We start from the raw sequence: 144,179 nt of genomic DNA on the forward strand, positions 1-144,179 counted from the left end.
TGATGTCACTTGTTAAGCCACTTCAATTGGTGTAGATGAAGTGGAGGAGACAGGTTAAAGAAGTATTTTTAAGCCTTGAAACAATTGAGACATGGATTGTGTGTCTGCCATTCAGAGGGTAAATGGGCAAGACAAAATATTTAAGTGCCTTTGAACAGGGTATGGTAGTAGTTTCCAGGCGCACCGGTTTTTGTCAAGAACTGCAACGCTGCTCGGTTTTCACGCTCAACAGTTTCCCATGTGTATCAAGAATGGTCCACCACCCAAAGGGGGTGCAAATCGATAACAAACTCAGCAAAAAAAGAAATGTCCTCTCAATGTCAACTGTGTTTATTTTCAGCAAACTTAGCATGTGTAAATATTTGTATGAACATAACAAGATTCAACAACTGAGACATAAACTGAACAAGTTCCACAGACATGTGACTAACAGAAATGGAATAATGTGTCCCTGAACAAAGGGGATGGGTCAAAAACAAAAGTAACAGTCCGTATCTGGTGTGGCCACCAGCTGCATTAAGTACTCCACCTCATGGACTGCACCAGTTTTGCCAGTTCTTACTGTCAGATGTTACCCCACTCTTCCACCAAGACACCTGCATGTTCCCAGGCACTTCTGGGGGGAATGGCCCAAGCCCTCACCCTCTGATCTAACAAGTCCCAGATGTGCTCAATGGGATTGAGATCCGGGCTCTTCGCTGGCTATGGCAAAACATTCCTGTCTTGCAGGAAATCACGCACAGAACGAGCAGTACGGCTGGTGGCATTGTCATGCTGGAGGGTCATGTCAGGATGAGCCTGCAGGAAGGGTACCACATGAGGGAGGATGTCTTTCCTGTAACGTACAGCATTGAGATTTGCCTGCAATGACGACAAGCTCAGTCTGATAATGCTGTGACACACCACCCCAGACAATGACGGACCCTCCACCTCCAAATCGATCCCGCTACAGAGTACAGGCCTCGGTGTAACACTAATTCCTTCGACGATAAACGCAAATCCGACCATCACCCCTGTGGAGACAAAACCGTGACTCGTCAGTGAAGAGCACTTTTTGCCAGTCCTGTCTGGTCCAGCGACTGTGGGTTTGTGCCGGTGATGTCTGGTGAGGACCTGCCTTACAACAGGCCTACAAACCCTCAGTCCAGCCTCTCTCAGCCTATTGCGGAGAGTCTGAGCACTGATGAAGGGATTGCGCATTCCTGGTGTAACTCGGGCAGTTGTTGTTGCCATCCTGTACCTGTGCCGCATGTGTGATGTTCGGATGTACCGATCCTGTGCAGGTGTAGTTACACGTGGTCTGCCACTGAGAGGATGATCAGCTGTCCGTCCTGTCTCCCTGTAGCGCTGGCTTAGGGGTCTCACAGTACGGACATTGCAATTTATTACCCTGGCCAAATCTGCTGTCCTCATGCCTCCTTGCAGCATGCATAAGGCACATTCACGCAGATGAGCATGTACCCTGGGCATCTTTCTTTTGGTGTTTTTCAGCGTCAGTAGAAAAACCTCTTCGGTGTCCAAAGTTTTCATTACTGTGACCTTAATTGCCTACCGTATGTAAGCTGTTAGAGTCTTAACGACCGTTCAACAGGTGCATGTTCCTTAATCGTTTATGGTGCTTTGAACAAGAATGGGGAACCGTGTTTAAACCCTTTACAATGAAGATCTGTGAATTATTTGTATTTTTCTGAATTATCTTTCAAAGACAGGGTCCTGAAAAAGAGACGTTTCTTTTTTTTTTGCTGAGTTTAGGAAGGTGTTCTTAATCTTTCATACACTCAGTGTGTATAAAAGGTAATTGTCTTGACTATTTTGGAGGGTGAAACATATTCTTCTTGTCATATTGTATTTGTTCTATTTGTATGTTGAGTGAAACGTTTATATTTGATGAGCTAGCTGCCCAGTAAAGGCTATTGAAAGCATTGTGTTGAGATCATTTAGGTTCATGGTTGACATCAATCCCCATGTGTATTTGGGTTTGTTCTCTCAACTTAAGAATGTATATGTAGTGTTCCACAACAGCCACTGTGTAATGTAATATTGCATTTTTATTGTTTGAAGGCATGTATATATATGTGTGATGTATCTTGATTTACAGTATCGTATTGCAGCGTTTGTACACATCTGCAGCATTTGTAGTTCACATCTGCTAAACTTGGGATTGATATTGTATTTATTTATTTAGATGGCGGTATATGTGATATAAAATGTTTTATTTAAAGGGGGAATGTGCTATTTATCTCAAACAATTTAGAGGGACATTGCAGTAACAATCTAACTATGCCGAATAAGATTTCAAATAAATACATGAAATGAAATGAAAATCAAGACCCTCTATGGCTGTTCAGATTTCATGTTTTAATGTCATGTGCACAAGTACAGTGAAATGCCTTTCTTGCAAGCTCTGAATTGAAAGATATTGTAAAATCAAATGCCTTAATTCAGAAATACTACTAATAACGATAATGGATGTTAGCCCTCTTGAAAATATGTAGTCATATTAAAATGTATCAATCTTAATTCAGACAAAAATGATTACTTTACAGCTGGACTATGTGAGGGAGAACGGACCGTTGGAAACGTACAGTATACTACTCCATTTCTCCTACCAATCACTGTACATTCTGTTCAGCAGACACAGATAAGACAGCACAGAGTTGATTTCTGTGTAAATAAATTGATTTGTAGTGCATTGTTATTTAGTTTTGATTGCAAAGGTTAAATAAACGTGATTTATGAACGTTCCTGGCTGTTCCTCATCATTTCTCAGTTTCATCATTATAATGAAGGTTATAACATACATATCACCCTCCTTTTAAGGGAATGGGACAAATATTTATGGATAACTTAATAGATCACACATTCCAGTATCAACAGTATTTATTGTGGGTGAACAACAGCATTCACCAGGTGATACAGGACCAGAAAATAAGCTCCTTATTAAGTGTGGCATCACTTGTCTGGGTCTTGTGGAATTTGGTAGCCTGAAGTGTTTATAGAACGATGCAAGTAATGATCTTAAAGCACTGTCTGTTTGATGGCAGCATGAAAGCATAGCAGCAGAGGCCAAGGCATGACGTTTATCATCAGGGTCAAGAACACACTCCTCTGCAAATATGTCCCTAATCCATTCAGTGATACAGAATACTGTGTACATCATAAAAATAGATGTTCAGCAGAGAATGTGAGAGAGACATTTTCTATGTCAGCATTCAGCTATAAAGCACTTTTTGAGGATGTATCTGTCCATGTCATTTGATCTCAATAATACCCCTTTCTCCCTCCCAAAATGGTCCCACAACTTGTATAATTTGTACCCAAGATAACAGCATTCGGATTTGTAGACCAAGTACCATCTCTTATGCATATTTCAGGCTTTTTCTAGCAAATACTAAAAAGTGATCTCAAAGGGATGTTGATGATGAATGTTTTAGCGCTAACTGGGCTACACAAATGAGAAATGACTGAGACAGGGTTTTATCCAGTCAAATAACCTTCTCTCCACTCCATCCAGTTCAACCAAGCCCATTCATTGATCCCAGAGCCCTTAAATAAGAAGAATGAGGGCTAATCTTTACACAGATCGCAGCTAACAACAAACATTCCCACAGCTTTAGAGAATGTTCCCATAGTCTCATTAACATTTAAGTCGTTTAGCAGAAACTCTTATCCAGAGCACACATTTTCATGCTGGTCCCCGTGGGAATCAAACCCACAACCCTGGTGTTGCAAGTGCCATGTTCTACCAACTGAGCAGCACGAGATACATCTAATGTTTTCATTGGAATGCTCCTGTGATGTGCTAGGAATGTTTCCAAGAGTCCATTCCCTTAATGTAAAATAGAACTTACACAGAGCATGGTTACCATGTTCTCAGAACCCTAAAATAATGTTCTAGACATGTTTCATGGGAACGTTGCAAAAGCAATTATATGTCGACTTTTCTGTGGGGTAGGAGAATATTGTCCAGGAGAAAACCTAACTCCCCTGAACAATGCCCTTTTGTAGGTCTGAAACAACTTGATATGTCTAAGCAATAGGATGAATGCACTTTGAAATAAATCTGAGTTCAGTTCAAAGTACACTCAAGAAAAACTTGCATTGATCATAGTGGTTCAGGAGTATCATTATAAGGGGTTATTATGTGCCAAAACCATTAAACAACTATACAGAAATCTCTTAAATGGTTGAAATAAGGAAATGAGAGAATGATGAGAGAATAGTCAAATTAACTGATAACTGACACAGACATGGGGGCGTAGCAAGAAGATCTGAGTACTGTAAACCTAGAGGTTTGTGAGTTCAAAGCCCAGGTGAGGACATGTTAAATCATAATTACTATATAAATGAACATGCAGTGTCAAACATGTAAGTTGAAAACACTGTATGTGAAACACCCACTGTGTGTGAGTATCCCTAAACTTGTCAACAGACAAAAAGAGCTGGTAATGAATCAGCGGTTCACCAATCAAGGCCTTGATGTGCTTGACAATAGTAACAAGGTGTGATGTTTAATGAAATATACCTTTTTTGGATAATGTTTCTTTGAGACCATCAGATTGACATCCTGACAACTGATACACAGAAATGTTCTTTCAACATTTCCATGAAGCTTGTCTAGAACATTAATATATTGTATTGTGAGAACATTGGCATCCATGTCCTGTGTATGTTTGGTGGGACGTTGAGGGAATATTCTCCTAACTGGACACATGAATGTTCTTGCAATGTCCCATATAACACATCTAGAACATTGATGTAGTATATTCTGTGAACATTGCAAACACGTTCTAAATCAGTTCTGCTTGACATTGAGGGAATGTTCACCTAACTTTAACACCAAAATATTATAATATTCTTGCTAACATAGATAGAACACTCAAACATTAGAGTAACCTTACAAAAACGCTTTCTCTCCCTAGAATTGTTAGCTGGATTTCTGAAAGGCACGTTTGAGAGAGATTCATTCATGAATTAGTCGGTTTTTAATGGTTTTCTTCAGGGTGAAACCAAAGAATAATTCTGTGACGAAACAGACAGTATTTATGTGAAACATTCATTAAGCCAAGTGTTTCCTTAATGACTACATATCCCAGAGTTCCTCGGGGTCGTAACCCTTATGTGATTGGATAAGCAAGCGGAAGCATTGTTTACAGAGGGAACGTCATCGTGAGTAGAGGTAGGACTGTACTAAATCCTAAATATGCAATATTATACTCCTTAACGAACCTTTGTAATATATATATATATATATATATATGTTTACGATGGTGAAGAAGTAATTTAGCTTCAGGTATTGAAATGTATATGAAGATAACATAATTAAAATGTCAAAATGTGTATAATTTGGGTCTGTACATGTTAGGTAGCATTATGCTAGCTAGCTAACGCATGAATTTAGCTAGCAAGCTAACGTTAGCTTTATCGCTGAAGTAAAACATTTTTTTTTTGCTGCTAGATAAGAAAACATAATACTAATATTAAGTAAACAGTTTTGTAGCGAACGTAGTAGCTAGAAGTAAAAAAAAGTGTCCATGCCTCTACATTCGTGTTAGAGAGGGAGCTGACATCAAGAGGCTTAAACGGCCGTGATACATTGCCTTCGGAGTATTCACACCCCTTGATTTATTCCGCAATTGTTGTTACAGCCAGGATTCAAATTGGTTTAAATACATTTCTCACCCATCTACACACAATACCCCATATTGACAAAGTGAATACATGTTTTTAGAAATGTTAGCAAATTTACTGAAAATGAAATCCAGAAAGATTACATTTACATAAGTACTCACACCCATGAGTCAATACTTTGTAGAATCACCTTCAAACATTCATAGATGACCAGCAGTATCAAATAATCACAGCGGTTGTAGAGGGTGCAACAGGTCCGGTGGTAGGTAGCACGACCGGTGAACGGATCAGGGTTTCCTAGCCGCAGGTAGAACAGTTGAAACTGTAGCAGTAGCATGACCAGGTGGACTGGGGACAGCCAGGAGTCATCAGGCCAGGTACTCCTGAGGCATGATCCTAGGGCTCAGGTCCTCCGGGAGTGGAGGGAGAGAGAGATAATTAGAGGGAGCATGCTTAAATTCACACAGGACACTTGATAAGACATGAGAATTACACCAGATATAACAGACTGACCGTAGCCCCCCGGCACATAGACTCTTGCAGCAGACACTAGAGACGGACAGAGGGGTGTGTTGGGGGACACCGTGGCCTTGTCCGACAATACCCCCAGACAGGGCCAACCAGGCAGTATATAACCCCACGAGGGATATCATCAGACCACCAATTTACTACCCTGAGACAAGGCTGAGTATAGCCTACGAAGATCTCCACCGCAAAAGCCTGAGGGGGTGCAAAACCGGAAAGGAAGATTACATCTGTGACTCAACCCACTCAAGTCACGCACCCCTCCTAGGGACGGCAAGGCAGAGCACTAGTAAGCCAGTGACTCAGGCCGCGTAATAGGGTCAGAGATAGAGAATCCCAGTGGAGAGAGCCGGCCAGGCAGAGACAGCAAGGGCAGTTCGTCGCTCCAGTGCCTTGCCGTTCACCTTCGTACCCATGGGCCAGACTACACTCAATCATAGGACCTACTGAAGAGATGAGTCTTCAGTAAAGACTCAAGACCAAGTCTGTGTCTCTCACATCGATATGCTGACCGTTCAATAAAAAGTGAGGTCTATAGGAGAAGGCCCTGCCTCCAGCTGTTTGCTTAGCAAATTATAGGGACAATAAGGAGGCCTGTGTCTTGTGACCGTAGCGTACGTGTAGGTATGTACGGCAGGACCAAATTGGAAAGATAGGTAGGATCAATCCAATGTAATGCTTTAGCAGTAAAACCTTGAAATCAGCCCTAGCCTTAACAGGAAGCCAATGTAGAGGCTAACTGGAGTAATATGATTTTATTTGGTTCTTGTCAGGATTCTAGCAGCAGTGTTTAGCACTAACTGAAGTTTATTTAGTGCTTTAACCAGGTAGCTGGAGAGTAGAGCACTGCAATAGTAAAATTAACAAAAGCATGGATTAGCTTTTCTGCATAATCTTTGGCCAAAAAGTTTCTGATTTTTGCAATGTTACGAAGGTGGAAAAAAGCTGTCTTTGAAATATTCTTGATATGTTCGTCAAAAGAGAGATCAGGGTCCAGTGTAACGCTGAGGTCTTTCACTAGTTTTATTTGAGATGGCTGTACAACCATCAAGCATAATTGTCAGATCCATCAGCAGATCTCTTTGTTTCTTGGGACCTAGAACTAGCATCTCTATTTTGTCCAAGTTTAAAAGTAAAACATTTGATGCCATCCACTTCCTTATGTCTGAAACAGAGGCTTTCAGGGTAGGCAACCTTGAGGAACGCCTATTACAATTGATTTGTCAGAGGCCAAACCATCCACAGAGACAAATGGATATCTTTACGACATATAAGATCTAAACCAGGCAAGAACTTGTCTGTGTAGACCAATTAGGGTTTCTAATCTCTCCAAAAGAATATGGTGATTGATGGTGCCAAAAGCAGTACTAATGTCTAGGACCACGAGGACAGATGCAGAGCCTTGGTCTGATGGCATTAAAAGGTCATTTCACACCTTCACGAGTGCAGTCTCAGTGCTATAATGGGATCTAAAACCAGACTGAGGCATATGGTATACATTATTTGTCTTCGGGAAGGCAGTGAGTTGCTGCGCAACAGCTTTTTCAAAAATGTTTGAAAGGGTTGGGAGAGTTGATATAAGCCGATTTTTAGTTTTTTACATTTTCCATGTCATGGTTTGTCTTTTTCAAGAGGCTTTATTACTGCCACTTTCAGTGATATTGGTACACATCCGGTGGATAGGGAGTCATTTATTATGTTCAACATTGGGGGGCCAAGCACAGGAAGTAGCACTTTCAGATGTTTAGTTTGAATAGGGTCCAGTATGCAGTTTGACGGTTTAGAGGCCATTACTATTTTCATAAATATGTCAAGAGATACAGGATTAAAAAACTTTAGTGTTTCTGTTGATCCTAGGTCCTGGCAGTTCTGTGCAGACTCGGGACAACTAAGTTTTGGAGACATACGCGGATTCAAAGTGTCCGTAATTTGCTTTCTAATGATGATGATCTTTTTATCAAAGATGTTCATTAATTTATCACTGCTGAAGTGAAGGCTATCCTCTAATGTTGACTGCTGCTTTTTAGTTAGCTTTGCCACAGTATCAAAAATAAATGTTGGATTGTTCTTATTCTCCTCAATTAGGTTGAAAAAATAGGACGTCCGAGCAGCAGTGAGGGCTCTGATATTTCACGGTACTGTATTTCCAAGCTAGTCGGAAGACTTCCAGTTTGGTGGAGCGCCATTTCCGTTCCAATTTTCTGGAGGCTTGCTTCAGGGCTTGAGTATTTTCTGTATACCAGGGTGCAAATTTCTCATGCCAAATTTCTTTTTTTTTTAGGGGTGCAACTGCGTCAAGGGTATGATGCAAGGTTAAGTTAAGATCCTCAGTTAGGTACTTAACTGATTTCTGTTCTCCATCATCCTTAGGTAGGTGGAGGGAGTCAGGAAGTGCATCTAGGAATCTTTGGGTTTGTCCGAGAATTTATAGCACTGCTTTCGTTGATTTTTGGTTGGGGTTTGAGCAGATTATTTGTTGCGATTGCTAACTTAATAAAATAGTGGTCCGATTGTCCAGGGTTATGAGGAAAAACATTTAGATCTACAATATTTATTCCACGGGACAAAACTAGATCCGGGTATTGACTGTGGCAATTAGTACAGTAGGTCTGGATGACATGTTGGACAAAACCCACTGAGTCGATAATGACTCTGAAAGCCTTTTTGAGTGGGTCTGTGGACTTTTCCATGTGAATATTAAAGTCCAAATGTTTTTATGTTACCTGCCGATAGGTCTGATAGGAATTCTGGGAACTCGGTGAGGAACGTTGTATACGGCCCAGGAGTCCTGTAAACAGTAACTATAAGTAGGCTGCATAGATTCCATGACTAGATGCTCAAAAGATGAAAACGCAGTCATTTTCTTTTTTGTAAATTGAAATTTGCTGCTGTCCATAAATGTTAGCAACACCTCCACCTTTGCAAGATGCACAGTGGATATGGTCACTAGTGTAACCAGGAGGAGAGGCCTCAATTAACACAGTACATTCATCAGGCTTGAGCCATATTTCAGTTAGGCCAATCACATCAAGATTATGATCAGTGATTAGTTAATTGACTGACTTCCTTGGAAGTGAGGGATCTAACATTAAGTAACACTATTTTGAGATGTGAGATCTCAATCTCTCAATAATCACAAGAATGGAGGAGGTCTTTATTCCAGTGAAATTGTGAGGGTGAACACAGCCATGTTTGTTTTGCTTAGCCTAGATCGAGGCACAGACACAGTCTCAATGGGGATAGCTTAGCTGACTACACTGACTGTGCTAGTGGCAGACTCTAAGCTGGTCATTGTGGCGCAGACTCTAAGCTTCTCATTGTGGCGCTAGAGGAGTTAGAGCCCTGTCTATTTTCATAGATGAGATAAGATAAGATGAGAGCACCCCTCCAGCTAGAATGGAGTCTGTCATTCCTCAGCAGGCCATGGTCCTGTTTGTGGGTGAGTCCCAGAAAGAGGGCCAATTATCTACAAATTCTATCTTTTGGGAGGGGCAGAAAACAGTTTTCAACCAGCGATAAAGTTGTGAGACTGTAGAGCTCATCAGTCCCCTAACTGGGAGGGGGCCAGAGACAATTACTCGATGCCGACACATCTTTCTAGCTGATTTACATGCTGAAGATGTGTTGCACTTGGTGACCTCTAACTGTTTCATCCTAACATCGTTGGTTCAGACGTGGATAACAATAACCCTATACTTTCTACACCTGCCAGTTTTAGCCTTAGCCAGCACCATCTTCAGATTAGCCTTTGCTGGTAGGTCTGCCCCCTGGTAAACAGTGAATGATTGCTGGATGATTCTTTTTATTTTTTTAATATTTATTTTTACCCCGTTTTCTCCCCAATTTCGTGGTATCCAATTGTTTAGTAGCTACTATCTTGTCTCATCACTACAACTCCCGTACGGGCTCGGGAGAGACGAAGGTTGAAAGTCATGCGTCCTCTGATACACAACCCAACCAAGCCGCACTGTTTCTTAACACAGCGCGCATCCAACCCGGAAGCCAGCCACACCAATGTGTCGGAGGAAACACCATGCACCTGGCAACCTTGGTTAGCGCGCACTGCGCCCGGCCCGCCACAGGAGTCGCTAGTGCGTGATGAGACAAGGTTATCCCTACCGGCCAATCCCTCCCTAACCCGGGCGACGCTAGATTGTGCGTTTTGTGCCAATTGTGCGTCGCCCCACGGACCTCCCGGTCGCGGCCGGTTACGACAGAGCCTGGGCGCAAACCCAGAGTCTCTGGTGGCACAGCTGGCGCTGCAGTACAGCGCTCTTAACCACTGCGCCACCCGGGAGGCCCCTAGATGATTCTTTTTAAGTCAAATATTGCAGGTAATGAAGTTGCCAATGACTAGGGTTTTCAGTTTGTTAGAGGTGGGAGGCTTCGGCGGCTCAGACCGACCATAGCGAGTGGAGGAGAAACCTGAGAGGGCTCGCCCTCTGACTCCATCTCGTTGCTTAATGGGGAGAACCGGTTGAAAGTTTCTGTCGGCTGAATGAGCAACACCGGGTTGAGCAGGGCGGAACACTCGGCTGTAATCCAAGTGTTCTTTGCCACATTTTTTTGACAGTTACATTAGCGCCTTGTTGCAAACAGGATGCGTGTTTTGGAATATTTTGATTCTGTACAATCTTCTATCTTTTCACTATGTAAATCAGGTTAGTATTGTGGAGTACAGTGGGGCAAAAAAGTATTTAGTCAGCCACCAATTGTGCAAGTTCTCCCACTTAAAAAGATGAGAGAGGCCTGTAATTTTCATCATAGGTAAACTTCAACTATGACAGACAAAATGAGAGAAAAAAATCCAGAAAATCACATTGTAGGATTTTTAATGAATTTATTTGCAAATTACGGTGGAAAATAAGTATTTGGTCAATAACAAAAGTTTATCTAAGTACTTTGTTATATACCCTTTGTTGGCAATGACAGAGGTCAAATGTTTTCTGTAAGTCTTCCCAAGGTTTTCACACACTGTTGCTGGTATTTTCGCCCATTCCTCCATGCAGATCTCCTCTAGAGCAGTGATGTTTTGGGGCTGTTGCTGGGAAACACGGACTTTCAACTCCCTCCAAAGATTTTCTATGGGGTTGAGATCTGGAGACTGGCTAGGCCACTCCAGGACCTTGAAATGCTTCTTACGAAGCCACTCCATCGTTGCCCGGGCGGTGTGTTTGGGATCATTGTCATGCTGAAAGACCCAGCCACATTTCATCTTCAATGCCCTTGCTGATGGTAGGCTTTGTTACTTTGGTCCCAGCTCTCTGCAGGTCATTCACTAGGTCCCCCCGTGTGGTTCTGGGATTTTTCTCACCGTTCTTGTGATCATTTTGACGCCACGGGGTGAGATCTTGCGTGGAGCCCCAGATCGAGGGAGATTATCAGTGGTCTTGTAAATCTTCCATTTCCTAATAATTGCTCCCACAGTTGATTTATTCAAACCAAGCTGCTTACCTATTGCAGATTCAGTCTTCCCAGCCTGGTGCAGGTCTACAATTTTGTTTCTGGTGTCCTTTGACAGCTCTTTGGTCTTGGCCATAGTGGAGTTTGGAGTGTGACTGTTTGAGGTTGTGGACAGGTGTCTTTAATACTGATAACAAGTTCAAACAGGTGCCATTAATACAGGTAACAGGTGGAGGACAGGGCAGCCTCTTAAAGAAGAAGTTACAGGTCTGTGATAGCCAGAAATCTTGCTTGTTTGTAGGTGACCAAATACTTATTTTCCACCATAATTTGCAAATAAATTCATTAAAAATCCTACAATGTGATTTTCTGGATTTTTTTTCGCTCATTTTGTCTGTCATAGTTGAAGTGTACCTATGATGAAAATTACAGGCCTCTCTCATCTTTTTAAGTGGGAGAACTTGCACAATTGGTGGCTGACTAAATACTTTTTTGCCCCACTGTAACTACAGTGTTGTTGATCCATCCTCAGTTATCTCCTATCACAGCCATTAAACTCTGTTTTAAAGTCACCGTGGGCCTCATGGTGAAATCCCTGAGCGGTTTCCTTCCTCTCCGGCAACTGAGTTAGGAAGGACGCCTTTATCTTTGTAGTGACTGGGTGTATTGATACAACATCCAAAGTGTAGTTGATAACTTCACCATGCTCAAAGAGATTTTCAATGTCTACTTTTTATTAGCTTTACTAATCGGTGCCTTGTGGTTGAATCTGTGTTTGAAATTCACTGGTCAACTAAGGGACCTTACAAATAATTGTATGTGTGTGGTACATAGATGAGGTAGTCATTCAACAGTCATGTTAAACACTATTATTGCACACAGAGTCCATGCAATGTATTATGTGACTTGTTAAGCATATTTCTACTCCTTAACTTATTTAGGCTTGTCATGACAAAGGAGTTGAATACTTATTGACTCAATACATTTCAGCTTTTCATTTTTTATTCATTTGGAAAACTTTTTTTTTTAAATCCACTTTGACATTATGGGGTATTGTGTGTCGTAGGCCAGTGACAAAATCTACATTTTAATCCATTTTAAATTCAGGCTGTAGCACAACAAAATGTGGAAAATGTAAAGGGGACGTGAATACTTCCTGAAGTCACTGTATATGAATGCTTCCATACAGCTGTTACACAGTAGGTAGTGTAAAGCATAGCACAGAGAATGTTCGACCAACCTTTACTTGGCGATACTTCTTCAATTGCTGACTTGGAAGACAAACACGTATTCTAAACTTCCATGTGTAGTTGCAGGGGTTTGTTTGAATTTAGAAAATGTTCTGTTATTCAGTTAAATAAAAATATTTATCCATTAAGTAATCCATCAATATGTAGGCTGCCATCTCGTCTATTTCAAATCTTCTGTTATTGTTTGAGACGGGTGTCCTACCCAAAGTGCAGCATGTCATGATGAAACTCGCCTCTCGATCAATGGGAAGATTTAAAAAAATACAAGATGGCAGAGTACACGTTGTTGGATTACTTAATGGATATTTTATTTTATTTTATTGAATAACAGATCATTTTCTGAATTCAAACAAACCCTTGCAACTACATATGGAAGTTTAGAAGACGTGTTTGTCTCCAAGTAAAGGTTGGTCGAACATTCTCTGTGCCTTACACTACCTACTCTTTAATGTCTGTATGGACGCATTCACATTTCACTGCCATTTCAAAGTGTAGCTGGGTCATTTTCACGAAACTGTCAAAAAATAATAATAATCCTTGTAATTTTCCCACCCAATTTTCTCTTGATTCACTGCGATTAGTCTGTACTTATCTATATTTTAATTATATTTTTAAATCAGATGTTATGCATTTTACCAACATTTTCACAAAATTCTCATTACCTCAACAGTTCAAAAAAATATATATACAAATCAATATTTCAAATATTTTTTTGCCATTGCTTACCTGATGAAAAGGTCTGACTTTGGTTTCGCACAAGGTGCTTAAAGTACTTTAATTTGGCACTCTGAAATTCAAGTCCTAGAATTCCTTGAAAATTAGACACTTTCTCAACTTGGTACTTGAATTAAAATGAGTGGAACAGAAAAGGATCAAATAAGTTTAAAAAAATATTAGAAAAATATGTTGGTCTTGCAAATTAATTTCCAGGCAGACTATTGAGTTTTATTTCCTCACGTGTTTTGCGCTCTGGTTGCCAGGCGAGCTCGCTCATTCTACCCACAGACCTCCACTCAGCCAGGCAGTTACAGAATTGATTGATTAGGTCCTGCCGAACATCACATTGATAGCTAAAATGATGGGCAAATGTAGATTCAACCTGCTTTTTTTGCGTATGAAACATTTCTGGGATCTTTTAGTTCAGTTCATGAAACATGTGACCAACGTATTACTTGTTGTTTTATATTTTTGTTCATTATAGTTTACCCACCTTTTTTTACCACTACATCACTGAACTCAACCAACCCTCACCGTGTAAAGTGCAAAGAAAAAGACTTCGACATTGCCAGCATGGGTGAATCGGCCCTGAATAGCCACATGAAGGGGGAGAGACACAACGCTGCATCCTGCTCTGGCGCCAGTTCTACATTGTGACTTTTTCTCTTCAACAACCTCAAGTGCTTTTTTTGCCAATCTCCTCATTCAGGGGCGCCCGCGATATTCCTCTTTATCAAGCGGCAGCCCAGATCCTGCCGTTCACGTGCCGTTTTCCTCACACAGTCCACCTGCCCTTCTCCCGACCGGTGACACTATAAAGCTGCCAGTTGGAAGCAAGACGCTTTTTCGTAGCTGTTAAGTAGTAGATTCTCAAATATCCCAAAATATAAACGCAACATGCAACAATTTTGAATATTTTACTGTTACAAATCACATAAGGAAATCAGTCAATTGAAATAAATAAATTAGGCCCAAATCTATGGATTCCACATAACTGGGAATACAGATATGCATCTGTTGGTCACAGATACCTTAAAGGTATGAGAGTGGATCAGAAAACCAGTCGTCTTCTCCTTTGCATAGAGTTAATTAGGCTGTTGATTGTGGAATGTTGTCCCACTTATCTTCAATGGGTGTGCGAAGTTTCTGGATATTAAGAGAACTGAAAGAAGCTGTTTTACATGTCGATCCAGAGCATCCCAAACATGTTAAATGGGTGACATATCTGGTGATTATGCAGGCCATAGAAGAACTGGGACATTTTCAATTTCAAGGAATTGTGTGCAGATCCTTGTGACATGGGGCCATGCATTATCATGCTGAAACTTTGAGGTGATGGCGGAGGATGAATGGCACGACAATGGGTCTTTAGGATCTCGTCACAGTATCTCTGTGCATTCAAATTGCCATCTTTAAAATTGGGTTTGTTGTCCGTAGCTTATGCCTGCCCATACCATAACCCCACTGCCACAATGTGGCACTGTGTTTAGTGTTGACAGCAAACCGCTCGCCCACACAACGCCATGCACGTGGTCTGTGGTTGTGAGCCCTGTTGGACGTACTGCCAAATTCTCTAAAACAATGTTGGAGGTGGCTTACGGTCGAGAAATTAACTTTAAATGATCTGTCAACAGTTCTGCTGGACATTCCTGCAGTCAGCATGCCAATTGTATGCTCCCTCAAAACTTGAGACATCTGTGGCATTGTGTTGTGACATTTTAGATTGGCCTTTTATTGTCCCCAGCACGAGGTGTAACCCGTGTAATGATCATGCGGTTTAATCAGCTTCTTGATATGCCACATCTGTCAGGTGGATGGATTATCTTGGCAAAGGAAAAAATACTCACTAACAGGGATGTAAACATATTTGTGCACAATATTTGAGAAAATATGATTTTTGTGCGTATGGAAAGTTTCTGGGATCTTTTATTTCAGCTCATGAAACATGGGACCAACACTTTACATGTTGCGTTTTATATTTTTGTTCAGTGTACAATACTAAGCTGGAATTGTTTAGGAATGTGAATGGGAAATGTGTGTTCACCGGTATGTCCTAAATTCTGCTCATCACTACTCAAATTACAACATCAGTACTGATTTACCACTCATGTACACTATATATACAAAAGTATGTGAACATCCCTTTCAAATTAGTGGATTTGGCTATTTCAGCCACACCCTTTGCTAACAGATGTTTAAAATCGAACACACCGCCATGCAATCTCCATAGACGAACATTGGCAGTAGAATGGCCTTACTGAAAAACTCAGTTACTTTCAACGTGGCACATCTGGCAGTCCGACGGTCAACTCTTGGTTTGGCGGATGCCTGGAGAACATACCTGCCCCAATGCATAGTGCCAACTGTAATGTTTGGTGGAGGAGACCTTATGTTCTGGGGCTGTTTTTCATGGTTTGCGCTAGGCCCCTTAGTTTCAGTGAAGGGAAATCTTAACACTACTGCATACAATGACATTCTAGATGATTCTGTGCTTCCAACTTTGTAGCAACAGTTTATGGAAGGCCCTTTCCTATTTCAGCATGACAATGCCCCCGTGAACAAAGCGAGGTCCATACAGATATGATTTGTTGATCGGTGTGGAAGAACTTGACTGGCCTGCACAGAGCCCTGACCTCACCCCCATCGAACACCTTTGGGATTAATTGGAACGCCGACTGCGAACCAGGCCTAATCGCCCAACATCGGTGCCCGACCTCACTAATGCTCTTGTGGCTGAATGGAAGCAAGTCCTCACAGTAATGTTCAAACATCTAGTGGAAAGCCTTCCCAGAAGAGTTAAAGCTGTTATAGCAGCAATGGGGGGGACCAACTTCACATTAATACCCATGATTTTGGAATGAGATGTTCCATGAGCAAGTATCCACATATCAGGTTGTGGCGATATCCTGCCATCTGGTGGCGACTAGAAACAGTTGCAAAATAAGAACTATTACAAATTGATGGTCCTTGAAAATAAATACTTTTGGTCATGTAGTGTATGTGGACACCTGCTTGTCGAACATCTCATTCCAAAATCATGGGCATTAATATGGAGTTGGTCCCCCCTTTGCTGCTATAATAGCCTCCACTCCTGTTTTTGAGTTGCACCCCTTTCCCCTCAGAACAGCCTCAATTCGTCGGTTTATGGACTCTAGAGGGTGTTCCACACTGATGCTGGCCCATGTTGAGCGTGAAAAACCCACCAGCGTTGCAGTTCTTGACTCAAACCGATACACCTGGCACCTACTACCATACCCTGTTCAAATGCACTTAAATATTTTCTTGCCCATTCAGCCTCTGAATGGCACACATACACAATCCGTGTCTCAGTTGTCTCCAGGCTTATAAGTCTTAACCTGTCTCCTCCCCCTTGTTAGGTTCTGAACATATTTCAAGCTAGAATACAGGTGTACATAATGCTTTGTACACTCTGTATTTTGTTTTAATCAAATAAAACATTTCATAAAATGACCCGAGAAATTAATCTGGACTCATTTCGGGTAATAAGACTTTGGGGTGAAAATTTTTTAAATGTGTTAAATGTTAATGTATTTAAAATAAGACACTTTCCCAAAAACGACACATCTTATTCCTCAGAATGATAGTTGATTTTTTTTAGGATGCATCATAGCATCCTAACTCAATTTAACTCAATTTGCTACAGACATTTTAAAACTGTTTTAATGAGAATCACCCTGCTAGCTGAGATTTGAGAGCTCGAGGCCACTGCTCTGGCTAGCTATGTGAATTATATTATCTCCGGTCACTGGTATCTCAGTGCACTGTGACATAGTCTATCCTTAGATTAAACTGAGATGCAGGTTAAATTGACAGAATGTAGAACTGACTACAACGCCTTCTTCTTATGTGAAGTTTTGTACAGGGAGAAAATTGTATGGATTCCACAGCAGAAAAGGAGTCCGAGGTGCTCCTTGACAAGATGACCAACTCTCTGACCAATGCTATGAGAGTATCCAAACAACATGAATGTCCAGACAGCCAAAGCACAGCAGCCCACAGGGGTACTGAGCAGGAGGACGATGACTTCTTTGACTGTGAGGAGTCTCTGGATGGAGCAGACGGCTCCATGAGTGACAAGGAAAGGAAGACTGACTGTTCAGAAGCCCCACCGTTATGCCAGGGAGCAGAGGGAGACAGTAAAGAGACAGTCCGATTGAACAACTCACAAAACACAGAGGAAGAACACATCAATGCAGAGTTAGGAGAAGCTGAGATGTCAGGGGTGAGAACGACAATATTGGAAGATAAAGAGGGGGAGAGAGGTGAAGGAATGGAGGAGGAGAAAGAGAGTTGGGATGAGTGCACTGAAGAAGACTTGAGTTTGGCAGTTGAAGGGGGAGATTCTGATACTGAACTGAAAGGAGAAGAGAACCCGGCTCCTGAGTTTGACGAGGAGTATCTGAGAGAAGTGGAAAAAGTCCTGACAGAGGAAGAAAAGGAGGTGAATTTTATCCTAGTCTAAACATTAGTTTCCTACAACGTGTTTCTGTTATAATAATAACTCACCAAAATGCAAGATGCTTTTTTTCCAACTTGAAACTCTACAACCATCATTTGGTGCTTAGTAAGTTGACATTGCAAAAGCTCCCCATCTTTTGTGTTTAATGTTTGTTTCCTTTGTGCCATAGAGCCGCAGAGAGGAGAGCATGACACTAAAGGACAAGGGGAACAGTCAGTTCAAGAGTGGAGGTAAGCTGCTGTAGGCTAAACTGCTGTAGGACGGCTGTTAGTGGAAACGTGTCCAATAGGAATTGACTGACCCTTTATCTTCCTAGAGCACACTGAGGCAGAGGAGTCTTACACGGCAGCTTTGGGAGTGTGCCCTGTGTGTTACAGCAAGGAGAGGGCTATTCTCTTCTCTAACCGTGCTGCTGCCCGCCTGCACCTGGTAAGACTGATAGCAACAATAAACTTAACCAAGTGGGGAATTCTGAGGACCTATCTGAGTTTACCTAGTTGATTGTTATTACCCTCCTGAGGTTTCCTACATTTCTGTTTGTTTTGTCAAAATACCTTCTCAGGCGGCTACCTATATAAATTATAACATATGGCTAAAGTGTACCTTTTATGGCACAATTGTCTTGAAGTAAACTATCTTCTACTATTGTGAAGTCATGTGCGCAGTTTAGTGGCAGGGCAAAAAGACGCAGAGCTCTTGTGACACCTAGTGGTACTGCACTGTAACAATAGGTTTGAATGGGAGCTATGTTCTTGCCTGATTCATTCGAGTCCTATGTGTCAAAACATCAACGGGCCATTTGGAGTTGATGATGTCATCTCATAACTTATCTACCCAAAAAGATGTACAACACCTAGACAAATACACAACAAAATGCAGACTGAGTTTCAATCAAACCTTTTTCCCCGCCAACAGGATAAGAATGAGAAAGCCATTGCTGACTGCACAAAAGGTGAGACTGTTAAATCTGTATGTATTGTAATTCAACCATGTCAGATGATTGAACTGTCTGGCACCTGGTGTCCTACTTGGTGTGTGTAGCAAACACACTTCCCACTCCAGAACCCCCCATGTTTCTACATATTTTCTGTTCACCCAAACCAGGTGTATCCGGTAAATTGCAGTTGCTATTATCAAAATCACCAACACCAGGTGCAGATTTGGGTGAATTACATTTATTCATACCCATTGCTATGTAACTAGCACTCTGAACATTTGTTTCCTTGTTTTTTTCACCTCCAGCTATAGAGTTGAACCCAAACTACATGCGGGCGATCCTGCGGAGGGCAGAGCTCTATGAGAAAACAGACAAGCTGGATGAGGCTTTGGAAGACTACAAGGCTGCTCTGGAGAAAGACCCAAACCTGCCTGCAGCCAGAGAGGCCTGCATGGTTAGTGGCAAAAACTGGCATTTAACTCAAAGTAACAATTTAGCACTTAACGGTCACTATTCAGTACATGCACATAGTTCATTTTTAACACTTGGAGAGTACTGTATAAGGATTGGGTTTTACATGTTGTTAGAGTTGCCTTGGATGAAAAAACAAGATTTTGATATGAGGCCCACTTATTTGACAATTTCATTGATCTTGCTCGTTCAATAGCTAGGGTTTGAATTAATCATCACTGTTTAACTTGCAATATTGGCAAACTGAAATGGCTTGGACAAAGGTTTTTTTTCGTCTTTCCATTCTATGAGGCTGTCTGTGCTGGAGTTGGCTGTATCTGTGTCAAGGGTAGAGAAGTTTTTTTTTGTTCTGAATGAGGCCATGCATAGCAACAGGAGCCAAGCAGCAGCTCTTACTAATGTAGCCATGAGGAGGCGGCTTACACAACACAAGCTCACAGCTCCTGCATCTCAAATGCCACCCTATTACATATATAGTGCATTAAGTAGTAGAGCAGGGACGATAAACCCAAAATTATCCACACCGACCGCTTATCGCAGACATTTTGTGGCCAATACTAGAGAAATGTGAAGTTTGAAATTAAATAAGTTTGCTAATATAGGTTATTGTTAATGGGACAATTGTTGGCTACAACCATCAAACCAGTAGTAGTAGTAGTTTAAAATATAATAATAATAACTGGTGCTCGACACTGTTATAAATGTATCGTTCTATTTATCATTATCGCATCAATTCAGGCAATTTATCGCAATATGGATTTTTGTCCATATTGCCCAGTTCTTTAAAAAAAACATGAACCTTTATTTAATTAGGCAAATCAGTTAAGAACAAAATCTTATCATACAATGACGGGCTACCCTGGCCTAACCCGGACGATGCTGGGCCAATTGTGTGCTGCCCTACGGGTGCGCACAACTGGCCTAGCCTAGTGCACTTTATAGGGGATTAGGACCCATTTGGAACGCGGTCGGCACATCTTGGCCTGGCCTGAAACAGAAGAGTAGACCGAGGCAAGGAGAAGACAGATAAAATACGGAGAGGAAGGAGTATAGTGCAATTATTTTCATATGAAACTACACCGGCAGACACTAAATGGTCTCCAAATACTCTGTCTAATGTATCTCCTCCGGCCCTAACACACACACACACGTACCCAAGAATCAACTCCACTCCTCCCAACAGCTCCACATTTCCTTTGTTTGGTCTAGAATGGATAATGTGAGATGAGAGCAGTTACAGAGCCTTCAGAAAGTATTCATACCGTTTGACTTATTCCACATTTTGTTGTTACTGCATGAATTAAATATATGTTTATCTGCCAATCTACACACAATACCCCATAAAGACAGTGAATTGTTTTTTTTAGACATTTTCAAATGGATTGATTAAAACGAAATACAGAAATATCTCATTTACATAAGTATTCACAACCCTGAGTCAATACTTTGTAGAAGCACCTTTAGCAGTGATTACAGCTGTGAGTGTCTAAGAGTTTTACACACAGATCTGTCAAGTTGGAAGCTGTTCATTGCTAGACAACCATTTTCAGGTCTTGCCATAGATTTTCCAGTAGATTTAAGCCAAAACTCTGACTCGGCCACTCAGGAACATTCACTGTATTTTTGGTAAGTGTAGCTTTGGCCAAGTGTTTTAGGTTATTGTCCTGCTGAAAGGTGAATGCATCTTCCTGTGTCTGGTGGAATGCAGACTGAACTGGGTTTTCCTCGAGGATTTTGCCTGTGCTTAGCTCCATTCCATTTATTTTTTATCTTCAACTCCACAGTCCTTAACAATTACAAGCATACCAATAACATGATGCTGCCACCACTATACTTGAAATATGGAGAGTGGTACTTAGTAATGTGCTATGTTTGGGGAAAATCCAATAACACTTTGTATTCAGGAAGAAGGTGAATTGCTTTGCCATTTTTTTGCAGTATTACTTTAGTGCCTTGTCACTCTGTCAATTAGGTTAGTATTGTGGAGTAACTACAGTGTTGTTGATCCATCCTCAGTTTTCTCCTTGCCCAGCACAGCCTTTAAACTCTAACTGTTTTAAAGCCACCATGGTGAAACCCCTCCTGAGTGGTTTCCTTCTTCTCCGGCACCTGAGTTAGGAAGGACGCCTGTTTCTTTGTAGTGACTGGGTGTATTGATACAACATCCAAAGTGTAAATAATAACTTCACCATGCTCAAATAGATATTCAATGTCTGCTTTTTTTGCGATCTACCATTAGGTGCCCTTCTTTGTAAGTCATTGAAAATCCTCCCTGGTATTTGTGGTTGAATCTGTGTTTGAAATGTACTGCTCAACTGAGGAACCTTACAGATAACTGTATGGGTGGGGTACAGAGATGAGGTAGTCATTTAAAAATCATAAACGCTTGTTGCACACGGAGTGAGTCCATGCAATTTATTATGTGACTTGTGAAGCACATTTTTACTCCTGAACTTATTTAGGCTTGACATAACAAATGGGCATCCATCAATCATCCTTGATGTTTCTACAACTTGATTGGAGTCCATCTGTGGTATATTCAATTAGACATGATAAGATCCCCAAGAACACAGTGGCCTCCATCATTCTTAATAGAAGGTTGGAACCACCAAGTCTTTTCCTAGAGCCTGCCGCCCGGCCAAAATGAGCAATCAGGGGAGAAGGGCCTTGGTCAGGGAGGTGACCAAGAACCCGATGGTCACTCTGACAGAGCTCCGGAGTTCTTCTGTGGAAATGGGAGAATCTTCCAGAAGGACAACCATCTCTGCAGCACTCCACCAATCAGGAATTTATGGTAGATTGACCAGACGGAAGCCACTCTTCAGTAAAAGGCACATGACAGCCCACTTGGAGTTTGCCAAAAGGCACCTGAAGAACTCTCAGACCATGAGAAACAAGATTCTCTGGTCTGATGAAACCAAGATCTAACTCTTTGGCCTGAATGCCAAAGCGTCTTGTCTGGAGGAAACCTGGCACCATCCCTACGGTGAGGCATGGTGGTGGCAGCATCATGCTTTGGGGATGTTTTTCAGGGGCAGGGATTGGGAGACTAATCAGGGTCGAGGGAAAGATGAACGGAACAAAGTACAGAGAGATACTTGATTAAAAACCTGCTCCAGAGCTCTCAGGACCTCAGACTGGGGCGAAGATTCTCCTTCCAACAGGATAACAATCCTAAGCACACAGCCAAGACAATGCAGGAGTGGCTTAGGGACAAGTCTCAATGTCCTTGAGTGCCAGTGCCCGGACTAGAACCCGATAGAACATCTCTGGAGAGACCTGAAAATAGCTGTGCAGCGACGATCCCCATTCAAGCTGACAGAGCTTGAGAGGATCTGCAGAGAAGAATGGGAGAAACTCCCCAAATACAGGTGTGCAAAGCTTATAGCGTCATGCCCAAGAAGACTCGGCTGTGATCGCTGCCAAATGTGCTTCAACAAAGTACTCAGTAAAAGGTCTGAATACTTATGAAAATGTGATATTTCAGTTTTGTAATACATTTGCAAAAATATCTCAACCTGTTGTTGGTTTGTCGGATATTGTGTGTAGATTGAGGGGGAAAAAGCAATTTAATCAATTTTAGAATAAGGCTGTAATGTAACAAAATGTGGAAATAGTCCAGGGGTATGAATACTTTCCGAATGCACTGTAGGCCAGTGAGGAGAAATCTCAATTGAATCCATTTTAAATTCCGATTCAAACACAACAAAATGTGGAAAAAGTTAAGGAGTGTGAATACTTTCTGAAGGCACTGTATGTCATTGGAAGCATGCTGTATAGACCAGCACCCTATATATAATATGCCAATAATTACAAAGAAAAGAAAAGGGCTCCTTCTGACCTGAGGTGGATAATGAGATATTACTGTGATGGATTGAGGGGGAAAAACTGTGGGGCGGCCTAGTGGTTAGAGCATTGGGCCAGTAACCGAAAGGTTGCTGGATCGAATCCCCGAGCTGACAAGGTAAAAATCTGTCGTTCTGCCCCTGAGCAAGGCAAGTAACCCACTGTTCCCTGGGTGCCGAAAACGTGGATGTTGATTAAGGCACCTCTGGTTAAATGCGGAAGACACATTTCAGTTGGTGTTCAGTTGTACAACTGACTAGGTATCCCCCTTTCCCACTACATCTGAGGTTACTAGCTCTAGTCCAGGGGTTAATGCAATAGTCCCACCACAGTGACGTTGTCAAGACAACCAGGGGGTAAAGTAGTAACACCATGTCCTTGATGTTCTAATCCAAACAGGTAAAGGTTGTGAGATCAGAGGGAGCTAAATCATATCTGATGTGCACTGTTGTGTGTGTGAAATGTTGGGGCCACAGAATAGTAACCAGCCACCTTGACTGACTGACTCTCTCTCTCTCTCTCTCTCTCTCTCCATACAGCGGCTTCCACAACAGATCCACGAGCGAAATGAGAAGCTGAAGGAAGAGATGATGGGTATGAGACCTTTTTGTATTTTTCACCTACTGCTTTTCTAGATTAGATTGCACCCCCAGGGGAACATTTCAAAAGGCTAGAGACTAAAGTACATTCACTGACCATCAAGAAACTGTGAACGGTGCACTGTGATATGATAACTCAGATTGTTCGCAAGTGAGGGTGGCCGCAACATGCCGTGGCAGTTTTAGGGTTGTTCTGTTCCATCATGGTGAGCTATAATGTTGTGTGGATCCACTAGGCTGGGAGTGGTTAACCAAAAAGCAGAGTGTTGGGAGGAAGAAGAAAGGTTGTTTAATAATACAGACCTTAATGGAAATGTTTTCATATGTTTTGGTCATTTTATTGTTATAATCACAATTTTTGTCATAATTTAGCCTTCATGTATTTTGCCTTACCCTGTCTGTTTGTCCATAGGCAAGCTGAAGGACTTGGGCAATATGTTCCTACGGCCTTTTGGCCTGTCCACCTCAAACTTCCAAGTGAACCAGGATACAGGCACTGGATCCTACTCCGTCAACTTTGTTCAGAGTCCAAATAACAACAACAGATAACAGCATGACAAGCCAGTATGAGAGCTGTCACACCTGGCTGGCCTTCCATCCCCAGAGCTAAGAGACTGACACTCAGGACCCTCCACTGGTGTGTCAGAAGTCTGAGTGGGATCCCTTTGAAATCCACACGACAAATTAGTCTTTCATGGTTAAATAACATGTTAGTGTGTGTGCATTTGTGTGTGTGTGTGAGAGTGTACTGTCTTAACAGTCAACTGTGTTTCCTAAGGGTATAGCCATTAAATGATCAATGACTGTTACTTTGCTGCTTTGTCCTTGTTTTTATATGGCGCTATTTCCTTTGCCACTTCTTTGATGTCAGGATGTGAGGGTGAAAGTGTCATTGGCCCCATAAACACTCCGGTTATACTGATGTACAACACATTTGACAACTTCTGAAGAAAGTGGTATCACACCTTTTTGTCAAATGGGTTGTACATCAGTTGTACAACCTTGGTGTGTACAGGGCCAGAGTGTAGTTGTTAAATTGTGTTGAAAAGATGATCTACTCTGTGTAGGCCTTTTTCATTGGCTTATATATTCAGAGGATATGCATATTGGTGTCAAATGTGAATTACAGTACAAAATAGAAAAACACACCAAGTACAAAGGCAAAAAGCAGATTTACTGATTTTAGGAGATATACAGTAATTACAAAACAGGATTTCCCACATCCACCAGTGTGTTAAGTCAAGACATTAATAGATTGTATCAAAACGCATACATGTACACGAGATGGCGAGAGATGAGCCACAGCTGATTCAGTCACTGTGGCTCTCTTCAGCTGCTCCTGATTGACTTGACCATGTGTTTGTTTCCCTTTGGGAATCCCCAATCCAGCCTGTGACCTCACAATCGGTCCAGTCAACTGGCTCTGCTTGTCTTGAAGTGAGGAGGAAAGTCAGGGAGGAATATTGTGGTTTTAACCCTAGAGAGTGACTGAATAGGGACATCTGGCAAGGTAAATGACATGTACGCTTAAATTTGCACAAAAAATGTCATGTCATCAAAAAAATCTGCTGGATGAAGGGGGCTTCAGCATTAGCGTGATTGAAATTTAAAGGCAATGTTCCCGCGTTAGTGGAGACTGCATTCGCGTTAAACGCTGCATAATGTCGGCTCATAAGGATATTACCTTTACATTTCTTACGCTTCAGTGAAGCCGATTGAATAGAGCCCTACAGGACTGGGGGAGCGTGATATCTTTGATTTTCTGTATCTGCCAGTCAATTGTAGATTACACACTAAGTACTGCATCTCCCCAGGAACAGTCTAGACATTTGGAGTTGTTCAGCTAACTCCTGTTCTTTAAGGCCCGTTTATACCTGGTGCTGATATCGTCCACATTCTGATTGGGCCCACATTTTTAGACCGGTGTAGACGATCAAAATAACTGATGGTGATCCTCCTACATCCACATAGCTGATCTTTTGACGGTGTCAAGAGGTGGAACTGAGTTACATCCACAAGCTGTTCCCAGCATTATACTTAAAGTGGACATTGGCAATGGAGTCACATTAAGAGAAATCCCATGCAGCCTTGATTACAAATTCTAACACTGGACTGTGAGATGTAATCTACACCTTGATAAGGCTGATGGAAATCTTCATGATTTTGTTTAATGATTTTCAATTTGAGTGTCATTTCTACAGTGTGATTGGAAAGTATTCAGACCCCTTGACTTTTTCCACATTTTGTTACGTTACAGCCTTATTCTAAAATTGTTCTCATCAATATTCACACAATACACCATAATGACAAAGTAAAAACAGGTTTTTAGAAATGTTTGCCATCACGTTTACTTAAGTATTCAGACCCTTTACTCAGTACTTTGTTGAAGCACCTTTATCAGCAATTAGCCTCGCCTTCATGGCTATGACGCTACAAGCTTGGCACACCTGTGGCACACAGTTTCCCATTCTTCTTTACAGATCCTCTCAAGTTCTGTCAGGGTGGATGGGGAGTGTCGCTGCACAGCTGTATTCAGGTCTCCAGAGATGTTCGATCGGGAGTTTCATCAGACCAGAGAATCTTGTTTCTCATGGTCTGAGTCCTTTAGGTGCCTTTTGGCAAACTTCAAACGGGCTGTCATGTGCCTTTTACTGAGGAGTGGCTTCCGTCCGATTGGTGGAGGGCTGCAGACATAGTTGTCCTGGAAGGTTCTACCTCCACAGAGGAACTCTGGAGCTCTTTCAGAGAGGCCATCGGGTTCTTGGTCAGCTCCTGACCAAGGCCCTTCAAACCCAATTGCTCAGTGTGGAACGGGCGGACAGCTCTAGGAAGTCTCGGTGGTTCCAAACTTCTTCCATTTAAGAATGATGGAGGCCACGTAGTTCTTGGGGCCCTTCAATGGTGACATTTTTTGGTACCTTTCCCCAGATCTGTGCCTCGACACAATCCGGTCTCAGCTTATTTCCTTGGACCTCATGGCTTTGTTTTTGCTCTGATGTGCACTGTCAACTGTGGGACCTTATACAGACAGGTGTGTGCCTTTCCAAATCATGTCCAATTAATTGAATTTACCACCGGTGGACTCCAATCAAGTTGTAGAAACATCTCAAGGATGATCAATGGGTCTGAATACATGTAAATAAATGTGCTAAGATATCTAAAAGACCTGTTTTTGATTTGTCATTATGGGATATTGTGTGTAGCTTGAGATTTATTTGTATTTAATCCATTTTAGAATAAGGATGTCACATCACAAAATGTGAATGCACTGTAAATATCCTAGTTTCTCGTTCTGAACTTCTAATGCGAGTGAAATGGGTGTGGTTTCGTGACCACGATTAAGAGCAGCTGCTCAGCTCCAACGCAGTTACACCTTCGACACCGCCATCAGCTATCGCTTGATCTGTTTTAATCTAGGCATAATGCTCAGTGGGCAAAGCTTAGAATATCAGTGGTTGGAGTTACAGGTGAGAGCAACAGAAAAAAAAGCCCTTAGGGAGGTAGGATGGAGGGCGTTAAATGCGGGTTGCAACAAATGATGTATATGAACGTTAGATTGCTGATGCTATGTATTGGTCGATGAGAGGCTTAGAACCCACTGGTCGGCCATATTGGAACTCAGAAGAAGCATTCCTCAATAGGAATTAATGTAATTCTACAGTATTTCAATTACTTATGATTGTTTTCAAGGACAAAATTACATTGATTTAAGTATTTTGTTGTTGTAGTGGGGACATAAGTACTTTAAATGTTTAAAATTAAAATTTGTATGTTCAGCTCACATATAATTTGAAAGTATGCATTAAGGTGTCTGTAATAGAATTAAACAAATGTAGACATGAAGAAAAATACACGTACGTGTGTGTGTATATATATATATCATTGGTTGCGACCCACAAGGTTGCCAGTTCGAATCCCAGTTACGACTTCTTTTTTAAAATGTAACCAACATTTTCAACTTATCACATTTCTAATCTACTAACTTTCTGGCTGAACAGCTTTAAATATGTGACAAGACTGGGCTAGTACCATCCCCCTGCTGGTGCAATGGATGTGGCAAGGGACCAGAAGGTCACAGGTTCTAATCCTCCCAATCACCTTTCTCAAAAAAGGTGTAATTCAGCGTATTAATGCTAATTTTTATTTTATGTTAACACAAATATTGCTGGGTCTCCCGAGTGGCGCTGTGGACTAAGGCAGTGCTAGCTGTGCCATTAGAGATCCTGGTTTGCCTCTTCCAAATCTGAACGGGAGTTGCAGCAATGGGACAAGACTGTAACTACCAATTGGATACCACAAATTTGGGGAGAAAAAGGGATAAATCTATTGCCTTGAGTCAAGAGGGACGATTTAAAATGTTTGATAATCCAGATACGTGTCCCTGACTACCTCCTGGGGTGGTCAGGAAGATCTGATCACAATCACTTCACTTCAAATGTGGGCACAATCAGACTGTGGACAGGATCAGGACACGCATGATAGCACCAGGTATAAACGGGGCTTGAGACACCAGTATTCTTTTTCAAGACTGCTTCAACACAACAAAGCACAGCCTTCTGCAAATGCACTGTAATAGCATAGCACATGCAATCTTTATTGCATTAATATAAATGTTTTACATAGTATTGTTTTTGTTCATTTTTTTGTCTTTGCATTTCAAGATCACTGATAAACATACTAAAAACCCTGCAAAATCCTGTGTCCTGTCAACATGTATGTAATACAAATGTAATAGATATCTATAATGGTCAGAGTGCTCGTCTACTCTGCAGATGTCCTCACTCAAACTAAGGTCACATGCTCATAGACATGGACGCCTGCTCAAAGAAATCAAATGGTATTCAGCATGATGGACAGGCCCAGAGGTGGAGTAGGTCTGCAATTCATTATAAATATATAAATGTTCCTTCTTCCGATACTTAAATAAAAAATAATTATATCGATGACGTCTCCAATTCTGGACATGTCCTTCCGTCTGGCAGTGTAAAGGACCCATCAGCAGCCCTTCAGCGTTGTAGCACTGGAAGAGAAGACAGAGAGAGACATGAACACATCAGGGATCTTTTCATCCAAATCAGAGGGCATGCTCTTTCTGTATTTGGCTTCAACAAAGCAGATTCAATAGGTTTTAGTGCATGCCATTAAAAAAGCTTTTTCATCAAAGCACTGAGATATTGAAAACGGCAGCGTTATGGTACATGTCAGGAAGGGCACTCCTACGAATACTAAAATGTTCATTGAATAAAAGGCTGTAGGTCAGTGCACATTAGTTAGCCAACAACACAACATTCTTCGAGGGGCCTCCAGTGATCTTGAGTGAAATCAGGAATGAACCTAACGGTGCATTGTTCATGTTGCAACGGCGCCATTTCTGGGCTCAAGGGCACCTCTAATGCATTTTGGGAGGGGTCCTGTGTGTCTCTCAATGAGGGATCTATACCGGAGTTCTGCTGCATGGATGCCTCAGCCTAGCAAGTTTCTGATTGACAGTGGTACAACCGAGATAGACATCACAAACGAGTCATCGTGACCTGTGATAACTTTTTCAGCAGCTTGCTGGTCTGGCGTGCATTTACTCCACTGATTATTCAAATGTCTTTGAGATTTAACCTAGTTAACCTTGAAATGCTGCTGCTCTGTGGATCAGCTCCTTGATTTACGTAATGTTATGTGTATGCTGCTCCCGTACATGGATATATACACTGAGTGTACAAAACATTAGGAACACCTGCCCTTTCCATGCCAGACTGACCAAGTGAACGCAATTATCTCTTATTGATGTTACCGGTTTAATCCACTTCAATCACTGTAGATAAAGGAGAGGAGACAGGTTAAAGATGGATTTGTGCCATTCAGAGGGTGAATAGGACAGACAAAATATTTAAGTGCCTTCAAATGGGGTACGATAGTAGATGCCGGGCGCACCGGTTTGCATGTATCAAGAACTGCAACAGTGCTGGGTTTTTCACGCTCAACAGTTTCCTGTGTGTATCAAGAACGGTCTTACCACCCAAAGGATATCCAGCCAACTTGACAACTGTGGGAATCATTGGCATCAACATGGGCCAGCATCCCTATAGAATGCTTTCAACACCTTGTAGTCCATTCCCTGACAGATTGAGGCTGATTTTAGGGCAAACGGGGGTGCAACTCAATATTAGGAAGGTAAGTAGCCTTTTCATTTGTATTTCAAACCAAAACATTACTTCTTATATACTTATTTCATTTACAAACAATTAAGAGGACGGAACCATCAAACTCCTCCTAAATGTTAAATTCTACAATGCCATTCAAAGATGCATTGCTTCAGATACACTGACTGACAGCCATTGAACAATGGCTTCTATTAGCATATGATGTCAATGTCCTAGATCTGTTTGCAGGTAAGAAAATCTGTTCAATAAAAGGAATGATTTTACTCCCCCAAAAAATCTCAACATTCAGGCATTTCCTCTCATTATTGTTAATGTACCAATAGCCTCAAGTGGTAAACAGGGGCTTGACTGGCAAGTAGTTTTCTACAGGTCTGCTATTTCATAAAAGCCCCACAAACATTTGCAGTTAATGGCAGCTATTATAAGACCACAAGCCACAATTTAAAAGGCATGGTCATTGTCAACTTAAAATGCCCCCATTTTAGTACGAGGGGGACAATAGAAATATCTCAAATTCCAAATGACCAATGTTTTTATTCCAGCTTGTTTCAAGGTGAAACTGAAGCCTTATAAATGGCATTGGATTTGTAGGTGTTAATGGAAGTAGGAGCACTAAAATGAAGACAACTAGGTAAGATTCTTGAAGTTGACATTTTATTTATAATACTTTTTAAAAACATCAGAAAAACATTTACACAAGTGTTCTTCAACTGTTACTTTTTCCAACAGCATTCTCTGATCTGCAAACAGATGATGTCCGAAATAGAAGAAACAGAGCCAACCCGTCATTATACACTTCGTCTCTGCTTGTAACAATGGTCAGGTCAGTGTACTCTACCGAGCAATAAGCCTCTGATCTCTACCTGGTCGGGGCCAAAAGGGCAAAGGTGAGGCGATGTTGGTGTTACTGTATGTCCCTTAATATTTAGTCAGAGTGGATAGGTATGTAGGCAGGTAAATGAAGAAACATCTTTAGGAAATGTAATTTGTCATTGGTAATGAAATGGTCAAATCTGAAGTGATCAGAACTGGTGAGGTAACCCTTCCTCACAACCCTCCCCCAACTTCAGCCAAACAAAAAAGCCTTTTTTCCATTATTCATCATAAAAATCCACTAAAAATAATTTGATACAGATTGTACTGTACATAATATATAAAATCAGGATTTGCAGTCGTATGAGATTAGCCCAAGCAGTGAAGTGATAGAAGGTTGAGCTCAGGAGCACCAAATAAAGTCAAACACATTCCAACTCAAACAGGGTTGAGTAACAGCTGAACACTGAGATCTCTGAGAAATCACTGAACTACTTAGTACAAGTCAACAAGACATGGCAAACCCATAGTAAAAGTTGTAGAAAATAACAGCAAAAATAGTTCATCCCTGTAACGTGCCATACCACACGTATATGAGAGGAGTAACTAAAATGGCTTCCTCTGTCAATGCTAGTTCGTTCTATCATTTTCATAGTACGCCGTCGCTCCATCAACAAACATCTTTGTTTAAAATGTCCCGATGTGCAGACAATTCAAATCAGTGATTTTAAAACAAATTGGGCATCATTCTATGTATAACAGCATGCAAAATCACAGAGCTAGATAGGAAGACCAGAGAGTAATAAAACAGTCTTGGTTAACTGAGGAGCACAAGGTATAGAGACTACAGACAGGACAGAGTCAGATGAGGAGAGAGAACGGGGGAGATGTGAGGTGGCCCAAGGGGACTGGACAGGTATGAGGGGGGTGGATGTGCCCACTGCCCGGTTGAGCGGGCACGCTCTCAGTACAGTATCTACTGCCCTGCAACCATCTCTGTTTTCAGAGAGGATTAGAAACAGGGCACCATCCTCCTCTCACCGGCACTTGAGGTGACTTTGGCTTACAGGCACATCCTCACAAGCCCAGCTCAACTGTCTGGAAAGCCCTGGCTGGCAATGTGCCACACGGTGATCAAGAGCTTACCGGCCCGGCAGCCAGTTCCCACAGCCAGTCAGCTCTGACTGTGTCTGAGATACAGCAGGTACCTAAGCCCCTATAACTGCTCGCTCTTCAAATCCACCAGAGTCCACTTCCTCGTCACATCACAGCTACAGTACATGTCTTCAACCAGCACAGATACATCATATTTACTGCTGCTCAGATCCTGTAACTTTCCGTTCACAGTACCTGAAACTGAACTGCTTGTTGCATAGACTGAAAGAACTACACTTTTTGTCCCTTAAGATTTTGACAATTGGCAGCCAATCAAGCAAACCTATGAACCATGGTGTTAGAACATGACATAAGCTTCTTTGCACATAGAGTGAAACTTAAAGGCCTCAAGATAAGGTGAATATTTCCATCACAAACCATTCTGTAAAAATAATGTTAAATGAAATGACCAGATTTCTACCAGTTTGGATAAATAAGTGAAATTTGAGAAGGATGATAAAATAAAATAAACGCTGCCATTTTTATATATGCAGTAGTGTGTATAACCCCAACCCATTCAGTCCCTTTTTGATCATAGAAAAAAAAGAGGAGTCCTGGTTGTCTGGCCTGAAATATTTAGTTTCTTTCTCCCAGGAAGGTAAAGGGACATGGTAGGTGACTAGGAGGGGAAGGGGGGGGGCCATGTTTGCCTACCTTTCCTTTTCCCCAAAGCACACCACCTCACGTCTCGAATTGCGTAAGCAAGGCGCGAACCTCAGGAGTGAGCTGCTTGGCAGCCTTGGCTGCCTCTGTGATGGCTTTACGGTACAAGCCCTTTCTCTTCTTGTCGAAGCGTGACTGGAAGCTTTCTAGAAAGGGGGCGACCTGTGCAAGTGCCAGGAAGGAGGTGGTGGGTGAACCGAACCAGGCGACACGGGCCTCCTGCCTGACTAAGAGCCCATTATCTTTGCGGCTGATCTGGATGCCTAAGACGCGGGCTGGCCACCAAGGAAAACCATATATTTTGGCCCAAACGATGTCCCCTACGCAAATGCTCCTGCCGTCCAGAGAGACACACTTAGACACATTTTTGGAAAACACTTTCTGAGATTTACGAGGGGTTTTCTCTTCCGTAGGTGCTGGCGAGGGGTCAGTGACTGCTGAGGATGTGCCGGGGGCGGGGGGCGAGTGCAAATCACCGGGAGGGGGAAAGTCAAAGGTCTCGGTGGAGCTACACTCTGAGTTTGAAGACTTTAAGTCATCTGCACTATCAACGCTGCACATGGAGGTATTAGAGGAGTCAGGCTGGCTGGGGTTAAGGGTCATGTACACCACAAGGTTGCCAGCCTTGCTGCCGCGCGTCTCCCGCCTCTCCTCCCGCCCCCCCTGCTCCTCTGGCTCCACCTTGGGGTCGCTGTGCTCCGTGGCTGTGAGGGGTTCCACTTGGGTCTGGGATTGGGTCTGAGGACTGAGCTCAGGTTCTGGCCCTTTATCTAGACCCTGGTTTTCAGCAGCAGTGGCCTCGCCTGTGGAGCAGGAGGAGGAGGAGGAGCGCGTGGAGGTGCAGCGGGGCGCGCCTGGCTTTGGAGGGGACAAACGGCCACTTCCCGGCACTTTCTCGAGGCAAGGCGGCTTACATGTAGAAGAGTCATTCTCTTCATTACGGTACCTTTGGGGCTTGATGCGCATCCTGGGTGGCAGAGGGGTGGCGTTGCTTGGTCCCACCCCGCTGATCTGCTGCAGCCGCCGGGTGAAGTGGACCTTCTGGTGGGCGTGGGCCTCCTGCAGGGCAGCGGCCCTCGTCATCGTCTTGGCGTTGCCACTGCTGCCAGTGACCACTGTAGTCTCTCTCTGCCTCTTCTGCGCCTTGGCCAGTTTCAGCACCTCCCTTGCCTTGGAGTGATCAACATTTTTGCTCTGTAGCACTTTCTTGGCATTGAGCTGGACTCTGGAGCTGCTGTTGACCAGTGATGTTGTTGTGGTGGCTGTTGTCCTCAGAACCCTGTTCCCTCCAGCTCCGCCTTTCACCTGGCCCAGAGAAGAGGAAGAGGAGACTCGAATCCCTGAGGCCTGCCGTTTGGACGCCTCAGCAGCATGGCGCTTCTCCTCAGAGCGAGAGTCATTACGTGGCCGCTTGCTGACAGTAGCTGCACTGTCGTTGCGTCTTCGCTTGGCGTCCTCGCCCCTAGAGTCCGACACAGGGCCTCTACGTGGCTCCCTCTTGTCCACGGTCATGACAGTCCCCTTGCACTTGTCACAGAGCACCTGGCGGGGCCGCAACTTGATGGCGTTCATGATAGAGGTGGGCTCCTCGCGATACAGCCTGCGCTTGGGCCGCTTGATCTTGCGGGGGGGCGGCTGAGGTAACGACTGGTTGTAGGTGTCCCTGATGAACAATGGCGGAGGGTAAGGGGCTCCCTCCTGAAACAGTGGCGGAGGTTTTGAAGTCCATGGGTTAGGCTTAGGCTGGGGATCAGGGTTTGGTTCGGGGATTGCGACAACTTGGCTGTCAGGGTTTTCCTGGACTGGCATTTCCACCTTCTCTGGCTGGAATGGTTCTGTCTTTAGCTGCATAGATTCAGGTTTATCCTTGTATTCTCTCTTTGGGAACACAGTGATTGGAATTCCATAGGGTCCAAACCTGAGAAGAGAGAATTTGAGGATTTAGAAACTGTGGATAACTATAAAAACTCAACTTTAAACTTGTTTTTTGTCTTGTATTTGTCAAAGATTTCATGCTAATTCAAGATGTTTCTCATTTAGGCCTACATTGTACATTTAGGAAATCAATCTAAATCAATTAAATCCTGAACATTCAAAGAGGAAATATTAAATTAGTGTTGCAAAAGATCAAAGAAGCTCCCACGGCCTAAAACACAACATCACCATAGCTAACTAGAGTGCACAAGGCCCTACAAACAAAGGAAAAAAACTATCCTTGTTTACAATATTACCCTACAGCTTATTTCACTAATGTTTTAATACGGCAGATAAGTGAAGTTGGCAGCAGAAACTCCATGACTGTGTTTGTTAAGTCCTACCTTATGAATTTGGGATCAGAAGTGACTCTTGGGTTGAAACTGCCACACATTTCAACATCTATTGGGCTGTGTTGATACAGGAAGACCAATTAAGATTATTTTTTATTTTTTTACACTAATTGGTCTTTTGACCAATCACAGATCTTTTCACATCAGATATTTTTCAGACCTGATCTGATCGGTCAACAGACCAATTAGTGAAGAAAAATCTGAATTGCGATGCCTGCCTTGTTTTCTCTATTTGACTGAGTTTGACTGAGTTCTATTTGACTCAAAATTAAATTCCAGGAGGTGTAGAGATGTGGGCCATGCAAAGCAAACCAGACATAGCCTATATGATCATTTACTTCCCATGAAGCAGCCCTAGTCTAAATTCAACGCTACCATGAACCCAAAATAAACAAATCTGAATAAGCCTATAAAAAGTTTCAGCGGTGGCTATTACCATGGCAGAATATATAAGCCTATAAAAACTTTTATAGGCTTATTCAGATTTGTTTATTTTGGGTTCATATATATATATATATATATATTTTTTTTTTTACCCCAGAAGAGCCCCTATACACCTTGACAACTTCAGCTCAACCAAAATCTTAAAACTGCCGACCCTACTGAACATTATCCAGATACTATATGTCAAGTGGTTCAACTACCACTACATAGACCTAGTTGAGTTAGTGTACTGCATATGATCTCAGCCTAGAAACTATGTTTCCTACCAGAACACCTCCTAAAAAAATCCCCATGTTACATGGGAGATGACAGAGCTATACAGAGATAGATGGCCTTGGGTAAATGTGTCCCTATGCTGCATCAAGTGCAAATACAGGACAAGATTTATCATGCTAACTCTACTGGACCAAATGCTAACTCTACTGGACCAAATGCTAACTCTACTGGACCACCCTTCCTCCCCTTTGGAGAACAAAACAATGGATCAATAGCTAGGTTTCCATCCAACTGGCGACATTCGAAAATATGCACATTTACCCAGCCAAAAATCAGTGCGTGATGACGTAGAGCACACAAAATGTGTTTTTTTTTTTGCTTAAATTTTCATGTACCGAATACAAATCTAAAGTTCAGTGTGTTTACATCGCATTTTCAAATCTACCAATAGTTTTGTAACAAACTGTTGCGTTAAATAGCAAATGTGCCTACTCTGGTCTTCGCATGTGCGCTCTATCAAACAGCTAGCATACACAGTGCGGATTCTTATGGATAAGAGCAAGAATATTTGTATTTGTCAAGCAAGTGCAACGTCAATAAAGATGTTTTGGGAAACAGCTCTGAAATGTAAAGATGCTCTTATGAAGGTTATAACGATGAACTTTGCCTTAAGATGCTTTTGGGGTATGGGCCCTATACTGAACTCTACTGTGACGTCCAAACTTGTGAAACTAAGACATCTATGATTGTTTCAGATTTGGTCTGGTCCGGACCAACTAAATGAGGTCTTGTTTGGGGGCGGAGCTCATTACAAAAATTACCAATGTGTAGAAAAATACCCAAATATGCAAAAGTAGGATCTTTCACATTTCTAACTTTGTGTACCTTAGGGCTGTCCCCAACAACAGCAAAAATGTTGGTCGACAGTCTGTTCTTTTGACCAATTGGTCGAAATGTTTAAACATGTATTTTTGCACATGTAGACACATCCTATGTGTGTTAATCAAATCAAATATATGCACTGAGCTTGTCTGATGCTTTAAGCACACTGTTTGATTAAATAATGAAGACAGAAATAACTAGAGGGAGTCCAAACTCAATTGATTTGATTGTACTCGGGCTTGCAGCGTTGTTAAAAAAAAAAAAGAAGACAGTGAGCGACTGTGACTAGCACCCGGTGTCTCTCTCGCTCCACCCTGATGCAGTAAACCACTACAAAACTTAATGTGTTTATCGTGCTGTCCGTGTTGCTGAAGCTGCAACATAATTTGCCATTTCTTACTTAAAAGTTCTGTTACCAAAATACCTCATTTGTTTAGGAAAAACATTCCCGCAACCCTTACGTTTTTTGTGACACATGTATGCATGCACATGACCAATGGGGCCTGACCTATAGCAAATCATAATCGCATCAATAAATTGGTTATAACAAACTCCGAACACGTGAGAGCAAAATGGATGCAGAGGACGTGACATACAGTGCATTTGGGAAGTATTCAGACCCTTTCACTTTTTCCACATTTTATGTTATGTTACAGCCTTGTTCTAAAATTGATTTAATACTCCCCCCCAATCTACACACAATACCCTATAATGGCAAAGAAAAAATGTTTTTCATAAATGTTTACACATATATTTTAGAAAATGAACTGAAATATCACATTTACATAAGTATTCAGACCCTTTACGCAGTACTTTGTTGAAGTACCTTTGACAGCGATTACAGTCTTGAGTGTTCTTGGGTATGACGCTACAAGCTTGGCACACATGTACTTGGGAAGTTTCTCCCATTCTTCTCTGCAGATCCTCTCAAACCCTGTCAGGTTGAATGAGGAGAGTCGCTGCACAGCTATTTTCAGGAATCTCCAGAGAAGATCGATCTGCGTCAAGTCAGGGCTCTGGCAGGGCCACTTAAGGACATTCCGAAACATGCCCCGAAGACACTCCTGCATTGTCTTGGCTGTGTGCTTAGGGTCGTTGTTCTGTTGGAAGGTGAATCTTCGCCCCAGTCTGAGGTTCTGAGCAGGTTATCAAGAATCTCTCTGTACTTGGCTCCATTCATCTTTCCCTTGATCCTGACTAGTCTCTTAGTCGCTGCCGCTGAAAAACATCCCCACACCCACAGGATGGTGCCAGGTTTCCTCCAGACGAGACGCTTGGCATTCAGGCCAAAGAACTCAAACTTGGTTTCATTAGACCAGAGAATCATGTTTCTCATGGTCAGAGTACCTTAGGTGCGTTTGGCAAACTCCAAGCGGGCTGTCATGTGCCTTATACTGAGGAGTGGCTTCTGTCCTGCCACTCTACCATAAAGGCCTGATTTGGTGGTCACTGACCATTGGGTTCATGGTCACCTCCCTGACCAAGGCCCTTCTCCCCCAATTGCTCAGTTTAGCCAGGTGGCCAGCTCTAGGAAGAGCCTTGGTGGTTCCAAACTTCTTCCATTTAATAATGATAGAGGCCACTGTGTTCTTGGGGACCTTCAATGCTGCAGAATTATTTTTGTACCCTTCCCCAGATCTGTGACTCGACACATTCCTGTCTCGGAGCTCTACGGACAATTCCTTCGACCTCATGGCTTGGTTTTTGCTCTGACATACACTGTCAACTGTGGGACCTTATATAGACAGGTGTGTGCCTTTCCAAATCATGTCCAATCAATTGAATTTACCACAGGTGGACTCCAATCAAGTTGTAGAAACATCAAGGGATGATCAATGGAAACAGGATGCACCTGAGCTCAACTGAGTCTCATAGCAAACGGTCCGAATTCTTATGTAAATAAGGTATGTATTTTTTATAATTTTGCACATTTCTAAACCTGTTTTTGCTTTGTCATTATGGGGTATTGTGTGTAGATTTTAGTGTTTTTATTTCATCCAATTTAGAATAAGGCTACAATGTAATAAAATGTGGAAAAGGTGAAGGGGTCTGAATACTTTCCAGAATGCACTGTAATCAATAGCCTAACTGTTAAATGTGTCTGGCTTTATAAAATTATGGAAACTGAAAACGCAGGCCACGTAGTATTTGTACTGTCCAGAGCTAAAAGTAAAACTGGACAATGTGGCAAGCTACGGCCTTTGGAGGGCATAATATTAAAAGTGGAGGTTTGGGATGCTTGTACTCAATTACTGCCTACATTCAAACTTTCAATCTCTTTAAATGGGAGGGGATGTGTGCGATTCAAAATGTATTGTTTCTCTGGCAGTTACATAAGGGCAATTCCACGTTAACGGAATGATGCTTTGATTCCATTTTTTCCACTTTAAAATGTATGCCAAACATAAACCATTGATTTCAAAGTTTAATGAACCATAAGTCTATGCAGAAGGACTACTTAACAATTTCCACTGAAAATATTACAAAAACAAATTTAGTGGATAGATGCAGATGCAAACTTTGGTAAAGGAATTTAGGTAAAATCTCCATCAGAATTTTATGCAAACCCGTTTCAAAGATGTCTATAAGTGAAGTGTATTTACGCCCGGTAAATGAATTACATCATGGGTCCCTGATCTGTAATACCCAGAAATGCATAATTATGGATATGAATGTTATTCTCAGGGGTCGCACTAAAAAAGATAGGCCTATTTCTTAATACGTTATTTTGCTGTGTTTTGTAAATGCTGATCTAAAATATTGTAATTTCTCCTTGGCATCAGACTCATTTTGAGCTTCAGTTGCACTTCTCCACTTGGAAGAGAATTCACAAATGGCCATTCTATCAGCAGACAGCGCTGACCGATGTGTAGCTACTTTTCTCTGGTACTTTTCTCAGTGTAGCCTACTTTTCTCTGGTAAAATGCAAGATTAACATGAAGCAAAACATTAGGAACTGTAGCTGGCTACATTCTTTCTATGATAAACATTAGAAATGGCCATGCATCGTTTTTTGCAACAAAAAAAACTAGCTTTTTCATTGTACACTCATTTACTTGTGACTGCTAGCCAAATAGCTTTGCACTTCTTTTGTCACCTGATGAAAATGAAGCCATTTTCTGCACGAATGTATTTTCTGTGAAAGAAAACTATAGTTGCACATCCCCGATTACTCTATTGAAGCAAAACACTTGACTGCCAATATAAAATGCAGGTGATATGGTTTAAAACGCAGATTATTTTTGATGGGCTGCATTTTGAAAATGCAGATTTCTGAACTATTAACGTGACCCCTGATTCTCATGTTTTACAAGTTTGGACATCACAGCACAACAGAGCACAGTAGAGTACATTGCAGTACAAAAGAGCAGAGTAGGCTTCAGTAGAGTGCAATAAAGTTCAGTAGAGTACAATACTATACTTTACTGTATTGGACTGTATTCTACTGTGCTGTATTGTGATCTCTACTCACTGTACTATCCAAACTTATGAAACATATGTCTATGATTCGTCCAGTCAGTCTGTGGACATTACCATCAAGGTCAGGGTGGACTGACCAAATTTGAACTACTTTTCAACATCCATGGACATCCGGTGTTGATCGGTGCTTAATGGGTTAGGAAGCTGGTTACAAGGGGCTCATGGGTAGGTGTCAGTAAGAGCTGGGAGAGGTGACATTAACTGGAGAGTAAGAGAGAAGGGCAGAGAGCGAGGAAAAAGGGAGAGGCACGGGTTGTCCAGACTCACAGTTATAACACTCTTGGTTTGACCACCAGACGACAGAAGGAGAAAGAAAACCGTTATAAATGCCAGTGGAAGAGAGGACAGTAGCAGGTGACCCAACTGTGGTTTGTGACTATGATGATTTCCTATCGTAGCCAATTAATTTGCCGTAATTACGTTACCTATTTTTTTGTAAATACGTTACTAATTTGAATGACTTAATTCATAAACAAAATCGATATCAGTAAAATACTAATTGGTAGGTTTACCATTACTTGTTACTTCTGTGAACTTTCATTATCCAAAATTACAAAATATCTTAAATGTGCATTTTTTTGTAATGGAATTACAAGGCAATATTTCTTAAACTTGCAGAAGGTAAACCATTTCTCCAAAACTAAATATAAGTGTTGATATTAGTTGGCAGGGTTTTTACATCAACATTTTGTTTTGATGTATTTTTGATAGCTTAAGACTTTATCTATCGGGTAGATGTTTTCTAAGACCCCTTTTCCATATGCCTTTACTTATGCCTAATTTACGATTTAAACATTTTTGAAAAATGTAACCATGCCTTAATTTCCCAAAAATATAGACATTATAGACAAACATAGACATTTGACATGCTCCTGTGAATTTCACATGATGGTGCTCATGGGTTCTTTCCGATGGAAATGCGCATAAGCAAGTAGTCTACATCTATACCTGCATTAATATGGCCATGAGCCCCTCCATTGCTACTTATAAACATCCTTGAAATCGTAGAAAGATGCAGATTCCTCTGACAGCCAAAACCAACTGTAAAATTGCACTGGAGAGTTAAGGATTAGCGAGTGTCTCACTCTAATCACAATGAATGAAACAGTCAAGAGAAAGAGGGGAACATGCCTTTCCTCACCACTGTCTTTCATTTGCGTCACAGCTTCTCACAGCAGCCTCCTTATCAACCAACACCTTTCATTAACACACAACCACCATCTTTTCCTTCCTAATCAACACCAGGTGACTGTCAGCTAGGTAAAAGATTGGCCTGGTCCAGAAACATCAGCAAGCCCTTTCCTCTTGGCACTTCATAGATTTGAAATAATTTAATAAGTATACAATATGGTAGCAGCTCCAACTTTTCCTCTGATAGCAAACAATATGGTGGAAATTCCACCCACCTGTCCTAACTTCCATCTTTCCAGATGCATACACCTAAGTAGGGGACGGGTAGAGTAGACATTTTAGGACCAGGTCGATGTCTAGAGGCGAGTTAGTCTGAACCGAAGACAGCGACTCATCTCTCATCTTGAGCACACATCCAATAGGAAAAACAATGATTCCATATGACCTATGCTATGGAACACAGTCTGGCAAATCACAGGCACAAGGCCTGCACTCAGGGGACTGTTGGAAAACAAAAGCCATAAACCGATCCCTTAGACTCAACAATGAGGATCTAAAAATTGAGTCTTTTGTTTGTAGAGCGGGGATGGTGTTGATTATCTCCAGTACTGTAGAAAATGAAGCAGTAAAGTTTGAGTGGCCTCCATCTTGTCATTGTAATAAACCGGCCATTGTCCTTGGGATCACTGCTGCTCAGGCTCTTATCAAAGCAACTTACACTAAAGTGGCTTCCAAGTTATAGCATATTCTACCATGTATTGATAACCTATATTAATAGCGCATATGGTATAACACCAGAAGAATACCTTGAAATGATATGAAGTCCTGAAGAGCAACTACACAATGAGCTGTAAGCAGCTTGTGAGGGGAAACTAAACACAACAAGGTGTTGATTGTGTGTGCAGATGTCATCTTTGATAAACATAATGAAGATATTCAACATAGACCCTAGGCATGTCAGCAAGTTTAATTATGACCCAAAATCTACACCTGCAGATGATAAAGGGAGGGTTGGAGGAAAGGTGTTGATGAGACGGGTGACAAATTACAAGGACATTAGATAGAATCCAAAGAGGGGTTGTTGATGGTGGCATAGTGCTACATGACTACTCTACCAACTGCAGCATTCTCCTTAGTATGACCTTACACTACAGACTGAGCATGTGATCATCCTCTCCAGCTGATCTCTGATAAACCTGGACTTTGTAAATAGAAACATCAAGTTTAGTTGTGTAAACTGAAATGACAAACCGAAAGCACTGCCCACATAACTGGGGATAAGAGCAGTTCCTCTGTATTTTTGTGATATGCTGTCAAACTAGAGATCACCATGGTAGCTTGACCCCTCGACCCCTGGCAAATGTAGAAAACTATCAGTTTAGTTCAGGAGGCAGGGGTTTGCAAAGAACAAGGTCCTTTACTGACAGCTGACAAGTCGGAATGAGGACAAGCCACATCTTTCAGGTGTGAATTGTTGTGTAATTTTGTATGTGCATAATGTGCAGTGGATGTCAGTAGTAAACAAAAATATGTGGTGTGTTTCCAGAAGTAAACTAATGGACAGAAAAGTCTTAGGAAGTTACATAGAAAAACAAATGTGGTATAAAACTAAAATATAAGAGACATTTCCGAGAAGGCCTATACTATACCTTTTAGAGAGGTCCATCAGAACCCCAGAGAAGATCTTCTCGCCTAACCGAAAGGACACCACCAGTGCGTCGTCGATGATGTGATCCAGAGATACTCGAACTTCAGAACCAGGTATCAGATTGTCCACTGACTCGGACTGTACCTCCTCAGTATCAGAAACGGGCATGGGGTGAGGGGGATTCAATACGGTCTCGCTCTCGTGGAAGTTCGTTTCCAAACTCCGCTGTCGTGAGCACGAGTCCCCAAGTTCTGCCGAGGAGTCAACCTGACCCACTGCCATTACAGGAAGCTCGGGACTCGGAGAGTTCTGGTTTGTGATGCTCGAAAAGTCATAAATGTATCCAGTCTCCATGGGTGTTCCAATGAGTGTCTCCGTCTCTAGAACTGGCAGAGAGTCGACGTGTTCTATGGACTGGGGATGTTCAAGAGAGGCATCTCCCAAAAACTCGGCCTTGTACTCGGTACCAGAAAGAGCATCATCTGCTGATTCGGGCTCCAGTTCAGCCTCATGGGACGGTTTAATTAAAGCTCTATAGTCACACTCGATAATAGTAGGTTGGGTTAATTCTGTGTTTTGATAGTAATTGATTATGGGCTCTGCTGGCTCTGCCAACGACAGCCCAGCCTCCGTAGTCACAGGATGCGCAGGGAACGAATGCAAAAAGACCACCGATGGCTGTGAATCGGAGATGGAGCTATTCTGATGGCAGGCGTAGGGCTCGTGCTTACTGAGCTCGTTTGCAGGATCAACATTAGGCGAAAAAAATTGTTTCAAACGTTCTGCCCTCGACATTGTGCATTTCGAACCATAGCCCCCGCGAGAATGGTTATCGGTATTTTCTAAGCCGACCATGAGACATCCTGTATCGATGTGTTCATCCAATGCACAAGCAGCGAGGACTTTTCCCGCGGCTTCTTGGTCTGGCCTGCTCACTAGCTCCATTTGGACCTGGCTGCATTCCTGAACTGCATCCCCATCCTTGAGTTGGTGAACAAGGTCTATTACTGGCGCGTACTGCTGCGTTGCATCGGAGTCGAGTTTGCCCCCCGGCACAGCTGGCACCGGTTCGAGCTCACCACAGTCCCCCGCTGTTGTTGTTGATACCGCAACAGCTCCTGGCTCCGCAGCCACGGCCGCCATTTTCTTTCCGCTTTGCTTCTACGGCCAGGTCCCGTCCTCTCCCTGTGATAGCACTAGAGCCCGCCCACTTGAAAGCCAAGAACACTTGATAGGCCAGCGAACTATAAAGTTGTAGTTGAGTTGTCAATAACCACGTCATTCAAAGGAAACCCTGGAAACACTTTTGTAATTGGCTCCCTTTGTCTAACCTTAACCTAACGTAACAGGCAAAAAATAAACCTTTTGTGAACCTTATCCAGAAGGGGCGATATTGTATTGTATTTCAAGCATCAGCGAGGTTCAAGCAGAGATGTTAAAAAATTTACAGTAGGCCTATATTGATTTTGGACCTTTTGTCTTTGGTTCTAGTTCTATCCCTATCCTTCAAACATATCTGTTGTCTGGGCAACACTGAATGCATTGCATTTAACACTTATCAGTCACTTCAAATTCGTCAGGTGGTGACTCACAAGTATAAACTATGTATAACTGTCATTATGTCTCATATGAGGCAAGAGAACACATTATAGAGTAAATGCATAAAAAGTTAATTATCTTAACCTGCTGCTTAAATTCTCATAATCTGCTACGAAAAAGTAACGTCCGGTTGTAGCTCTATCTATCTAAGTGGCAGTCCAAATGACGAAGACAACGAAAACAACAAGCACAATTAATGTCTTTGGTGCTTGCCATAGCCTTCAGCTTCACGATTGCTGACTGGTCTGGTGCAAGGCTTTATATGGCTTTAAGTCTTAGGCCACAATTGCACATTGCTATTTCATTCTCACATTATAGTTTTTTTCCTTTAGAAACCAAGTTTACCAGTAGGTCTATGTATACCACAGTTTCTAAAGATAGGATCCAAAAACGAGGGGTCATATCAGTTCTACTGTTTACATCTGCATAAAAGGTGTATCTGAATGGATACATTCTATAAATATAATGCATTGCTATATATCCCTTATCCATATTATTCAATGGATACTTTACAGGATTTTATAGCAGTACCTGCAGTGTCTGAAATACACCCCTCATATAGATCTTGGCCTATAGCATACACTCCTAGGCCTAATGTGTTCATAGCGAACTTTTGACCTGAGCTTAAGGTGGTTACTCTGAAAAGCACTGTCAAAGCATCTCAGCAGGAAATACCATTGGATATTATATGGGGGTGGATGGAAGATAATAGTATTACTTGACAAGGCAGCTGAAACACATTTTCAGTTGAGGAAGAGCATTTGTGTTACATGTGTTTCCTTTGTGTGAATTAGAGATTATCCATAAGAAATACCGTAGTACCCCTTTTGAGAGTATCACCTTACAAAAATGACTTCCGACAGAGAAAGATTGTATGACATTTGTCATTGGTAAGGGGTACTTAAGTAGTATGGTGCACTATAAAAGTTGATGTTTCAGTGTGTTATACACTCTTCAAACTGATTCAACCCTCGGGAGAGAATAAAATGATTTAGCTCTGTGCTGAAGGACACTGTTGAGCAAATAATCATGAAAGAGTTTTATGTGTTATCTTGGCATAGTACAACAACGACTCAAGTGTTGAAATCAACGGTGATACAGTATGAGTCAATGAGTAACCAATACCCGAATAAACTTACTTACTTATTCATTTAAATTTTTTAAGAATTTCACATGAGCATTTTCTAACATTTAGATGAGCATTACGTAATTCAATGAACTATCAAAAATAGTAGCCAACAGTAGGCTAGATATAAAATTGTGGATCTTATTACATACAGTTGAAGTTGAAAGTTTACATACACTTAGGTTGGAGTCATTAAAACTCGTTTTTCAACCATTCCACAAATTTCTTGTTAACAAACTATAGTTTGGGCAAGTCGGTTAGGACATCTACATTGTGCATGACACAAGTCATTTTTCCAACAAATGTTTACAGACATATTATTTCACTAAATTCACTGTGTCACAATTTCAGTGGGTCAAAAGTTTACATTCACTAAGTTGACTGTGCCTTTAAACAGCTTGTGCCTTTAAAATTCCAGAAAATGATGATATCTCTTTAGAAGCCTCTGATAGGCTAATTGACATCATTTGAGTCAATTGGAGGTGTACCTGTGGATGTATTTCAAGGCCTACCTTCAAACTCAGTGCCTCTTTGCTTGACATCATGGGAAAATCAAAAGAAATCAGCCAAGACCTAAGAAAAAAAACTAGACCTCCACAAGTCAGGTTCATCCTTGGAAGCAATTTCCAAACGCCTGAAGGTACCATGTTAATCTGTACAAACAATAGAACACAAGTACAAACACCATGGGACGACGCAGCCATCATACTGCTCAAGAAGAAGACGCGTTCTGTTTCCTAGAGATGAATGTACTTTGGTGCAAAAAGTGCAAATCCCAGAACAACAGCAAAGGACCTTGTGAAGATGCTGGAGGAAACAGGTACAAAAGTATCTATATCCACAGTAAAACGAGTCCTAACCTGAAAGGCTGCTCAGCAAGGAAGAAGCCACTGCTCCAAAACCGCCGTACAAAGCCAGACTACGGTTTGCAACTGCACATGGGGACAAATATCATACTTTTTGGAGAAATGTCCTCTGGTTTGATGAAACAAAAATAGAACTGTTTGGCCATAATGACCATCGTTATGTTTGGAGGAAAAAGGGTGAAGGCTTGCAAGCCGAAGAACACCATCCCAACCGTGAAGCACGGTAGTGGCAGCATCATGTTGTGGGGGTGCTTTGCTGCAGGAGGGACTGGTGCACTTCACAAAATAGATGAGATCATGAGGGAGGAAAATTCAAGTGGATATATTGAAGCAACATCTCAAGACATCAGTCAGGAAGTTAAAGCTTGGTCGTAAATGGGTCTTCCAAATGGACAATGACCCCAAGCAGATTTCCAAAGTTGTGGCAAAATGGCTTAAGGACAACAAAGTCAAGGTATTGGAGTGGCCATCACAAAGCCCTGACCTCAATCCTATAGAACACTTGTGCACAGAACTGAAAAAGCGTGTGCGAGCAAGGAGTCCTACAAACCTGACTCAGTTGCACCATCTCTGTCAGGAGGAATGGGCCAAACTTCATCCAACTTGTTATGGGAAGCTTGTGAAAGGCTTCACAAGCTTGACTCAAGTTAAACAATTTAAAGGCAATGCTACCAAAAACTAATTGAGTGTATGTAAACTTCTGACCCACTGGGAATGTGATGAAAGAAGTAAAAGCTGAAATAAATCATTATCTCTACTCTTATTATGATATTTCACATTCTTAAAATAAAGTGGTGATCCTAACTGACCTAAGACAGCAAATGTTTACTATGATTAAATGTCAGTAATTGTGAAAAACTGAGTTTAAATGTATTTGGCTAAGATGTATGTAAAACTTCCAACTTCAACTGTAAGTTATTCAAGTATGTCAACACATATGGCACCATCTCATCAAGCATATCTACAATATTTACTGTGACTTTCTGCCCATGCCATAAGCACTGCATAGCTCATCCACTGGATTGTATAATTTAGCTGAAAATACACTGAGTGTACAGAACATTAAGAACACCTTCCTAATATTGAGTTGGACCAGATTGAGTTGCACCCAGGTTGACTCCAATGCTTCACAGATTTGTGTTAAGTTGGCTGGATGTCCTTTGAGTGGTGGACCATTCTTGATACACGTGGAAACTGTTGACTGTGAAAAACCCAGCAGCGTTGCAGTTCTTGCCACAAACTAATGTGCCTGGTACCTACTACCATACCATGTTCAAAGGCACTTCAATATGTTGTCTTTCCCATTCAACCTCTGAATGGCACACATACACAATCCATATCTCAATTGTCTCAATCCTTATTTAACCTGTATCCTTCCCTTCTTCTACACTGACTGACGTGGATTTAACAAGTGACATCAATAAGGGATCATAGCATTCACCTGGTCAGTCTGTCATGGAAAGAGCAGGTGTTCATAATGTTTTGTACACTCAGTGTAATTTCATAGTTAATCACATCGAGATTTGGAGCTACAAGAAATGCAAAAGTGTGAGATGTATTCAGTCTTGTGGCTTGCATTTTGAAAAGGCATACTCTTTAGTAGAGGTTCTTGGACGAGCAGTGGGGTTTAACCCTTATGACTTTAAGGGTATTGACCTGCATGTGTCGCTTCCTCACCAACGCCTTTTGAATTTCAAAATTAGAGCCTTAGGTCCCAGACTGAGGCAGAATGTAAACTCACCATGTAATTCACTGTTGACTAACAAATTAAAGGAGGGGTTGTATGGTCCAATCATGTCCTCTGTTCTGAAGGCATTTTGGTCCTCTATGTTGCCATTGATGTAGTATTGAAATACTGTTAATAATCAGGTGTTTTTTCCCCCCACATACAGTAGTAGATTATGTGCCAAAGGTGAGTGAACCCATGGTCACCAACTCTCTGATGTCACCATAAAAGTTTATGGCGTAGTGATGTACCCATTGTAATGAAAGAAGGGCGGAGATGGTTGCCATGTCTATTTAAAGAGGGACAGGTTGTCACTCAGTACCTGACTCTTCCCTGCTGGTCTTGGAACTGCTTCTCCCTCTCCTTTACCCCTCCTTTGTTTTCTGTACACCATGGCCTTCGCTGGAAAATGGGAAACTGAGTCCCAGGAAGGATACGATGAATTCTGCAAGCTCCTTGGTAAGACATTTATTCAAGTTCAATAACCACCTTTATAAAGTAATAGTAAGCCTACGAAAGCCTCAGTCTTTGTCTTGACATCTTGAATTCAATTGGTTTATGCAATATATTGAAATGGATGTATTCACATCACTGCACATTCAATGGGGATTAGCAGTAGTAGTATAGACAAACTACGGTGCTCAGACATGAGAATATGATTCACAATTGCCTCATTACCCCTAGTCTAACTACATATTTTCTTGTAATCCAAGGCATCCCTGATGACATCATTGAGAAGGGTCGTGACTACAAGCTCATTACTGAGGTGGTGCAGAACGGCAATGTGTTCTCATGGTCCCAGCTCTATCCCACAAACAAGACCATCAGCAACAAGTTTGTCATTGACCAGGAATGTGACATGGAGACTATTGGAGGGAAAAAGTTCAAGGTAAGAATCTCTATGATGTGTCATACAACTTTCAGTCAGTTCAGATCAGGAATTTGTTTAAAAAAATCCTATCCTGGTGTCTGTTGTGTAAGTTTCTGTAATATAGTACTTCAAACAAAAGTCTCATATAGTCACTGTAGTAAAAAATTGTCTAGGGGCTCCCGAGTGGCGCAGCGGTCTAAGGCACTGCATCTCAGTGCTAGAGGCATCACTACAGACACCCTGGTTCAAATCCAGGCTGTATCACAACCAGCCGTGATTGGGAGTCCCGTAGGGCGCCGCGTCATTGAAAATAAGAGTTTGTTTTTAACTGACTTGCCTAGTTAAATATAGGTTCAATGAATATTTATAATAGGGGAACTCAGATGCATGTATTGTAATCTAGAATCTAGATGAAACGAACAGATTGTTGGTTTAACAAATTATAGTATGAATAAATAGCATTTGTGTCCATCCATTTCAGGCCACAGTTACAATGGAGGGGGGCAAGCTGAGCACGAAATTCCCCAACTACCACCACACATCTGAAATCAGCGGAGGAAAGCTGATAGAGGTAAGTAAAAGTGGCACTTTGCAGAAGATGGTGTTTATTAGAGGGGAGAAGAAAAAAATACATTTTGGCAGTTCAAGTAATGTTTTGTGTATTTTTCCCCCTGCTTAGACCTCAATCGCGGGCTCAGTCGTGCTGAAAAGAACCAGCAAGAAGATCTAAACACATTGTGACCGTGCCATTAGCAAAAAAACAAACGGAATAATGAGTAAATAAAGTAAGACAGCTTAGCCAACCTGCTGCCTTGGTCTTTGTGTCTCTCCTATGCTTGAAGATGTTTGCCACATAATGGTAAAGGAAAACTTCTTGACAAATGTCACTACATTTATTATGGGACAACCATTGGGGGGGGGGGCAGGCAATCTATCTTTAAACACAATACAATTCAGTAGCAACTTTAATAAAAGGTTGAAAGAATAGTTTTCAAGAGTTTGCTAGAAAGATTCATACCCTATAACATCAAGATTGAGCAGTGTGTAGAATAGAGTCTGGAAACCAGTTGGATTTTCCATTTCCACCATGATAGATGTACATTGTTAGGTTTTAGGATTAAAGATTAACAAGCAAACAACAGGTTTGTGTGCCACACTCTCTTAGGATGTGCATGCATACTGAGTTAAGAGCAATTAAGCTCTCTGGGATAGTTACAAAACAATAGACAGATGAAGGGATGTCTGGGGTGAATGAGTGTTCCCCTCTCTTTGTAACCAGCTAGCCCCTTCCCCTCTCTGCTTTGTAACAGAGCTAGCGAGAATGATCCATTACCCAACCCCCCTTGCCTACTCCAGAGTCCCCACTTCCCACCTCCTGGGACTGCCTTCAGTACCCCCTACCGATCCGTCCAAAGAAGGAGGGGCTACTATAACCTCCCTTTCCTATCATTGGATTATAAATATATTTTCCTCTCCCACGGTTTATCACTAATGAAAAATGTCGCACAACTTTATGATCTGTGAAGTGAATGAACACAGGACACAAAGGATGTTACAAAACATCTCAGAAATCCTCTGAAAATTAAGATGTCCATTTCTGAAAAAGAAAATAGGGGGTCAAGTGTGAGTGTTAGATTTCTAAAGGCAAATGTTATTATATTTTTGACTATGCATGGCTTGTACTTCCTTATTTTGTCTTTCAGCCGTGGTTTGTATTTTGAGAGACTAACATGTTTTACATTTTATATTTGCAATGATTACTTACAGTTTCTTTACACTTTGCAAGGCCTACAGTATCAATAGTCTCCAGTTTCTTAACTATTTGTTTAGTGGCAAAGGGAGGGTAGAAATTAGGGATAGGGTTCTCCTCCATTGTCTTGAGGTCTGTAGAGGAAGGGAGCATCAGGGGAGGCTGGGGAGGGGGTTAGTGGTAGAGGGTGGAGCTCCTCTTCCCCCGTTGAATAGCTTTTCATGTGCAATGAATTGAGACATTCATATTAAACTATTCCCCCTGGGGGTATGCTAATCGACTTCAAAGGCTTGCTATACACATCTACAGGATATTCTCTACAAACATGAAAAACAAAGGGTGAAGAAACGATCATGTCAGTCTGGCTTTTGTAAACGGTTTTATTTGCCACTCATTTGACAGAGTAAACACCGATTCCCCTTCCCCAATATGTGCTTCTCCTGCACAAATGCACATAGCTGTTATTGATCCATCAGGGTAGATATAGTTGGTCCATTTGGATTTCAAGAGTTGATGCTTCTAGGTGGTTGCAATGTGCAACATTTTCATTCAGGTAAAGAAATCCACTGCCTTTCCAAGCAGTTAACACAAGTACTACAAAGCATTTGCAAAAAAAAAGAAAGTGTGCTTTAAAACAAGATGGCGGTGTGATTGAAAGTAGTCTTAACTAAAATGACCAATCAGTAGCCTACATATCACACAAGATAGATTGGTCTTTGATGGTGCATTGAGCTCTTCATATATTCCAACATAAAACAACAACAAAAAGTTACAGGTAGTCAGTGATATGACATAAACAGCATAGTGGATACATTTCCGCAACTACTAAGAGCGTTGAAGAGCAAGGCTCAACTTCTCTGCTGTTTTGGTCCCGTAGCTACCATGCTGTAACAGTGTGAAGCAAACCCGTGCACATGTGCAGATACTGTGAGGGGGGAAAAAACGGTTCAGAGAAAAAAAAGAACTGGACAAAAAATGATTAAATGTGTACATCAAATATTAAAGTCAGCTAAATGTACATACATTTGATATAATGAAAAAAGTAGCAAATAATAAACATAGGTATCACTACATATTGAGGTAGGTAAAAGTTAAGGTATGCAAGAGGATGGTTTTGTTATCGGAGACCCAGGAGACGACAGGGCCATGGCCTCTTCATGCCCTCTGTAAGCAGTAGGGAAGCAGATAGGCATCGTGGTTAGGATGTGTTCAGTGGAAAATATTTAATTACTCCATCAAACCTGAGCTATTCCGGGTACTGGACCCACATGTACTTGGCCATCGGTAACAACATGTCTGGCCAGCCTGGATTTAGACATCAAGGCAGCATCATGACTCATGACACAGACATCAAGCTCATATTCCATATACAGTGCCTTGCGAAAGTATTCGGCCCCTTTGAACTTTGCGACCTTTTGCCACATTTCAGGCTTCAAACATAAAGATATAAAACTGTATTTTTTTTGTGAAGAATCAACAACAAGTGGGACACAATCATGAAGTGGAACGACATTTATTGGATATTTCAAACTTTTTTAACAAATCAAAAACTGAAAAATTGGGCGTGCAAAATTATTCAGCCCCCTTAAGTTAATACTTTGTAGTGCCACCTTTTGCTGCGATTACAGCTGTAAGTCGCTTGGGGTATGTCTCTATCAGTTTTGCACATCGAGAGACTGAAATTGTTTCCCATTCCTCCTTGCAAAACAGCTCGAGCTCAGTGAGGTTGGATGGAGAGCATTTGTGAACAGCAGTTTTCAGTTCTTTCCACAGATTCTCGATTGGATTCAGGTCTGGACTTTGACTTGGCCATTCTAACACCTGGATATGTTTATTTTTGAACCATTCCATTGTAGATTTTGCTTTATATTTTGGATCATTGTCTTGTTGGAAGACAAATCTCTTCCCATCAATTTTAACCTTCTTCCCTGTCCCTGCTGAAGAAAAGCAGGCCCAAACCATGATGCTGCCACCACCATGTTTGACAGTGGGGATGGTGTGTTCAGGGTGATGAGCTGTGTTGCTTTTACGCCAAACATAACGTTTTGCATTGTTGCCAAAAAGTTCAATTTTGGTTTCATCTGACCAGAGCACCTTCTTCCACATGTTTGGTGTGTCTCCCAGGTGGCTTGTGGCAAACGTTAAACAACACTTTTTATGGATATCTTTAAGAAATGGCTTTCTTCTTGCCACTCTTCCATAAAGGCCAGATTTGTGCAATATACGACTGATTGTTGTCCTATGGACAGAGTCTCCCACCTCAGCTGTAGATCTCTGCAGTTCATCCAGAGTGATCATGGGCCTCTTGGCTGCATCTCTGATCAGTCTTCTCCTTGTATGAGCTGAAAGTTTAGAGGGACGGTCAGGTCTTGGTAGATTTGCAGTGGTCTGATACTCCTTCCATTTCAATATTATCGCTTGAACAGTGCTCCTTGGGATGTTTAAAGCTTGGGAAATCTTTTTGTATCCGGCTTTAAACTTCTTCACAACAGTATCTCGGACCTGCCTGGTTTGTTCCTTGTTCTTCATGATGCTCTCTGCGCTTTTAACGGACCTCTGAGACTATCACAGTGCAGGTGCATTTATACAGAGACTTGATTACACACAGGTGGATTGTATTTATCATCATTAGTCATTTAGGGCAACATTGGATCATTCAGAGATCCTCACTGAACTTCTGGAGAGAGTTTGCTGCACTGAAAGTAAAGGGGCTGAATAATTTTGCACGCCCAATTTTTCAGTTTTTGATTTGTTAAAAAAGTTTGAAATATCCAATAAATGTCATTCCACTTCATGATTGTGTCCCACTTGTTGTTGATTCTTCACAAAAAAATACAGTTTTATATCTTTATGTTTGAAGCCTGAAATGTGGCAAAAGGTTGCAAAGTTCAAGGGGGCCGAATACTTTCGCAAGGCACTGTAAGCCCGAGTAATACAGTCGTGGCCAAAAGTTTTGAGAATGACACAAATATTAATATTCAAAGTTTGCTGCTTCAGTGTCTTTAGATATTTTTGTCAGACCGTTACTATGGAATACTGAAGTATAATTACAAGCATTTCATTAGTGCCAAAGGCTTTTATTTATTGACAATTACATGAAGTTGATGCAAAGAGTCAATATTTGCAGTGTTGACCCTTCTTTTTCAAGACCTCTGCAATCCGCCCTGGCATGCTGTCAATTAACTTCTGGGCCACATCCTGACTGATGGCAGCCCATTCTTGCACAATCAATGCTTGGAGTTTGTCAGAATTTGTGGGTTTTTGTTTGTCCACCCGCCTCTTGAGGATTGACCACAAGTTCTCAATGGGATTAAAATCTGGGGAGTTTCCTGGCCATGGACCCAAAATATAGATGTTTTGTCCCCGAGCCACTTAGTTATCACTTTTGCCTTATGGCAAGGTGCTTCATCATGCTGGAAAAGGGATTGTTCGTCACCAAACTGTTCCTGGATGGTTGGGAGAAGTTGCTCTCGGATGACGTGTTGGTACCATTCTTTATTCATGGCTGTGTTCTTCAGCAAAATTGTGAGTGAGCCCACTCTCTTGGCTGAGAAGCGATCCCACACATGAATGGTCTCAGGATGCTTTACTGTTGGCATGACACAGGACTGATGGTAGCGCTCACCTCGTCTTCTCCGGACAAGCTTTTATCCGGATGCGCCAAACAATCGGAAAGGGGATTCATCAGAGAAAATGACTTTACCCCAGTCCTCAGCAGTCCAATCCCTGTACCTTTTGCAGAATATCAGTCTGTCCCTGATGTTTTCATGGAGAGAAGTGGCTTCTTTGCTGCCCTTCTTGACACCAGGCTATCCTCCAAAAGTCTTCGCTTCACTGTGCGTGCAGATGCACTCACACCTGCCTGCTGCCATTCCTGAGCAAGCTCTGTACTGGTGGTGCCCTGATCCCGCAGCTGAATCAACTTTATGAGACAGTCCTGGCGCTTGCTGGACTTTCTTGGGCGCCCTGAAGTCTTCTTCACAACAATTGAACCGCTCTCCTTGAAGTTCTTGATGATCCAATAAATGGTTGATTTAGGTGCAATCTTTCACTGTGAAGCCCTTTTTTGTGCAAAGCAATGATGACGGCACGTGTTTCCTTGCAGGTAACCATGATTGACAGAGGAAGAACAATGATCCCAAGCACCACCCTCCTTTTGAAGCTTCCAGTCTGTTATTCAAACTCAATCAACATGACAGAGTGATCTCCAGCCTTGTCCTCGTCAACACTCACACCTGTGTTGTCGAGAGAATCACTGACATGATGTCAGCTGGTCCTTTTGTGGCAGGGCCAAAAGGCAGAGGAAATGTTTTTTTGGGGGATTCAGTTCATTTGCATGGCAAAGAGGGACTTTGCAACTAATTGCAATTCATCTGATCACTCTTCATAACATTCTGGAGTACATGCAAATTGCCATCCCATCATACAAACTGAGGCAGCAGACTTTGTGAAAATTAATATTTGTGTCATTCTCAAAACTTTTGGCCACGACTGTACACTCTCTTAGTTACTTAACTTCTGTTCTTTAATGTTTTAAATATTCCTACTGACATTCAGTGGGTTGTATCCAAGGTAACCATTAATCAGAAAACAGCCTAAGGATGGAATCGGCAGTAATGGGAAACAACGCCAATGTCTGCCCCACGGCCACTATTGTTTTTGTTCTGTTGACAAGCAGAGTTGGGGAGCACTGGGGGTATGTTACGTATCAAAACAATAGTGCATTTGGAAAGTCTTCAACTCCCTTTTTTCTACATTTTGTTACGTTACGTTTATTTTTCCCCTCATCAATTTACAAACAATACTCCATAATGACAAAGCAAAAACAGGTTTTTAGAATATTTTTTAAATTGACAAAAAATTTACTGAAATATCACATTTACATAAGTATTCAGACCCTTTACTCAGTACTTTGTTGAAGCACCTTTGGCAGCGATTGCAGCCTTGAGTCTTGGGTATGACGCTACAAGCTTGGCACACCTGCATTTGTGGAGTTCCTCCCATTATTCTCTGCAGATCCTCTCAAGGTCTGTCAAGTTGGATTGAGAGCGTCGCTGCACAGCTATTTTCAGGTCTCTCCAGACACAATCGATCGGGTTCAAGTCCAGGCTCTGGCTGGGCCACAAGGACATTCAGAGACTTGTCCCGAAGCCACTCCTGCATTGTCTTGGCTGTGTGCTTAGGGTCGTTATCCTGTTGGAAGGTGAACCTTCGCCCCAGTCGAAGGTCCTGAGTGCTCTGGAGCAGGTTTTCATCAACGATCTTTCTGTACCTTGCTCCATTCATCTTTCCCTTGATCCTGACTAGTCTCCCAGTCACTGCTTCTGAAAAACATCCACACAGCATGATGCTGCCACCACTATGATTCACCATAGGAATGGTACTAGGTTTCCTCCAGATGTGACGCTTAGCATTCAGGCCAAAGAGTTCAATCTTGGTTTCATCAGACCAGAGAATCTTGTTTCTCATGGTCTGAAAGTCTTTAGGTGCCTTTTGGCAAACTCCAAGCGGGCTGTCATGTGCATTTTACTGAGGAGTGCCTATAAAGGCCTGGTTGGTGGAGTGCTGCAGAGATGGTTGTCCTTCTGGAAGGTTCTCCCATCTCTACAGAGGAACTCTGGAGCTCTGCCAGAGGAACTCTGGAGCTCTGCCAGAGTGACCTTCAATTTGTTGGTCACCTCCCTGACCAAGGCCCTTCTCCAACGATTGCTCAGTTTGGCTGGGAGGCCAGCAAAGAACCGCCCTTGCTGTCTCTGCCTGGCCGGCTCCCCTCTCTCCACTGGGATTCTCTGCCTCTAACCATATTACAGGGGCTGAGTTACTGGCTTACTGGTGCTCTTCCATGCCGTCCCCAGGAGGGGTGTGTCACTTGAGTGAGTTGAGTCCCCCCCTTGGGTTATGGTGTAGCGGAGATCTTCGTGGGCTATACTTGGCCTTGTCTCAGGATGGTAAGTTGGTGGTTGAAGATATCCATCTAATGGTATGGGGGCTGTGCTTTGGCAAAGTGGGTGGGGTTGTATCCTGCCTGTTTGGCCCTGTCCGGGGTATCGTCGGACGGGGCCACAGTGTCTCCCGACCCAACCTATCTCAGCCTCCAGTATTTATGCGGCAGTAGTTTGTGTGTCGGGGGCTAGGGTCAGTCTGTTATATCTGGAGTATTTCTCCTGTCTTATCCGGTGTTCTGTGTGAATTTAAGTATGCTCTCTCTAATTCTCTCTTTCTGAGGACCTGAGCCCTAGGGACATGCCTCAGGACCACCTGGCCTGATGACTCCTTGCTGTCCCCAGTCCACCTGGCCGTGCTGCTGCTCCAGTTTCAACTCTTCTGCCTGCAGCTATGGAACCCTGACATGTTCACCGGACGTGCTACCTGTCCCAGACCTGCTGTTTTCAACTCTCTAGAGACAGCAGGAACGGTAGAGATACTCAATGATCGTATATGAAAAGACAACTGACATTTACTCCTGAGGTGTTGACTTGCTGCACCCTCGACAACCACTGTAATTATTATTATTTGACCCTGCTGGTCATCTATGAATATTTGAACATCTTGGCCATGTTCTGTTATAATCTCCACCCAGCACAGCCAGAAGAGGACTGGCCACCCCTCATAGCCTGGTTCCTCTCTAGGTTTCTTCCTAGGTTCTGGCCTTTCTAGGGAGTTTTTCCTAGCCACCGTGCTTCTGGGTTTCTGTACTGCACTTTTTGACATCAGCTGATGTAAGAAGGGCTCTATAAATACATTCGATTGATTGAGCTCTAGGTAGAGTCTTGGTGGTTCCCCACTTCTTCCATTTAAGAATGATGGAGGCCAATGTGTTCTTGTGGACCTTCAACGCTGCAGAAATGTTTTGTTACCCTTCCCCAGATCTGTACCTGACACAATCCTGTCTGAGCTCTACAGACAATTCCTTGGACCTCATGGCTTGGTTTTTGCTCTGACATGCATTGTCAACTGCGGGACCTTATATACACAGATGTGTGCCTTACCAAATCATGTCCAATCAAGTTGTTGAAATATCAAGGATGATCAATGGGAACAGGATGCACCCGAGGTCAATTTCCAGTCTCATAGGAAAGGGTTCGAATACTTGTGCAAATAAAGTATTTCAGTTTTTTATTAGATTTGGTTTTTGCTTTGTCATTATGGGGTATTGTGTATAGATCGATTTATTTTTCAATTCATTTTAGAATAAAGACTAACGTAACAAAATGTGGACAAAGTCAAGGGGTTTGAATACTTTCCGAATGCACTTTATGCAGCTGTTCTATCGCACGGCAATGGTGTCTGGGGGGGGGTTGTTGTTGTTTGCAGTAACTTCTTTGTTGTATTTTCACAAAACAGACGTGGCAGTTTCACCCTTAAAAAGGTCCCAGCTTTAAAGGTCAACTATACTTTTGCTAATTTTATAGGATAAATGTTTGGTGGCACTCTTTACATCTGATCAAGCATGGTCCATTTTACAGGTGCAGTAAATTACAGTAAAACTACACAAATAGCAACCACCCTGGAGAGTGAGGTAGGACATCAGTAGTAGTATGACCAGATGAGAATGTCAGCGGTACTGAACTACAAGCTATCCTGTACAGAAGCCTTCCCAACGTGATCCTGGTGTCATTAACTGCTCAAGGTCCTTGTGACAAGGACAGCAACAGTAGCTGTTCCAGTGAGGGTTGTGTGACTGTCATGGGTTTCAGTCAGACATACAGATGAAATGGTACCAGTCAGGAGAATTTACATTAACTGAGGAGAAAGCATGGCTTTGCCCCCCTGGGGACTAGCTAGTAAAGCATCACTTCTTCCCCTGTGGTTTGATGTGCTGAGAGGATGGATGTGGCTGTTCCCCTGGGAACCATGGCTCCATCTGCTTCCAGGGGCACCAGAAAGGCAAAACAAGATTGAGACTACTCTACACCAGCCAAGGCCAAAGATGGACCAGAAATCATAGCAAGGCATCTCCTACATTACAATACACACTGTTTTTACCCAGTAGAAAAAAGAAAGAAAACACAACATCAAAAAAGAAATTCATTTACACAGCTGTTTAAATACATATTCTTTCAAGTAATACTTCAAACCGTGAAATTATATAGTTCATGTAAATAATACCAAGGACAGACCACTTTCCACTGATCATAAAGTCATTTTGTTTAAAGCAGCAGCATTGAAAGATAATAGTACATAAAAAAAACAGCAGTCCCACATTGAGAGAACTGATTTGGAAGCAGGGGCTCCACACAACCACAGTTGATAGCAGAATCACAGTGGCTAAACCAGCCTCACAGTCTCAGTATAGAGCAAGCAGTCACGTGAAGGGAACAGTATGTACTGTATGTAATCAGCTCATCACAAAGTGTCTCATTTCAAATAGGTAGGGCTTTTGTTAGGTCAATATTATGACCTCAGCAACATCTGCATTGACATTGCTTCTTTGTTTTGGTTTCCTTTGTCCCCAGTGGATGAGGTCAGAATGGATGGAGGAAGACACTGACTGCCCCAGGTTCTGTTTGTCCTCCCTCTCCTGGCGTCACCTGTCAAAGCAGCCTGCTGTGTAGGTGTGATGGGAGCCCAGGTAGCCTCCCCCGTACGACAGGGGGAGGCAGTGACGGGGCTCTGCAGCTAGAGCCACTTGCATGGAGATAGGTCCCTGCAGGGGCAGGGAGGAGCGCAGCCCTGAGGCTAAGCTGGGGTAGGAGGGGAAGACTCCCTGAGAAACCGACCCTGAGAGGAGCCCTCTCTGGTGGGCCTGGAGGTAGTCGCGAGACCCGACAGGGCCCAGAGTCTGGGACTCACCTAGCATGTGCAGCTGGGAAAGGGGAGTAGAGTGCTGGGTGAGCTGCTGCTGGTATCCACCTGTCTGGAAGAGCAGCTGCTGAGAGGTAGACAAGGGCTGTTTCATGGTAGAGACAGAGACTGTGGAGGTTGAGGGAAGGGCCTGGGGTTGGAGAGGACTCTGGACAGACAGAGAGTTGGACTTGGATTTGTTGGCTTGTTTCACATCGTTGTCATGGGCACTAGAGGGAGAAAAACAGTAAAAATGATTACTTAATGACGTTTAGCTGATGGACATAAACAACATACAGAGGTAATAACTAAGGGTCAATGGTAATGACAGTATGAAAAAGCTGTAGAACTTCAACCTCAAATTGCATTAAAATGGAGGAAAGGGGCATACATGGGAAGCATACAACTACACAGTTTAGAAATGGCAGAGGATAAACTAAGTGTAACCAGATGTAACCAGTAAACATGGGGTGTATTCATTAGTCGGATTCCGTAGCAAAATGTTTTGTCTGTTCAGGGCTCCAGACTAACATTTTCCCAACTTCTGCAGTTGGTGGCACCCAACAACAAAAAGTTTGAGCAGCGTCACACAACAGAATACATTTTAGTCATCATCATGTAAAGTCATTATAAAGTAATTCACAATAGATGACATATAGAATGTCAAAACAGGACTCCAGAACTTTCAGATGGTTTTGTTTAATAGAGATGAATTGGCCTTCCTCTTTATGTGCACAAATATTATACATAGCCCTAATTCAATTGGTGCTTCTTCACTACCTGATGATGTGTAAACTCAAAACAGATGAGTCGGAATCCGACTAATGACCAGATTAATGTGTGTGTACAGCACATTATGTAAAGCAGTAGTGGAGTCCTACAGCAGCATGAGCTCGATGCACGGGGTGAGGGGCTCCCAGGAGTATCCGGTGAGCAGGTGGAGAACGGTGGTCCAGCTTGGGGTGATCTGGAGACAGATGCGGGACGCCGCAATGCAGGCTGCCGCCACCTGGGACGGTCGGAAGCCGAGAAAGGCATGGTCTGAGACGCACAAACACAGAGATCATCAGTCTCACTCATTTACTCAACAACGAATGGCCCCACCATAGAGAGCAACTGTCTTGCCCATTAGACCACCCACTGCAGTCACTTTATGGACTTCCATTCTTTGGCACTCCTAATCAGGGCTGTTGCGGTGACCGTATTGTGATGATCAATTTGAGGAAAGAAGTTCAACAACAGGTTGAAACTGAGTGGAAAAACATGGTCGATGTGGATGTTGTTTCAAAGCCTAACACAACGAAATGGACAGCGCTTTCTAAGGTGATGATTCATTCAAACACCCAGATGTATATTAAAGCTTATGCATAGGCCTATATATGAGCCCAAGCCCGAACAAAAAAACTGAATTAAAAATATTGATTGTGCCATTATACCCTACATAGCCTACCGCATACTACGCATATTACACATGGCAGAAAAACATACAACTGATGTGTCTAAATAATTAAATAAATAATTGGTCTAGCTAGCCTATAGGAGCACACAAAGGGCCTGTCAAACGTTTAATGAAATATGTTTCGTTGTGAAAAGATTGTTACTATCGATGTTCCCGAACATATTTCACTTGGTTTCCCAAATTAAGCTCTGGGTAGCTGCAGGAACAGGGTTGGAGAGCCCATGGCATACAGAGTTTGGGCGAAATATCATCTGTCGCGCAGTGAGCGAGTGCTCCTCAAAACAGTGGATGATGTGAAGTGTGAAGTGAGTGAAAAGTGTTCTTATAAGCCCAGACATTTCTATAATCCTGGTGTGAAAGCAGAGTTTTGATGGTTCCCACAAAAAATTGGAGGAGTTGCTACTATATGTATTTCTCAGCTTAATTTTTTTATTTAATGCATATTAGTAAAGACAAGATTAAATTGAGAATAGTCTGACAGGTGAAAATATGATCACTTAATGAGAGAACAGTGTGTGAAGCCTGAGGCAAGGAACACAGCGCAAGCTCTTTTTTTTTTTTTTTTGGGCGACTTTCTCAAATCATCAACAGCCTACAGTCGCATCATGCAGCCCATATACGTTTTGATTTCGAAGGCATTCTAAGGGATCTATCATTCACAACTGAAGTTGCCAAATAACTCTAAAATCTAGGGTATCGGACCCGTTTCGAATGATCACTTTTACGCTCAACATAGCCACTTCATATGCACCCTCACTCCGGAATTGGAAAAATATCCTTTCTATTTTATTCAGCTAAGTTCAATTATATTCTTCTTACTATAAAATCATATAAAGTCATGGAACGAGACTTGTAAGTATATCTACAGTAGGCCAACTCTTATTCTATTCTTCTGAAATACATTTGCTTCGTATCATAATGTTCTTTCAGATCTGCCTAAAACAAATCATGGATTTAATGTGAGGGTGTATATTGAATTGATATATACTTTTTAAAAATGTGGATATTCCAACGGCGCACAGCAGTGGCTTGTATACGTGGAGGTCTGGAAATGCTAAACATGTCTGTTAATTAACGGTCAACAACCGTGAGACCGGCAGTCTTTTGCATGACAATAACCAGCGGACAAAATGTCATGACTGCCACAATCTCATCCTCACCTTGCAGTGAGACTTCCAGGAAGTAGTGTGTGTACTTGTCCATGAAGGCTTTGGTCTTACTGAGGGAGGAGAGGGGCCAGCCGTTGTGCAGTTCTCCCTCCTGTACAGCGGCATGGAGGTAGTAGTCTATGAAGTGTGCAGGCGTGGGCATACACAGGTTCCAGCCAAACGTCTCTAAGAGGAGCAGCTCCATCTTTACCAGGTCCTTCCTGCTCAGTGACAGGTTCAGGCTACACATGAATCCCAGAGAGTTTAGCTGCTCCAGCTTTGGTACACGGTCCTCCTTCTCTTCAAACTTACCTGGAGGGGAGATGGTGTGACGGTGAGTGAAAATTGAACACATTTTGTAGATGGAGTGATTTTGTTTGTGAAGAGTGATTATAGATGTATAATTCATAACTTATAATAAACTGGGTTTTTCGAGGCCTGAATGTTGATTGGCTGAAAGCCGTAGTATAATCAGACCGTATACCATGGGTATTTTTACTGCTCTAACTACATTGGTAAGCAATTTCCAATAGCAATAAGGCACCTCCGGGATTTGCGGTATATTGTCAACATTCACCGGCTAAGGGCAGTATCCAGGCACTCTGTGTTGTGTCGTACATAAGAACAGCCCTTAGCCGTGGTATATTGGAGATATACTACATCCCCTCGAGCCTTATTGCTTAAATAATACACATTCTATTCAAACAAAAATAAGCATGCCTCATTAAAAGCATGCCCCAATGTAGAACTAAGAACAGATATAGCCCTTGGTTCACTCCAGACTTGACTGCCCTACTGAGGCTACGAAACACGATCTCCACCGATAAATCTACGATAATCGATAATTTCAATAAGCATTTTTCTACCGCTGGCCATGCTTTCCACCTGGCTACCCCTAACCGGGCCAACAGCTCTGCACCCCCCCTGCAGCAACTCGCCCAAGCCCCCTCCCCCTCGCTTCTCCTTCACCGAAATCCAGACAGCTGGTGTTCTGAAAGAGCTGCAAAATCTGGATTCCTACAAATCAGCTGAGCTAAACAATCTGGACCCTCTCTTTCTAAAATTATCCACCGAAATTGTTGGAACCCCTATTACTAGCCTGTTAAACCTCTCTTTCGTGTCGTCTGAGATCCCCAAAGATTGTAAAGCTGCCGCTGTCATCCCCCTCTTCAAAGGGGGAGACAATCTAGACCCAAACTGTTATAGACCTACAGTGGGGCAAAAAAGTATTTAGTCAGCCACCAATTGTGCAAGTTCTCCCACTTAAAAAGATGAGAGGCCTGTAATTTTCATCATAGGTACACTTCAACTATGACAGACAAAATGAGAAAATAAAATCCAGAAAATCACATTGTAGGATTTTTAATGAATTTATTTGCAAATTATGGTGGAAAATAAGTATACCCTCGTAAAACATAGTCAGTTTTACGAGGGTATCCTACCGATCCTTGACTTTGGCGATGTCATTTATAAAATAGCCTCCAACATTCTACTCAGAAAACTGGATGTAGTCTATCACAGTGCCATCCGTTTTGTCACCAATGCCCCATATACTACCCACCACTGCGTCCTATATGCTCTCGTTGGCTGGCCCTCGCTACATATTCGTTGCCAGACCCACTGGCTCCAGGTCATCTAAAAGTCTTTGCTAGGTAAAGCCCCACCTTATCTCAGCTCACTGGTCACCATAGCAACACCCACCCATAGCACGTGCTCCAGCAGGTATATTTCACTGGTCATCCCCAAAGCCAGCTCCTTCTTTGGCCGCCTTTCCTTCCAGTTCTTTGCTGCCAATGATTGGAACAAATTGCAAAAATCACTGAAGCTGGAGTCTTATATCTCCCTCTCTAACTTTAAGCGTCAGCTGTCAGAGCAGCTTACTGATCACTGTACCTGTACACAGCCAATCTGTAAATAGCCCACCCAACTACCTCATCCACATTTTATTTATCCTCTTGCACCCCAGTATCTCTACTTGCACATCATCATCTGCACATCTATCACTCCAGTGTTAATGTTCAATTGTAATTATTTCACCTCTATGGCCTATTTATTGCCTTACCTCCCTACATTTGCACACGCTGTACATAGATTTTTCTATTGTGTTATTGACTGTACGTTTGTTTATGTGCAACTCTGTCTTGTTGTTTTTGATCGCACTGCTTTGCTTTATCTTGTCCAGGTCGCAGTTGTAAATGACAACTTAACTGGCCCGCCTGGTTAAATAAAAGGTGAAATTAAATACATTTAAAACGATTTGATACATTTTGTAAATGTGCAAACAAGACATTCCTATATGGTCTAGCAACAAATTAACCTTGAGATTAATTAACGACTGAGGATTCTACTCCCCCCCTCACTTGGTGTGAAACTGGTCACAGCTAAATCCTCAAGCATCTCCCTCTGGAGTCAGATGCTCCAACAATGCAGGACCCCTGGCTCCTGACCTCTGGAGATCAGGCCTGGGCACTTGCGATGCCTGATGCGCAATTTCGTGCTCTCCGTATTTCAAAGCCATATCAGGTATCTTCATTGTAAAACAGTGCGCATGGAGCTCAATAAAAAAAGAATAATAATTGAGAAATACAAATTATACCCACGGAAAGCCGAGACTTCTCTTTAATATGGAAAACGAGTTGCTTCCAAAGTAGTTTTTTCCCCGCAATTGCATTTTGAAATATTATACACAAGGGGGAAGAGAGTAAGAGGCTCGCTCATTACATCAGCCTGGCCTAGCAAAAAAAAAAAAATCAGGTAAAGCATCAGGAAAGACACCTTTATTACAGGAATCATGATGCTAAAAAATATATGTCATTGACAACAGAGGACTCTACTTCAGCAGCATACTACCCTGCATCCTACTGCTGGCTTGCTTCTGAAGCTAAGCAGGGTTGGTCCTGGTTGGTCCCTGGATGGAGACCAGATGCTGCTGGAAGTGGTGTTGGAGGGCCAATAGGAGGCACTCTTTCCTTTGGTCTAAAAAACACATATCCCAATGCTCCAAGGCAGTGATTGGGGACATTGCCCTGTGTAGGGTGCCGTCTTTTGGATGGGATATTAAACGGATGTCCTGGCTAAATTCCCAATCTGGCACTCATACCATCATGGCCACCTAATCATCCCCAGTTTACAATTGTCATTCATCCCCCTCCTCTTCCCTGCCACTATTCCCCAGGTCGTTGCTGTAAAATGAGAATGTGTTCTCAGTCAAATTAAATATACTTGATTAAATCAAATTAAATATATATATATATATATATATATATATATATATATATATATATATATATATATATATATACACTGTATATATTCTTCTCTCCCACTTTTCCCTTTCACTGGGTGGTCACAGCTAAATCCTCATGTATCTCCCCCTGGAGCCAGATGCTCCAACAATGCAGAACCTCTGGCCCCTGACCTCTGAAGATCAGTCCTGGGCACTCAGGCAGAGGCCCCCTCCTCAGATCAGTGGAGGGTGTGGGTGTTTTCAAAAAGGGGTAAAATAATTGCCCCACTTTTCCTTAAACATTCCATTGTAATGCAAATATTTAAATCCAGAAACATTCACTGAAAAAGGCCCAGCAGTACGTACTTTCTTTCTTTGAGGGAAAGAGGGATCTTTCTTACGCTCTAACATTTGGAACATCTCAAACTGAGACTTGTGTAACATTTCAATAAATCCTCAATTGCAAAGTTGTCACTAAAATCTACAATGAACACATAATTATGAAAATGATCTGTGGGCATATTAATTCCTTCAGAACATCAACGAACCTCAAGGGGATTTCTGTCTCGCTAAACTAAATATCAGTAACCTTACAGAGTATTTCAACCTACCCCCTAGGTTACAAGTAGGGTCTTCTGGATGGGGAACGACCAATGGATGAGTTTCCCTGTGGTTCCTGCTTTTTTGTTACACATCAATGAGCTTATATCAATGCCTTCAGAAAGTATTCATACCCCTTGACTTATTCCACATTTTTGTTGTGTTGCAGCCTCAATTCATAATGGATTAGATCTTTTTTCCCCTTCCTCACTACACACAATAGTGAGGAAGATTAAAACATGTGTTTTTAGACATGTATTGCAAATTATATACAGAAACATTTCATTTAAATAAGTATTCACACCACTGAGTCTACACATGTTAGAATCTCCTTTGGCAGTGATTACAGCTGTGAGTCTTTCTGGGAGCTTTGCACACCTGTATTGTGCAATATTTGCACATTATTTTTTTTTTTAATTCTTCAAGCTCTGTCAAGTTGGTTGTTGATCATTGCTAGACAGCCATTTTCAAGTCTTGCCATAGATTTAAGATTGATTTAAGTCAAAACTGTAACTCGGCCACTCAGAAACATTCAATGTCATCTTGTTTAGCAACTCCAGTGTATATTTGGCCTTGTGTTTTAAGTTATTGTCCTGCTGAAAAGGTGAATTTGTCTCCCAGTGTCTGTTGAATAGCAGACTGAACCAGGTTTTCCTCTCGGATTTAGGCTGTGCTCAGCTCTATTCCATACATTTTTATCCTAAAAACAACTCCCTAGTCCTTGCCGATGAAAAGCATACCCATAACATGATGCACCCACCACCATGCTTGAAAATATAAAGAGTGGTACTCAGTGATGTGTTGTATTTGCCCCAAACTCACTGTTTCCAGGACATAAAGTTAATTTCTTTGCAGTATTACTTCAGTGCCTTTTTGCAAGCAGGGTTTGGAACATTTTTATTCTGTACAGGCTTCCTTCTCTCCACTCTGTCAATTAGGTTAGTATTGTGGAGTTACTACAATGTTGTTGATCCATCCTCAGTTATCTGTTATCACAGCCATTAAACTCTGTAACCGTTTTAAAAAGTCACCATTGGCCTAATGGTGAAATCCCTGAGCGGTTTCCATCCTCTCCAGCGACTGCGTTAGGAAGGACACTTGTATCTTTGTAGTGACAGTGTTTATTGATAAACCACCAAAAATGTAATTAATAATGTCACCATGCTCAAAGGGATATTCAATGTCTGCATTTTTATATTTTTACCCTTCTACCAATAGGTGCCCTTCTTTGCGAGGCATTGGAAAACCTCCCTGGTCTTTTTGGTTGAATCGGTTTCAAATGCACTGCTCGACTGAGGGACCTTACAATGATCTGTATGTGTAGGGTACAGGGATAAGGTAGTCATTCAAAAATCATGTTAAACACTATTATTGAACACAGAGTGAGTCAATGGAATTTATTATGTGACTTGTTTTGCACATTTTCACTCATTAACTTATTTAGGCTTGCCATAACAAAGGGGTTGAATACTTATTGACTCTAGACATTTCAGCTTTTCATTTGTAAAAAAACACATTATTATTATTATTATTAATTATTATTCATAATGATTACAAGAGAGAGACTCAAAATCACCAACTTGGGTGAAGGTGAAGACCAAGAAGGCAGAATCACTTTCCTTAAATGTATCCATAGTGGAAGTAAAATGTCCTTTATTAATGTGTACCCTTTTTTTGATTCACTGAACAGCATATTGTTAAAATTACCTCAATTCCATCTGTTTTTTGGGACAGACATGAATGCTATTTTGGACATGCAAGACAAATCTAATAAGACCGACAACAAGCCACACGCAACCAAGGTTCTCCAGCATATAACCTACTCTCTGATTACAAACTCATTGATGCCTGGCAAGCGCATTATCCGAAAGCAAGAGAGGTCACTTCCTACTCAAACAAGCAGAAAACATTCTCTTCAATCGATTTCATACTATTATCTACAACTCTACTTTCCTTAATCAAGAAAATATAAATTCAATATGGTGTTTTGATGTTTCATTACTACAAAATCATACATTCTGTGATCAATTACAAAATTTAAACTAAATTAATTCATCAATAAAAATTCAGTCGATGACCCCCGGATTCTATGGGATGCAACCAAAGGTTTGATTAAAAATAATGCAACTGCATTTTCATCTGGGTTGAATAAATCACAATCAAAAAGGTGTCAGAATTGGAAATGTTGTTCACTGCATTAGTGTTTTCAACAAACACTTTTCATTCCAGGTAGCTATTACTCTTTCCAAAGTCAAGACAGAACATAATTTATTGATAAGACAGAGAGCAGAATTTGCCAACCATCGAGTTAGACTTCCATGGTAATCAATCGTCTTTGTCGTTTACTGGCCAACAAGGTACGCAGTAATGATCAATTAGCTGATTTAGCAGAAATTACATCTGAAAGAGAGGAGTTACTATCAGAACCCAAATTAATCTGATTATAAAGAACTGTACACCTCTGATAGTAAATCAACATCAAAACCAGACTAAGAACTTCATCTCTCAACAGAAGCCACCTCGCTGGGAGCCCAAATCTCTCTCAATGAACTCAAAAGAGCATTGGAGAGCATAACTAAAATGGGATGGGATGGGTATTCCTCCTATCGAAACATTTGGAATCAATTAAGTGCACGGTTGCTCGAAATGATTAACAGAGCCATTCACAAAGGTTAATTTGGGGGAAGAGATCATTACATGCAGACGATATTTTACTATATCTAAAACACATTGATGATCATAGAAAAATTCAAAGACATCTCAAGTTATAAAATGAATCTAACCAAATCAGCCCTACTGCTTCAAGACCCTGAGTGAGGACTCCATCTCTACTTATGAAATCCCAATTGTTCCAAATTTAAATACTTTGGAGTAGATAGATATATTTCCTCCCTTAGAAAAAACCATTGGCACAAACTTTAACAGAACGCTCAAATCAATTAAATCCGATCTCATTACATGGAATAATATCCCAGTAAGATTATGTGGGCAGTTGAGCGGTCGGAAATCCTGCTCATCGAGCGGTAGGGCCGGGCCTCCACGTCCTTTTCAACCGCTCAGCACTCACAGGAAAAACATATTGACGCTCCATTCATTAAAATCACAATTTAACAAACAACCATCTATTTTTGTGACTACCTGGACCTACCATTTGGTTTTTAAGTATTGAAACTAAACCATATGATGAATGAAAAGTATTTTAATAAAACATGAGAAGGTGAAGGTAAGAAGCGCTCATCATTTCAAACACGTCACATTAAACAGCATATAAAAACTCAAAATAGGTCAGGAGCCTAAGAAGGAACAGAAATGAATTATTTAGGCTATATTATTTCGAGGCTATAGCCTACAAAGAAATACATTGTGAAGCATTCGCGAGTGTGACACACTAGGCTGGTAGGAAGTCAGGGACATTAAACGCTCAGCATTTAAAACAATCAATCATTAGTCTATAAATTGTGTATATAGGCTGTGATTAATGAAAAATGCCTTATTAAACTCAGTCTACAGTGCCTTTGAATTTATTTTTAGAAATTAATTCAGGCTCATGTGATGGTGTCTGGGGGGCAGGCCAGCAGCGGAGAATATCCTCTCCATGCTTGCAGAGCCACCGGGGATGCTAATCGCAAAGCAGTGCGATCAAAAACAACACAGAGTTACACATGGGATAAACAAACATACAGTCAATCACACAATAGAAAAGTATATATATATACAGTGTGTGCAAATGTAGTAAGATTAGAGAGGTAAGCCAATAAATAGGCCATAGAGGTGAAAAAAATACAATTTAGCATTAACACTGGAGTGATAGATGTGCAGATGATGATGTGCAAGTAGAGACACTGTGGTGTAAAAGAGCAAAAATAAATAACAATATAGGGATGAGGTAGTTGGGTGGGCTTTTTAGAAGATGGGCTGTGTACAGGTGCAGTGATCGGTAAGCTGCTCTGACAGCTGACGCTTATTGTTAGAGAGGGAGATATGAGTCTCCAGCTTCAGTGATTTTTGAAATTCGTTCCAGTCATTGGCAGCAGAGAACTGGAAGGAAAGGCGGCCAAAGAGGAGCTGGCTTTGGGGACAACCAGTGAAATATACCTGCTGGAGTGTGTGCTATGGGTGAGTGTTGCTATGGTGACCAGTGAGCTGAGATAAGGTGGGGCTTAACCTAGCAAAGACTTATAGATGACCTGGAGCCAGTGGGTTTAGCGGCGAATATGAAGTCAGGGCCAGCCAACGAGAGCATACAGATCGCAGTTGTAGGTAGTATATGGGGCATTGGTGAAAAACTGGATGTCACTGTGATTTGCTGAGTAGAGTGCTGGAAACTATTTTGTAAATGACATCACCGAAGTCAAGGATAAGCAGGATAGTCAGTTTTACGAGGGTATGTTTGGCAGCATGAGTGAAGGAGGCTTTGTTGCGAAATAGGAAGCAGATCCGAGGTTTAATTCTGGATTGGAGGTGCTTAATGTGAGTCTGGAAGGAGAGTTTACAGTCTATCCAGACACCTAGGTATTTGTAGTTGTCCAAATATTCTAAGTCAGAACCGTGCAGAGTAGTGATGCTAGATAGGTGGGAGGGTGCAGGCAGTAATCGGTTGAAGAGCATGCATTTAGTTTTACTAGCATTTAAGAGCAGTTGGAGGCCCGGAAGGAGTGTTGTATGGCATTGAAGCTCCCCTGGAGGTTTGTTAACACAGTGTCGAAAGAAGGGCAAGAAGAATACAGAATGGTGTCGTCTGCGTAGAGGTGGATCAGAGAATCACAAGCAGCAAAAGCGACATCATTGAAAAATACAGATAAAAGAGTCGGCCCGAGAATTGAACTCTGTGGCACCCCCATAGAGACTGCCAGAGGTCCGGACAAGAGGCCCTCCAATTTGACACACTGAACTATCTGAGAAGTAGTTGGTGAACCAGGCGAGGCAGTCATTTGAGAAACCAAGGCTATTGAGTCTGCCGATAAGAATGCGGTGATTGACAGAGTTAATCGATGGAGTTGGCAGAGTTATCGATGGTGGTTATGATATCGTTTAGGACCTTGAACGTGGCTGAGGTGCACCCATGACCAGCTCGGAAACTAGATTGCATAGCGGAGAAGGTACGGTGGGATTTGAAATGGTCGGTGATCTGTTTGTTAACTTGGCTTTCGAAGACTTTAGAAAAGGCAGGGCAGGATGGATATAGGTCTATAACAGTTTGGGTCTAGTGTTTCTCCCCCTTTGAAGACGGGGATGACAGCGGCAGCTTTCCAATCTTTGGGGATCTCAGACAATACGAAAGCGAGGTTGAACAGGATAGTAATAGGGGTTGCAACAATTTTAGAAAGAGAGGGTCCAGATCTTGCAGCTCTTTCAGAACATCAGCTATCTGGATTTGGGTGAAGGAGAAGCAGGGGGGCAAGTTGCTGCAGGGTGGTGCAGAGTTGTTGGCCGGGTTAGGGGTAGCCAGGTGGAAAGCATGGCCAGCCGTAGAAAAATGCTTATTGAAAATATCGATTATTGTAAATTTATTGGAGGCGACAGTGTTTCTTAGCCTCAGTGCAGTGGGCAGCTGGGAGGAGGTGCTCCAAAACCTTTTGGAAATTGTGCTACAGGATGCAAATCTCTGTTTGAAAAAGCTAGCCTTTGCTTTCCTAACTGACTGTGTATATTGGTTCCTAACTTCCCTGAATAGTTGCATATCGCGGGGACTATTTGATGCTAATGCAGTACGCCACAGGATGTTTTTGTACTGGTCAAGGGCAGTCAAGTCTGGATTGAAGTCGGAAGTTTACATACATTTAGGTTGGAGTCATTAAAACTAGTTTTTCAACCACTCCACAAATTTCTTGTTAAAACTTCTCTAGGGTAGGGGGCACTATTTTCACCTCTGGTGAAATTAGGGAGTAAGATCAGTCTGAATGACTGTATCCTAAAGTGTCACAGAGCTTTTTCATGTCCAATCCCGAGAGTGTGCCTTTCTTGTTTATCTTTTATGTTGTCAACGTTATTGTCCGGTTTAAATATTATCGATTATTTAGGCTAAAAACAACCTGAGGATTGAATATAAACATCGTTTGACATGTTTCTATGAACTTTACAGATACAATTTGAATTTTGTCTGCCTGCTGTGACTGCGTTAGAGCCTGTGGATTACTGAAGAAAACGTGCGAACAAAACAGAGGTTTTTGGATATAAAGAGAGACTTTATCGAACAAACGTTCTGAAATCTGACACCGTGGTTGGATTCACAAGAAGTTCATCTTTAAACCTATGTATAACACTTGTATGTTTTCTGAATTTTTATAATCAGTATTTCTGTTTCTGAATTTGGCGCTCTGCAATTTCCCTGAATATTGGTCAGGTGGGACGCTACCGTCCCACGTACTCTAGAGATCTTTTAACAAACTATAGTTTTGGCAAGTCGGTTTGGACATCTACTTTGTGCATGACAAGTCAGTTTCCCAACAATTGTTTACAGGCAGATTATTTCACTTATAATTCACTGTATCACAATTCTAGTGGGTCAGAAGTTTACATACACTAAATTGACTGTGGCTATAAACAGCTTGGAAAATTCAAGAAAATTATGTCATGGCTTTAGAAGCTTCTAATAGGTTTATTGACATCATTTGAGTCAATTTGAGGTGTATATGTGGATGTATTTCAAGGCCAACCTTCAAACTCAGTGCCTCTTATCTTGACATCATGGGAAAATCTAAAATTAATTTTTACAGACCTCCACAAGTCTTGATCATCCTTGTGAGCAATTTCCAAACGCCTGAAGGTACCATGTTCATCTGTACAAACAATAGTATGCAAGTATAAACACCATGGGACCACGCAGCCGTCATACCGCTCAGGAAGGAGATGCGTTCTGTCTCCTAGAGATTAACGTACTTTGGTGCGAAAAGTGCAAATCAATCCCAGAACAGCAGCAAAGGACGTTTTGAAGATTCTGGAGTATACAGGTACAAAAGTATCTAAAAGTATCTACAGTAAAACGGGTCCCATATCGACATAACCTGAAAAGCCGCTCAGCAAGGAAGAAGCCACTGCTCCAAAACCGCCATAAAAAAAGCCAGACTACGGTTTGCAACTGCACATGAGGACAATGTTTTTTTTTTTTTTAGAAATGTCCTCTGGTCTGATGAAACCAAAATAGAACTGTTTGGCCATAATGACCATTGTCATGTTTGGAAGAAAAAGGGGGAGGCTTGCAAGCCAAAGAACACCATCCCAACCGTGAAGCACGGGGGTGGCAGAATCATGTTGTGGGGGTGATTTGATGCAGGAGGGACTGGTGCACTTCACAAAATAGATGGCATCATGAGGTAGGAAAAATAAGGTGATATATTGAAGCAACATCTCAAAACATCAGTCAGGAAGTTAAAGCTTGGTCTCAAATGGGTCTTCCAAATGGACAATGATCCCAAGCAGACTTCCAAAGTTGTGGCAAAATGGCTTAAGGACAACAAAGTCAAGATATTGGAGTGGCAATCACAAAGCCCTGACCTAAATCATATAGAAGATGTGTGGGCAGAACTGAAAAAGCGTGTGAGCAAGGAGGCCTACAAACCTGACTCAGTTACACCAGCTCTGTCAGGAGGAATGGGCCAAAATTCACCCAACTTATTGTTGGAAGCTTGTAGAAGGCTACCCGAAACGTTTGACCCAAGTTAAACAATTTAAAAGGCAATGCTACCAAATACTAATTGAGTGGATTTAAACTTCTGACCCACTGGGAATGAGATGAAATAAATAAAAGCTGAAATAAATCACTCTCCACTACTATTCTGACATTTCACATTCTTAAAATAAAGAGGTGATCCTAACTGACCTAAAACAGGGAATTTGTACTAGGATTAAATGTCAGGAATTGTGGAGAAACTGAGTTTAAATGTATTTGACTAAGGTGTATGTAAACTTCCGACTTCAACTGTATATCTGTTCTTAGTTCTACATTTTTTGAATGGTGCATGCTTATTTAAGATGGTGAGGAAAGCACTTTTAAAGAAAACCAGGCATCTTCTACTGACGGGATGAGGTCAATATCCTTCCAGGATACCCAGGCCAGGTCGATTAGAAAGGCCTGCTCGCTGAAGTGTTTTAGGGAGCGTTTGACAGTGATGAGGGGTGGTCGTTTGACAGCGGACCCATTACAGATGCAGGCAATGAGGCAGTGATCGCTGAGATCCTGGTTGAAGACAGCAGAGGTGTATTTAGAGGGCAGGTTTGTCAAGATAATATCTATGAGGGTGCCCGTATTTACGGATCTAGGGTTGTACCTGGTAGGTTCCTTGATAATTTGTATGAGATTGATGGCATCTAGATTAGATTGTAGGATGTCCGGGGTGTTAAGCATATCCCAGTTTAGGTCATCTAACAGTACGAACTCTGAAGATAAATGGGGGGCAATCAATTGACATATGGAGTCCATGGCACAGCTGGGGCCTGAGGGGGGTCTATAACAAGCGGCAACTATGAGATACTTATTTCTGGAATGGTGGATTTATAAAAGTAGAAGCTTGAACTGTTTGGGCACAGACCTGGATAGCATGCCAAACTCAGCAGACAATATCTGCAGAAGATTGTGACTCCACCCCCTTTGGCAGTTCTATCTTGGCGGAAACGTTTGTAGTTGGGGATGGAAATTTCCGAATTTTTGGTGGCCTTCCTAAGCCAGGATTCAGACACGGCTAGGACAGTATGGTTGGCGGAGTGTACTAAAGCAGTGAATAAAACAAACTTAGGGAGGAGGCTTCTGATGTTAACATGCATGAAACCAAGGCTTTTATGGTTACAGAAGTCAACAAATGATAGCGCCTGGGGAATAGGTGTGGTACTGGGGTCTACAGGGCCTAGGTTAACCTCTACATCACCAGAGGAACAGAAGAGTAGGATATGGGTACGGCTAAAGAACTGGTTGTCTAGTGTGTTGGGAACAGAGAATTAAAGGAGCAGATTTCTGGACGTGGTAGAATAGATTCACGGCATAATGTACAGGGTATTGTAGGATGTGAGTACAGTGGAGGTAAACAACCTTATAGGTAGGCCTAAAGGTTTTTAGGAAAAATAACCCAATCAAAACGGAAAGCTCCTTGAAAGTTGGAATATGCCAGGCCTAGATAATAGAACAAAAATGAAGGATTCTTAAGAAATCAGATTTTTTTGTTTATAAATACTTTGCTACAATGACACAGTTAGCTACTTACCTCATTCCTTCCTTTCAGTAAGTGGGCGTAGTAAGTACACCATCATGCTTTCGAGATATGCGTCTTTTCAGATTCCACAATGATTATTTAGTTGTGGACATTACATCAGCGCACTCCCTCTCTGGCTTTTGATCCTTGTTGGTCATCTTGATTTTGCACCTGTGTGTTTGATCAGTTTCTTAATGGCAATATTTAGCAAACTCCATGACAGTAGCTAAAGCAAGGGCCTTTGGGAATCTCACCCTGCACTCCAGTCAAATTTATGGATGAGCCAGTCATGTTTCAAATGCAATGTAGGCTACAGGATGGTATCTAGCGAAGTGCACAGACAATGCACACAACGCTAAATTATTAATCCAACTAGTTAACCACTAGTATTGACATTATAAATAAATCACAATGGATTAGCTAGTTTCCAAGAAACAGCTACCTGTGTTAGCTGCCGAATTAACAGTGTCCTTAGCTAGCTAGCTGTGTGAACAGCAGTCAAACATTTGACAATCCTACCGGTGTGTCTGAGCTTTTAGATGGCAATAACCTCACTCTATCCCAATTTGCCAGTGAATACAGCTTTATTATTAGAAGTTATAACTTTCAAATTATCGACAGCGAGAATGAATGGTCCTAGTCAAGGAACAATTGAGGCCTGGACAAATATACTTGACTCTGTAAAGAATAATCTCAGCTAAAGCCTACACCTACAAATAAACCATTTATAAAGCCCAACACATACATACAGTGGCAAGAAAAAGTATGTGAACATTTTGAAATGACCTGGATTTCTGCATAAATTAGTCAGAAAATTCGATCTGACCTTCATCTTAGTCACAACAATAGATGAACACAGTGTGCTTAAACTAATAACACACAAATTATTGTATTTTTCTTGTCTATATTGAATACATCATTTAAACATTTCCAGTGTAGGTTGGAAAAAGTATGTGAGCCCCTAGGCTAATGAAAAAAGCTCATTGGAGTCAGGAGTCAGCTGACCTGTGCCCTATAAAAATTAAAATAAATCACAAACTTTGAGTTTGCTATTCACAAGAAGCATTGCCTAATGTGAACCATGCCTCGAACACAAGATATCTCAGAAGACCTAAGATTAAGAATTGTTGACTTGCATTAAGCTGGAAAGGGGTTGTGGAGAACATCAAAATCTCATCCCAACTGTAAATTATGGTAGAGGGAGCATCATGGTTTGGGGCTGCCTCAGGGCCTGGACAGCTTGCTATCATCGGCAGGGTAGCCTAGTGGTTAGAGCGTTGGACTAGTAACCGGAAGGCTGCAAGTTCAAACCCCCGAGCTGACAAGGTACAAATCTGTCATTCTGCCCCTGAACAGGCAGTTAACCCACTGTTCCTAGGCCGTCATTGAAAATAAGAATTTGTTCTTAACTGACTTGCCTAGTTAAATAAAGTTAAAATAAAATAAATAAAATCTATGGAAAAATGAATTCCCAAGTTTATCAAGACATTTTGCAGGAGAATGTTGGGCTATCTGTGCACCAATTGAAGCTCAACAGAAGATGGGTGATGCAACAGGACAATGATGCAAAACACAAAAGTAAATCAACAACAGAATGGCTTCAACAGAAGAAAATACGCCTTCTGGAGGGGCTCAGTCAGAGTCCTGACCTCAACCCGATTTAAAATGCTGTGGCATGACCCCGAGAGCGGTTCACACCAGACAGCTTAAGAATATTGCTGAAATTAAACAGTTTCGTAAAGATGAATGGTCCAAAATTCCTCCTGACCGTTGTGCAGGTCTGATTCACAACTACAGAAAACATTTGATTGAGTTTATTGCTGCCAAAGGAGGGTCAACACATTATTTATGTGTACATGGGGTGTTCAATAAAGACACGAAAATGTATAATTGTTTGTGTGTTATTAGTTTAAGCAGACAGTGTGTGTCTATTGTTGTGACTTAGACGAAGATCAGATCAAATTATATGACCAATTTATGCAGAAATCCAGGTAATTCCAAAGGGTTCACATACTTTTTCTTGCCACTGTACCTATTTCCAGTGGTGTAAAGCACTTAAGTATACTTAAATAGTTTTCTGGGGGTTTTGACCATTTTTACTTCACTACATTCCTAAAGAAAATAATGTACTTTATACTCCATACATTTTCCGTGAAACTCAAAAGTACTCTTTACATATTGAATGCTTATCAAGAGAACATCCCTGGTCATCCCTACTCCCTCTGATCTGGCGGACTCATTAAACACAAATGCTTCATTTGTAAATTATGTCTGAGTGCTGTAATGTGCCCCTGGCTATCCATAAATAAACAAAAACATTGTGCTCTCTGGTTTCCTTAATATAAGCACTTTGAAATTATTTATTATTTTACTTTTGATACTTGATATTTAAAACCAAATACTTTTAGACTTTTACCCAAGTTGCATTTTACTGGGTGACTTTCACTTTTACATTTTCTATTAAAGTATCTTTATAAGTATGACAATTGGGTACTTTTTCCCCCACGGCCTATTTTAATCTTTTTAACTTTCTTTGCTTTCAGGACCACAGGGAAGGGGTGGTATGGGAGGGTTCTCTCTCGTCGCCGCGAGGGGGTGGCTGGTCTGGGGAGTGACTGACGAGCAACCCTAGTTGCTAGGTGGGGTGGGAAACATGGTTTCCGGGGGTTGGATTGAAAAATGTTGGCTGGGTGGGGTTGGGGGAGTGGAAGAAGGAGGAGGTTGGGGGTAGAGGCCCACTTATGTTTTCCTGTTTATACTGAATGTATTATGACTTCAACTCTGTATGCACTTCTGGCAGTTTTTTCTTCTTCTTTTGAGTGGCAGCATGAGTGAGTGGGTACATGTTTTATAAACGTCAAAAAAAAAAAAAGATGTACCTGTACCACCCCCAACATAAAAAAAAACCATAAATAATAATAATTACTTGGTCAACAAAAATGTTGTTTCACTACAACGGCAATTATTCCCCGATATAGACAGTCATAAAGTCTACAACTCCATCTATTCTCTAGAAGTCTCCACAAAGCTCATCACTAAGCTAAGGACCCTGGGACTCAACACCTCCCTCTGCAAGTGGATCCTGGTCTTCCCGACGGGCTGCCCCCAGGGGGTAAGGTTAGGCAACAACACATCTGCCAAGCTGATGCTTAACACGGGGACCTGTCAGGGATGCTGCTTAGTTCCCCCCTGTACTCCCTGTTCACTCACGACTGCATTGCCAAGCACGCCTCCAACACCATCATTAAGTTCGCTGACGACAACGGTGGCAGGCCTGACCACCAAAAACGATGAGACAGCCTATAGGGAGGTCAGAGACATGGCAGTGTGGTGCCAGGACAACAACCTCTCCCTCAACATGAACAAGACAAAGGAGATGATCGTGGACTACAGGAAAAGGAGGGCCGAATAGCCCCCATTGACATCGACGGGGCTGTTCGGCGTGTTGAGAATTTCAAGTTCCTTGGTGTCCACATCACCAACAAACTATCATGGTCCAAACACACCAAGAAAGTCATGAAGAGGGCACAACAACACCTATTCCCCCTCAGGAGACTGAAAAGATTTGGCATGGGTCCCCAGATCCTCAAAAAGTTCTACAGCTGCACCATTGAGAGCATCCTGACCGGTTGCATCACCGCCTGGTATGGCAACTGCTCGGCATCCGACCATAAGGCGCTACAGAGGGTAGTGCGTACGGCCCAGTACGCCACTGGGGCCAAGCTTCCTACCATCCAGTACCTATATACTAGGCGGTGTCTGAGGAAGGCCCCAAAAATTGTCAAAGACTTCAGTCACCCAAGTCAATGTTCACTCTGCTACCCCACTTCAAGAGGTAACCGGAGCACCAAGTCTAGGTCCAAAAGGCTCCTTAACAGCTTCTACCCCCAAGCCATAAGACTGTTGGACAATTATTAAAATGGCTACCCTAACGATTTGCATTGACACCCCCCCTTTGTTTTTACACTGCTGCTACTAGCTGTATATTACCTATCCATTGTCACTTTACCCCTACCTACATGTACAAATTACCTCGACTAACCTGTACCCCCACACATTGACTTGGTACTGGTACCTCCTGTATATAGCCTCATTATTGTGTTACTTTTTACTTTAGATTATTTAGTAAATATTTTCTTCAATGCCGTTTTTAAAAAAAATCAAGTTTTGGTTAAGGGCTTGTAAGTAAGTATTTCACCGTATTTCGGCGCATGTGACATAAAATTTGATTCTTCTCTCCAACAGCTATAATTACTATGCCGGCAAGGGTTGTGGGTAACGCAGGCCTCATGGTTTGTACATGTGATAAGTTCCCTTGGTGACTGACAGAGGTCTGAGGGACCAGGGGAGGGCATGGCCTCTTAAACACACAGCTGTCACCAAACAGGTCTCAGACAAACCACGCAGCTACAGCCACTTAAAGCCCACTATAGGCTGTAGTGCTGCTCACTCTCCCTGCTTTCCTTTCCACAAATAAAAAACATCTGTAGTGGAAAACATTTAAATATAACTTTCTGTAAAAGAGCGGGATAAACAACCAAAATCTACTCAAAAAAGGAAGGACATTATAACTGAAGTATCTGAAACTTGTCACTATAATTTGATGCGTACCACAGATACTCCTACTGCTGTTCCATCTTTACCAGATCTATTGTTAGCAGTTCAGTAGCTGACTTACTAGCTAGGAGCAGGCAGGAGAGGGCAATGATGTAGAGCTGGCGGACTGCCACGTCGTAGTGGTCCATGAACAAATCCAGGAGGTAGACGGCCAGGTGGCGAGCCGCTGGGCACAGCTGGTAGCGGTTACTGAGGACAGCCAGCAGGTCAGCAAAGTAACGCCGCATCCCTATCTGAGGAGAGTGGGACTTGTAGGTGGGCAACTTCAGCTCCTGAGGAAAGCAGGTAAACGAGAGGAGACAGGATGAGAGGGAGTAAGGATATTGCAGACTGCAGAGTTGAATTGCGTATACAGACAAAATACAGCACCGTGTCAGGAGGCATGTGAGAGCATGTGCAAAGACTCCACTTTCAAATGTCAATCACAGCCAAGAAACTGCAGCCCATTCTTGACCGTGGGCCTAAAATATTGCTCAATAAACTCTGTGAAATACACTACATGACCAAAGGCATGTGGACACACGCTCGTCGAATATCTCATTCTAAAATCATTGGCATTAATATGGAGATGGTCCCCCCTTTGCTGCTATAACAGCCTCCACTCTTCTGGGAAGGATTTCCACTAGATGTTGGAACATTGCTGTGGGGACTTGCTTCCATTCAACCACAAGAGCATTAGTGAGGTCAGGCACTGATGTTGGGCGATTAGGCCTGGCTCGCAGTCTGCGTTCCAATTCCTCCCAAAGGTGTTCAATGGGGTTGAGGTCAGGGCTCTGTGCAGGCCAGTCAAGTTCTTCCACACCGATCTTGACAAACCATTTCTGTATGGGCCTCGCTTTGTGCACGGGGGCATTGTCAAGCTGAAACAGGAAAGGGTCTTCCCCAAACTGTTGCTACATATATGGAAGCACAGAATTGTCTAGTATGTCATTGTATGCAGTAGCATTAAGATTTCCCTTCACTGGAACTAAGGGGCCTAGTCCAAACCATGAAAAACAGCCCCCGACCATTATTCCTCCTTCACCAAACTTTACCGTTGGCATTGGGGCAGGTAGCGTTCTCCTGGCATCCGCCAAACCCAGATTTGTCCATCGGACTGCCAGATGGTTTATCACTCTAGAGAACGCGTTTCCACTGCTCCAGATTCCAACGGCGGCGAGCTTTACACCACTCCAGCTGACGCTTGGCATTGCGCATGGTGATCTTAGGCTTCTGTGCGGATGCTCGGCAGTGGAATCCCATTTCATGAAGCTCCCGACAAACAATTTTTGTTCTGATGTTGCTTCCAGGGGAAGTTTGGAAAGCGGTAGTGTTGCAACCGAGGACAGACATTTTACACACTATGCACTCCCATTCTGTGAGCTTGTGTGGCCTACCGCTTCGCAGCTGAGCCATTACTGCTCCTAGACGTTTCCACTTCACAATAACAGCACTTACAGTTGACCGGGGCAGCTCTAGCAGGGCAGACATTTGACAAACTGACTTGTTGGAAAGGTGGCATCCTATGACAGTGCCACGTTGAAAGTCACTGAGCTCTTCAGTAAGGCCATTCTACTGACAATATTTGTCTATGGAGATTGCACGGCTGTGTGCTCGTTTTTTATACACCTGTCAGCAACAGGTGTGGCTGAAATAGTCGAATCCACTCATTTGAAGGGGTTACTTTTGTGTTGCTTTGTTTGTTGCTGCTCTGCTTATTGCATTTTCACGATAATGCAGTTCACAAGACACAGACACAATAAGACACAATAATGCAGTTCACAAGTGGAACAATAACGTTAGTGATTTTGAATTTCCAATTCATTAATAAATTCCCTTCCACAATTCAACAATCATTTTGTGCAAGTATGATGATGTTATTAAACCCATCAGAATCTTAGCACCCACTATCCCAGAGTCAGTTTGTAAAATGTCTGCCCTGCTAGAGCTGCCCTGGTCAACTGTAAATGCTGTTATTGTAAAGTGGAAAAGTCTAGGAGCAACAACGGATCAGCCGCAAGGTGGTAGAACACATAAGCTAACAGAACAGGACTGCCAAGTGCTGTAGCGCATTTAAAAAAATGAAATTGGTTTCCATGGCCGAGCAGCCACACACACAAGCCTAAGCTCACCATGCGCAATGCTAAGCATCTGCTGGAGTGGTGTAAAGCTTGCTGCCATTGGACTCTGGAGCAGTGGAAACAAGTTCTCTGGGTTTGGCGGATGTCAGGAGAACGCTACCTGCCCGTATGCATAGTGCCAACTGAAAAGTTTGGTGGAGGAGGAATTGCCTTGTGGCTGAATGCAAGTCCCTGCATCAATGTTCGAACATCTAGTGGAAAGCCTTCCCAGAAGAGTGGAGGCTGTTATAGCAGCAAAGGGGGGGGGGGGAACAACTCCATATTAATGCCTATGATTTTGGCATGAGATGTTCGTAAAGCAGGTATCCCCATACTTTTATACTTTTAGAAAAAAACTGTCTTCTTGCAGAGAAGTGCTATTAATACATTGAACATCCTTCGGTGAGTAGACGACAGAGGTAAAGGCCTCCATAGCAACAGTCAGTGGGAAAGAATGGTTTGTGCATCAAGCTCTCATAAAACACCATGCCCTTGTGCAGGGGTGGAACGAGTATTGAAATGTCCTACCCATATGTCGTAATATCTAAAAAATGTCAAGATTCTGTCTCAAAAGATCATACGCATATACGTTTTTTAATTTGTAGAATCGTGTGGCGATTTCCATCTGTCCATGTTGCAGAGATCAGCACAGCAGGACCGCCAGCAAACGTGTGGTGAACTGTCTTCTGCCCCAGCACTTCATTTGGTTTAATAAAAAATAGACACAAAAGTATTGAGAAAAAAAAGGGACAAAGCACAATTGTTTAGACTACAGGTATGAACGTTTTTACAAAATTGGGACATTAACTTTTAGAAAAAAATCCCCTAACCGGAAAAACAAAGTTGTTTTTTCTTCCACAAAACGTAAATCACAGTGCAGTTATCACAGAACTACCACCAACAGGCCTCGGACATCTTAATAAAGGGAAACATAAAAACTTGGCAAATACTTTATGCAACAATGCTGTTACGTTAGTAGGAAATGTGCATCTTTAAAATGATTTGCCACGGATATAAATAAGCACTCTGTACGTCATCGTCATTAAGTTGGAAAAAATTCTGTGCTCCTATCGAGTCTGCTGCTGCACTTTGCTTTTAGCCGACCAACGTTAGGATGTAGCGATCCGTGCTTTGGAAACATGCTGAAGAACGGACTGACTGCTGGAAACATGTCTACAACTTCATCAGCAAACTGTCAAACTTCGTAAATAAGTTACAAACTGAAGCTACACGCTGTTTATCAGTGCACAACATCAGATAGCTAGAAAAAATTTGATCCCTGTGTTTGTCAGCGAAGCGAGCTAGCAACAGGCAGCTTATGAAGTCACTGGTGACTGATATACTTTAGCAATAAAGCCCGGGGGGGTGTGGTATATGGCCAATATACTACGTCTATGGGCTGTTCTTACGCAAAACACAACGAGGAGTGCCTGGATACAGCCCTTAGCCGTGGTATATTGGCCATAAACCACAAACCCCCAAGGTGTCTTATTGCTATTATAAACTGGTTTCCAATGTAATTAGAGCAGTAAAAATAAATGTTTGTTATACCCGTGATATATGGCCTGATATAACACGACTGTCAGCCAATCAGCATTCAGTGCTCGAACCACCCAGTTTATAATTGTACATATACAGCAGTAGAGCGATGTCTTGTGCACATTCAATTTTATAAATTTTCTTCATGATTTGTCAACTCATGCTCAATTAATCTGTGCTTCAATCTGATCAACTGTAGATTACTGATAACAAACCACAGCTGCAGGTAGCCTAGAGAAGCCTATGTAATCTGATCCCCTCTGGCCAGGGGAAACCGAAGCAGAAAAGTCATGCATTTATAGCCTAAGCGATGTACTGTAATTATAGCCTAAAACAGGCTCATTTATTTGTGCTAATAGAAAACGTGAATGTGACGAAATTTGGTTAATATTCAAACTTTGGGTGGCTAGGCTACCTAGGACTTTTCAATCCCAAACTAGACTGGACTTGATGACTGGAATTAATTAATCAACACCATAGTGATGACATACTGTGTGAGTAACTTTTCAATTACAGATGCAAAGGCCTACAAGATGCAAGCCTGCGTAAAGCAAGCTCAGACCTGTTAGTTCTATTGTTCAATCGCAGTTCTTGTCTCTTTGTACGTGTAAAGGACCCCCCCAATTAGTTTAGTTTTAAAATAGAACTCATATGAACAAGTACAAGGTTGCTGCAGTTTGACAGGGTTTAAACATTCAAAGCAATTTTTTTTTAAAGGGTGGAAAGTGTACTGAGATATCCTACTCAATAAGAAGTACTGTTATTTATATACAATTTTACTCAAGTAAAATGACTGACTTTCAAAATTCCTCAAAAACGTACAAGTACTCGGAAAAACTAGTCAATTTCAGTAACAAGAGCAGTTGTAATGGGTTACTTTACACTATCCCTGTGGTAAAATCACCCGGTTTAGCGCTTATGCATCCATTTGCTGAAGTATTTATTCAGTGAAGAAAATGCTATATGTGAGGTTTCGCCTGTCACATTCTATTTCTGAATAGCTGGTAATAAAATCAGATCTGGCCAGCATGTACATTTTTTCAAACTAGGGTGGTGTGTCAACATCAAAGCTCTGGAGATTGCATTCCGTCACGATGAACAAGGAATGTCCGCATAAAGTCATTCATCACTTCAGCCCCATTATCTGTCGCTGTTTTAGGTCAATGTGTTTAAGGTTAGCTATTGGATAACAGGCAAGGACGAGAGGGACTTCATATCTGTACTGAACAAAAATATAAAAACAATATGGAACAATTTCAACGATTTTACTGAGTTACACTTCACATAAGGAAACCAGTAAATTGAAATAAATTCATTTGGCCCTAATCTATGGATTTCACATGACTGGGCAAGGGTGCAGCCAGGCATAGGCCCACCCACTTGGGAGCCAGGCCCAGCCAATCAAACTGAGTTTTTCCTCCAAAAAGTGCTTTATTGCAGACAGAAATACTACTCAGTTTCATCAGCTGTCAGGATGGCTGGTCTCAGACAATCCCACAGGTGAAGAAGCTGAATGTTGAGGTCCTGGACTGGCAAGGTTACACGAGGTCGCTGGTTGTGAGGCTGCTCGGATATACTGACAAATTCTCTAACACGACGTTGGAGGCAGCTTATAGTGGAGAAATGAACATTCAATTCTCTGGCAACAGCTCTGGTGGACACTCCACACTCCTTCAAAACTTGAGACATCTGTGGCATTGTGTTGTGGCCTTTTATTGTCCCCAGAACAAGGCTTTCTGGGATCTTTTATTTCAACTCATGAAACATGGCACCAACACTTTGCATGTTGCGTTTATATTTTTGTTCAGTATAATAATGTTGAGTCTTTGGCAAGAGAGCAGTACTGGAATCAGGATAAAAGCAAATGCTCCACATACAGACAAAGAGCTTCCACTTAGCAGTTCCTACAGGAAGTGGGCATGATATACAGCCAGGCTATAAACAGCCACAAACAGCCAGAGCGAGCCATGTTGGCACATTTCCACTGAGGAACTACGCGGGCCGGCATCCGTGTCTCACTGAGCCATAGCTCCGGCGGGCCTGCTCTAAGTTGGGGCCAAGGCAAGGCCACTGGTACTTTTCAGCTGGCATTTACATAACATTGGCTAACTGTGAGGTTACACCTTCTCACAAAGAAGCTGTTTTAATTATGCTGAGGTTGTTGATTCTGCTCTTCACAAAAGTCCTCACAGTCAGCCCTAGCTATGGAAACACAATTTCCCAAGTGTATTCCACGGGTATGACAAAACCTGTATTTTTACTGCTCTAATTACATTGGTAACCAGTTTATAACAGCAATAAGGCACCTCGGGGGTTTGTGGTACAAGGCCAATAAACCAGGGCTGTATCCAGGCACTCCGTGTTGCATCATGCATAAGAACAGCCCTTCACAGTGGTATATTGGCCATATACCACACCCCTTCGGGCCTTATTGCTTAAGTGTAACACACTGGTGTTACAGTCAAAAAGCAGCAGAGTGGAGTAGTCAGGTCCTCTGTGCTCCCTAATCCAGTCAACACAGACAAACAACAACCCAACGTTTGCCTAGAACAAACCTCTTCCACCCATCCGAACACAACACAGATCTCCTCTTAGTTTAGCTGGAGGAATCAGCTCATATGCCCAGCATTTGCTCAAAATAAACATTGTCAATTTGACAAATTACCATTTAGGCTGACCGTTCAATATAATCTCTATTTCAAGACGTTTTGGAGTTTATCATTGTTCACAGATTAAGTGTCAATCCCTGATGGATGGTGGAAATCCTGATCTACAAAATAGAATAACACAATGAGTTAGATAAGTGCATCCATGTGTACCATTAACATAAGATGTGTCCCATGCTGTGGAAGAGGTTCTGATAATCAGACAGGGATAACCACCTCACTCGTTACAGGGGGAGGTGACATTTCACACTTTAGCATCGAAGACAGCAAGGAATAGAGGAGCTCACTACTGGAAATTGTTTTTGTTGTTGTTATGGTATTTGTGTAATTCAACTAAGCACCATGTTTGCTGCGGATGAAAAAGATTTCAAGAACCATCAAAGAATAAGAATGAGACGTTCACCTTTATTCGTAAAGACTGGTGGATGTCTGCAGCGAGCTGGCTCTTCCACCACTGCCCCTCCTGTTCCATCTTGCCAGTAGTGAGTCGTGCCCACGGTCCACCCTGAGGAAAACATCAAGCAGTGCCCAGAAACTGATTAGATCCCTGTCCAAACGATTCTACATCACTGGTATCATCTCATTCATCATGGCAAATGTAGGAAAACTGACACGTTTAACTTGAATTGTTGTATGAGTTAATGCGTTATTTCAGTGGTACCCAAACCATTTGGATTTTGCAGCAAAAATAATGCACTCAAACTGTCATAGTAGTATGTTAGACGTGTGCAGTAATCGAGTTAAGAGACCACCAGGTGCTCTAGCGGATTGCAGTTTATTACACTTGGGTAATTAAATGAATATGTAAACTACCCTACAACATTAGCCAATCTAAAAAGCAAGCACCTCACTCACAATCGCTATTGCAAAAGGTATGCTAATGTTCAGACACATGTAAATTGTCGGCTTCGTTCACATAAATTGTTACTTGTCTTAATTTACCACGCGTGGCAATTCACCTAACCGCTAGAAAGTTATGAACTACCAATCGGATATTTCTGAGTATTGTTCAACGCAACATGACTGTACAACGGAAACTGTTGGAAAGGTTAGTCCACAACGTGCAAAACTAGTTATATGCGGGATTTTTAGGCTAATATCTATTAAAACGTTACCTTTCAACCTGCTTTTACCACTGAACACTGCAACACTCGAGTCCCCGACCCCTTTGTTTCAGACCAGCCGCAATCTGAGATTAAATCCTTCGCCGACAGTTTCACAACATGAAAATATCAGCAAAATAACCAACTCTTAGTTGAATCGTCATGAACCCACACCTAAAGACCGGGATATTGTGGTTGAATTATGTTTGTTTTTATTTACGCCCCTCTTCATTCGCCCCCTGTGATGTGATCCTCGCTCTCAATGGAACTCGGTCAGACAACTAACCACACGCCGCTCTCCCTCTTAGTATGGAGAAAAACTGGAATGGTCTCTGAATATAAAGATAGCGCCCTCAACTAAAATAATATTGGGGTGGATATTCTATGTAACATCCATACTTGTAGGCTACATTGTTACAGGATTTGAACTTCGTGTTTTATATTCTGGGGAGATCAGGCCTATTTGAAAATACATTAAGCTATTGTACGATGGTGGTACAGGTCGTAGGCCTATATGTCTGGACAAATTTATTATAATATGTTTCAATAATAATAATAATCTATATCCTATTTTTGTGAACTCGAGGAATTACACCAAAACCTGCATCATTGTGGCAATGCAATCAGACCATGTATGGAAGGACAATGGCATTATAATTAATGAGGATTCCACATTATGATTCTACATTATAATTCTTATGCCATTTCTCTGTTTGACCAACAGGTGGCACATGAACTAATCGATGTTTGCCATGGATCCATTTTCATCATCCTGGACAGACTTTATTGCGTTTTTAGAGAGATACTTTCATGTTATTGCTGAGTAAATGTTCATGTGCGTGTGCGTGTGTGTGTGTGTGTGGGGGAGATTTGTTTGGATTTATACAACAATAACATACATATTTTCCATGATTGCACAGTCTGTTGCCATATTTATTTTATTTAACCTTTATTTAACTAGGCAAGTCAATTCTTGGACAAATTCTTGTTTACAATGACGGCCTACCAAAGGGCAAAATACATCCTGCGGGACGGGGGCTTATTTAAAAAAAACAAAAAAAAACATAAAAATATAGGACAAAACACACATCACGACAAGAGAGACCTAAAGACAACAACATAGCAAGGCGGCAACACATGACAACATGGCATGGTAGCAACATGACAACAGCACAAAACATGGGTACAAACTTTATTGGGCACAGACAACAGCACAAAGGGCAAGAAGGTAGAGACAACAATACATCACGCAAAGCAGCCACAACTGTCAGTAAGAGTGATTGATTCTTTGAATGCAGAGATTGAGATAAAACTGTCCAGTTTGAGTGTTTGTTCCAGCTCGCTCCAGTTGCTAGCTGCAGCGAACTGAAAAGACGAGCGACCCAGTGATGTGTGTGCTTTGGGGACCTTTAACAGACTGTGACTGTTAAAGCCTAAACATTTATGATCTGTAGGGTTATGTATCAGGCATTTTCCATTGGACCAGGTCAGCATAATTTGATGAAATGTGTTCAAATTTGTATTTGTTTAGAAGAGTGCAAGAGAGCATGCAAACTAATAAGGCGTGAAGAATGCAGGAGTAATCATACCCTGTCCATCACTGTAGGGCCATTCCCACATACAGACCCCCTCAGTCACCCCAGACACATAAGTTAACACCATAGTGTTACAGTTGATCCCAGCTGATCTGCAGGGACTGGGGCTATGCACACCACAGACATCTAGCAGAGTGGGGCTTTAGCACACACAGCAATACCAGATAGCTCATTGAAATGCTGTGAATGCCATGCCACCAAACTATTTGGCGCTGCCATGGTAAATTGGACCAAATGTCCATTCCCTGTCTTCTTGGTATGGTTGGTATGGTCGTGTCCCATCAGGCGCATGGCCCAGCAGGGACGTTTGGCACAGCACCATGACACATTTAACACAGGGGGATTTCGCAACTGCTGATTCATGATCCCACAGCAGTACTGCTACAACAACAGTCAATAAGACAAAACTTGCAAAAAAAGAAACACTTATACTATAGCTATCAAAGTTAATATATCTATAATGTGCCCTCTATGTGTCCTTACGTATATATTTATTCATTATTACATCAACTTAAAAAGTTGAAGTTCTGGGCTGTTTCACCAATCCGGTGCCTTTTGAGAAATGTAACTTGTTCTAGGTCGTCCAACAATTCAGTGCCTTTTGAGAAATGTAACTTGTTCTAGGTCGTCCAACAATTCAGTGCCTTTTGAGAAATGTAACTTGTTCTAGGTCGTCCAACAATTCAATGCCTTTTGAGAAGTGTAACTTGGTAAAAAAAAAAAAAAAAAAAATGTTGATTTCACAAAATGTTAACATTCTGTCATAAATAGCACATGTTCAACTTCATAAAAATAGGTATTCCCATCTCAAGAGGTTAAATAAAAAAGTATGACTATGGTAAGTTCCTATTAAGTGCCAAATAAAGTAACAGGGTTGACGATTTCTTCTTAAATCAGCCATAAATGTCCTCATGACAGGGAGAATGGAAGCTTGTTGTGTGCAACAAGGAGTAGCAATTGAATGCAAGCTTCACCCCAAAAAATGAACTGTTAAAACATTTCTAGCCTGTCCATCTATGGGTAACCGGGTCTACGTGTTTTGCTCAACCCACTCAGTTATCCACCACAAAATACCAGAAAATTGCAAAAAAAGAGTAGAACCAGCTCACCTGCTAGTACTCTATGATTTGACTATTAGATGTTCAATGTTTCTTTTTATATATATATATATTTTTTTTAAAGGAATAGTTTTCACCATATTAAAATGAGAGTGCAGTTCATGTAACAGGGTGACATTAAAACAAGGGAGATAAATAAATAATAATCTTCAGAAAGGACTTTGTCAAAGCAACAAAATAACTAGCGCTTTACAATGATGGTGAAACTTGGAGAAATTTAGTGATTAAGTGGGTTAAAAAAACTTCCCAGAAGTGACTCAGGGTTGACAGGGGGACAAACCAAAATGCTGAATTCTGGCACTTTGGCAAGTCTTTATTCATATTAAAAATCTGATTTTTGGGGGCGGACTTTTGCATCCCCCTAATTTAAAAAAATATTAATGATTTAATCTTTAAGTCAGTCTGTTGCCATATTTATTTATTTTATTGAACCTTTATTTAACTAGGCAAGTCAGTTAAGAACAAATTCTTATTTACAATGCCGGTCCAAATGTGGAATCCCTACCCTTGCCGATATCATGGACAGTAATGGTTTGAGAACATTCCAAGATTTGAAAGATACATACACATTACCAGGCAACTCCTTTTTTCTATATTTACAACTTAGTACCTGAACCCCCCTCTCCATGTGATCTGTATAAATGGGAAGTACATTTAATATAACAGCCTTTTCAAATTCAATATTGGTGAACAAGTTCTACTTAAAATATCAAAGATATGCAAAAGGAACTCATTTTGTGGAACGACCCTATTAAGGAAAGGTATAGGTTCCTCCTATACCTACAGTATCCCTACCGTCAAATAACACAGATTCAATGTACAGGAGCCATTTAGTGGCCCAGCACTTCCCCGCGCAACGCACCCACAGAACCCCAGGCCTATCTCACTGATGATAGTGTTATGGGGCTTCAGGGGCTATTTATAGCCAGCCCTGTGACTGTGAGTACGCTGGCCATGCTAGGTGGATTCCAGTGGTATGCTCAGCTCCAGTACAACCCAACCAGCACCTGCTGCTAGAGCTAACTGCCACGCCGTCGTTTCAGCTCCCACTGGGCCTGGACCACATAGCCCCAGGCCAAACCTCAGGAGGAGAGAAAAGAAGGTCAGACAGTCATCCAGTCATCCATTTATTTTGGTTGGCCTGGTGATTTGTTTGTGTCTTTCTATTTTTGTAACATTTGAGATCTCTTGACATTTAAAGGCGTATGGTTCTTTTGTTTCAGGTTTTGTTGGAGGAGGATTTGACTGGAGTGGTGGTTGATGTGTGAAGAGTTTTCTCCAGGCTGGGCTTTAGGATCTGGTCAGAGGGCTCAGGCTGACATGACATGAGGGGGGCCTCCTTCTAGTTCACATGAAGGTAACTGTAGATCATAGACGTCTTAATGGAAGTGTCAGATGGTCTCACTTTTGCAGACACTTTCAACAAGCACTATCTTCTACAAACACACGTTCAACTGGAGAATTCCTACAGGTCAGATCAGATACCTTCAGATTCTCACCTAATAACTGCATTTTCACAAAATGTCACAACCCTGATAGAGGTTTCAAAGATAATGTAGATAATATACATTTACTATTAAAATACCCAGATACATTTTATTTGATACTTTTACATTTTGATATACAAAAATAGATAAGGAAAGTAAGATAAGGGAAATTAGGCAGTGATAGAGTGATGCTGAGACTCAGAATTATTTTCTATTTAAAATGTATGCCAAACAAAAACCAATGATTGCAAAGTTAAACAAACCATACAACCACAGTTCCAGTCAAAAGTTTGGACACACCTACTCATTCAAGGGTTTTTCTTTATTTTGACTATTTTCTACATTGTAGAATAATAAGGAAGACATCAAAACTATGAAATAACACATGGAATCATGTAGTAACCAAAAAAGTGTTAAACAAATCCAAATATATTTGAGATTCTTCAAAGTAGCCACCCTTTGCCTTGATGACAGCTTTGCACACTTTTGGCATTCTCTCAACCAGCTTCATGAGGAATGCTTTTCCAGTCTTGAAGGAGTCCCCACATATGCTAAGCACTTGTTGGCTGCCTGTCCTTGACTCTGCGGTCCAACTCATCCTAAACCATCTCAATTAGGTTGTGGTCGGGTGATTGTGGAGGCCAGGTCATTGAACAGCACTCCATCACTCTCCTTCCTGGTCAAATCGCCCTTACGCAGCCTGGGGGTGTGTTTTGGGTCATTGTCCTGTTGAAAAACAAATTATAGTCCCACTAAGCACAAAACAGATGGGATGGCGTATCCCTACAGAATGCTGTGGTAGCCATGCTTGTTAAGTGTGCCTTGAATTCTAAATAAATCACTGACAGTGTCACCAGCAAAGCATTCCCACACCCTCACACCTCCTTCTCCATGTTTCACGGTGGGAACCACATATGCAGAGATCATCCGTTCACCTACTCTGCGTCTCACAAAGACACGGCGGTTGGAACCAAACATCTCAAATTTGGACTCATCAGACCAAAGGACAGATTTCCACCAGTGTAAAGTCCATTGCTTGTGTTTCTTGGCCCAAGCAAGTCTCTTCTTATTATTGGTGTCCTTTAGTAGTGGTTTCTTTGGAGCAATTTTACCATGAAGACCTGATTCACGCATTCTCCTCTGAACAGCTGATGTTGATATGTGTTACTTGAACTCTGAGAAGCATTTATTTGAGGCTGGTAACTCTAATGAACTTATCCTCTGCAGCAGAGATAACTCTGGGTCTTCTTTTCCTGTGGCGGTCCTCATGAGAGCCAGTTTCATCATAGCGCTTTATGGTTTTTGCAACTGCACTTGAAGAAACTTAAAAAGTTCTTGAAATTTTCCGCATTTACTGACCTTTATGTGTTAAAGTAATGAATGACTGTCGTTTCTCTTCACTTATTTGAGCTGTTCCTGCCATAATATGGACTTGGTCTTTTACCAAATAAGGCAATCTTCTGTATACCAACCCAACCTTGTCACAACACAACTGATTGGCTCAAACGCATTAAGAAATAAAGAAATTCCACAAATTAACAAGGCACACCTGTTAAATGAAATGCATTCCAGGTGACTACCTCATGAAGCTGATTGAGAGAACGCCAAGAGTGTGCAAAGCTGTCACCAAGGAAAAGGGTGGCTACTCTGAATTTATAGAATTTGATTTGTTTAACACTTTTGTGGTTGTTACATGATTCCATATGTGTTATTTCATAGTTGTGATGTCTTCACTATTATTCTACAATGTAGAAAATAGTACAAATGAAGAAAAACCCTTGAATGAGTTGGTGTGTCCAAACTTTTGACTGGTACTGTATATACTGACATTCACAAGAACTACTTACAAAATTGTTGTTACCAACTGTTCTTGCACTGTTCTTCAAGTAAAGGTGTTTTTGTAAAAAAAATGTGCAATTATTGGTTTTTGTTTGACATACATTTGAAAAATCTTAGTCTCAGCATCACTCTGTTAGCATTGAATTGCCCATAAACAAAACTTGATTAAAAACTGTGTAGTTGCATGTTAGGATGTCATTTCATCTCATTCAAAGCCATCAACATTTAACATTTGAATAATAATGTTTTTTCTTTCTGTAATTCTGATTTACGTTGACTGAATCAAGCCTTGAACCCTGAAGAACTATTAAGAGTGTGACTTAGAAAGTAAGACAGCATCCTACATCGCATTTAAAATAGAGCACTGTGGCAGTAGAGAGATGTCAGAATAACCTCTCCATGTGATATCATTGACGAGGAGGAGGACAAGGACTTTGGCGCCAACTGATGACGTCAGCGATTCGACTAGTTCCTACTGCGCTGCCCTATGTTCACTAAGTGATTTTGGCGAGGTGGAAGAACCAAATGACAAACCGTGTCCTGAGCCCCAACCTCTAGTCTCAGCCCCGCTAACACCACCTTTATCTGAAGTTAGTGATGCTGCTCTACTGCCTGAGCCCTGTATAACCAACCTGACAGAGGAGGGAGAGAGTACAGACGGGTCAGGAAAACATCAGATAAAACTTCTGCATCCAAAAAATGGGATACCTTAAGGGGCACTGTCGCTGGCGCCCTCCCTGATACTGACACCAATGAGGGGCTCTGATCCTCTCAACCCAGATTCACCTCCAAGACTATTTTGATCAGACCAAAAGTAAACCAATACAACCAGGACAGGGGACGAGAACACTTGGGCAGAAAGCCAAATGAGGATTCCACAACATATGGTAGAAAGCAGGAAAAGGGTCCCAGTATCTGTGGTACTGAAAGTAAACTCCTTAGCAGCCCCCCTCCCCTGACGGTGGTCAGGAGGATGAGGGGGAGGGGCTGGGGCTGGACTGCATGGGGGCCAGCAATAGAGAGGAGCAGACTGAGCTGTCACTCAGAGCCAGGAATAGAAAAGCGCCTGCAAGCTGCATCTCGACACTCACAGTCGGCGAGCTGCAGTCAGGAATCCCGGCGTGTTGTTATTCAGAGTGTTCCCTCGCAACCGGGCAGCAACACCAACGGCAGAGACCTCCCGGATCCCAGAGCTTGCCAACGGACAGCCATCAAGACACCTGGAGATTCAGTCTGCCCCCTCAGAAACGCTGTAGAAGCACCTGGCGGCTCCAAGGGGTTCTACAACACAGCGGTGAGCCATCCACCATGTCCACCAAGTTCTATAAGGCAGACAGAGACCTGGCCTTCAGCAAACACTACTGCCCCCAGGCAGACTATTTGGATGTCTACAACTCCAGCTGTAGGTCCTTGACCCAGCCGTCTCCAGTCAGCGATTGGTCAGAAGATGATATCTCCCTCCAGCAGTCCTCGGTTGTCTCAGCTAACATCCAAAGCACAACAGCATGCTCAGAAACTGGCAGCTTCGAATGCATTGATGTGGCTATGGAAAACCAGGGTGAAGTGTACAGAGGGGGAACAAAAACTGTTCCCAAGAGGCAAATCCAACTGAAGAGACGTAACACGGCGGAATCACAAGACAGTGATAAGGGAGAGGTGACAAATGAAGCCCAATGTACACCCAGTACAGCCAGCCACCGCAGGGACGTGTTCATGCGTCAGCACAGCACCCCAGCAACTTTCCACCAGGAGTCACATGGGATGGAGTCGGAGAACAGGACAGCTCAGGCCGAGCGAAAGCAGAGGCTCCAGAAGTCGATGTCCCTGGACGAGACCTCCACAAAAACCAAAATGGCCTCCTGTATCATCAAGAGTGTCCTGTCAAAGAAGATGCAGTGTGAGCTGAATCTACAAGACAAAACTGAAGTGAACGAAGGAGCCTTCGCACCTCTAGAGGTCCAGAATAACGGTAAGAACTGTCACCAGAGCCCTCTGGCAGCCAAAGAGATCAACACAACTGATATGGGCTCTGTTGATTCACATAGACAGAGTCACTCTATCCAATACCATCAGGTTGCGAGCGCTAAAACACACCAAAAGTCTCTTTACAAACAGAACTCTGTTTCACTCGTGAGCAGCTTTGGAGGGTCTGAGTTTCAGAGCACCAGCACTAAGAGGGCTGAAATAGCCTCCACTCTGGAAAGTGAGGAAATAGAAAGGCAAAACCCCAGGGATGGGGCTCTGCCGCACGCTAACCGGAGCCCAGGGGACAGACTATCTTGTGACTCAGCAAAGGGCAAAACGCGGAGCACATGTGCTGGTTCAAGCAGATCTGGAGGCAAACAGGCTCCGGTGAAAAACACACCAGAGGAATGCAACAGGGGGCAAGGGGTCCATAAACAACAGAACCCCCTGCCTAAGGGGCTACAGAGGACTGATACACTCTGGGGCAGTCAAGTCAGTCAGCAGCCACTAATTCCTGAAGGTGTATCAGGAAAGGCAATAGAGACGGGGGACAGGGGAGAAGTCAAGTTTGTGGGACAGTCTGGGAACATGGGGACACAGGAGATATTTAAAGCCAAGGCCCCAGTACATGTGGTGAGGGATGTGAGGAGGCTGGTGAAAAATACCTATAACCTGTCTTTCAAAAATGCAGCGGACACCATTTTGGGAAAAGAGGACAGTCTCCTGTCCTTCTATCAGCAGTCTGTGTATGACCAGGTCAGCCACAGAGAGGCCTGCGGGGTCAGAGCACCCGGGCCTGATGAAAAGCTATTAGTGAAGAAAGTGTTCCCATCGGCACTTCTGAAGGTCGTGGATACAGCTTCACTTTACACCACCCCTAAGGGATATGTTACCAAAGCCACAGCTCTCCATGAATCACAAGACAGAATTCCTAACACTGGATTTCCAAATATCACACCCCAAAGCCTTGCAAAATCTATTGAGAAAAGAGGCAGCCGACCCAATATCAACCAGTCTGATAACCTGAGTAGTAATGCCAATGCAAGTTCAAAAGAGATGCTTCGGCAGACCTGGTCTTCAGTGGAGCCCCCCAGTAAGTCTAATCAGCAATGGTGTGAAAGAACAGGCACCACCAATGAGGAACAGAAATCCCCACAGGCAACTGCCACAAATAGTTTTACTTTAGTTCCAACATATTACTCATCAGCAGCACACGTGTACCAGCCAGAACAGTATCAGCCCTCAGTTACAATGTGTTCCAGTGCCAAGGATAGCAGCCAAAACCAGGGCCCTCCTCCCAGATCCCAGGGTCAAACTACACTCACTTGCACACCTTCCCCTGCCTGTGTACAGTTCAACACCACTGGGACTCCACAGCCACTGATGTCTCCCTTCTTCCATACACCAAACCCCATGAACTACCAGACAATTCAAACCCACGTTGGAAAGATGACTTTCATACAGGCCCCTGTCCTGATGCAGCCTCCCCCTCAAAACCAGCCAGTCCAACTGCTGAGGGGAGAAGAATTCTCACCCCCACAGCCAGCAGGGAATGGAGAAAACAAAATGCCCTCCCCAGACACACAACAACAGCAGTACCTGTGCAGCACACAGGGTTTCATGGCTCCGTTCAGCACAGAGTACAGGCAGGGCAGTGCAGGCTTAGCATATCCTGAGATAGCTGGAGGTCAGGCTTACGGACAGGGACCCCGACACATGCTGATGGACCCGGAGACGGGGAGATGTTTCTACATCGACGTTCCCCAACTTCCACCTCAGCGCAAGATGCTGTTTGATCCAGAGACCTGCCAGTACGTGGAAGTGCTGCTGCCACAGCAGACGGTGCCTACAGCAGTCCTGCCACCAGCGTGTGCCATGCCCTACCCCTCACTGCAATTCCCATCCATGTACCCTCCCAAGTGCTTCTCTGTTCAGGCTCATCCACAGGAGATGCCTCACACCTGGCTGTAAGACTGCTGCCTACCGGACTGAACACTTAACACTACGACAGGACTGTACACTGCACTGTCCAGGGGGTAAGGACTGAGGGTAAGCCGCACAAGGCTACCCAGAGATGGATCAGAGTGTCTTACATACTGTCAGGTTGAGTAAAACTTGGGTATCAATAATAGTGACGAAAATCAGTGTCTCATCTCGGATTCACCTGAATCCGAAAATTCCTGACACAATACCCATAAAGATGATGACTACCGGGACTTCACGTTGTCAGATATTTGTATGAGAGAACAGAGGGCTGCTAAGGTATGCAATGTTTTCCATAACGAAAATGCATACAGTGTATTTACCTGTGGTTCTCTGAACCCTCCTTTTCTCTCCCTATTGAAACTGTGTCTTTCTGGGCAGATGCTTGATGATATTTTACTGTAACTAAAATGGCATGTCATCTCATTTTCTAACATAAACAGGTTTTTTTGTGATGATGTTTGCCATGTCTAGTTGTCTAATATAGATAAAACAACACTTTCTTAAAACACAGATTTTCTTTTGCAATTTTCAAAGGAGAAATTAAGATTTGAGTGGGTGCTATTTTTTTTTTTTTACACTGAGTGGATTATTTTGTAAGCTTTTGTTGTCTTTTACATCTCACCATTGTTTACTTGAGGAGAGTGGCCTGAACAAGCCGAGAGGGCAGCTGTCGTCAGATTAAAAACGCATCACCAGGGGCAGACTGCAATGGCCACTATTGACAGAGGCCCTGGCAGACAAGGGTTTTGGGTGTAATATGGATGGGAAATTCAATTCAACATCTTTCATCATGTCACAGTGAAATCAATACTGAACAGCCATAAAAACTCTGATCCTGTACTTCCTTGATAGATAAATAGACCCTAGCCTCTTGGCCTGCACCTTTTTTTCTTCCAATCTGTGCAGTGTTGTTGTTCAGTCTCTTTCAGCTAATACAGTACAATTACCATGTTGACTTGACTTAGAAGCATGTGGGTTTTCTTTCTTACAGCACTTTTTGGTCAGATTGTAAATATGTTCATCGACGACTCTCCTCTCACTAATCTGGTTTTAACATTTTATTGTAACAATTAATGTAAACAAACATTTAACGTAGTCAAAAAATAGGAATGTTTTAATATATTACACTTTCATTTTATATCATAATTGTTTTGCTTTACCTCCGATTGAGTTCAGATCATTAGAAGAGAGAGACACTTTCATTACTTGTTCATTTTGTACACAAGAAAGACTTAATAAAATACAAAAAAACACTGCTAATGTTGTTTCTGCTTCTTCAGTACAGCCTGTATACAAGCATACGGTCAGTATGTGTCTGAATATATGGCTCTGTGTTCTTCAGCGTAGACCAATAATAGATGCTATAAAAATGTGGTGGTGAGTAAGAAAAGAGATGGTAGACCAAACCTCCAAGATAAATGGTGAGTTACGTGCTCTAGTAAATAATATTCCAGTCACAACATTGCAACATTGTGCATTTGTAAGTGTCCAAAACAATAAATAGCTGTGAAAATCACACCTTAGTATAAAAATAATCTAAAAGATTAATCATTGAACTTTTACTATACTTTGGTGCAGGCCAAGGTAATTGTTGTGTCCATGCGTACACTCTCAGTCCTCTCTCTTAATTCATCCTCGTTGTTTTCCTGCATGCTGTCCTTCCGTCTGCGCTGCCTGAAGCCTTGGAAGCTGGGGCAGATGGGGAGATAGCGCAGGCAGCTGATCTTCCTAACGCAGCTCATTCCAATGGGAAAGTCATAAGTAGTATGTATGTTCGCGGAGCTTCCCCCACTGCCCTCATCAGCCTTCCAGTCCAACAGCCCTCTCTCCTTCCTTGTGCCTGTTTGGACCACACACACACACACACACACAATGACACATCTCATCGACGGGGCTGTAGTGGAGCAGATTGAGAGCTTCAAGTTCCTTGGCGTCCACATCACCAACAAACTAACATGGTCCAAGCACACCGATCATGGTGTGACAGTCATGAAGAGGGCACGACAAAACCTATTCACCATCAGGAGACTGAAAAGATTTGGCATGGGTCCTCAGATCCTCAAAAGGTTTTACAGCTGCACCATAGAGAGCATCCTGACGGGTTGCATCACTGACTGGTATGGCAACTGCTCGGCCTCCGACCGCAAGTCACTACAAAGGGTAGAGCGTACAGCCCAGTACATCACCGGGGACATCCAGGACCTCTATACAGTGTCAGGGGAAGGCCCTAAAAATGGTCAAATACTCCAGCCAGCCTTGTCATAGACTGTTCTCTCTGCTACAGCATGGCAAGCGGAACCAGAGCGCCAAGTTTAGGTCCAAGAGGCTTCTAAACAGCTTCTACCCCCAAGCCATAAGACTCCTGAACAGCTAATCAAATGGCTACCCAGACTATTTGCATTGCCCCCCCCCTTTTCTACGCTGCTGCTACTCTCTGTTATTATCTATGCATAGTCACTTTAATAACTCTACCTACATGTACATATTACCTCAATTACCTCGACACCAGTGCCCCCACACATTGACTCTGTACCGGTACCCCCTGTATATAGCCTCGCTATTGTTATTTTACTGCTGCTCTTTAATTACTTGTTATTCTTATCTCTTACTTTTATGGGGGGGGTATTTTCTTAAGACTGCATTGTTGGTTAAGGGCTTGTAAGTAAGCATTTCACTGTAAGGTCTACAACACCTGTTGTATTCGGCACATGTGACAAATGCAATTTGATTTGATCAACAAACATGGGTAGTTACAGGCAACCGTTTGAAGGATTGGCGTGTCCCAAAGTGACATGGTGGTGACACATACTGTCAACAAACACAAAGCAACGGGTCCCTCCGATCCGTGTGTGATGAGGTGACTAGGCGGTGCTGTGCGTTTGACATCTGTTAACGAGATGAGGTGTTGCACTCTTACAGAGCACGCATACCTGGGATGGTGTTATCCAGAGCAAACGCCAGGAAGCCTCCAACAAACATCTCAGTGGTTAGGAGCACTGTGAGGATTTGATCCACCTCTGCAACTCCTGAGGGCAATGAAACATGTACCACCAAATGAATGATCCTTAATCATTATTCATAGCATCCAACATAATATCCAGCAGCAAAACCGTACTAAACCTGCATACCAGTCTAACTGTACACATACTCTGAACTTTCTACAGCCACTCCTACACTTCCTCAGCAGATGATGATGATGCCTTTTCTTATCAATAAAGCCCTTTTAAATGTGCAGCCCACCTGTTTTGATGCAGCCAGGGTGCAAGTCTAGGTAGCTGGGCAGCATGAGACCGAAGAACATGGAGAAGCCGAGGACAAAGAGATTCCTAGAGGAGTTGAGGTCTACGCTCTGCAGGTTGGACAAGCCCACAGCCGTGATCATACCTGCAGGGCATAGACAACACAAACAACAGAGGTGTGGAAAAGGTTATTATTGTCATATTTTTAAACGGTTATCCGTGTTTCTAGCTACAAACATAATATGATCCCCCTTCTGAAATAGTGAGTTTTTTGTGATCATACTACCCCCCCTGGTGGCTGACACTGAGATGATGCTGTGTGTGGAATCTGTATTTGGAAGTCACCAGAACACAGTGGGATAATCTCAAATGCTTACTCCTTGCTTCCTCTCTCCTCGCATCCTTCTCAAAACCCATTGGATAAGAAACACAGAGGTCACTCCCCTCTGACCTTCTCCTCCAATGGGTTTTGAGAAGAACGCGAGGGGAGAGGACGCGAGGAGTATGCAATTGAGATTCTCCCAATGACTCACCGAACAAGGTGCAGAACATGCCACCTAGAATGGGGTCAGGCAGAGATGCGAAGAGGGCAGTGAATTTCCCCACTGTTCCTAACAGGAACATTATGGCTGCACCATATTGCACCACTCTCCTGCTGCCCACCTGTGTTTAGGGACATAGTACAACATGGCTCAATGTGAACTGTGCAACCTCTAGTATCAGTTGCAGTTCATTGATTATTAATCCACACCAGAGTAATATACCAGTATATGTAAAGATGAGTAGACCCTTAGTCAATAATTATGTGGAAATAATAACAATTGATTTCCATTGCGGCAAAGGGCTTGCACTAGAGACCGTGTTGATAAGCGTTTATCCATTTCAAACAGATATTATTGCTGATTCCAACTTGAACAAGACATAAATACAACATCTGAGATTCCATATGTACACTCATGTGTTTTAAGTAAATAGATTAAAGACAGCATGTCTGAAAAACTGGGGAGGGGCTAAGCTTCCTAACCTTAGTGATTCCCAGAACTCCAATGTTGGGACTGGAGGAGGTGGAGCCATTTCCTGTACCCAGAAGTCCTGCTATAATACAGCACACCCCCTCTGTGAAAATACCCCTAGTATGGGAAAGACAAGACACGAAGGATAATGAAGGATGCAGACATGTCAGAGCCTTAGGTCCAGGCTAGAAATCTAAACTCTGGCGAAGGAGACTGATGCTCACCTGTTGATGGCATGGACAGGTGGCGGAGGTGCCCCTGAGAGGCGAGCACAGGCGTAATAGTCCCCGATAGACTCTATAATGCCAGCTAGTGTGGCACTGAACATGCCCAGCACTCCGGCGATGGTCACCGTGGGCAACCCCCACTGACCTTTCAGGGACACACAAACACCACAAGTCGGAATTATTCCCCTATGCAGCAAGACAAGAGGCAATGGCAATGGATGACAACTTAGATCATTTCAACCATTGAAAATGGTATATAAAGGTTATTCTAAAGGTGATCATAATTGGCCAGTGTCATCCACTTTCTTCACTTGACCCTTGCTCTAGCTCAGGTGTCCAAACTGCCCGAGTGTGAGAGACAATGGCTGTGAGGCTGGCCTCTTACAGGGGTAGGGGAAGCGGAACCAGGGGGAGAGGGTCATGATGTCACCGCGCGCATCGGTGCGCGCCTTCTGTCCATACTTGCTGGGGTCACTGGGCAGCACGTCGGTCAGGGTCAGGATGTAACACAGCAGCCACACCAACATGATGGCCATGATGATCTAAACCCAGCACCACAGACACAGAGAAGGGGAACAGCATGACATATCATACAGCCTAATCATAGAGCTTATTATGTAGGCCTATTCTGTGCCCATTCTTACAGCCCTTTTCATCAGGAAGCTAATACTTTGCATTAATGTAATGGTGAAATTACCCCTGTGGTCTGTGTCTATCTATCACAGTGAGTCATTTATATAGCCTGGCCTTGACAATGTCCCCATGACCTGGCTGGCAGCACTGATTAAGGCAGTAACACAGAGGAAAATCCAATAAAGTCTGCCTAAGATGAGACTTTATTATACCTCTCAAGATTGGAGTGGCATGGTAAGTGCTGTGAATGAATAGCTTGGTGTATTCGATGAACATCAGTTCATGCCCCACATGAGAACAGCTGATTAGCATGGATCGGAGGACTTTTTAAACATCCCCGTGAGACAAATAAGTGTTTTTTTGGTTCTAACCGGGAACATCTTAAAGATCTGGAACCTGGTGATGCTGAAGCCTTTCTTCCTGTTGTAGGTGAGGAAAGGGAAGGACCAGTTCCTCAGGTACTGAGCAAATAGCACGATGAGGAAGATGCACCTGGGGAGACACAGAGGATCAGTAAGGCAGTGATATAGCGACAACATAACCGAATCAAAGACAAAGCAACAGGGGAAAAGCAATGGACCCTTTAACCACTCGTGGTAATTTCCTATATATGGATAGGGCTAAATTGAAATGTTTCTTACAGAAGAAAAATGAAAATCAAATGCATAACCATGGTAGCAATTGAAAGGGAACACTTTGGAGATGATGGGAAAAGTTTTAGAGCAAAGGTGAGGGCACAACAGTTCGCCCGACACAAGCACAGTCGTTTGGAACACAACCATCCATCCCCGCCATCACACAATTACCTGTTGTTGTCGACGCAATCCAAATAAATGGTCCATTAAAAATGGCCATCTGGGTCAGGTGGGCATGGTTTGAAAACTTGTTTTATTGCCAAGGCAATTCAGGGGGAAAAAAACGGTCGTAATTTTGACGCGCTCAGAAAGGAGTCATGAGTGCATTCAAGGTGCTTGTGCTGCGGCAAATTCTCTTCACAATGAACAAACACAGGCTCAATCTGTTCAGAACAACCCAGGGTATGACGCCATGTAATCTTGGAACTGTACATCAAGCACAGTGATCATACACACGTTGACACTGTGCTGTATATGACATGAGTTTTATGATCTGGAAATGTGAAGTGCACATTTGGACTCACAAGTGTTTGGATTGCTTGAATGACATCCAAGCGGTATTTCTTATAATCCTCAATGTCTCATCTTTCAAAAATGCATAGAGATCATCTTAATGTACAGCAGTTCCCACACTTAGACAACAAAACATTTGCAAAAGTTGCCCAATTAGCAGGGGTGATGGGGGAACTTCTTGTCGCACAAGGTGCTCAAGTTCAGGGCGTCTGTCAGTCAAAAACCTCCACACAGCTGTGAAACGCAGAGCCTGACGTCAGGTATAGCATGTTACTGTAGAGACACTGCGTTCCAATTCAGGCGTTTATCGGTGCCCAAATCTGCTACTTTCAACCCGTATACAGATACGAGTGTGAAGGGCCACAAAATGACCTTAATAGTATGTGATTAGATTCAATAGCTTCAATGACCTTGGATTGAAGACAGTAAAGAGTCTCAAGCCCGAGTCAAAGTAATCCATTTCTACTATAGAAGCGAGGAACAGAAGTAAGAAAAACAGGCCCTCGGCCTAGAGAGTAATCAAACTCAGAAAACATTTGGATCTCAAGTGTAAGCATGAGTGGAGAGGATCAGATGGAAAGAGCAGAGTCCACAGAGAGGATGCATTACAGGGAAGGGCTGGATTCAATAGACAAAGGATGGATTGTGCTCTCACAGTGCTGAGAGGCCCCAGTGAGAGCCGGCTCTGTCCCCAGCTGTCTGGAAGACAGACAGGCCGATGAGGGACACGGTGGGGGTGACGGTCAGGGGCCCGATGTAGTCCAGGAGGAGACCAGGGAGACCCACCAGCCCGATGACCACCTCCACTACACTGGATGCTATGATGGCACCCTGGATCTACAGGGGAGAGAAACCGACTGTTATTTTCATTAGATATGTCAAATCAAATCAAATGTTATTTGTCACTTGCTTCATAAACAACAACTGTAGACTAGCAGTGAAATGCTAACGTACGGGTCATTCTCCAATAACGCAGAGTTAAGATAAAACAATTCAATACAAAAAATAGAAGTAGTGACACAAGGAATAAATACACCGTGAATAATGAATAACAATAATGAGTAAAAGTAACATGGCTACAGTGCATTCGGAAAGTATTCAGACCCCTTGACTTTTTCCACATTTTGTTACGTTCCAGACTTATTCTAAAATGGATCATATTGTTTTTCCCCCCTCATCAATCTACACACAATACCTCATAACAACAAAGCAAACAGCTTTTTGAAATGTTTGCAACAAAAAACAGCGATCACAGCCTTGAGTCTTCTTGGGTATGACACTACAAGCTTGGCACACTTGTATTTGGGGAGTTTCTCCCATTCTTCTCTGCATATCCTCTCAAGCTCTGTCAGGTTGGATGGGGAGCGTTGCTACGCAGCTATTTTCAGGTCTCTCCAGAGATGTTCGATTGGGTTCAGTCATGTCCGGGCTCTGGCTGGGCCACTCAAGGACATCCAGAGACTTGTCCCGAAACCACTTCTGCATTGTCTTGGCTGTGTGCTTAGGGTTGTTGTCCTGTTTGAAGGTAAATCTTCACCCCAGTCTGATATCCTGAGTGCTCTAGAGCAGGTTTTCATCAAGGATATCTCTGAGCTTTGATTGGTGGAGTGCTGCAGAGATGGTTGTCCTTCTGGAAGGTTCTCCCATTTCCACAGAAGAACTCCGGAGCTCTGTCAGAGTGACCATCGGGTTCTTGGTCACCTCCCTTACCAAGGCCCTTCTCCCCTGATTGCACAGTTTGGCTGGGCGGTCAGCTCTAGGAAGAGTCTTGGTGATTCCAAACTTCTTCCATTTAAGAATGATGGCCAGTGTGTTCTTGGGGACCTTCAATGCCGTATACATTTTTTGGTACCCTTCCCCAGATCTGTGCCTCGACACAATCCTGCCTTATGGCTTGGTTTTGGCTCTGACATGCAATTTCAACTGTGGGACCTTATATAGATAGTTGTGTGCCTTTCCACATCATATTCAATCAATTGAATTTACCACAGGTGGACTCCAATCAAGTTGTAGAAACATCTCAAGGATGATCAATAGAAACAGGATGCACCTGAGCTCAATTTCAAATCTCATAGCAAAGGGTCTGAATACTTATAAGGTATTAGTGTTTTTTTATTTTTTATAAATTTGCAAAGATTTCTAAAAACCTGTTATTGCCTTGTCATTATGGGGTATTGTGTGTAGATCGATGAGAAATGTTTAATTTGATCAATTTTAGAACAAGGCTGTAACGTAACAAAATGTGGAAAAAGTCAAGGGAACTGAATACTTTCCGAATGCACTGTGAATACTGGGAGTACCAGGACCGAGTTGATGTGCAGGAGTATGAGGTAATTGAGGTAGCTATGTACAGGTAGGGGTAAAGTGACTAGGCAACAGAATAAGTAATAGACAGTAGCAGCAGCCTATGTGGAGGACCCCCATGTGACCTGACCAGGAAAATCTATTGATCCTAGTTATGTCTACATGATGTCTCAGATAATGTCAATTAAAGTGAGAGATGCTACAGTTCAGAAGGATGTACCACAAGATGGAGGCCCACTGAAAAGAAGCAGGAAGTACCTCTCTCATCCTTGGGTGCCAGATGTGGGTGGTGTTCAGAGGAAGACTCCAGTCCCCATAAATCTCCTCTGTGGAAAGACAGACAGAAACAACAGCCCATTAGTGAGTTTCTGTCTGTGACTGGGCCCTATTCTTTTCACACAGGTTGAAATTGAGGGACGCACCTTCAGGGGGACATTTCCATCTATCCAGCCCTAGGATAGCTTGAGCAGGGATGAGGAAAGCAAAAGCACTGGCCTGGAAAAGAGGTAACCTACAAATCGAAGATGAGACACAGGTGCATGATAAGCATTAGCAGACATACACATGTACACACATGCACACAAACCAAGCACACACACACACACACCTGACTCCAAAGGTGGTTTGAATGAGTGTGGTGATTCCCACGCAGGTGAAGATGGTTCCCACCAGCTGACTGACAGTGTTCTGGTCCTTTCCCACACACATGGCCTCCGCTAGCAGGAAGGGCACAGCGATGGTCCCGCTAAAACACGTCAGGTAGTGCTGTGATCAAAGACGCAGTGTTAAACACCGTGGAGCGAGAAAGAGGGGGGGGGGGCAGAGATATGGGAAACGAGAGCACACAAAAGAGCAAGAGAAAGGTGGAGTCTACTGATGAAAGCATCCGTGAAAACGAGGTGTGTGTGAAAGAGTGTGTGTGTATTTGTGCACCTGGAGGCCCAGTAGAATGCAGAGGTACCACGGCGGAACATCCTCTATGGTGTAGATCATGTCAAAGCCCGGCTGCCGCTTCTGCTGCTCGGCAGCCCGTTTCCCCCCCTCAGCACTCTGCTCCTGTTCCTCTGTCTGACTCTGGATGACATCACTCTGAGAGGGAGGACCAGAGACAGTCACACATCTCAACAGATTTTGGATTGGGTTGGCAACTTGGCACACACAAATTTTGAAAGCAGAGACACGTGTTCAACCACTGGGACTAATCGATGACAATGGCTCTCGTACACCCTGGAAGTCAAACACAATTCAGTGTTTCCACGTTTGTTTGTTTGTGTCCACCAGGTAATGTGTCTGCCCCATGTCAATAGCCACAAATGCCCTGAAAAAGCATTGTTTCAGCTAGAACCATCCTCCACAAGTTCAGTTCAGTTAGTCAGTCAGACATCATGGCGGTAAGGACCGTAGTCCGAGTAAACAGTTTTTCCCACAGGGTCATTTCACCAAAAAAAGTCAACAGAAACAGGGAATGAAGTAATAGGATAACTTAACAAGCTCAACTTTACACTTGATAGAAAAACATAGCACATCACATATGAACATCCCATAATCATGATCTTGTCAGGCCAGATCATGTACACTTACAAACATTAACAACTAAACTCATCAATGTATTGAAACGGTAGTAATGAAGAGTTTACCTTGTGGTCTGGTTGTGTCTCTGTGTGCTGCATCTGCTTCCTCTGGGTTGTCAGGTCCTTGTGATGGTTTGTTGGGTATTGGGTAAGGCTGCTTTTCTCTGTGCTCTCTCAACTCAACACTTGTGACCTCAGCCCTATACAGGAGTGGAACAGGGCATTGTATGGGGGTTGAGAGGACCAGATTAGCCAGGTTAATAATCTGCCCCAGAGGCGGACTTTACCCACTGGTGCTGAACAAGAGGCTGAGACTGTAAACCTAAAGGTAAAGGACCCAGGGTTCAAGAAGACACTTCTTGGAATGAGAGATAGTGGGGCTAGAATCAGAATAGCTATCAGAAAGAACTACATCGGAAGGATTACATTTGTAGTTCTAGATTTGTGACCGATTGTGCATTTCATTTTATCGGAAGAGGTTGTGATAGCATCTAGGCCAGTCATACTCAATAGGCAGACAGTGGTCCGGATCCGGACCCAGAACAGGGTCAATACAGACTGTGGTCCGGATCTGGACCCAGAACAGGGTCAATACGGACTGTGGTCCGTATCTGGACCCAGAACAGGGTCAATACAGACTGCGGGTCTCGACTAAAGTAAATAAATGAATATATGTTACGTAAAAAATCTGGCTTTTAACAAACATGCTGTTGATAATTGTTATAGTGGAACGCGCAAGGTGCAATTTAGAAATTTGGTAATGCATGGACAGTTTTACACTAGTAATTTCATTCACTGTCAGACCTGATAGAAATGTCCAGTTGATCAACTAGCCCATGTTAGCTAGGTAAATAACCAGCTATCTAAATCTTGTTATTATCATGTCCAGATTACATGCCCTGGGCCCTCTACCTGTTTGTTTTACAGACTATGGCCTCGACACCCAGAGAGACCCTGTTGATTTTGAGTCCTTCAGGTATCATGAACACACAAGAGACAGGGTAAAATGTGTTGAATTGCAGAACATTTTCTTTAAAATAGCTAAATGTTCTCTCCACCACACTTGCAAATATCCATTAGGACCTTTGCAAGTGTTGGAGCATACCCCTGGCTGTCTGTAAATAATCATTTTAAAAAAAGAAAATGTCATCTGGTTTGCTTAAAATAAAACATTTGAAGTGCTTTATACTTTCTTTTGATACTTAAGTATATTTTTGAAATTACAATTATACTTTTAGTATATTTAAAAACAAATGCTTTTTAACTTTTACTCATGTAGTATTTTACTGGGTGACTCACTTTTACTTCAGTAATTTTCTTTTAAGGTATCTTTACTTTTACTGAAGTATGACAATTGGGTACTTTTTCCACCACTGAACATGAGATCTTATAAGGAAGACAGTGATGTATCAAATCCAGTATGTGAGTGAAGAGGGGGGGTTTAAAAAAAAGACATTCTGAAAAATAACCACATGACAATGGATGAATGGACTTTTATTTTTTATTACAAACTTTCATGACTCATACCAACCACAAGAGGGCGACACACCGAGCCATGACTATTAAGGGTCATGACCTCCGTATTGGAAAGATCTGCTCCAGACTTCCCCTTTGACTTCCTCCAGACAGTCCTTCCTGTTTCAAGCCACTCCAGTGTGTCCATACACATGTATGAGCAACGTGTGCATGTGTGTGTCTGTTTGTGTGTGATGTACAAGGTCGGGTGTGTCTTCTTGAGTAATATCCTAATTTTAAGAGGATGAAATGCATAGCTGTGTCTCAGGGTTGTACAGTTGTGGCCAAAAGTTTTGAGAATGACACAAATATTAATTTCCAAAGTTTGCTGCTTCAGTGTCCTTAGATAACATCTGACAAAACTACTATGGAATACTGAAGTATAATTACAAGCATTTCATAAGTTGTCAAAGGCTTTTATTGACAATTACATGAAGTTGATGCAAAGAGTCAATATTTGCAGTGTTGACCCTTGTTCTTCAAAACCTCCAATCCGCCCTGGCATGCTGTCAATTAACTCTGGGCCACATCCTGACTGATGGCAGCCCATTCTCGCATAATTAATGCTTGGAGTTTGTCAGAATTTGTGGGTTTTTGTTTGTCCAACCGCCTCTTGAGGATTGACCACAAGTTCAATGGGATTAAGGTCTAGGGAGTTTCCTGGCCATGGACCCAAAATATCGATGTTCCCCGAGCCACTTAGATATCACTTTTGTCTTATGGCAAGGTGCTCTATCATGCTGTAAAAGGAATTCTTCGTCACCAAACTGTTCCTGGATGGTTGGGAGAAGTTGCTCTCGGAGGATGTGATGGTACCATTCTTTATTCATGGCTGTGTTCTTAGGCAAAATTGTGAGTGAGCCCACTCTCTTGGCTGAGAAGCAACCCCACACATGAATGGTCTCAGGATGCTTTACTGTTGGCATGACACAGGACTGATGGTAGCGCCCACCTTGTCTTCTCCGAACAAGCTTTTTCCCGGATGCCCCAAACAATCATAGAGGATTCAGAAAATAACTTGACCCCAGTCCTCAGCAGTCCAATCCCTGTACCTTTTGCAGAATATCAGTCTGTCCCTGATGTTTTTCCCGGAGAGAAGTGGCTTCTTTGCTGCCCTTCTTGACACCAGGCCATCCTCCAAACATCTTCACCTCACTGTGCGTCCAGATGCACTCACACCTACCTGCTGCCATTCCTGAGCAAGCTCTGTACTGGTGGTGCCCCAATCCCGCAGCTGAATCAACTTTAGGAGACAGTCCTGGCGCTTGCTGGACTTTCTTGGGCGCCCTGAAGCCTTCTTCACAACAACTGAACCGCTCTCCTTGAAGTCCTTGATGATCTGATAAATGGTTGATTTAGGTGGAAACTTACTGGCAGCAATATCCTTGCCTATGAAGCCCTTTTTGTGCAAAGCAATGATGACAGCACGTGTTTCCTTGCAGGTAACCATGGTTGACAGAGGAAGAACAATGATTCCAAACACCACCCTCCTTTTGAAGCTTCCAGTTTGTTATTCAAACTCAATCAGCATGAGAGAGTGATCTCCAGCCTTGTCCTCGTCAACACTCACACCTGTGTTAACGAAAGAATCACTGACATGTCAGCTGGTCCTTTTGTGGCAGGGCTGAAATGCAGTGGAAATATTTGGGGGGATTCAGTTCATTTGCATGGCAAAGAGGGACTTTGCAATTCATCTGATCACTCTTCATTATATTCTGGAGTATATGCAAATTGCCATCATACAAACTGAGGCAGCCGACTATGTGAAAATTAATATTTGTGTCATTCTCAACTTTTGGCCACAACTGTACATTCCAATCACGGGATATTTGACCTTTTCGAATAAATAAGACACAGCAAGACGATGGATACAGCAAAGTGCAGTATGATTAAGCCCTTAACCGCATTTTATGGGTGGAGACTTTTACTCTGTTATAGAACATCGCCAACAGAGACGGACACACAATCAGTGATACAGAGTGGGGTGGTGATGTCAAAGAGAGGGAGGGGAGGGCAAGAGGACAATTCAAGGAGAGAGAGATGGAGGGAGAGCAGACAGGATATCAGGAAGCCCAAAACCTCCTGACAGGAAACCAGTGACATATAGGAAGGAACAAACAAATCGTGCACATGCAAAAACACACACACACAGGAATCAAATAAGTCTACCCTTGACTGATTAAAGTCACACCAGCAGCCAACAAGTGCAATAAGCCTCTAAAATAAACACAAGGCACAATCCTCTCGTTTCATTACCCATTTTTATTATCATATCAACAAACTGCAGCAGTAACAAACAAAAAAAAGTTGAGAAGTTAAAATGACATTGCAAGACACAGTCCAAGATGATTATTTAATGTGAAGATAGTGTCCCTTCAGATTGTATAACTTAAGTAACAGGGCAGATGTTACAGTACTGGCAGAGAAGCAAGAAAACCTCATATGGAGAACAGCACCTGCTTGGTCAGTCATTAAGGTTTACTGTAGCCGGTTATAACATACACAAATTATATCAGAGGGAAGTCACAAATTAGCGAAAGTATGCGTTTGTATTGGTGTTTCAATCTCACTGGGCCCTCCTGGACATGAGCATTTCTCTGATGTTGTCCTCAGCATCCTTCACAGTGCGCTCCAGGTACGTCTTCTTTTGCTGTAGAGAGGACAAAAAGGACAGATTCAGTCAACCACTCATTTACCCATCATGACCTCAGAGGGATATTTTCCTTTTTCATTTCTGGAGATGGCAGATGTCTTCACAATACTGGGGAACACAAGAAATGGATACATGTCTACACAGATGCCTACATACAGAGACACATTCTAAATAGTATTCCAACGAATTTCAAGTGAAATCGATGGGCATACCATTTAAAAACGTTCTGTACAAAGAACTATCCAAATATCCACCCCTGGAGCCAGTTTCAATGAAAAGTTATTCTGCACGAAGTTCTAAAGGTGGCAGGGAAAAGGCAACATGTGCCACGGACACCTGGTGAGCGAGTCGGAGAATGTGGCCATAAAGGGACTTTACAGCACCTTTCACAGACAGTGATGTGTATCGAATTGATCCTGAACTGACACCGCAACGCTATCGACCAGGCACATCACTTCTGTTAATATGAATGTATAGGCCTACAGTCAGTCAAGTAATAACAACGGGTGCTATTCCTACCCAGTCGGTCTTGTTCCACAGAATATATGGGCCTATAACAGAGAATAGGGGGATGTGCACTGCATGACCAAAAGTATGTTGGAAACCTGCTCGTCAAACATCTCATTCCAAAATCATGGGTATTGATGTGGAGTTGGTCCCCCCCCGTTGCTGCTATAACAGCCTCTACTCTTCTGGGAAGGCTTTCCACTAGATGTTTGGAACATTGCTGCGGGGACTTGCTTCCATTCAGCCACAAGGGCATTAGTGAGATCGGGCACTGATGTTGGGTGCTTGGGCCTGGCTCGCAGTCGGGAGTTCAAATTCATTCCAAAAGGTGTTCGATGGGGTTGAAGTGAGGGCTCTGTGCAGGCCAGTCAAGTTCTTCCACACCGATCTTGATAAACCATTTCTGTATGGACCTCACTTTGTGCACGGGGGCATTGTCATGCTGAAATAGGAAAGGGCCTTCCCCAAACTGTTGCCACAAAGTTGGAAGCACAGAATCATCTAGAATGTAATTGTACAGTGGCGAGAAAAAGTATGTTAACCCGTTGAAAATACCTGGATTTCTGCATAAATTGGTCATTTAATTTGATCTTCAGCTAGGACACAAAAAGACAGTCTGCTTAAACTAATAAAACAAACAATTATACATTTTCATGTCTTCATTTAACACACCATGTAAACATTCATAGCACACGTTGTAAAAAGTATGTGAACCCTTGGATTTAATAACTGGTTGACTCTCGTTTGGCAGCAAGATCCTCAACCAAATGTTTTCTGTAGTTGCGGATCAGACCAGATCAGACGGTCCAGAGGAATTTTGGACCATTCCTCTTTACAAAACTGTTTCAGTTCAGCAATATTCTTGGGATGATTTACTTCTGCGTTTTGGATCATTGTCCTGTTGCATCACCCATCTTCTGTTGAGCTTCAATTGGTGGACAGATTGCACATTCTCCTGCAAATGTTTTGATAAACTTGGGAATTCATTTTTCCGTTAATGATAGCAAGCTGTCCAGGCCCTGAGGCAGCCCCAAAACCATGATGCTCCCGTCACCATACTTTACAGTTGGGATGAGGTTTTGATGTTGGTGTGCTGTGCCTTTTTTTCTCCACACATAGTGTTGTGTGTTCCTTCCAAACAACTCAACTTTAGTTAAATTTGTCCACAGAATATTTGCCATTAGTGCTGTGGAACATCCACGTGCAGTTTTGCAAACTTCAGACGTGCAGCAATGTTTTTTTGGGACAGCAGTGGCTTCTTTCGTGGTGTCCTCCCATGAACACCATTCTTGTTTAGTGTTTTACGTATCGTAGACTTGTCAAGATATGTTAGCATGTTCCAGAGATTTCTGTAAGGCTTTAGCTGACACTCTAGGATTCTTCTTAACCTCATTGAGCATTCTGTGCTGTCCTCTTGCAGTCATCTTTTCAGGGCGGCCACTCCTAGGGAGAGTAGCAACAGTGCTGAACTTTCTCCATTTATAGACAATTTGTCTTACCGTGGACTGATGAACATCAAGGCTTTTAGAAATACTTTTGTAACCCTTTCCAGCTTAATGCAAGTCAACAATTCTTAATCTTAGGTCTTCTGAGTTCTCTTTTGTTCGAGGCATGGTTCACATCCGGCAATGCTTCTTGTGATTAGCAAACTCAAATTTGGTGAGTTTTTTTATAGGGCAAGGCAGCTCTAACCAACATCTCTAATCTCGTCTCATTGATTGAACTCCAGGTTAGCTGACTCCTGACTCCAATCAACTTTTGGAGAGTGTTAAAATGATGTATTCAATATAGACAAGAAAATACAATAATTTGTGAGTGTTAAAATGATGTATTCAATATAGACAAGAAAATACAATAATTTGTGTTTTATTAGTTTAAGCACACTGTCTGTCTATTGTTGCGATTTAGATGAAGATCAGATCAAATTTGATGACCAATTTATGCAGACATCCAGGTAATTCCCTTCACCCAAACTAAGGTGCCCGGACCATGAAAACCAGCCCTAGAGCATTATCCCTCCTCCACCAAACTTAACATTTGGCACTATGCATTGGGGCAGGTAGTGTTCTCCTGGCATCCGCCAAACCCAGATTTGTCTGTCGGACTACCAGATGGTGAAGCGTGATTCATCACTCCAGAGGACATTTCCACTGCCCCAGAGTCCAATGGCAGCGAGCTTTACACCACTCCAGCCGACGCTTGGCATTGTGCATGGTAATCTTAGGCTTGTCTATCAAACATCTCTGGAGAGACCTGAAAATAACTGTGCAGCGATGCTCCCCATCCAACCTGGCAGAGCTTGAGAGGATCTGCAGAGAAGAATGGGGGACACTCCAACATTTTTGCTTTGTCATTATGGGGTATTTTGTAGATCGATGATGGGAAAAAATCTATTTAATACATTTTAGAATAAGGTTGTAACAAAATATGGAAAAAGTTGAGAGGTATGAATACTTTCCGAATGCACTGTAGCGTGTATAATGTTCCTTGTCAAAACATGTTAAGACCCATATCTAAGGCAACATATGTGCCCTCTCACCAGTGTGGAATGCAGGAAAAGTTTAGCCTTTTGTTTATTCACAGATTTATGTTACGGTCAAAAACGAACGTAGCCGAGTGACGAAGTCCAAGGGGCCATCCCATTAAACAAGAATTATTAGGGACGCCCTATTGACCTCAAACAGGCAGTGTCATGGAGTCAATATACCCTCATCTAATGTTGAGCTTATGGAATCAATGCTGGTCCTCTTGCATTTACGTGGGTGGCTGTCAGGTCAGTGAGTCTTGTTGTAAAGTGCATGGATCCTCATGTATGCGATGACCAGCTCTGAGGACTTGAGCCAGGGCAACAATGGCAAGGTAGAAAGACTGCACACAGACGGAACAACAAATAGACCCGTTGTCATGTCGGGTCCCTGCATCAGATGCAGAGGAAGCCTATTCTGAACTAATGCTGTTGCACGCTTGATGTTATCGAAGTTTCTAACAAATATCAACAGAACAATTCTGCCAATGATTACTTGACATTTACTGATGACTCATAGCCCTATTTACTGTGCCTTAAAGTATTCATACGCCTATCCTACCAACGGGACATTAAAAACTGCAATATTTTATGTTTCACCGAGTCGTAGCTGAACGACGACATGGATAATATAGAGCTGGCTGGGTTTTCCGTGCATTAGCAGGACAGAGCAGCTACATCTGGTAAGACGAGGGGCAGGGGTGCGTGTCTATTTGTCAATAACAACTGGTGTGCGATGTCTAATATTAAAGAAGTCTCGAGGTATTGTTCGCCTGAGGCCGAGTACATCATGATAAACTGTAGACCACACTATCTACCGAGAGAGTTCTCATCTATATTATTCGTAGTCGTCTATTTACCACCACAAACCGATGCTGGCACTAGGACCGCTCTCAACGAGCTGTATAAGGCCAAAAGCAAACAAGAAAATGCTCATCAGGGACTTTAATGCAGGCAAACTTAAATCCATTTAACCTCATTTCTACCAGCATGTTAAATGTGCAATCAGAGGGGAAAAAAACAAAAAAACTTTAGACCACCTTTACTCCACACACAGAGACAACAACAAAGCTCTCCCTTGCCCTCCATTTGGCAAATCTGACCATAACAAAACTAAAGAAGGAAGTACCAGTGACTCGCTCAATACGGAAGTGGTAAGATGACGGGGATGCTATGCTACAGGACTGGAATATGTTTCCGGGATTCATCCAATGGCATTGAGGAGTAAACCACCTCAGTCACCGGCTTCATCAATGAGTGCATCGATGACGTCATCACCACAGTGACCGTAAGTACATATCCCAAACAGAAGCCATGGATTTACAGGCAACATCCGAACCGAGCTAAAGCCTAAAGCCGCCGCTTCAAGGAGCTGGACACTAATCCGGACGCTTATAAGAAATCCCGCTATGCCCTCAGACGAACCATAAAAACAGGCAAAGCGTCAATATAGGACTAAGATTGAATCCTACTACACTGGTACTGACACTCATCGGATGTGGCAGGGATTGCAAACTATTACGGACAACAAAGGGAAACACAGCCGAGAGCTGCCGAATGACGTGAGCCTACCAGACGAGCTAGATGCCTTTTATGCTCGCTCGAGGCAAGCAACACTGAAGCATGCATGAGAGGACCAGCTGTTCCGGACAAGAGTGTGATTACGCTCTCCATGGCCGATGTGAGCAAGACCTTTAAACAGGTTAACATTCACAAAGCTGCGGGGCCAGACTTATTACCAGGACGTGTACTCAAAGCACGCACGGACCAACTGGCAAGTGTCTTCACTGACATTTTCAACCTGTCCCTGGCTTAGTCTGTAATACCTACATGTTTCAAGCAGACCACCATAGTCCCTGTGCCCTAGAAAGTGAAGGTAACCTGCCTAAATGACTACCGCCCCGTAGCACTCACGTCGGTAGCCATGAAGTGCTTTCAAAGGCTGGTCATGGCTCAAATCAACACCATCATCCCGGAAACCCTAGACCTACTTTAATTTGCATACCGCCCCAACATATCCACAGATGACGCAATGTCAATCGCACTCCACTCTCCTCTTTCACACCCGGACAAAAGGAACACCTATGTGAGAATACTGTTCAATGACTACAGCTCAGCGTTCAATACCATAGTGCCCTCAAAGCGCATCACTAAGCTTAGGACCCTGGGACGAAACACCCTCTGCAACTGGATCCTGGACTTCCTGACAGTGGTGTTAAGGGTAGGCAGCAACACATGACACACTGATCCTCAACACGGGGAGGTCCCCTCCTATACTCCATTCACCCATGACTGCCTTGCCAAGCACGACTCAAACACCATCATCAAGTTTGCTGATGACAAAGGTGGTAGGTCAGATCACCAACAATGATTATACAGCCTATAGGGAGGTGGTCAGTGACCTGGCAGTGTGGTGCCACGACAACAATCTCTCCATCAATATGAGCAAGACAAAAGGAGCTGATCGTGGACTACAGGAAAAGGAGGGCCAAACAGGCCCCCATTAACATCAACGGGGCTGAAGTGGAGCAGGTCGAGAGTTTCAAGTTCCTTGGTGTCCACATCACCAACAAACTATCAGAGTCCAAACACACCAATATAGTCATGAAGAGGGCATGACAACACCTTCTCCACCCCCCCAGGAGACAAAGGATTTGGCATGGGTCCCCAGATCCTCAAAACATTCTACAGCTGCACCATCGAGAGCATCCTGACCGATTGCATCACCGTCTGGTATGGCAACTGCATGGCATCTGACCACAAGGCGCAACAGAAGGTAGTGCGTACGGCCCAGTACATCACTGGGGCCAAGCTTCCTGCCATCAAGGACCTATATACTAGGCGATGTCTGAGGAAGGTCCAAAATGTTGTCAAAGACTCCAGTCACTCAAGTCATAGACTGTTCTCTCTGCTACTGCACGGCAAGCGGTACCAGAGCACCAAGTCCAGCTCCAAAAGGCTCCTTCAATTTCAAGCCACTTGGACTATTTACATTGTCGTCGTCCCCCCCCATTTTTTACCGGTAGCCACTGTACATACTAGAGGTCAACCGATTATGATTTTTCAACGCCGATACCGATACCGATTATTGGAGGACCAAAAAAGCCGATACCGATTAATTGGACGATTTTTCAAATGTATTTGGAATAATGACACTTACAACAATACTGAATGAACACTTATTTTAACTTAATATAATGCATCAATAAAATCAATTTAGCCTCAAATAAATAATGAAAAATGCTCAATTTGGTTTAAATCATGCAAAAACAAAGTGTTGGAGAAGAAAGTAAAAGCGCAATATGTGCCATGTAAGAAAGCTAACGTTTCAGTTCCTTGCTCAGAACATATGAAAGCTGGTGGTTCCTTTTAACATGAGTTTTAAATATTCCCAGGTAAAAAGTTTTAGGTTGTAGTTATTATAGGAATTATAGGACTATTTCTCTCTCTACCATTTGTATTTCATAAACCTTTTGACTATTGGATGTTCTTATAGGCACTTTAGTATTGCCAGTGTAACAGTATAGCTTCCGTCCCTCTCCTCGCCGCTACCTGGGCTCGAACCAGGAACACAACGACAACAGCCACCCTCGAAGCAGCATTACCCATGCAGAGCAAGGTGAACAATCACTCCAAGTCTCAGAGCGAGTGACATTTGAAACGCTATTAGTGTGCACCCCGCTAACTAGCTAGCCATTTCACCTCGGTTACACCAGCCTAATCTAGGGAGTTGATAGGCTTGAAGTCAGTCATAAACAGCACAATGCTTTAAGCATTGCGAAGAGCTGCTGACAAAACGCACTAAAGTGCTGTTTGAATGAATGCTTATGAGCCTGCTGCTGCCTACCACCGCTCATACAGATACTTGTATGCGCAGTCAGATTATATGCAACGCAGGACATGCTAGATAAACTAGTAATATCATCAACCATGTGTAGTTAACTAGTGATAATGATTGATTGTTTTTTTATAAGATAAGTTTAATGCTAGCTAGCAACTTAACGTGGCTTACTGCATTCGCGTAACAGGCAGTCTCCTTGTGGAGTGCAAAGAGAGGCAGGTGGTTATAGCGTTGGACTAGTTAACTTTAAGGTTGCAAGATTGAATCCCCCGAGCTGACAAGGTGAAAATCTGTCATTCTGCCCCTGAACGAGGCAGTTAACCCACCGTTCCTAGGCCATCATTGAAAATAAGAATGCGTTCCTAACTGACTTGCCTAGTTAAATAAAGATTAAATAAAAGGTGTAAAAAAAAAATAATAAAATAAATAAATAGGCCAAATCGGTGTCCAAAAATACAGATTTCCGATTGTTATGAAAACATGAAATCGGCCCTAATTAATCGACCTCTAGTACATACCCTCGTTATTGTTGTTTTGTGTTACTTTTTTACTTTAGTTTATTTAGTAAACTCCATTTCTTGATCTGCATTGTTGGTTAAGGGCTTGTAAGTAAGCATTTCTCGGTAAGGTCTACGACCTGTTGTATTCAGCGCATGTGACAAATACATTTTTATTTGATATAATTTATAGAATATAATAAATATATAAATATAATAAAGTATTCACACCCCTTATCTATGAAACTCCAAATTGAGCTCAGGCGCATCCAATTTCCTTGGATCATCCTTGAAAATGTCACTACAACTTGGAGTCCACCTGTGGCCAATTAAATCGTTTGGAAATTGTTTAGAAAGAAACACACCTGTCTATATAAGGTCACCACAGTTGACAGTGCATGTCAGAGCAGAAACTATGCCAAGGAACTGTCTGTAGATCTCCGAGATATAATTGTGATGAGGCATAAAGCTGAGGCAGAATATAAATACGCTTTTCATCGGCAGGGACTGGGAGACTAATAAGGATAGAGGGAACAATGAATGGAGCCAAACACAGGCAAATCCTTGATGAGAACCTGCTTCAGAGTGCAAATGACATGCTGGGGTGAAGTTTTATGTTCCCAAGTACCCCTTATTTTATAATTATGTATTGTACTGACTCGATGTACACTCACACAAACTGACACTCCAACACACACACGCATATTGTTGCCACACAGGTTCCTTCACACACGCTGCTGCTGCTACTGTTTAATTATCTATGCATAGGCACTATACCCTCTACCTACATGTACATATTACCTCAATTACATCAACTAACCCGTATCCCTACACATAGACTCGGTACCGGTACCCCTTGTATGCAGCCTCGTTATTGTTATTTTATTGGCAGTACTATTTTTCCTTAGGGTTTATTGAAAATCTGTGGAAAGACTTGATTGCTTAACAGAGCTTGAGAAAATCTGCAAGGAAGAATATCCCCAAATCCAGATGTGCAAATCTGATACAGACATACCCAAGTTGACTCAAAGCTGTAATAGCCGCAAAAGGTGTGACACGGTCGCCAGGTGTACGATGTTTTCTCCAACACATTGGTGCGGCTGGCTTCCGGGTTAAGCGGGCATTGTGTCAAGAAGCAGTGCAGCTTGGCTGTGTCGTGTTTCGGAGGACGCACAGCTCTCAACCTTCGCCTCTCCCGAGTCCGTATGGGAGTTGCAGTGATGAGACAAGACTAACTACCAATTGGATACCACGAAATTGGGGAGAAAAAAAAAGAGTAAACAAAAAAACATTAGGTCTTAATTTAATAAAAAATTGAATTTAGGCTATTAACAAAATGTGGAATAGGTCAAAGGGTATAAATACTTTCCGAAGGCATTCTATTTGATTTCAATCACTTTGATGGCATTCCTTTTGATTCGAACAAAAGTTTCATACATATTTGCTCATGGTAAAAGTAGTTTTATCATTTAAAAGCTCTCTTTTTTTTTACCTTTAAAATTATTTATTTTTCTCACTTTCTTAGGGTGTAGATTAGACCCGATTTTACATCATCCGAGGTGTGTGTGTTGTGCCTGCCATTGGTTGAGACACAGCATACTCTTGAATACAGACTGGGTGTCATTTCAAATCGTAGAAATAGATTTCATACAATGGGTATATCCCTTCAGACCACTGCAATTTAGCTGGCACATCATTGAAATTGAAACTTCCAAATAGTTCCACAGATTGCCACTGGTCCACCCACCATTGAATGCCTGTTCTACTATCGATGTTATTATGATTTCAATAGGTTTCCTATGGATGATTGACAGTATAATTTAAAACTGATATTCTCGTTCAAGTCAACATTCTCTGATGTGTGGACCTCCAACCATCTATGTGTTGCCAGTTAATTTCTAGTTCATTCCCATTTTAATACATTTATCAGCCAAAACATGGCACCTACGCTGTATTCAAGAGCATGTTGTGTCTCAACCGGTGGTGGGCACAACAAACACCTCAGATGATGTAAAATAGGGTCTAAGCTACAACATGCGCAAATGAAAAGAAATTACATTGAAGGTTTAAAAATATATTTTAACAAATTGTTTTCAAGAAACTATACAAGAGTTTGCCAACTCTGTTTGTAAGCTTTTAAACTATATAAAACTCAACCGTTTGTCTTTTCCAGTGATGAAGAAATGGATGGTAGGGTATGCAAAACAAGTCAACTTTGAGCCCCTCTATCTCCTGAATATTTTGGCATTCAGGTCTAAAAAGTTACTTTTCAGGACCACTTCTGCCATGTGCAAATATGTATGGACATTTGTTAAAATCAAAATGGGTGCGGTCAAAAAGTGATTGAAATCAAATGGAATGACCCCAAAACAAACATTTCCATTTCATATATGGATGCAAATCACATTGGTTCTTTGAACAACATGAGGTTGCAGCTGAAGTGTTAAATGGCTATGTAACTAACATCTACCCATCCTCCCAAACCCCAGGGGTAATAATAATATCATCATCCCTTAATAACCCGTTGAAAAAGAGAAGAACTATAACAGAGGGCGCTGTTGTTTAAAAGACATGTCATCACCCACCACAGACTAAGTACAATGACAGTCTGTACAGTGGCCAAAGCAGTGCCTCATTAACGTCATTGTTACTGCAGTCATCACACATACCTGGGTATCACGAGGGGAAGCAGGCACACTGGAATACTGATGACATCATGTAACCTCATAAATTACCAGTGGAACCCCTCCGAGATGAGTTCATGCACGGACACGAGAGAACTTCCAGGCTAGATCTAAATACAGTGTGAATGGGTCCATTGGTGGTAACCCTGGGCTCCCGAGTGGCACAGCGGTCTAAAGCTCTGCATCTCAGTGCTAGAGGCGTCACGACAGACACCCTGGTTCGAATCCAGGCTGTATCACAACCGGCTGTGATTGGGAGTCCCATAGGGCAGCGAACAATTGGCCCAGCGTTGGACGTCATTGTAAATAAGAATTTGTACTTAAGTGACTTGCTTCGTTAAATAAAAGGTTAAAACATTTAAATTATTAAAATTATTAAAAAAATACAAAAATGGGTCTCTCTGTACACAGGTGTGAAAAAAATTAAATGATATCCCAAAGAGTAAAGTGACTCAGGGTCTGAGATAGGGGTCATTCACTCTTGGTGGGAAGCAGTTAGCCTTTACAAACAGCGAGCAGTCTTGTTTTTGGCAACAAACCCACCACGCATATAGAACAAAGAAGACTCTCCAAAAGTTCAAAAACATAAATGTGGTCTGCTATTTGCAGTCTTTCAGCTGACAAGCCATTTGTTTTTGTAGCACTAGCCACACAGTAACCATGGGAAACAGCACAGACTAATGAAACAGAAAATGGCTGGGAGGCGTTAGTTGGCAAAAAAAAGAAAATAACATCTGTTTGACATGCCAGTTTTATTACGAGTGAGTGAGGCTATGACCACAATCCTGTCCCATAAGAGGGGAACCCTGGGCGTCGCTCCAGAGCCACGAGACATAGAGTTGACCAGGGTGATGTCATGGGCTTGTCTGGGATTACACCACACCACTGGACAAGGCCACATTCAGACCCAGACAATCGAAGACCCAGGGCCAGAAACCACACATACAGAGCTTTCAGAAAGTATTCACATGTTTACAAACTAATTAAAAATGAAAAGCTGAAATGTCTTGAGTCAATAAGTATTTAACCCCTTTGTTATGGCAAGCCTAAATACAGTACATTCGGAAAGTATTCAGACCGGTTGACTTTTTCCCATCGTGCTGCGTTACAACCTTACTCTAAAACAGATTAAATTATATACAATTTCCCATCAATCTACACATAGTATCCAATAATGACAAAGCAAAAACAGGTTTTTATACATTTTTGCAAAGGTATAAAATTGTTTTAAAAATGAAACACCTTATTTACATAAGTATTCAGACACTTAGCTATGACACTCAAAATTGAGCTCAGATGCATCCTGTTTCCATTGATCATCCTTGATGTTTCTACAACTTGATTGGACATGATTTGGAAAGACACACACCTGTCTATATAAGGTCCCACAGTTGACAGTGCATGTCAGAGCAAAAACCAAGCCACGAGGTCGAAGGAATTGTCCATATAGCTCTGAGACAGGGTTGTGTCAGAAGCACAAATCTGGGGAAGCATACCAAAACATTTCTGTTTCGGCTCAATTGTTTCGAGCAGGACCACCCAGGTCACCACAGAAGTTAGACTTCCCTTTGTTTGCATAGAACACAACCGCAGTAGCTCCCTTTGATACCCAAGGCCCAATGGAGCACCTGACAACATCCCTTCCCTGAAATATACAGTTATATTCAACTTTGCACTTATGTTACATTGAAGAGTGGAAAGGTGCATATTGATTCAAACCAACTGCTGATTGATATAACAAAGGGATATCCCACTGAAAACAATGCTCGTTTCCACAAGGACGAAACTAGGAACTGCTCTTCTGATCGAATGCAGACAAAAGACCAGTGTGAAACATTAGTTTAAAAATAAATATCCAGCGGACGGCATTCTTTGTGACCAATATTTCCTGCGGTGTATGGGAGTTTTGTCCCCATTGGGCCATGTTCTTGACAGGTCAGGCTGGAAAGTCATTCTGACAAGGTACATCTCATGCCACAGGTTCAATCAAGGTTTTTGACACAGTTGTTGGGGTTAATAAACGCCATGTTATTTGCATTTCTATGTACTTCAGAAGTAGAGAAATAGGAGTGAAACCCCAACTCAAAACCCAGGAAAAGTTATTTGTGTCTGCTGAAACTTGAGTAAGGAACAGCTCTTGGAGTTAAGATGCTACAGAGAAGTTGTGGGACTGTTTCTGTCTCTCTGTCACTTTCTATATCTAAACACATAGGGGAGAGAATTCCATGCTTGCTGCGCTAAAGAGGTGGTTCTCTCAGTCACTTCTGCCATGGCCTGATAACCCAGTGTCACTGTCAAGTTGCTCGAAAATAGACAGGGCCATTCACACAGCCACCGACTTCATAAGGGAAGAACACATTTGTATATTTTAGAAGTGAATAATATATTATTTGCACCATTTGTATTTGGCAAGCATGAGATGCCTGTTTTTTCAGATATCCGTTTCAACCCAATATAAAAATGCCCTTAAGCCATCATTCATTTAGTCTCAAATATGAATAGCATACATGGTACAGAAAATGATACAGGCTATATTGGAGACTGCAGAGAGAAAACAAACATCTGTTTCTGATTTTTTTTAAAGAGCGGCTGTGGAAGGAATGCAATAACTGGTTTTAGGGCACACAGTGTATTGACTACAACATCTACAGTAGGGTTTGGGTCAATTCAGAAAGTGACTGGAAATTCAATTCATGAGTTGCATTTCAATTCAATCCCTTAACTGAGGAAATGTAAAAGTGAATTGATCCCAACACTGATCTACAGGAAGTCAAGCTAAGTAGGAGGGATATCGAGGACTGAACCTTTGAAATATTCAAAAGTGTCTGGATCTGTGCACACATAGGCGGCAGGTAGCCTAGTGGTTAGAACGTTGGGCCAGTAAATGAAAGGTTCGTGGATCAAATCCCCGAGCTGATTGTAAATAAGATGTTGTTCTTAACTGACTTGCCTAGTTACATTTTAAATTTAAAAAAAAATAAAAATCTGCGCCAATATTACTGCATACCTCAAGCTCCTTAATTTTCTCATCTGCTGTCTTCTGTTTGTAAGTCAGCTGTGTGTTGATATCTTCTTTAGACTGCAAGATGAACCTGAGAGAGCAAGAGACAGAGGAGAGCATGAAGTCAGTGTGTGAGGTGTCTCAAAAACCCAACCCTAGGCAAACAGCAGAGACTAGGGTCTGGTTTGTTTCAATGACGGACTCTTTTAGCATAGAGTAAGGGTCTCCAACAGGTCAATCGCAAGCTTCCAGTAGCTCGCAGCCCACATAGGAGTAGCTCGCCAAACAACTCAGAAAGTACATGCAATTTTTCATGTTTTCTACTGCAAACTGTCATAAACAAATCTCACAAGTATCAAACACCACAAGCTCCCGGCTACTATCTAATCAACGGAACATTGACATTTTTCCACACCTGGTTAAACACTATTGGCGTAAAAAGCCAAACATAATACAATATCTGCCAATTAATTTCCAGCAATATAGCCTGTCTGTGTGGTGCATGCGTTTCTCTATCACTCTGTGTGTAACAGAAATACTTTCCCCAAAACCTTTTCAATTGAATGGTAAGTGCAAAGTAGGCTTACCTGGCAGAAGTATATCATGAGTAAGTATATAATTTGTATCTACCATGTTATTTGCTAACTGACATGAAATGAGCAGCAGCCATACAGAACCATTGCTAGACCGACACATTTCTCACTCGCTAGATGCACAATTAAAAGGCCCAGATGCGCAATTAAAGGAGAATTACACACACACACACACACACACAAAATATATATATTCAAGACCTAAAAAAAAATGATATTCTAATGTGATTTACGCATTGACATGGATGACATGGATAACTTGGGAGTATATAGCTCCGGAAAAAATTAAGAGACCACTGCAAAATTATCAGTTTCTCTGGTTTTACTATTTATAGGTATGTGTTTGGGTAAAATTAACTTATGATTTTATTCTATAAACTACTGACAACATTTCTCCCAAATACAAATATTGTCATTTAGAGCATTTATTTGCAGAAAATGACAACTGGTTAAAAGAACAAAAAATATGCAGTGTTGTCAGACCTCGAATAATACAAAGAAAATAAGTTCATATTCATTTTTAAACAAAACAATAATGCTTGATCTTTGGAAGTGTTCAGAAATCAATATTTGATGGAATAACCCTGATTTTCAATCACAGCTTTCATGTGTCTTGGCATGCTCTCCACCAGTCTTTCACATTGATGTTGGATGACTTCATGCCACTCCTGGCGCAAAAATTCAAGCAGCTCGGCTTTGTTTGATGGCTTGTGACCATCCATCTTCCTCTTGATCACATTCCAGAGGTTTCAATAGGGTTCTGGTCTGGAGATTGGGCTGGCCATAACAGGGTCTTGATCTGGTGGTCCTCCATCCACACCTTGATTGACGTGGCTGTGTGGCATGGAGCATTGTCCTACTGGAAAAACCCTAGATGCCTAGTTTGCGTCAACTATTATTATCCAACGCATACAATGACATTCAAGACGATTCTGTGCTTCCGACTTTGTTTGGGGAAGTCCCTTTCCTGTTCCAGCATGACAATGCCCCCGTGCACAACACAAGGTCCATAGAGAAATGTTTTGTCCAGATCGGTGTGGAAGAACTTAACTGGTCTGCACAGAGCTCTGATCTCAACCCCATCAAATACCTTTGGGATGAATTGGAATGCCGACTGCGAGCCAGGCCTAATCGCCCAACATCAGTGCCCAACCTCACTAATGCTCATGGCTGAACAGAAGCAAGTCCCCGCAGCAATGTTCCAACATCTAGTAGAAAGCCTTCCCGGAAGAGTGGGGGCTGTTATAGCAGCAAAGGGGGGACCAACTCCATAATAAATACTATGATTTGTAATGAGATTCGACAAGCAGGTGTCCACATACTTTTGGTCATGTAGTGTATGCTTTGATTTCTAAGACATTCTAAGGTTTGTATCATTCACAACTAAAGTTCCCAAATAACAAAATCTAGCATATAGGACCTGTTTCAAATTATCCCTTTTACACTCACTTCATAAGCACACTCGCTCCATAATGGTAAAAATATCATTTCTATTTCATTCAGCTACGTTCAATTATATTCTTCTTACTATAAAATCATAATATAAAATAATGGCACGGAACTGATAAGAATATCTTGTCAGCTAAATGAACAAGCCAAACAATGGCAATGAACATAGCCAGATAACTAACATAGCATTGGGCTCCCGGGTGGCGCAGGGGTCTAAGGCACTGCAACTCAGTGCTAGAGGCGTCACTACAGACACCCTGGTTCAAATCCAGGCTGTATCACAACCGGCCGTGATTGGGAGCCCCATAGGGCAGCACATAATTGGCCCGAATTTGTTCATAATTGGCTTGCCTAGTTAAATAAATTAAAAATATATATAAAAAACGAATTTTGTTCTTCTGAAATACATTTTCTTTATATCATGTTTCTTTTAGAACGGACTCAAATAAATAATGGATTTATGGTGATGGTGTATATTTGGCATGACGGCGGTCTTTTGCATGACAATAACTAGCTGACAATTTCATGCCCGCCACAGGCCTAGTTGGGGTCGCAAGAATTTTCAGATATGAAAATAGGGTTGTGGGCAAAAACGTTTGGGAACCCCTGTATTAGAGTATATGACAAGATGAACAGTCATCTACAACAGTGGTTCCCAAATTGTGGGGCTTGCCCCCTAGAATTGCAAGAAAATATGTTTTTTAAACTGCAAAATGTTCTTTGCACCCCATGACAAAATGTGTAGAATTGAAAGAAATCAGTTTTTAACCTGTAAAATTCTCTCCACCATCAAGAGTGATTTGAACAGTTTGTTTCATAAACAGTGCTTGTCCCCATTTGAAATATACATGGTGAGTTTTATAACAATACAAATATATAACATTTAATGTTGTTACTCATAACTATTTATAACAAATGTTACATATATATGTATCTGTTATAATTCATATATAGGCTACATGAATACATACATAAGGACTACCTATGTTTCTTCATGGGAAGTGTTCTATTAGTGAAATCCAATAGTAAACAGCCAGAGAATACTACTCACATGCGTCCTACTCCTTCATACATGCGGGTGTTGTCTGGTAGGGTTTTTATTTCTGCATGTGTCAGGTTGGCATGTTTCTTCATGCGAGTGAGCTGGTCGATCTGAAGATCTGCCAGTTTCGCCTTTTGTTGTGTGTCAATCATTTTCGATTGCAGCTCTGCAAAGGCCTGCATGAACAAATATGACAGCATTATTTCAAACATCAAAAATCAGACCTGCGTTTCTATAAAAAATACATATTTGAAATCGCTTGAACAATTGCTTTAGGCTGCCTGCAGTCTTCGGTGGGTGGGGTTTACACTTTTAGGACTTTTCTATTGCAATAGGCAAGCTCAAGACTAGCAGAGTTTTAGTAAGTATTTGAAATGATGGCAAATAGTGAACATAGGTCTGGTCAAAATGATCCCATTGTCCTATCACTGAGTCACATCTCTGCTCATTATAGCTAGCGTTAGTTAGCAGGCTAGCTATAACAGCCTTGTACTTTGACTTGTTTTAGTTTTGTTTGACTAGCTATGTCTAATATTGTCTGATAAATGTAAGTGATGACTCATCGTGTCAAATATTTCATCTAGCTAGTATCTACACACTGTTGCTAGATAGCTAACCCAACTGCCACGAGCTAGCTAACTAACTGACAGCGCATGAATTCAGAAACTAACGTTGGCTAGCAAGCTAACGTTAGCGCACAAGCCATGCAGCATGACTCAATCACATCTTAACGCTTTGTTATAAATAACACATACATCATTTTTGGTAAACTGTTGAATAATTTCCCCGTTACACTTAACTTATTCGACCATTGTATTTGATAGAAAGAATGAAAAGAGGATTAAATGATTTACCTTCTTCAGCTCTAAATCTATGGGGGCCGCCATGTTGAACACGAGAACGTAACAACGAACCACGCCCATAAAATTATCTTACAGTTTCTGCCTTCTTCAGCCGGCCCAGAGACGTACTTTTACCATGCATCATTTTATTTGACAGATGGATTTCTGAAAAACATTTGGTTTAATGATTATGGCTGGTATAATGTCATATTTTGCCAGCATCATCTAAGCTGTAATACATGTTCTCTGTATGTGAGAGTACTAAGGCCTCTGCCTTGAGGTCTATACCTTTATGGCACAGGTGGTAGTGAATCAAATAAAATGTTATTGGTCACATAATCATTTCGCTACATCCGCTAAATATGTGTATGTTCCTTGCTCCAACTATGCAGTAATATCTAACAATACAAGCAAATCTAAAAAGTAAAATAATGGAATTAATTCAAATTTAAATATTAGGATGAGCCAGAATATAAATACAGTGCAACACTTTTTCCACATTTGTTACTCAGTACTTTGTTGAATCACCTTTGGCAGCGATTACAGCCTGGAGTCTTCTTGGGTATGACGTTACAAGCTTGGCACACCTGTATTTGGGGAGCTTCTCCCATTCTTCTCTGTAGACCCTCTCAAGCTCAAGTCAGGTTGGATGGGGAGTGTCGCTGTACAGCTATTTTCAGGTCTCTCTAGAGATGTTAGGTCGAATTCAAGTCCGGGCTCTGGCTGGGCCACTTAAGGACATTCAGAGACTTGTCCCGAAGACACTCCTTTGTCTTGGCTGTGTGCTTAGGGTCGTTGTCCTGTTGGAAGGTTAACCGTTGCCCCAGTCTGAGGTCCTGAGGGCTCTGGAGCAGGTTTCATCAAGGATCTCTCTGTACTTTGCTCCATTAATCTTTCCCTCGATCCTGACTAGTCTCCCAGTCCCTGCCGCTGAAAAACATACCCACAGCATGATTCTGCCACCACCATGCTTCACCGTAGGGATGGTGCCAGGTTTCCTCCAGATAGACGTGACACTTGGCATTCAGGCTAAAGAGTTCAATCTTGGTTTCGTCAGAACAAAGAATCTTGTTTCTCATTGTTTGAGAGTCCTTTAGGTGCCTTTTGTGAAACTCCAAGCAGGCTGTCATGTGCATTTGACTGAGGAGTGGCATCTGCCTGGCCACTTTTCCATAAAGGCTTGATTAGTGGAGTGCTGCAGAGATGGTTGTCCTTCTGTAAGGTTCTCCCATCTCCACAGAGGAACTCTGGAGCTCTGTCAGAGTGACCATCAGGTTCTTGGGTACCTCCATGACCAAGGCCCTTCTCTCCCGATTGCTCAGTTTGGCTGTGTGGACAGCTCTAGGAAGAGTCTTGGTTGATCCAAATTGCTTCCATTTAAGAATGATGGAGGCCACTGTGTTCTCTTCAAATGTTATTTGTCACATGCGTCAAATACAATAGGTGTAGGCCTTACAGTGACGAATGTGTGTGAAAAATAACAAATAACTAAAGAGCAACAACAAAATAACAGTAACGAGGCTATATACAGGGGGTACCGGTACAGAGTCAATGTGCGGAGGCACAGGTTAGTCGAGTTACTATGTGCAGTACCAGTCAAAAGTTTGTACACACCTACTCATTCAAGGGTTTTTCTTTAGTTTTACATTGTTGAAAAAGAGATGGCAGAGTGAAGGAAAAGCAGCCAACAAGTGCTCAGCATATGTGGGAACTCTTTCAAGATTATTGAAAACCATTCCAGGTAAAGCTGGTTGAGAGAATGCCAAGAGTGTGCAAAGCTGTCTTCAAGGCAAAGGGTGGCTACTTTGAAGAATCTCAAATATAAATTATATTTGGATTTGTTTAAAACTTTTTTGGTTACTTCTTCCATATGTGTTATTTCATAGTTTTGATGTCTTCACAATTATTCGACAATGTAGAAAATAGTAAACACAAAGAAAAACCTTTGAATGAGTAGGTGTGTCCAAACTTTTGACTAGCACTGTACATGTAGGTAGAGGTAAAGTGACTATGCATAGATAATAAACAGAGTGTAGCAGCAGCTACAGCAGCTAGTACAGGTAGCCATTTGATAAACTGTTCAGTAGTCTTATGGCTAGGGGGTTCAAGCTGTTTAGAAGCCTTTTGGACCTAGACTTGGTGCACTGGTACTGCTTGCCGTGCAGTAGTAGAGAGAACAGTCTATGACTAGGGTGGCTGGAGTCTTTGGCAATTTTTAGGGCTTTCCTCTGACACTGCCTGGTATAGAGGTCCTGGATGGCAGGAAGCTTGGCCCCAGTGATGTACTGGGCCGTTGTTAGTGGAATTCTAAATTCCTCTGTATTATTTCCCAATCAGAATTCATTACTCTGTCAATGCATTCTAAAGGGATTGTAAGACCCAATATTTTTTATAAGAAATGGACAGAGCCCCGGTCTTAAAAGTCAGGTAACAGCGTTTAATTCAAGAGAGTACTGAGTACATACACATTTTACCACAGGTTATAAACTGAAAATGACGTCTGCGTTTCCTAAATGTTCTATCTCTTCATAACACCGGTAGAGAGGCCATATAGTTCTCGAGCCTCCTCTCCTAAAGCCAAGGTCAGTCACTGTAAATCAGCATTCTAGACAGTCTGGAGATTGTCCGTCCCTGCCATCTGGAGATAGTTCATTCATTTGTACAAGGAACAGACCGTCATTGTTACTAAACTCCTGACTATATTATATACAATTGGGAATGGAAGCAAGAGAGAAAATTCATATATGTACAGTACATCATAGCATTTGGACTAGTCAGTTCTGATTGGAATGTATACATAATTAGTCATTTCAACCATAATTTCCTCCAACAGCCGTACGCACTACCCTCTGTATATCTGAGGACCCATGCCAAATCTTTTCAGTCTCCTGAGGGTGAACAGGCATTGTCGTGCCCTCTTCACAGCCACAACTGTCAGTAAGAGTGTCCATCATTGAGTCTTTGAATGAAGAGATGGAGATAAAACTGTCCAATTTGAGTGTTTTTTGCAGCTCGTTCCAGTCGCTGGCTGCAGTGAACTGAAAAGAATAGCGACACAGGGATGTGTGTGCTTTGGGGACCTTTAACAGAATGTGACTGGCAGAACAGGTGTTGTATGTGGAGGATGAGGGCTGCAGTAGGAGAGGATCTGCAGAGAAGAATTGGAGAAACTCCCCAAATACAGATGTGCCAAGCTTGTAGCGCCATACCCAAGAAGACTTGATGCTGTAATCACTACCAAAGGTGCTTCAACAAAGTACCGAGTAAAGGGTCTGAATACTTAAGTAAATGTGATATCAGTTTTTATTTGTGATAAGTTTGCAAAAATGTTTAAAAACCTGATTTTTAAAAATGTATTAATTCCATTATTTTACTTTTTAGATTAGCTTGTGTTGTTAGATATTACTGCACAGTTGGAGCTAGGAACATAATCATTTCGCTACACCCACAATAGAATCTGTTAAATGTGTGTATGTGATCAATAACATTTGATTTGATTTGATTCACGGCCCCCGGGGCAAAATAAGTTTGACACCCCTGATGTAAAGTCTATCAGGCCATTATCATTGTGTAATTGAAAGACACTGTCACCAGATTCTCAGGGATGTGCATCGGCCTTCAGTTTGACCCTCTCCTCATTGTCAAAGTTGTATTCACCTTGCTTATGATACCTGATATAACAATGGATAAATACTGTAAATATGTGCCATTCGTGGAAAGGACAGGTGCACAGAGTTGTTGATCCTGAAACAACTCAAACCTTCTCAAAGACAGAAACAGGCACTGAGGCACACTGACCTGATGGCCATTACAATGGTCATGACTGTCAGATACAGAAAGGATACCCTTATGATGTATTTTACATCATATTATGCTGCGTTTTGCATCATACAGGGATGATTTCTGTATTTTGAACATTACATATCTTGAAAACTTGATCGCTGGCGAGCAAAAATAAATAGGGACTATGCCAACAATGGACAAATTAAACAAATAACAAAAGATCAATTTTGGGTGGATTTTTTCTAAGCACAGGCAGCATAGAAATAGCACACATAGAACAGATCTATCGCTTTTTATACTTGCTTTCAATGAGAATGACCCAAAAAGTAACATATTGCAGTATTATTATTTTTTTTACTCCGCTGTCAAGAGGGGGGCCGCTAAAATGTTTTGCTCTGACTGCATGAGTAGGTATGGATGTCATTACACAGACCCAAGAGCCACTGCGGCCCCTCATGATGAGTTCAGATTTTTTTGTGTCCCCCACCCCATCAAAGTTGCCCATCCCTGGTCTAGAGGGTTTATTGCATGTGATAACTTCATGCAGGAGAGAGGCAGCCGTTGTCACGCCCTGACCTGCGTATTCTTTGTTTTCTTTATATATTTTGGTTAGGTCAGGGTGTGACATAGGGTGATGTATATGTTTTGTACTGTCTAGAGGTTTTGTAGGTTTATGTGGTTGTTTACCATCTAGGTGTTTATGTATGTCTATGGTTGCCTAGATTGGTTCTCAATTAGAGGCAGCTGTTTATCGTTGTCTCTGATTGGGAACCATATTTAGGCAGCCATCTTCTTTGGGTATTTCATGGGTTATTGTCTATGTGATGTTGCATGTTTGCACTCAGTTTTGATAGCGGTCACGGTCGTCTTATTTTGTTTGTTTAGTGTACTTCATGTTTTTTCGTCTTTCATTAAAAAGATGTATTCACATCACATTTGGTCTCCTCACTATGACGATCGTGATAGCCGTGATGATATTTTATTTTTGATAATTGTGTAGCTGGGAGATTGATTAATTTCAGTTTGACCTTTCATGCCTACTTTTTATTGAAACAGTTTTTATTAACTATGTCTGTTGCTGATTATTATTACAGTATAATAACTATAAGTTGAAAATATTGTTAAGTTTCAAATCATACAGTATGTAGAGCAGCAGTAGTAAGAACCTGACAGGGGAATTGAGAAAAATACTAGGAAATGTATTATGCAATAGCAGAAAAAGAGTACAAAGTGGTTGTTTAATTTAATATATCCACATTATCTGTCACACTGGTATTCAGTACAGTATGAATGGCCATGGCCCTAAGACTGCTTGGACTGTATCAGAGCAAGTGCGCCTCTGCAAGACCCCCCTTAGCAGTGTACATTTGCCCATTTCTAAGTTATTTGTCTATATCCTTTTCTCAGAAGGTACTAGAAATGAGCATTTAAAAGTTTGGGGGCATACACCGAGCCCCAAGGAGCCAAATGTGTCAACCCCCAATGTCAGAGTCACTCCTACACCACTGCGCACACACAGATGCAATGATGGGTGTCTAACAAAATACATATAATGTGCTAAATGAGGGGATGGGGCTCACATGCATGATGGCTCTCGTAGTTCTCTCAGGTATTGTCAGACCCCATGAATGCAGTAGTCCTTATATTTCCTCTGACAGTGGTTCCTCTTCTTACCATTGCCCTTTCTCTTGCCCTCCCTTCTCCTGTCTGTGAAGGGAGCCACGGGCAGAACTTTCAGTTTGGTGGAAAATGCCACTGGAGATGAGCGGGAGAGGAAAGAAAAGTACAATGTATTTATACAATATAATATACACTGAGTATACAAAACATTAAGAACACCTGCTCTTTCCATAACATAGATTTACCTGGTCAGTCTATGATCGCTTATTGATGTCACTTGTTAAATCACCTTCACTCAGTGTAGATGAGCTGGAGGAGATAGGCTAAAGAAGGATTTTTAAGCCTTGAGACAATTGAGACATGGAGTGTGTATGTGTGTCATTCACAGGGTGAACGGGCAAGACAAAAACATGTATGCACCTTTGAACAGGGTATGGTAGTAGGTGTATCAAGAATGGTCCTCAGAGCAAAGGTCATCCAGCCAACTTGTGGAAAGCTATCGACACCTAGAGTCCATGCCCTGAAAAATTGAGGCTGTTCTGAGAGAAGGGGGGTGCAACTCAATATATTAGAAAGGTGTTCTTTTTGCTTGGTATACTCAGTGTATATGGTCCATTTACATTGTAAATTGGTTTACTACTAAACTATGTGAATCTTTGCAAACAGTTTCCAGTTTCAGAGAGGCTGATAAATACATACAGTATATATAAACTGTGGTAACCTACTGTACCTCTTGGAAAGTGCATTTCATAATCCCCAGACAGATGGTCATCTTCACCATATTCAAAATAGTATTCCTCCTCCTTGTCATATTCCACCCGTTCGTCTGTTATTTTGTTATCATTGTGGAGGAGACTGTCCACAGATATCTGGGCAGGGACTTACCTTCGTGCCCGTCAATGGCATTGACAGAGGCACCACTGGATAGCCTGAAAGACACTGGAGACACACATGGGACATTTATTTGAATACTATTAGGGAATAAGATTGAACGCAGCCACACAAGGTATTCCCTCCCGAGTGACAGCAAAAATAGTCAGAGGAAACATATGCTCTGACTCCAGTTAATTTACATTTTAATACTAGAATATACACCTATTTTACAATCATGTTATGTTTATAATAATCATATATTCCTAGAGTATACAGTAGTGGACAAAAGTTTTGAGAATGACAGATGTACATTTTCAAAGTCTGCTGCCTCAGTTTGTATGATGGCAATTTGCATGTACTCCAGAATGTTATGAAGAGTGATCAGATGAATTGCAATTAATTGCAAAGTCCCTCCTTGCCATGCAAATGAACTGAATCCCCAATAAACATTCCACTGCATTTCAGCCCTGCCACAAAAGGACCAGCTGACATCATGTCAGTGATTCTCTCGTTAGCACAGGTGTGAGGAAGGCTGGAGATCACTCTGTCATGCTGATTGAGTTTGAATAACAGACTGGAAGCTTCAAAAGGAGGGTGGTGCTTGGAATCATTGTTCTTCCTTTGTCAACCATGGTTACCTGCTAGGAAACATGTGCCATCATCATTGCATTGCACAAAAAGGGCTTCACAGGCAAGGATATTGCTGCCAGTAAGATTGCACCTAAATCAAACATTTATCAGATCATCAAGAACTTCAAGGAGAGCGGTTCAATTGTTGTGAAGAAGGCTTCAGGGCGCCCAAGAAAGTCCAGCAAGCGCCAGGACCGTCTCCTAAAGTTGATTCAGCTGCGGGATCGGGGCACCACCAGTACAGAGCTTGCTCAGGAATGGCAGCAGGCAGATGTGAGTGCATCTGGACGCACAGTGAGGTGAAGACTTTTGGAGGATGGCCTGGTGTCAAGAAGGGCAGCAAAGAAGCCACTTCTCTCTAGGAAAAACATCAGGGACAGACTGATATTCTGCAAAAGGTGCAGGGATTGGACTGCTGAGGACTGGGGTAAAGTCATTTTCTCTGATGAATCCCCTTTCCGACTGTTTGGGGCATCCGGAAAAAAGCTCGTCTGGAGAAGACAAGGTGAGTGATACCATCAGTCCTGTGTCATACCAACAGTAAAGCATCCTGAGACCATTCATGTGTGGGGTCGCTTCTCAGCCAAGAGAGTGGGCTCACTCACAATTTTGACAAAGAAGACAGCCATGAATAAAGAATGGTACCAACACATCCTCCGAGAGCAACTTCTCCCAACCATCCAGGAACAGTTTGGTGACGAACAATGCCTTTTCCAGCATGATGGAGCACCTTGCCATAAGGCAAAATGATAACTAAGTGGCTCGGGGAACAAAACATCGATATTTTGGGTCCATGGCCAGGAAACTCCCCAGACCTTAATCCCATTGAGAACTTGTGGTCAATCCTCAAGAGGCGGGTGGACAAACAAAAACCCACAAATTTTGACAAACTCCATGCATTAATTATGCAAGAATTGGCTGCCATCAGTCAGGACGTGGCCCAGAGTTAATTGACAGCATGCCAGGGCGGATTGCAGAGGTCTCGAAAAAGAACGGTCAACACTGCAAATATTGACTCTGCATCAACTTCATGTAATTGTCAATAAAAGCCCTTGACACGTATGAACTGCTTGTAATTATACTTCAGTATTCCAAAGTAACATCTGACAAAAATATTTAGACACTGAAGCAGCAAACCTTGTGGAAATTAGTATTTGTGTCATTCTCAAAACTTTAGGCCACGACTGTACACCCATGATTCGCCTATACGTTGTTAGAACTATAGGCGGGGCTATATAATATAACCTACCCCCAAGATAAACAGACCACTGCAACATTGTAACAGTCCCAACTCACTCACCTGATCTATGGAAAAGAAAAAGCACAAATCGATATACAACGTTCATTGCTGTTTTTTTTTTGGAGCTACTGAAAATAAACTCAAAGCGCCATAAACCTTCTTAACTCACTTCCACAGCACCATATAGGTCCGGTATGTCCATTAGAGAAGCAGCGACACCTTTATCACAGTGCTTGGCACAGAATTTGGGAAAAGAACTGTTCATTCCCCAGTGGCGCAATAACCCTACGGATGTTACCGCCCAATGATTCATGGCCACACGTTTCAATAAGAGGCAGAGCCTAAACTGTAAAGTATTGAATTTCAAGGCATATACACTACATATACAAAAGTATGTGGACTGCCCTTGAAATTAGTGGATTCTGCCATTTCAGCCACACCCGTTGCTGACAGGTGAATAACTGCGAGCCAGGCCTAATCGCCCTACCTCACTAACGCTCGTGGTTGAATAGAAGCAAGTCCGTGCAGCAATGTTAGAACATCTAGTGGAAAGCCTTCCCAGAAGAATGGAGGCTGTTCTAGAAGCAACGTGGTAACCAACTCCAAATTAATGCCCAAGAATTTGGAAAGAGATGTTCAAACAAGCAGTTATTCACATACTTGGTCATGTACAGTAACATATAGGCCAAGTCAATGATGGACATTAAAATGTTACTTCTGACAATATGGAGACACCACTGTCATGAGAACATTCGCTGCATTATCCTATAATAAAGGAATCCTTTACAGTAGACCTAATAGTCATGACAGAGTCCAAAAAAAAACTAAAAACATTTGAAGACTTTAAAATGTGAGGATAGAAGTTGATAGAATATTATCAAAAAACATGGACCAGGATGTGATTACTGAAAAGCAAGGCGGGCACATTAACAGGTTGGCACAAATACTGGTGCGCATTCTGTAGGCCGTGGCTAGGTTTTCTACAACGCTCTGAGCTCGAGGTTCTTACAGGTGTGAGGTGGTATGCACCTTTCACTACTGAATGGTGTTTCTAAACTCCTCAACATTGCTTAAGATAACACCATAACTAGACCATAGGGGCCCCTGGAATGGATTAGCATACAAAGCGCAACAACTGAAGAAAGTGCCGCCCAGTGCTAGAATGGGGCATATAGGGACGGCAGTGTTTTTTTGCAATTGAGCATACTTTATTACAGTACTCTCCTTTAGCTGCACCTGGGAAACCGTTCCATGTTGTTTAATCCTACACCACTATAATGTGCCCCAAAATATATTGCTTTATAAGAATGAGACAAAAAATAAAAATCAGTGAATAAACGTTTATTAATGATGCCCATTAGCAGAATCAAAACAGTGAGCGGGGATGAGACATCTATTACAAGGTTTAAAACAGCAACCAAAAATAATATCCTGTTTATAAAAAGCAAATTCAACATGCCCTTTTAACATTATAAAAATTCCTCTGGCTCTAACCAAGTTTATAGGAACCATGAAAAAGGAGCAGAACATTTTTGCAGACTCACGAGGAGTCATTACAAGCAGTCATGATTACCATATTTACAAAAGGACACGTGGCTTCACAAACAGCATCCAGTCATTCAGAGTTGAACTACAGGTATAACTAGGGTGGAACCAAAATCCTTCACCCTGCGCTGTCTCATTCACAAAACCAAAAAACATAACATACGGGCTCCAATGACAAGGTTAAGAAAGGCCGGGGTAAAAACGTCTTCCCCCCAGCTTTCATACATTAGAGCTATACCACTCCAATCTGTACAAAATCTGTAACCATCTCGAAAAATAATTTCGCCAACAGCGAAGAACCCCCTGGATCTCCTACATGCCCCACCCCGCTCCCATGCTCATGCTGCCATTCATGCCCATGGAGCCACGGCTGCTGCCATAGTAACTGCTGCTCATCCCGCTCTGATTACCTAACAGGAGAAAGAAATATCCACATTAGGACCGTTGCAGGCTTACCTTCTCCAAAACAAACTATGCAACAATGGTCAAATGTAAACAAGATAGCAGACACGTCATTGAGACATTTTGACACAGCGGCGCTACTGTAGATAGCAAAATAGTGTAGAAGACATTTGCTAACAATATGTAAACAATTTTAGCTGGCTAGCTAATCTTGGTTAAACATCGGGCAAAACAATTATTTAAAGTTATTTAGTCTCCGCAAAACTCTTTGCTAGCAAACGTGACACCGTCTCAATAACGAAGGCGTTCTATGACGATGTCTCCACTTTCCTAGCGATATATTTTGGTAAGAGATGCAAATATTGAACTGTCAGGCCAAGAGTTATTCTCATCTGATATGGAGTTTAAAAAAGAAAAATAATAATAGGGCTTAATAATGTTAACTAGGGCTGTGGCAGTCATTAAATTCTGTCAACCGGAGACTGTCAAGCACTAACAGCTGGTCTCACGGTAATTGACTGTTAATTAACAAAAAAACATTTAGCATCTCCTGGCTTTCATGCAATGGTCTGCGTCACTGGCATGTAGGCTAAGAAATATTTTTTGTTTCAAAGTTTAACAAATCCACTTAATATAGCTCACACCACCGCAAACACATTTTAGACAGGTCTAAAGATGTGATCTAGTTGAACATTATAAACACTCTTGAGTTGTCCTTATGTTAGGCCTGATATGGCTGTGGGCTACACTAGCTAATTTAGCAGACAAGATATGCTTAGAATTCAGTGGCATTATTTTATAGTATTTAGAAAACAATTGAACGTCGCTGAATAAAATAGGATATTTTCACCAAACGATTCCCCAGAAAGTGCGCACATGCGTCCTTTTCTAAATTTTGTTACATTACAGCCTTACTCTAAAATGGATTAAATTGTATTCCCTCAATCTACACACAATACCTGATAATGACTATGCAAAAACAGGTTTAGAACTGTGCAAATGTAAAAAATAAACCAATCACATTTCCAAAAGTATTCAGACCCTTTACTCAGTACTTTGTTGAAGCACCTTTGGCAGAAATTACATCCTCATGTCTTCTTGGGTATGACGCTACAAGCTTGGCACACCTGTATTTGGACAGTTTCTCCCATTCTTCTCTGCAGATCCTCAAGCTCTGTCAGGTTGGATGGGGAGCGTCGCTGCACAGCTATTTTCCGGTCTCTCCAGAGATGTTCGATCGGGTTCTAGTCCAGGCTCTGGCTGGGCCACTCAAGGACATTGAGACTTATCCCGAAGCCCCTCCTGCGTTGACTTGGCTCTGTGCTTTGGGTCATTGTCCTGTTGGAAGGGGAAACTTCTTCCCAGTCTGAGGTCCTGAGTGCTCTGGAGCAGGGTTTCATCAAGGATCTCTGTATTTTGCTGTTCATCTTTCCCTCGATCCTGACTAGTCTCCCAGTCCCTGCTGCTGAACATCCCCACAGCATGATGCTGCCACTGCGCTTCACCGTAGGGATGGTGCCAGTTATCCTCCAAATGCGACGCTTGGCTTCCAGGCCAAAGAGTTCAATCTTGGTTTCAGCCAGAGAATATCGTTTCTCGTGGTCAGAGTCCTTTAGGTGCCTTTTGGCAAACTCCAAGCAGGCTGTCATGTGCCTTTTACTGAGGAATGGCATCTGTCTGGCCACTCCACCATAAACACCTGATAGGTGGAGTGCTGCAGAGATGGGAGAACCTTCCACAAGGACAGCCATCTACACAAAGGAACTCTGGAGCACTGTCAGTGACCATTGGGTTCTGTGTCACCTCTCTGACCAAGGTCCTTCTCCATTGATTACTATGTATGGCCAGGCGGCCAGCTCTAGGGTGGGTGTTGGTGGTTGATGGGGCCACTGTGTTCTTGGGGACTTTCAATGCAGCAGAAATTTGTTGACTTGTTCAACAAAATCTTGCCTCGGAGCTCAAAGGACTATTCCTTCAACCTAATGGCTTGGTTTTTGCTCAGACATGCACCATCAACTATGGACCTTACATAAACAGGTGTGAGTTTCAATCACGTCCAATCAAATGAATTTACCACACGTGGACTCCAAATAAGTTGAACAAACATCAAGGACGATTAATGAAGTTCAATTTCGAGCCTCACAGCAAAAGGTCTTAATACTTGTGTGGAAAAGGGGTCTGAATACTTCCCAAATGCACTTTAGGTCAACTTTTGTACTATGAGGATTGTGTCGAGGAACAGATCTGTGGATGGGTACCAAAAAAACTGCAAATAACTGTGCAGCAACACTCCCCTCCCCATCCAACCTGACAGAGCTCGAGAGGATCTGCAGAGAAGAATAGGAGAAACTCCCCAAATACAGGTGTGCTAAGCTTGTAGCGTCATACCCAAGAAGACTCGAGGCTGTAATCATTGCCAAAGCTGATTCAACAAAGTACTGAGTCAAGTGTGAATACTTATGTAAATGTGATTTGTTTTTTTTCTTTCATAACATTTACAGAAATGTCTACAAATGTTAATGGTTTGTCATTATGGGGTATTGTGTGTAGACTGACGAGGAAAACACTTTAGAATAAAGCTGCTACAACCAATCATATTAAATAAATACACTTTTAAAAGCATTGACGCTGACGCAACCGATCAGAACATTTAGCTTAAAATGTTGATAAACTATTACGCCATTTCTTCACATAAGCCAGCAATACGAACACGGCAGTAGGCTGTAAGCATGAATGTTCCAAAAAGCAATCAATTAGCTGGAAAACACTTAAAAAGTGACCGCAGATGCAACTATGTATGTAATGCTTTATTATAAAAGGTACATGTTTTTATGGTGAAATAGTTCTTCCCCAACTTGAAACTCACATGCTGCGTATGTATGCCAGCTGGGCTCAAGCGGATTAATGTGCTTCATTTAATGAGTTATTTGGCCACTTTAGGTTTCGAAACAAACCTTGTACAAACATATAGGCCTACGGACGAGACTACATGATCCATGTGACTGATTTGAAGAAAAGAAAAGCACAAAAAAGGCACGAGGTGTTTGCCTAAGTGCACATCATTTAAAAGTGATAATACATCATTCACAAGTGATAGTGTGATGGGTGACAAAAGCCTATTCTTAATTTTGTGTTATATTTACATATGCTGCCAAATACTATAAGTGTGAAATTAGTTCTGATTTAGGATGGATCATTATCATGCTCCTGTCAGGAACAGGGGCATGGAAAAAATACATACATGTAATGTATGCACTTTAATTGTGAATGGAGGACGCTTTTTCTGTGGTTCATTTTCATACCAGCCAGGTAGGCTATAATCCTGTCGTAAAGCAAAGCAATGTGCTTAATATTAGATAAGTTGATAAATAGGCCTAGCATAGAGGCTATCACAACTGTACTCAAGTAATTGCATAGCCTATAGAAATGTTGCACATGTTATTGAAAACATTTGCATTGATGTCAGAGTGATTAGCAGGCCAATAGAGGGCCGTGTACCAGGCAGTTAACGAGTTTGGTAGGCTACTAATGACCATCAGCAGCAGCAGAGCTTGGAGAAGCCTAGTTACCGTGACTAAACGGTCACATGAAATTTGACTGTGGTCATGACACGTGACCGCCGGTGCGGCAGTAATAAGGTCACCGTAACAGCCCCAGTAACAACCCTCCTGTGACAGGCAGCAGAGAGCTGACACTTACTGTAATCATTGTACCCCCCCATGCTGGACTGGCTGCTGTAACCACCCGTGTAACCAGCGCTCATCTGCTGGCTGCCTCCATAGGAAGATTGGTTGGCTGTGGAAAATAGAACTCTCAAATAAAATAACTTAACAATATGGTGTTTGTCCAATTAATGCCAAAGTCTGCACAAAGAACTCTACCCCCGTTGGCCCAGAATATCCACTTTTATACCTTCATCTATCCCCAACTGAAAATACTCACCCACAGCACTCATCTGGCCACCATAGCCTCCATTACTGCCCCCTGCTGTTGAGTTGAGGAACAACTCAACATAACGGTGCTCTGATAAGGAAGAGCGAGAGGGCAGTTACATCAAACTTCTTAATTGGATTAAAAAACAATGGATTTAGGATACAACTGTCCAGACAGGAAGGGTAAATAAAGTAATATCATGTAAAGGGCGATGACACATCAAATTACTGCCGACTCACGCATGTTGGCTTTATCCTTTGACATAGCTGCCACAGCATCCTCATGTGTGGCAAACTCCACATCAGCCTCTCCAGTCATCCTTCCATCTGGACCAACCTCGATGTGCACACGCACTGGGTTCAATGGCGAGAAAAACTACATGGGAGAAAATTGAGACAATTAGCATTCCCAGTCAGTGATTGTTCACCTTTCCATCAGTGACTGTCAACAGATGACTGTATATTATGTAACTAGTTCTGGTGCTCACACTGTAGACATCCGTCTCTGTTGCCCGGTAAGGAAGTCCCCTCATGTGCACACAGTGTCCAGTCGTACTCTGAAAACTTGAACCACCATCGCCATAACGATCGGAACCTATAAGTCATCAGGAAAGTCGACAGAGATAGAAAGCTTACAAATAGTTTCACCCACGAAAACATTAGAAATACACAAACTCAAAGTAACTCCAGTATGCTTTCAAGGGTGAAGGTTGGAACCTAAATTACTTTTCAATCGTTTCATTCTGTACAGATCCAAAATCCCCCCCCCACTGTTCCCAACCAGCAGAATTAAGTTCTGAACTGGTTGAGCCAGCTTGCGTGTGCAGAACGGTACTAGAATTAAAAACATTGTATACTTAACATGTACTGAAGTTCGCCCATTAATCTCAAACTAACTAAAAATCTCTCCCCATCTTCTGAATCAAGCTTGTACAGTAGCCTATGCTTTGGAGGGGCAAGGGGCAGGTAGCCAGCACAGGCAAACATTTTCAGCTTGCAGGCAAACACTGGACTAAGTTTGAGTGAGGGCTCTGCATAGGCACTTTGTTGCATTTTTTTGTGGGACTAGAAAAAATGTCTCGAAGCTAACATTTAGTTTTTAACTGGTTCCTAAGGTTTAAAAAAAAATAATAGTTCTGTTTCAGAACAATATGGATCACTTCCGTTCCTGGTTATGTTTCTTCTCCTTAAAAAAATTCTGGTCTTGTTCCCTGAACAGGTTCAAACCCTTGCATTGTAATACCCAAAGCGTTCCGCAAGAAACATTTTCAGTTTTCCCTTGCTGTTATGTCCCATGACCACTCACCTGAGATTTCCAAAGAAGATAGAACAGAAACCAGAAAAAGGTGTAGGAGAAAGATGGAAAGGACAAAGCACTTTATTCTCACATAGCCTTTATTCTCACCAGCCTCACCTCCGCCGTAGCCCCCACGGCGCATCCTGTCAAAGGAGCCTCCGCGGCTCATGCCATTGTAGCCACGGCCGCCACCACCACCGGGCCTGTCGTAGGGGCCTGGTCTCTGCATGCCACCCATCGTTTTGCGTGGGGGATCGTAATTTGTCCGCACCTCTGCGTCGCTGCTCTTGAATATCTCAATATACCTACAGGCACACAGACAAGCGTTAGGCCAGGGTCCTGGACCCAAAAGGTTTAACGGCTATTGAGGAGAATAGTTTACATGGAGCAAAACAAAAAAAATCTGCCAGTACTAATGACATTGGTCTGTAGCATGTTCGTCCTGTTGCT

The 144,179-nt window shown here is 42.2% G+C and overlaps 7 protein-coding genes, 1 long non-coding RNA gene and 1 other non-coding gene across 13 annotated transcripts in view; 3 read left to right on the forward strand and 6 right to left on the reverse strand.

Moving 5' to 3' along the window:
- The first annotated feature begins 5,111 nt into the window (after positions 1-5,111).
- Positions 5,112-24,668, forward strand: ttc1 (tetratricopeptide repeat domain 1). Its single transcript, XM_024432614.2, has 8 exons — positions 5,112-5,179; positions 17,400-17,988; positions 18,176-18,236; positions 18,323-18,435; positions 18,922-18,958; positions 19,249-19,397; positions 23,800-23,854; positions 24,272-24,668. Exons 2-8 carry the CDS (start codon positions 17,422-17,424, stop codon positions 24,406-24,408), a joined length of 1,119 nt encoding a protein of 372 aa, XP_024288382.1. The 5' UTR covers positions 5,112-5,179; positions 17,400-17,421; the 3' UTR covers positions 24,409-24,668.
- Positions 24,669-26,882: 2,214 nt separating this feature from the next.
- On the reverse strand, positions 26,883-43,950 carry pwwp2a (PWWP domain containing 2A). Of its 2 annotated transcripts, XM_024432613.2 has the most exons (3): positions 42,775-43,950; positions 32,637-34,563; positions 26,883-28,879 (listed from the first exon to the last, which is right to left on the reverse strand). In XM_024432613.2, exons 1-2 carry the CDS (start codon positions 43,914-43,916, stop codon positions 32,664-32,666), a joined length of 3,042 nt encoding a protein of 1,013 aa, XP_024288381.1. In that variant the 5' UTR covers positions 43,917-43,950; the 3' UTR covers positions 26,883-28,879; positions 32,637-32,663. The 2 variants fall into 2 exon arrangements, with proteins under 2 accessions (XP_024288381.1, XP_024288380.1); XM_024432612.2 differs by lacking the exon at positions 26,883-28,879 and having other exon boundaries at positions 28,895-34,563.
- A 4,447-nt stretch (positions 43,951-48,397) lies between these two features.
- On the forward strand, positions 48,398-49,764 carry fabp6 (fatty acid binding protein 6, ileal (gastrotropin)). The gene is made up of 4 exons (XM_024434098.2): positions 48,398-48,549; positions 48,804-48,979; positions 49,443-49,532; positions 49,641-49,764. The coding sequence occupies exons 1-4, from the start codon at positions 48,483-48,485 to the stop codon at positions 49,689-49,691; spliced, it is 384 nt and encodes a 127-aa protein (XP_024289866.1). The 5' UTR covers positions 48,398-48,482; the 3' UTR covers positions 49,692-49,764.
- Positions 49,765-58,006: 8,242 nt separating this feature from the next.
- On the reverse strand, positions 58,007-87,455 carry ccnjl (cyclin J-like). Its single transcript, XM_024432615.2, has 6 exons — positions 87,147-87,455; positions 86,435-86,536; positions 79,789-79,999; positions 62,115-62,414; positions 60,377-60,536; positions 58,007-59,725 (listed from the first exon to the last, which is right to left on the reverse strand). Exons 2-6 carry the CDS (start codon positions 86,501-86,503, stop codon positions 59,239-59,241), a joined length of 1,227 nt encoding a protein of 408 aa, XP_024288383.1. The 5' UTR covers positions 86,504-86,536; positions 87,147-87,455; the 3' UTR covers positions 58,007-59,238.
- A 3,366-nt stretch (positions 87,456-90,821) lies between these two features.
- On the forward strand, positions 90,822-94,123 carry prob1. Its single transcript, XR_006084112.1, has 3 exons — positions 90,822-90,949; positions 91,071-91,204; positions 93,461-94,123. It is a non-coding gene; the product is annotated as a proline-rich basic protein 1 (transcript).
- Positions 94,124-98,167: 4,044 nt separating this feature from the next.
- On the reverse strand, positions 98,168-107,485 carry LOC112258318 (solute carrier family 23 member 1). The gene is made up of 14 exons (XM_024432619.2): positions 107,326-107,485; positions 106,622-106,777; positions 106,296-106,453; positions 106,111-106,199; positions 105,947-106,014; positions 104,040-104,221; positions 102,608-102,728; positions 101,989-102,145; positions 101,601-101,748; positions 101,388-101,493; positions 100,897-101,026; positions 100,365-100,508; positions 100,055-100,150; positions 98,168-98,964 (listed from the first exon to the last, which is right to left on the reverse strand). The coding sequence occupies exons 1-14, from the start codon at positions 107,356-107,358 to the stop codon at positions 98,687-98,689; spliced, it is 1,866 nt and encodes a 621-aa protein (XP_024288387.1). The 5' UTR covers positions 107,359-107,485; the 3' UTR covers positions 98,168-98,686.
- Positions 107,486-111,018: 3,533 nt separating this feature from the next.
- pfdn1 (prefoldin subunit 1) lies at positions 111,019-128,571 on the reverse strand. Its single transcript, XM_024432620.2, has 4 exons — positions 128,420-128,571; positions 127,575-127,741; positions 124,488-124,572; positions 111,019-111,424 (listed from the first exon to the last, which is right to left on the reverse strand). The coding sequence occupies exons 1-4, from the start codon at positions 128,486-128,488 to the stop codon at positions 111,341-111,343; spliced, it is 405 nt and encodes a 134-aa protein (XP_024288388.1). The 5' UTR covers positions 128,489-128,571; the 3' UTR covers positions 111,019-111,340.
- Positions 128,572-134,074: 5,503 nt separating this feature from the next.
- LOC121847176 lies at positions 134,075-136,920 on the reverse strand. The gene is made up of 3 exons (XR_006084113.1): positions 136,614-136,920; positions 134,541-134,749; positions 134,075-134,344 (listed from the first exon to the last, which is right to left on the reverse strand). It is a non-coding gene; the product is annotated as an uncharacterized LOC121847176 (long non-coding RNA).
- A 959-nt stretch (positions 136,921-137,879) lies between these two features.
- The window catches only part of hnrnph1l (heterogeneous nuclear ribonucleoprotein H1, like), a 10,492-nt gene continuing 4,192 nt past the window's right edge, over positions 137,880-144,179 (reverse strand). Inside the window, exons 6-11 of one of the 4 annotated variants that reach the window (XM_024432622.2) lie at positions 143,847-144,034; positions 142,921-143,027; positions 142,673-142,808; positions 142,443-142,523; positions 142,200-142,295; positions 137,880-138,508 (exon numbers count right to left, since the gene is read on the reverse strand). In XM_024432622.2, the coding sequence (XP_024288390.1) occupies positions 138,411-138,508; positions 142,200-142,295; positions 142,443-142,523; positions 142,673-142,808; positions 142,921-143,027; positions 143,847-144,034 (706 nt within the window). In that variant the 3' untranslated portion in view covers positions 137,880-138,410. Of the gene's footprint in view, positions 138,513-142,199; positions 142,296-142,442; positions 142,524-142,672; positions 142,809-142,920; positions 143,028-143,837; positions 144,035-144,179 lie in introns of all 4 variants that reach the window. The other 3 variants (XM_024432621.2, XM_024432623.2, XM_024432624.2) reach the window with 3 other exon arrangements.

The sequence above is a fragment of the Oncorhynchus tshawytscha genome, linkage group LG09 (genome assembly GCF_018296145.1).
Source record: "Oncorhynchus tshawytscha isolate Ot180627B linkage group LG09, Otsh_v2.0, whole genome shotgun sequence".
Taxonomy (NCBI): domain Eukaryota; kingdom Metazoa; phylum Chordata; class Actinopteri; order Salmoniformes; family Salmonidae; genus Oncorhynchus; species Oncorhynchus tshawytscha.

Bases quoted from the DNA above. Each gene is read 5' to 3' on its own strand.
- ttc1 (XM_024432614.2), top strand. From the start codon at position 17,422: ATGGATTCCACAGCAGAAAAGGAGTCCGAGGTGCTCCTTGACAAGATG. The intron at 18,237-18,322 runs GTAAGCTGCTGT...TTATCTTCCTAG, and splicing joins CAGTCAGTTCAAGAGTGGAG to AGCACACTGAGGCAGAGGAG. The intron at 18,959-19,248 runs GTGAGACTGTTA...TTTCACCTCCAG, and splicing joins CATTGCTGACTGCACAAAAG to CTATAGAGTTGAACCCAAAC.
- pwwp2a (XM_024432613.2), bottom strand. From the start codon at position 43,916: ATGGCGGCCGTGGCTGCGGAGCCAGGAGCTGTTGCGGTATCAACAACA. The intron at 34,564-42,774 runs GTATAGTATAGG...CTCTCTTCTCAG, and splicing joins CTGATGGACCTCTCTAAAAG to GTTTGGACCCTATGGAATTC.
- fabp6 (XM_024434098.2), top strand. From the start codon at position 48,483: ATGGCCTTCGCTGGAAAATGGGAAACTGAGTCCCAGGAAGGATACGAT. The intron at 48,980-49,442 runs GTAAGAATCTCT...CATCCATTTCAG, and splicing joins TTGGAGGGAAAAAGTTCAAG to GCCACAGTTACAATGGAGGG. The intron at 49,533-49,640 runs GTAAGTAAAAGT...CCCCCTGCTTAG, and splicing joins GCGGAGGAAAGCTGATAGAG to ACCTCAATCGCGGGCTCAGT.
- ccnjl (XM_024432615.2), bottom strand. From the start codon at position 86,503: ATGGAACAGGAGGGGCAGTGGTGGAAGAGCCAGCTCGCTGCAGACATC. The intron at 80,000-86,434 runs GTGAACGTCTCA...TGCTTTCCTCAG, and splicing joins ACCAGTCTTTACGAATAAAG to GAGCTGAAGTTGCCCACCTA. The intron at 59,726-60,376 runs GTAGGACTCCAC...TTCTCCCTCTAG, and splicing joins TGCATCGAGCTCATGCTGCT to TGCCCATGACAACGATGTGA.
- LOC112258318 (XM_024432619.2), bottom strand. From the start codon at position 107,358: ATGCAGCACACAGAGACACAACCAGACCACAAG. The intron at 106,015-106,110 runs GTGCGTCCCTCA...GTCTTTCCACAG, and splicing joins ATGGAAATGTCCCCCTGAAG to AGGAGATTTATGGGGACTGG. The intron at 100,509-100,896 runs GTGAGTCATTGG...TATGCCCTGCAG, and splicing joins CATGTTCTGCACCTTGTTCG to GTATGATCACGGCTGTGGGC.
- pfdn1 (XM_024432620.2), bottom strand. From the start codon at position 128,488: ATGGGCGTGGTTCGTTGTTACGTTCTCGTGTTCAACATGGCGGCCCCC. The intron at 127,742-128,419 runs GTAAATCATTTA...TTGTTCATGCAG, and splicing joins TAGATTTAGAGCTGAAGAAG to GCCTTTGCAGAGCTGCAATC. The intron at 124,573-127,574 runs GTGAGTAGTATT...TTGCTCTCTCAG, and splicing joins TATGAAGGAGTAGGACGCAT to GTTCATCTTGCAGTCTAAAG.